Source organism: Copidosoma floridanum, unplaced genomic scaffold (genome assembly GCF_036245765.1).
Source record: "Copidosoma floridanum isolate Cflo_tuat_1 unplaced genomic scaffold, Cflo_Japanese_pri ptg000040l, whole genome shotgun sequence".
Classification (NCBI taxonomy): Eukaryota; Metazoa; Arthropoda; class Insecta; order Hymenoptera; family Encyrtidae; genus Copidosoma; species Copidosoma floridanum.
Genome location: NW_028321917.1, coordinates 4,077,340 through 4,221,518, shown reverse-complemented (window position 1 = coordinate 4,221,518; position 144,179 = coordinate 4,077,340). Strand labels below are relative to the sequence as shown.

Below are 144,179 nucleotides of genomic sequence, written 5' to 3'. Positions count from 1 at the left end.
CGGCTGTTGTCAAATTTCGGTTTTAATTAAATAATTTGTATTTATTATTGTGTCTAGCGCCAGTGAGGGCGGCATCACTCATACTGCGAACTGCGAACTGCGAGTCCTGTGTATTTTTGCCTGTAAGTCCTCTTATCGGTAGTATTAGAAAAATATATCTTGTATTACCCCTTTTCAGAGGACAAAGTTTGCCCACCGACTAAGCACCGCGTCGTCTCTATCTACCTATTGTTCTTGAAAAGAAAGCCAGTAAGGTATCGCTTAAGGCCTCGTAGACGACGGTCCTCCGATTTTCTTGCTCTCAGAGATCCGTACAGCGAGTTCAGCTGGCTACGTTGACGAATAGAAAATGAAGAAGTTTGGCGGCTTCGGGCTGCTTAAGCTCATGCAGGCTGATCCCACCCTGATCGGTCGCATAATGCCCCTGACTTTTGAGCTGCACATCTTCGAGGCTACTGCTAAGGATACCATTGGCATTGTATCTCACGACAGTAATACTGGGGCCAAGTGCTGTATCGCCAGGACTGAGTATCAAGTAATTACGTATCTGAATCTATTTTAAAAATAAATTTAATTCTACTTGGGTTTACAATATCTCTGCGAACATCCATTTAATAATTTTCATAAAAAGTGAAGTATAATTTTTTTTGTGTATAGTGTTGGCAGAGATAAATTCGCAATAAGCGATTTATCTCTTCTTATAAAAAAGTAGTACAAATTGTGCGAGCTATGGTATGTATATTTTTTATTTTGTTTTTTAATTTTTCACAGTACAGACATCGATCAAACCATTTATAAGACTAATGGGTCTTAGATGTGACTAAGGGAGATGTGCGAAGATTGAAGACTGGTTGGCATTTGTATCATCAGTTGGGACCAACTAATTAACAACTTTTGATAGGTAATGACATTTTGACAGAGTATTATTAATTCTACTACGACAAAAATGTATTTTGTAGAATATTAAATATACAGCAGGCTGTGAACTAGGTTTAATTTTTTTTTTCGACGCTATCATCGACTTTCATATTGTTCTTCGTATTTGATAGATGTAGACTGTCATTATTATTGTTATCATCTATCTCTTCGACACTTGCGACAAACGCAATTTCATCAGTTGAAGTCAACAATTGTATATCTACTAGATCATTTTGTGTAGTTTCAGAGTTCACATCCATACACAAACAGTTAATAGGTTTTTTTTCTGGTGAATATTTCCAAATACCTAGATTTTGATCATCCTCACTGTCAGTATTTTTTGACATAATTTTCAAACTTTACAATGCTTGCAATTCCTCCTTAATCAATGGAGCTTTTGCAAGTTTAATACTTCCATTGATTGCCTCCAAATCACTTACCACGAATTTATTTATCATAGTTGGCAAGGAAAAATGTTTAGCATTCTTAATATCCTTGAAGTAGGCTTCAGAAATAGCTGATGATGGACCAGTATTAGATTTATAATATTTCTGCATAACATTGGTAAAAGCTGGGAATTGAGCGTACAAATGAAAAATGTGACTCTTGAGTAGAGGGCAGTAAAAAACGTTAGGCATTGATGTTGCATTCTCAGTTGTACTGCTTAATTTCAGAGCATTATTGTAAATAGAGTTTATATAAGTGATTATTGCATTATCTGTCATAAGATCTTCAATTTCATCTTCTTTCAATTGGTATTCTTTGTCACATTCATACTCATCCATATTGAAGTCTGTAAATTTTTTTATCAGCCATTCAGTTCGTTGCCTACATTCTGAATCAAAATCACAAACAGTACTCTCTGATAATACAAACATAGACATTAAGAATTCTTCCAATAATTTGAAATCATCTATATCGATTGAAAAAGCGATACTTCTGACATAAAAATCTTTTACTCGGGTATCTTGTTTAGGAAAGCATTTCCATTTTGTGGCATTTTTAGTTGCGTGAGCTTTGTCTTATCGCACGTAACAGGGTCTTAGTTTTGTTGTTGTATCGAAAATATAAGCAAAACAAATAATCAAATATTGTTTGTATGTGCATTGATTAAATGCCAGACAAATAGCATGTAAAAGAGCTGGCTCACCATCCGATACCACTCCATCGGGAATCGGTATTCCATTTCTCAGACCATCTGACAGCCACAATTTCAAATGATTAGTATCATGCTTTTCTGTTAATATTTGAAAGAGGGGTATGATTTTTCCCAGTATTTAGATAACACTAACACACAAAAATATGTGCCTACTCGTTCGCCATGGAAATTTTAATTTTCTCACCAACGACCCTGTAGCGTCTATTAATATGCAAACTCGTCCAAGTTTTGAGACATCTTGCCCTAATTTAATCTGTTCTGGAGTCCAATATTTAACAGTGAATGGATTCTGTTGAACAAATCGAATAGATGGATTTTTCGACATTATGTGCTGCAAATTTGTGAAAGCATCAGATGGGCCAGTTATATTTAGAGCTTCCTCGACGGCTCTTTGCCTAGTTTTTCTGTACACTGGTGAGTTTTGAAGAAAAGGGGGTTCGATGTCTCCATACTCCATGTGTTTATTTGCTTGATCTTTTCTGTATCTGCTAGCTTTTACGTACTTGAGTGTATTTTTGGCTTCAATGGCTTTTTTACCAGCTAATTTTATTTTTTTGCTGTGTGGGATGTCTTTCGTATCAAATGTAGAAATCTGTATTTGTACTATTTCACTTGCAGTGGAATATAAATTACTACATTCCCCATGGATCGAGGTTTTGCATTCTTTGCACTGCCCAAAGAATGTAAAAAAAGGATACAAGTCCGAGTCTGACGAGTTCGATGAATAAACATGATTGGTTTTAAACGCGAAAGCGCATGGTAATTTTTTCAATGAGAAAATTTCCATTGCAATGATATCAGTCCATCCTTCTTGCAAAGACATGTATTTTCTACCATCTTTGTATATCTTTTCACAAGGTTTTATACTAGCCCAGGATTTTTCATCCAACTCGATGCCTAACTGCAAACTATTACAGCAATTGGGATTTTCATCATTCTCATCATCACTTTCTTTGCTTTGTCTGCTTGCTTTCTTTGAATAAGTTACACTATTAATATTATGTTTAAGAATGTTCAGTCCCTTCGAAGCCCTCAAATTATCTAAAATCCCATGCTGATTACTGATGATTGATAAATATAATGTGTGTGCCTGTATTTTGTTGCATAGTTGACTACATGCTTGTTTCCAAACACTGTCCTTTTCTTTTTTTAGTTCGCCGTTTGATAAAAATATATCTAAATTTTTCAAGATTTTGTACCGTTCGGAAAAAGGAATTTGTGTTGGTCGACCGGTTGGACCCATTTTAATGTTTTTTAAACTAAAACTGCTGATAACTAAAAATTAACAGTGCTCGACTTGCACATTTTTTCCATAGCGTTTTCTGTCATTAAGCTCTATCAAGAGTTTAATAAAAAAAACTTGTCTTGACAAGTTCAAAAGTATATCGTTAGGTATAGTCCTAATTTATCGACCATGGATGTAAATAATGTTGCATGTACATACCTAAGTTGCATGGAAACTTTATACATTTATTACAAAGAGAAAATTAATTTTCGATTTCTTGAAAAATTATGAAATAATTTATATAGCAGCAAAGTGAGTTTCTATTTTTAACTTTTAGAGATCTGTGGATTACAGTGAAATACGGCTCACGAGCAAAAAAATCAAGCACAGCACTGAAACACCAGTAAGCATTTTTACTTTGTGTACAAAATCAAAACTCCAGGATACTATTAAAGCCTCATAAGAAAAACGCCCTTATGCTGAATTAGCAAAAGCAATAGACAAAAAAAAATAGTGTAAGTAATGAAAAATAATTTGTTTTATACTCAACCTAACTATAAAAAATTATCATTACCTAATAATTAGGTACATTTTTATTTTTACCGGCATATTACAGATTTTGTGAAAAAAGGTCAAATGAATAAGAAAACTGATAAAAACAATATTTGATTACTAAAAAGAAGAGGGAGACCCCCAGCAATAGCAGATGATGTCATTCAAGAAAAGCTAAGTAGTATCAATATTTTTCTCAATACTGAAAAGTTGTTGATAAAACCAGAATCCGATCCAGTGTGGGAAAAAGCTTGTCAAATCCTCAATTACAAAATCGCAAAGCACAATCTTCACCAAAAATTATATCAAAATAGAAATATAATATTGTCGAAACTAATATTAATAATGAAAGACGATTCTATCGATAAAGTGCTAATGGAAATTCCTGTCACTTTTGGCAACAATCAAAAAAGCACCGATGACCTTTCATCATTACTACTTGATGAACACTTTATTCCATTTATCAAAGAATTAAACGCAAAACCGCTACTTGCTATGTACCGATGGCCTGAGCAAATCAATTTATGGAAAGTCATTTATCGAACAGTAGATGTTCCTGTTTATTTTTTTATTTCTAATACTGTTACCAAAAAAATTGAATGCTTTTGTGACATTGATCCAATATTTTTTTGCTCCCTTGTCTGTAAAATCAATAACACAGAAATACCATTATGGCAAGGTCTTCTGAACCGTGCAGATACTGACTTTCTATGCTATTTCATTTGCGAGTGGTTAAAAGAAGGTGTTCCTGCTCCAAAATGTATTATTATACCTTTTGCGAAGCAAATTTTCGAAGCTACTAATTCAGCATACAATCTGTGCTCTCTGGATGAATACTGCAATTCATTTTTCAAGTTTTTGAAAAATGAAAATAACGTGAAATCTTTATGTGTATTGAAAGTAAATATTATTCCACTCTTGTTACACGTGAAAATCATTCTCAATGAGTGTTTCTGCGCGAATTCACTTGTAAATGATTTTTTTTTATAAAAGTGTCATAGTTTTAATCGAATCAAAAGACTGGATGTTTTTTACGAAAATGTGTAAATACCTCATTTTTCTTCTGCTTAGTGAAAATCAAAATCATGAGTTTAACGTTAGTAGATCAGAAGTACTTAAAAGTATTAGTAACACTTCCATTAAACATTTTGAAAACATTTTTACAAAAAATATTGAATATGAACAGTTTAACGATGAACCTGATTTCAGTTGTTGGTTTTGTAAAGATGACTCAGAAATATACAAATATTTTATTGATGAATTCAATACAATACGGAACAAAATTTCTAACAGTGACATTTTTCAATTACCAAACCCATATAAAAGTATGACTTTCTTGAAAACATTGCTGAATTTAATATCTTTTTTTCCTGTTTGGACTAGTATTCTGTTGCCAAATAATACTGATGTAATAGAGGAATCTTTTAGCTCGAAAGATTACTTCTTAAAAATATTCGACAGTTTTGAGAAAGCCGTAAAAACTCAAAATACGTCTCCAAAAGAGTTTATCATAAAACATTCCGAATATGTAAAACAAATATTACAAGACAGTCGGGATTACATTTCTTCAAATAATTTGAGTGAACAAGGGCTAGAAAATTTTTTTATTAAACTACAGTTTTTTGAATCTGGTGGAAAATTGGAGAGGAAGAGCGGACAAAGAAAATCAAGAATTTTCAGAGGGTGTAAATTGCTCAGAGAATAATGGTAACATGAAAACTTTTATAAAGTCACAATTGAATGATCATAATTACAGTAAAAACTATGAAAATTTTTTGAATGGTGATGATTTTTCTGCTCATGATTTTGAATCTCAGTCAACACCAATTAAAGATGTGCCCAAATTATCGAATGTTGCCAGAATTTCGATAAATAAAGATCTAATTAATCAAAAAGGTAAAAAGAAAAAATTAACAAAATATTGTGACCCTCAGCCGACACTCAAAGCGTTTTATGCAAAGAAACAAACTTACTCTTACAAAGAGCAACTAATTGTTAATGGAAGTAAATTACCAATTAAAATTGCCAATAGAGAATATTACTTCAATAACACGAGTATTTTTGATTCTTTGATGGAACTGTTGGCTTATTTCATTTATACTTTCAATTTATTTCAGTCAGACTTAAACGATTTATTAAAATTAAATTCTAATGTTTTCTTGAAATCAGTATGTGAGTATGTAGATAAAAAAGATTTAAAACATTTGTACGAGTCTCGCGTATCAATATTATCAGATGTCGGTATTTTGAACGGGGAAACTACATCTTTAAATAATGATATTATTGATTACTTACAAAATTTGATGACTGGTTGTTCTAGTCTCATAAAAAAAACCACTTGTCAAAAGTGCCATTTTGAAAAGTCAGATCGCATACTTTACTGTCGGATAGATAAATTTCTACATACTCAAACCAAGACTTTAGAATCTCTGAACTTTAAAAAATCTCATGGCAAATGTAATACATGTTCAGGACAAACAGTCATTGAGTATGATATAAAAAATTTTTTCATTATAGTAACACATAATGAAAGCTCAACGAAACTATCTGAAATTTCACTTAGTGTTTGTATAAAACAGAAAACATTTTTTTTATCAGGTTTTATAAGTAACATTCATCCAAAAAGTACATACAGTCACACTCATTATGTAACATACTGCCGGTTTTTATCAGGCCATTGGAAAAAATATGATAGTTTAGGAAAGGAAGTGTTTGGCGTTGGTAAAAATAAAGAAATCACAAACGTTTCATTGTTGTTGTATATGCATAGTGTTCCTGAGAAATAAAATTCATAATAGGATATCATTATACATTCTATGAATTCCTATTATAGCTGTTTATAAAGTATATATGAAAGACGCATTAAACAATTGTCAGTTAAGAAACGAATTTAATGCTACGTCTAACACGTATTATATATTTTTTTTCTGTACAAGGGTGCATAATTTATACAGTGTAAATATCTTACTTTTAAAGTAATAAATTATGAGTATTTTTACATCATTTTGCCTTGAATTTATATATATTATACTTCTGGTTGTTATTCTCAAAGCAAAACTTTCACTGTACTTTGATATTTTAAGTGAATATTTCTTGTAAGATGTGAAAACAAACCATTCTTTACATTTGCTATTTATTTCGACGATAATAACTTAAAAGTTTTTTAATCACGATTATCTTGCGATATCCATGTTAAAAAAATTTTTATTTTGAGTCTACTTATTCTACAAAAAAATGTACTTGTTTATTTTTTTGAAAGTAAATGTACTATATGAATTGAATACGAATAAAAAAATTATATACAATTCATTGGCGCAAAGCTTCCTTTTACATACCCACCTAATTACTTTATTTTGTTTGGCTAAACCTATTTTTGTTTTACTTCAAAATCACCCAACCTTGTTCCCTAGATAAATATTTTAAAAAACATTAAAGAAATTTTTTCACAAAAAATATCAAAATAGAACAATTATAGCGAAGATCTATAATAAACTTCAACATTCTCATTCGTCAACGCCTGAAGAACAAAATCAGACTCACAGGTTTAGCAGAAATTGCTGTCCTATAAGGCAAAAGTTAATATACTTTAAATTTTGATCAGGCTAAGTTCATTTTTATTACGTTTGCATAAAAAAGCATAGAAAAGATTAAAACAATATAAATGACTGATTGCATATCATGTGTAATGAATATTACATCTATATGTTCAGTTTTTACTGTACACTACAAGAAACAAAAAAAATTTAACTTGGATGATTATGCTATGATAATATATAATACAACTTTATGTTTTCTGTTGGTGTATGCTAACTATAAATACGACTACGATTTAAACGTAAAATACTGCAAGTGTAGTTGGCAGTAATTGTTGGTTTTTGTTCCATTTGCTCATTACTATTTTGAAGTATTTTTTATATTTATCATTTTGCGATTATGTTACAATTGTGTAGTTGGTTTCTCAGCAATTGGAAAAATTTATTAATAATTGAAACTACCATATTGATTGAAATATTGATTTTAATTTACAAAAACATAATAAAGTGTTACGTATGGTTATAGATGCTAAAAAAAAAGAACAGAGAAAAATAGAAAATGAAACTTAAAGTAGAGCCACGCACATGCAGACTAGTAGTTCTGCTAATATAAATGCATTGATCAACGCAGTTTGCAATGGAAAAGAAGTATAGGTACATGTAATTAGAATTTTGTATTTTACTTCACTTGCAAAAATATTAGTTTATCACGCATCGATCAATGGTTCTAGTCAGATGTTCAAATGGTCTAGTCTGGTAGACATCCAGTCGCGAATAATATGCTAGTTGGAAAACTAGCTGGACAATCACAAGCATCTGGACCAGAACCTGTGGGTAAATAATTAATATATTTTAAATCAACTTCACATTATTTATTGTGCTTATTCAAATACAAAGAGATTACTTCTTCATTGACAGCAGGACAAATCAGTAATGCTTCGAGTCCTATTAAAACAAATATCAAGGCTGTCTACAAGTTCATTTTTATAGTCGATAAAAATATTTTTGTACTTATTTTGTGAATAAAAATTGAACTTATTACATCATAACTCAAGGCTTTTTTTTCTTGTTAGAAATTACAGTCTTCAATCTTCGCACATCTCCTTTAGTCACATCTAAGACCCATTAGTCTTATAAATGGTTTGATCGATGTCTGTACTGTGAAAAATTAAAAAACAAAATAAAAAATATACATACCATAGCTCGCACAATTTGTACTACTTTTTTATTAGAAGAGATAAATCGCTTATTGCGAATTTATCTCTGCCAACTCTATACACAAAAAAAATTATACTTCACTTTTTGAGAAAATTATTAAATGGATGTGCGCAGAGATATTGTAAACCCAAGTAGAATTAAATTTATTTTTAAAATAGATTCAGATACGTAATTACTTGATTCTCAGTCCTGGCGATACAGCACTTGGCCCCAGTATCACTGTCGTGAGATACAATGCCAATGGTATCCTTAGCAGTAGCCTCGAAGATGTGCAGCTCAAAAGTCAGGGGCATTATGCGACCGATCAGGGTGGGATCAGCCTGCATGAGCTTAAGCAGCCCGAAGCCGCCAAACTTCTTCATTTTCTATTCGTCAACGTAGCCAGCTGAACTCGCTGTACGGATCTCTGAGAGCAAGAAAATCGGAGGACCGTCGTCTACGAGGCCTTAAGCGATACCTTACTGGCTTTCTTTTCAAGAACAATAGGTAGATAGAGACGACGCGGTGCTTAGTCGGTGGGCAAACTTTGTCCTCTGAAAAGGGGTTATATAGGTTATACAAGATATATTTTTCTAATACTACCGATAAGAGGACTTACAGGCAAAAATACACAGAACTCGCAGTTATATATATATATATATATATATATATATATATATATATATATATATATATATATATATATATAGGCTTTCATAACATCCCAGATGAGGACGATTTTGTTGGAGCGAATTTCTCGCGCATGCGTATTTCAACATATAGATATAGTATAGTTGATATGGTAATACGTAATTAAATAAATATTTGCGCACTACATAACTGTTAATAGCTTATAACAACTCAAGAGTCAATTTTATTCTGCGTGTTACGCGAAAATTAATGGCGTTCTTGTAATTAAGCTGCGAGTGATAGATTTGTTGTAATGGATCATTGAAAATTTACCCAGCACCCGCAAGTAATAATTTATTACTACAAAAGTATGTCACGCGCAATTGTTTTACAAGTAGCGGAAATTCGAGGAAATTACGCGCAATTTTTTGGCTATTTTTGCAGATTTTTAGAAACAGTTCAGGTGCCCATATCACACAGCCGCAAGTTTACGTTGACCGGTCAAAAAATTTTGTGACTGTAAAACTCTCGCATCGATATACGTGAGAGTCAAATAGTGTTTTACTTTTGTTGAAATCTAAAGAAACTAACTTTAAAACTAAAATTAGCTTCTCGTGTAACTATGGCTTTAGATCTCATTTATTGGAACCCGAATTCCGTAGCAAGTTTTTAAATCAAAGGCAATACTAACTTGGAGCTGAATTAATGATAAAACGTAGCGAAAAAAATTTAATTTACCCAAACGAAAAATTGAAGAATTTCCAGTTCGTAAAAGAATTTCCTAATTTTTTGCCAAATGTACTATGGTGAAAGAGGACATGTAAAGTAACTTCTATAGGTAAAATTGCGGTAAATATTTAGAATTTGCCAAGTAGTTTTGCGGCTACTAAATGCTTTTTTAGTATACATGCCTGGATCCATAGCATTATAAGAAATCGATTGATAAATGAAAGAGTTTTTAAAATCACCTACGTTGCACATAATTTAAGAATTTTAAAGCCCGACCCGTCATGTTCTTCTGATAAAGATGAGATAGATGAAGTTGAAGGTATCAACCAAGAAGGCTTAGCCAATGTAAATCTTCTTGATAACATTTAACAACAAATGAAAAAGAATTTAAGTATTCTAATTTAAAAAAAACCATAGTTACTTTGTTATTCTATATTATTTTATAAGGATCTTTAAAAAAGTCAGTATTTTAATTAAAACTAGTATTTAATTTGTAATATATAATTATATTACACTGTAATTTAAAAAACACGTTGATTTATTTAGTATTAAGTAAATAAATAAAATCAGTCAATCACAAACTCACTGTATTTTTTCCTGTTGTGACAAAATTTTTCTTTAATTTTTAGGTAAATTTACCAATTACTGGTCAGAAAATTTTTTACGGTTTGTCTTAATTAGAAAACTAAAAATACCTTACTGTCAATTACGGTAAAATTACGGTAAAAAATACGTTGACGTCAGACAATTTTTTTCTGACCAGTAAATCCATATTAGTAAGTATAACCTAAAACTTTTGTTTTTTCCAGGTTACCATGACAGACTACTGGCCTAGTCAATGGGGCCACCCACTTACCACCTATGTGTGGGGGTGTACTGCCACACCCATTTAAACTGAGTTTTTATAAGTTACCCCATAAGCGGTCGTGTTAAAATGACTGAACTTTGAAATTTAATATCTTGGAAACGAAACAGACGAACCTCTTGAAATTTTGACAGCTTCATTGTAATAACAATAATAACATCTGGTTATAATTTTAAAAAGATTTATAACAGGATTTTATCTCTACCGAATATCCTTAATGTACTATATTAACGACCAATGAATTAATATGCTTTTTTACGATATTTGCTAACTTTGCCATGCTAAAAACACAATTTTTATCGTAATGTTATCACAAAATTAGAAGCTCAGAACCTGAAAAAATACAAACCTGTTCCTCTAATATAAGAGACCAATTTTAATTCATCTTAAAACATTTTAAAATAATAAACTTTTGCTATTCTTCCGTGAAATAAAATAATGTACCATTTTTATCTTTGACCACAATATCATCCAAAACTGGAGATCATGATAAAAATTGCACAAACCAGCAGTACTACTACTGTCCATAATAGAAAAATCATAGATAACTATTTACTATCCGCATTTGATCTCTTTATATAACTTTGTACTTTATTTGAATGGGAATGTTTAACGCTAATTTTTTCAAGAATTTTCTCAAGAATTTCCTTTACAGTTTTTTTGAGTATTTTCTTAAGAATTTACTTAAGAAATTTGTCAAAAAATTTCTTAAAAATTTTCTCAAGAATTTTCTTAAGAATCTTCTCGAAAACTATCTCAACAGTAAATGAAGATACTATGTTGTCATAGCAATGGGCAATCTTCTAAATGGCGGGCAAAATGTCGTTTGAGTACAATGTCTATGACTCATTAAACAAAAGTGTCGTCAGTAACTGGGATACCTAGCTACACGACTATCATCTACATCGTTAATGCAGCTCTCATTAATCTGCCGATAGACGACTACAGAAATCTGCTAGACGCTCTGGCGCATCATAACTACACTTATTTAATTCTACTGTAGGTAGCTACGAGTTTATGTCGACGCCATCTAGCGGATTATACTGAGCTAACGTGAAAAGCTGGCATATTTTCGCAAATCTTAGATCTTATTTTTTACTATTGTTATGAAATTTTCCAAGATAAAAATTAAATTAAAACCATTTACGAAGTGTCAAAAATCGGTATGCAAAATTTCAGCAAAATTGGTTCAGAAGTTTTCGCGGTTAGCGATTACAACGGTATTAGTAACTTTGCTTTGTATATTAGTAAGATAAGATAAGAATAAAAAGAAAAACCTTTCCAAACTGGAACCACAGAACTACGCAACAGACAATAGTATATTGTTAACGTGTTGCTTTAACCTTTAATATTTCCATAGAAAAGTAGTTCTGTTTAGTAAAGTATGTAGGTAATAACAAGAAAAAATATTGACAATAGTGTATTATCAACGGGTTGTTTCTACATTTCCATAGAAAAGAAGTCGTACTTGAAAATTACGGAAAAATGTAACTTGTTCGATTTCAAAATAAAATTAAAAAAAAAGCTTCACGAAGTCGTTGCCTCGCATCTGAGACTCACGTTGCGTGTGATACTCGTATTCCATGCCGCTTACAGAATACAAAAACTAATTGCTGAACTTTAGTACGATACTTGTTGTGATTATAACAGTTATAATTACACCTTACTTAGTAATTGGCACGCAACTGATATCCTACACCTAAAATGACTGTCAAGTGCTACAGGTTAAAAAAAGCTCAATAATACTTTTTTTTTTTTTTTTTTTTTTTTTGGCATTTTAATATTTTAGTGAGCGATGAAAATGCCTTAAGACCTCAGTAGAGCGAGATCAACTATTAAAATATGTATTAAGTATTTATACAGCTAGTTTTGATGAAGGTTATACGTGTCCCGTCGATTATTATTAATTTGCTTGTTTATTTGTTGCGAAATCCGATCAAATACATCATAAGTCTCAAACAATATGAGTGGCTCAACTTGTGTAGCACAAGATGATTGAGCATAGCAATGACGATATAATTATTATGAGTAAGTAATTACTATGAAAACAAAATAGCCACCATTAGAAATACTAACACCCTTACCCATGTGTTTTTTAACTCATTAAAAAAAAGTCACAAAGAGTAGAGTAATAAAAATATTGTGTGTGCGAGAGAAAGAGGAAACGGGTCCTCGTAGAGTGGTAAACGTGAGATCGAAGTAAGTGTATATAGAGTGAGTATGCGTGCATGGGCATAAGAATAAGAACCATTAATTGTTTTTCTTTCTCTCTCCCGGCCTATCTGTGTATTTATATATTATAACGTACGAGGCAAATCGAACGCTCGGGTCACGGCGCTGGGGCTGGTTGTCCGTGAATTTTCGTGAAAACCGTCAGAAGGTCACGGTACCTATTACTTCCATTTATTTTACTGTAGGTGCTTGACCATCGAGGGAATCCTAAGCCCTTTTGCTGGAGACAATGCGTAAAATACAACCAGCTACGGTCCGTTGCCCGAGTGCCTGACGCGTGTACAATACACGCTTGTATCCTTTTCCTCGAAACACTTTATGCTCATTATCCTTGATGTAGTACGTGTACTTAAGTGTCATTTTTTTCATTTTTTCCTATGTCGTCCCTTTTTTTTACCCCAAAAACGTTTTTTAGTACGCATCAGCAAGAGATCACCTCGCGCCCTTCTCTGCAGTCCGATTAGTATTATGCCTTTTTTGTTTCTTCGGTGTTGATTGTTCTTCGGCAAGCTTGAAGCTGTACAGCTGCTCAGTGCAGTATTTCCCGGGGGGTTAGCCATTTCTTCATGTTGTAACAAAGATCGTCGAGCCGTAGATGCGGATCAGAAGGGCGTATGTCACTTCCAAGGCGAGAATTGACGTCTTTATAGGACACGGCTTGACGATGGTCTCAGTTGTGTTTGCTCATACAAACAACAAACATCGGTTGTTTTTCTTTCTTATTCGATTTAACTAATAATATATGGCTGTGTTGCACGTATATCGGTAATATTTCAATTTCATGATGATTTTGTCGATGACGACAATTTGTTCTGTTGCTCGATTTTATTTTTCACGCTATCAAGCCATTTCTTGGAATGTTTTTTCGAAATTAAAAACTAAAAAGCAATTAAACCAAAATTAAAATAACGATAACATAAAACTATTAATCTCACGTCTACGTTCAGGCTTGCCCGTCAAGCTATATGCTCGTAATGATAAGTGGAAAAAAGTAATTGCCTTGCTTGTTAGTTGCTAAGTGATGTATAGCTTATTGGTAGATACAATATATTCTTAAGGTCGTAGAAGACAAAGATTTTTTGTTTGTTCATTGCTTCAACATGGTATAACTATTTCTGTCTGAAATACAGAATAACAGTATAACAGAATTTTTCGTTATTCTGCAAAATTGTTAGTATGGTTCCAATTTCGAAAAATTCCTCATGGTCTCAATAAATGCTTTATTTTTTTTAAAAATTACAAATTTAAAGTTATTTTCTAGCCTTTTAATTGCAAATTCGATAAAAGTAGAGTTCTTAAAAAATTCAAGCATAGAACATTCAAAAGTACCTACACCTATCAAAAAAGTTTTAATAAAGAAGAAATATTGTTAAAACTTTTTATTACTGTTAAAAAAAAATTTTAAATACGTATTCAATTTTCTCTATAAACTGTACTGTACGTCTTATACCAACCCCTCATCGACACAACTACAATACAATGTACGCAATAAAAAAGAGAAATTTACACAATACATTCTGTAAAACGTCCACTTCAACACACTCGGAGTTACAATGTACGGTGAAATCATTTAGGGACTGGAGATATTTGCAAAAAATAAATCCATCGTTATGCAAAAAGTAGCTTTTCGGAGATGAGCGAAAATGGTTCTCTTGTCTCGTTTCAGCTCTTCGTCAAAACGTATGGAATAGGTCCCCAGTACGGGATAAATCCACCAGTTCAAAAGGAAACGCTGCTCCTAGAGCGGACGGTTAATATTTACACTAGCAAAACTAAGGTCTCATGTATCATTCAAGTATGTGCAGGCGGTATATCAATAAAAATGTTAAAACGTAAAAAAAACGAGCCAAGTTGGTGTACATAAATGATGAAAATTAAACCGACTCTTGCAGTAGTTCTCGTAGTAGGTACCTACACGCTTGCCTTTCTTCATGACAGGCTGCTCGGCATAAAAGGTAAGTCAAGGGTCCCTTAGGCAGGGCTCCAGCGGATGAGGTGGAACAGGTGACAATTATACGCCTGGCCGATGGGTGGGCCACGATACAGGAACGACAAGCAGAGGAACTTACGCTTGTTTCATCTTGAGAGTACCTGTCGGTCCAGTGAGGCAAGTATCATCGGAAAATCATGAAAAACATGCACTTGGTACTTTGGGAAGACGTACTTACCTGTAAATACAGAAAACAAAAAAGATCACGACCAAACCAAAGCAGCGCTTTTAAGTATGCCGGCTGTCACGTAGGCTAGCTGTAGCTTTGACGCACTAGTTTTTAGATATTATGTAAATTATCGTATTATTTTCTTAAGTGGTTTTGAGAAAGTTTAAAAAAAGAGAAAAGAAATAAATAGATGAATGAGAAATTTAGAAAAACGATAGAAGAAAAAGCTGGTAGTATTCATTTTTTCGGGAGAGGCATGAAAAATTGCCGAAGCACAAAATACAGCGATGCCGTGATAAAGCTGCGTGCTCACATTTTTTTTTTTTATCGCATTCCCCCGCCGCAGTGATAATAGGCCGAGGTAGAGTAGGGGACAAAGAAAGAGGCTTCTTCAAATTTTTTAATTTCAAGAAACTCATGCTTGGTGCAACTAGCTAGTCAGTTAGTAGTCAGATGTACAGCTCGATAGAAGTTCAAGAAAGTGAGTCATTTTCAGCCGTCTGCTCTACAGTCCATAAGATATTCGATAAGGTGAGTCATTATCGTAAACAGTAAAATTTTTTTTTGTTAAATTACAACATTTGTTATTAGAAATACATGCGACCCATATTAAATATAGTTGATTTATAAAAAAATTATATATATTATAATATGCTTTGTTAATTTACTACCTGATTCGTAATACCAAAGAAAAAGGTGTTCAAATGTTATTTCTACAAATAGAATTGTAACCTTACAATATCACTTGTAAATTCACGAGGTAGATTGTAATTTTGCGTACTAAGCAATATAGTGTTAGGTACTATATTTATACAACATTAGTAGTGAAAGTAAGATGCAGATAGTAAGATTAAAAATTATAGAGGATACATTTTACAAGCGCCGTAGTAGCTGTTCTAACATATTTCTGTATTTATACAGTAATACATTTTGATTGATATTCTTTGGACAAGGTTGTACCTAATTTTGTAAGCGATATTTACGTTTTTACTTTTTATTATTACAAAACAGATATTCTTAAAATTACCTGTATATCATTTAGACATTAAATAAATAGTTAGCAATAGTACATAAATTGATTTAATCTACGTCTATTACTTCATCCCCAAAAATTAAGTAACACAAGAAAATTTACGTATATATACATTAAAAATTTTTTTTATTCATATTTTTGACTTAGTTTATGCTAATCGTTGTTGATTTTTTATACTATAATAGTTTTAAAAAATACACAAAAAAGTAGAAACAATTTAGAACTAAAACAAATGCGTTTTTACGATTCGTACTCTGCCTTGCATTCTTAACTTTTGTCTTGCTTCTTACATCACCAGTTTAAGTCTTTTCAAATATTAATAAGGGCATCGACTCTAGTATGAGGTTATTTGTTTTTCCCTTGTAAGCATTTTTTGGAACAATCCTTAAATACCTAAACTGTAAAAACAGTAAAAAGTATGCTGCTGTGTCTGAAAGGATGCAATAAAACACTAAATAAGCAGCAAGAAGTAATCCTGAAACATCAAATATTGATTAATTTATTATTCAGTATATGCTTACCCACAACCAGTAAAACTCTGTAGATTTTGAGTTTTTTAGGCATATTCAGAAATCCACTTCTTCAAAATTATCAACTAAAATAAAACAATAAAATTATTGGTGTTTATCTTCCACAGATCTTATGATGACTTACCTTTGGTCGTTACAAATATTTTTTTTTAAATTATCTGTGATAGCTAAGTGTAGGTAGTTATGTTTAATCATAAAGTTTTGTGGATCAGCTCCTTCCAAAAAATAAAATGTTGCTGTATACTTTAATATGTACAATTGATTAAAATAAATGAGGTATTTATGACAAAAAGGAAGTATTAAAATTTGTTACTTGTGAAATAGTTCGAAAAGTTGAAGTATCAAGTGAATTTGGATAGCTTTTATGGTTCAAATAACAGAGTTTTAAATTTTTGAATGTTTTTGAATTTTAATTGACCACATCAAGATTTTTATACGTTCATAAAAGACAGCTCTTAAGCAAATTTAATTTTTCTTCTTCCGTTAAAGAATTTAACTTATTTTCAAAAAGAATTAGCTCAATTGATTTAAATATATCTGTTGGATTTTCTTTGAAATGAATGATTATTACTCGTATGCACATAATACACTCCATTTGTTCGGATTCCGTATAGTTGCGTGAATGGGTATGAATTGTTTTTTCCCTTCATGTTATAGTAGTTCTGGATATTTTACTAGTAATCTAGTTTAGAAGTCCAGGATTGATTTTCCAGTTAAAATTTAAAAGTGGGTGTATATGAAGTACTTATGTAACAGGCATGGCCACGTCGACACAAATTCGTCCACGAGATAGGTTTTACTAATATTATCAAAGAATCGTTGAAGTGGATAAGATTTGGTGAAGGGTAATAAATATAAATTAAAAGCAACTGTATCTGTATAGTCTAAGTGGAATATTAATCTTAAGTGGTTTTAGACGATGTTCTTTAGCGATTGTTTGCTCTTTGCTGTAAGAGTATAATGTCAGCTGAAATTTTGGACAACTGCCTTTTAAAGAATTCAGCTTCTTTTGCTTGCAAACATGGAATGTACTTGGTGTTAAGACGTTTATCAAAGCATTTTGTTGCTGCAGTTTATTCATGTTTATATTTGGTATTTTTAATTTCTGTAACATGACTTTGGTTCCGTTGCTAATTCGTTTCACGTTTTTCTAACGATTTTCGAATACATGAGGATACAAATTTTCAAGTTGATAGGCGATTTTTCTGAAATCGATCTCTTTGGCGTATTTATTGATCACTCACATTTCCACGGCTGTTGTATTCACAACTTCCTTACTCGATAATTTTGTTAAATCGACATTTTGCAAATTTTTTTTTTTTATATAATATTTAGCGGAGTGGATTTAAGTAAATGTCACGGGACACGGAAATTTTCAATAGAAGACGCTGTAATCAAAACTAGTGGTGGGGATGGGGTTCGCTGTGTTTCATTATTGTGATTAGAAACAGAAGACTCTGCGGTGATGATTATTTAATTCTCTGATGGTAAAAATACTGTAGTGCATTTCTCGTTATCTTTTGAAAATATCAATGCCTCCTTTTTTAACTCAACCAATTTTGCTGTCATTAACCGGCTTTCCATTGCTTTCTAAAATAATAGTTGTTCAGTTGATTTTTAATTTAATATTTGCTTTTGTGATCAGACAATGCAGAGGATCATGTTAATCAACTATTTTTACAAAAAATTTATTATTTTAACAATCCAACATCACTTTGAATATTGTCTGGAAAAAAAATTAATAGTGGATTAAATTAGAGGGAACATATCGACGTCCCAGGCGAAGACTGTACCCTTTTTTCTAGTCCGGACGAAGACTATGCCCATTTTTTTTAAGTCTGGGCGAAGACTATGCCCTTTTCTCAAGCCCAGACGAAAACTATGCCCTTTTTTGGTCCCCGACGAAGACTATGCCCGTTTTTTTCGCGCCCGGACGAAGACTATGCCCTTTTTTCTAGTCCGGACGAAAACTATGCCATTTTTTTTGAGTTTGGGCTAAAAATATGTCTTTTTCTCGCGTCCAGACAAAAACTAAATTAAAAAACACCCCAATATTATCTACTCACTCACCCCTCTACTAGCTACTAGTACGCTGCAAGAAGCTCACGAATACGAACCGTCTGAAAACGATTTAACATTCTCAGTTTTCTCGATACTTGTGTATGTATTTATATCGATATAAGTTTTATCTTTACATCGAGATTCACATGTACGTAAATCTACTGACGCCTTTGTAAAAAAACAACATGTAATCATTATTCTTAGCAGGTCTAACGGCTCAAGTATTTGGAGTTTTGTTAAATGTTAAAACAGGGGTTTTTGAGCATTTTTTAAAAAGATTCCGTAAATTGTACATAACAATAACTGTAATTAATTTAAACTTGCTATTTTATTCATGGGTTAAAAAATACTTTTTCACTCAAATATGGATGTCTTACAAACATTAATTAATAAAAAAAAGTTTACTTTTTTCTCAATTTTCTTACGAATATTATATTTTATTATATCACGAATTGTACAAATTTTATTAATTTTTTAACTTTAAGTTACAATAATTACATTACTTATTACAGTCAACAAAAATGTAGAAAAAAAATTAAATTTGAAAATAAAACCTAAAAGAGTCTTTCATATTCATTTGTTGCAAATTACCATGCTTATAAAAACATTCCTGGGTTTGTATTATTATTTCATAATGGTGTATTATTATTCACAATTATTTATATAAATGTAAACAACAACCACAATATAAGTATATTTGACTATATATATCTAATTACAAACACAAATGTAAGGAGAGCTTAAATGAATTGTACTACATCTGGGCTCCAGAAAACATCAATATCTTCGTCCAGACTCAAAAAACATGGGCATAGTCTTCGTCGGAAACCAAAACAGGGCATAGTTTTCGTACGAACTCCGGAGAAGGGCATAGTCTTCGTCGGGGACCAAAAAACGGGCATAGTTTTCGTCTAGAACAGACAAAAGGGCATAATTTTAGTCCGAACAGTGGAAAAAAGCATAGCAGTCTTCGTCCAGGATCCTAAAAAGGCATATCCTAAAGGCAGTCTCCACCCACGGTGTCAATAATATGTTCATTCAGAATAAAGCGTTTACATAAAAACCATCATACAATAATTTTTTTGGACCCTCAGGTAAAGTGCTTTGTGCTCTAGGGCATATTTTGCAATTATGGGCGGTAAGAAACATTTTTGCCCGTCAGGCACAAAATTTTATCTCACCCTAGGGCACAAAATAGTTTTTCGCGTCAAACATCACTTTGCACCTTTAATAGAACGAACATTAATCTCAACTCAAACACAAAAATCCGACAATCCCACTTTTCTGTCCATCAAGCAGTACTTTCAACCCTAAGGCTAAAATATTCCTTTCTCTCCTCACTTTTTCTTAGGTGGACTTCGGAACTTTCAGATAATGACTGCGATCTCTATAGAGAAAGCAGGATTTACTTCTCAGGTACCATCCAACCAGAGCTACCCTACGGTTCTTTGGGTTAAAAAATATCTCCAGTAGCGATGTCACTCTTGTTACCAAAATAAATATTTAACGTTATCCTTATTCAACAAGCGCTTGTGTAGCCTACACTTCTTGTTACGATACAGAAAATCCCAACTTTCCAACTGTAATCCAAGATAATGTTGAATAACGTACACTGCAAAAAAAAGTATCAACCATATAATATCTTATGTTACCTAAAAACTCATGCTTTTTAATCATGTCATATTTATCTGAATCAAAGCTCTCGGGATTGTACGAATTAATATGTTTGTATTCAATGTTATTTGCGTAAGACCCATTGACACTTCTATGCGATAATTTGTGTTTTTCAGCCACTGTTATAGGAATGTGCTTAAAACTTTTTAAATGTCGAATTACAATTTAAAACAACGTGTGTTTACTTTCGCATTTTGATCTCAACGTGTGTTTTGGTGGTTCAAAAAACTCGAGCTAACATCTTAGTACAGTTTCCGAAAAACAATTGTTTCTCAAATTCTTTCTCGCTCTGTCAAAAAAAAAAAATTTTTTACAAAATTGGTGATAGCTGCCAAAGAAATTGTAAATAATTTTTTTTATATGATTGGCACAACTAGTTAAATTTTTGATTTTTGTTTATTTTTGTTTTTGAAGCATGCAACTTGTTTTTTGTAACGTATTTTACATTATTTAATCTATAATTACTTAGGCGAACCAATATTTAACCGTTTATTTTTTACGAAATAGCTGATAGTGAGATACAATTTGAACTGCATAGCTCCTTTAAATACGTCATGACCTATCAATGACGACTAGATATAAGTACAAAAATAATTGTATCGGGCCAATGCTCATTTCTGATACTGTCACTGTACCGTATACAATATCAATCCGATGCTTCGATGTACAATAACCCAATGTATGTGTATGGCTATTTTATTCACAGCGTTGTATGATTTACGGATACGTATGTACAAACTATGTTCATCAAGGGATTCTTTCTTTCTTTAAAATGAGTTTGTACAGTGATAATGAAAAATCTGTCTTCCGTTTCTGAAGTTTTTACGTTCTCCCAAAGAAACACATCACATTCTACATTATATGCATTTTGATATTGAATACATTAAAATATATTACTAAATATCAATTTGTTACAACAAGATATCAGTTACGATTATCTAGGGCTGCTGTTGCTGGGATCTTCCTCCATCCCGATCTACCGCGAAGTATATAGCTTAGAATTACCTTCTCTGACATTGAAAATTTCTCTCAATTACTAAATCCACAAAAAAATTTATGATTCACATTAAAGGTATGCACGAAATCGGCGGACTATAGTTTTTCCCATACTTTTCATCTGCTTGTAAGACTGAATTATACTGAAGTTCTTTTTTTTGCTGTCCTCTGACCCCACGGCTACAACCAGAAAACTCTGTTTGAACAGTGTTTTTTAGTAAAGACTTTAATACCTTTCCAACTGCAAATTTATAGGTTTCCATACCTATCGATGATTCTTTTATCCACAAAGTCTGCATATTAAAAAAAAAAAAAAATTTATAAAATTAGTCAATCCTGTAATGAGGAATACATGAAATTTTTTTTATTTACTATCCAAACTTCTTTGTTTTGCCTTATCCGCTTTGAGTATCTTATAAAAAGCTTTCAATTCAACAACAAAGTTCATTGAAAATAATGATACAAATTCATTCAAGGCATCATCAGTATCTAATGAAGCTCCTACAGCTTTCAAGTCAGCCATTACGATGTTACGATTCTGACGTATATCATACTGGATGTTACTTCTTAACGATCGCATGTCCATTTTAATCTTTTTATAAAGTTTGTTTGAATCTTTAACAGTTGTTAGTTTTACATGCGAGTCCATTTCGACTTTGGTGTTGGCGATATAACAGGACTCATTATGCCTATTTATTTTTCTGATGACGGCTAGTTATCGATGACTCTGCTGTGCTGAGTTGATCTTTATCCATCAGTGGTATGTCATTTAATTCTTGCTGAAGGTTTTTACTGTTTAATATAGGTATCACTGCACTCGTATTTTTGTTTGACTTGTCTTTTTCGTAACTAGTGCCATTTCCTGAGCTCGATAAGTTAGTTTTTTCAAATGTCATTGTCAGTTTTTCTATTCCTATTGCCAAATTTTCTGTAAATATGTATCATAATTATTTTACTCATTAAATATATACGTCAAAAAATGGATTATTTTGTTGTACCGTTTTTTAGGTTACAATATCTTTCATTAATTACTAAATACGAGTATCTCAATTACATAATACTCTAAGATAAACTCACTGGCTTCGGATAGTATATCCGTACTAGGAACTTTTTAAATGAATCATTGGACTTTTTCTCTTTCTAGACCCACATAGAGATCGAATGGTACTCTTGCTCTGACAGATATTTGCAATAAACCGATCCTTCGAATTCGCTGATCCATGATCTTGGAATCAATTCTACGGCTTTTTTATTATCCTTTGCTTTGTAATTTTCAAAAATAAACACTTAAATCTAGTATTTTTTTATAGACATTTTCGATTGTGCGCTTAAACTGCGATTTTTTTCTGTTGCCTTGTTTTGTTCGTTGCCAATTAGTTGCAATTATACATCGATTGTTTTTTTAATCAACCAAACTTGCATGCAAATAGAATTAAAATTTTTATAAAAATTCTTATAACATTACATTTAGAGCACGATTTATAATTTTTATAATTGTCTACTGCAATTATCAATATAAACTATTCAAAAAAGTTAAATGGGGTATCTTTCTCGCCCACCGTAGGGCTTCTCGTTTGTTAGGCTAAATCTAAGCTAAATGAAAGCGTTATGTTTTTCTACTAAGAACGAGTAGCTCGCTCGCGACGAGTAAGCAGGCTGGCCGAACGATCAAAAAATGTTTATTCTGTAGGTAAGGTGGGCTCCCAATTATTCTTTTCGTAAATGCAATGTGTCAATTCGTAATACGTTGTATTAAAATATTGTTTTTGAAAAAAAAAAAAAAAAAAAAAAAACAAAACTCGTAAAAGACTTATAAAATTTATTTTACAGCGAATTCGAAATTAATAATTAACATGTAACATTTTTATCGCATATATAACACTACAAATTTTTATCTTCAAACATTTGCTGTCTATCATATCACAATCAAATATTTTTAGTTTTTTCGAACATTTTATAGTTTGCACCAATCCTACATCAATTCAATCACAACGATAATCAAAAGTAGCCTTATAATCTCAATAGTACCCTTGCAATTCTTGACTTTTGGAAAACAACCTAATAATTTCTAATAGTTTTTCATTATACTTATAAATGATACTATCCGGTCTCAAAGTTAGTATAACACTGTCTAAATTTTAATTTTAATATTTTCCAATCGTTTTCATAATTCAAGAAAGTTACAGGATAATAAGATCCTTTTTTTATGATTCCACAAAATGTTTAGTTTTTTTTTAATTATTTTAAAGTTCCAGATTTCATGTCATGTGATTGCCTGCTAACTTGCACTAATGGATTTTTTGGAGTTTTACTTAGTTCTTTCATTTGTCCTAGATAGTTTTCAAAGGGAAACTCTGAAGATAAGGACAATGGTGCTACCTTATATTTTACGTCATCAGACGGATGAATTAAGTGATGAAAGTTTATAACTTGTGTACCTCTTCCGTAGATTGTAGGCATCAATTCAAAAAAGTTTCTGAGTAAAGAATCAGTATAATTAGTATGTGTCATAGACATATGCTTACTAAATAGTATTCTACTTCCAACATACAATAGTTTTAATTGTTTATACTGACTAGTTGATACTATCTGTATTAATGTAAGCGGCAAAACGCAAAATAGAATGAATTGAAATTGAGTTGCTCTCTAGTTTCTGAATACCTTTAAATAAACCTTTTGACGTTGAAACTCTATTGTTATATCTTTGCTTATTTCTTCTAAAAAATGACTTAATTTTTTTCTGCTTTTGTTAAATTTGGATGAGCTAGATAAGTCTAAAAATTTGTAAAGCTCTAGAAATACCTTAACTTAATAATTGCATTAAATTGAGAGAAACTTGCCTTACAGGATAAAATTCAGGGATCTCAACCAACGGCCAATTTCCTTTGTGGTGTCAAGGTTGAATTTTAAGCGAAAACGATTTTTTTGTTCTCATAGCACAGTCAACACTGCTTATGCTTGGTTTTTATTTATTTATTGATAGTAACGCCTTTTATCTCACACTTCTCGCAAGCATAAAAACCACCATGACCCTTACAAAATTTTGAAAAAGCTCTCACCGGTGTATCACGTATAAATCCTTTAATGTTAAGTACATAGTTCTTATTTGATACCTAAACTCCGTGTTCTATTCCGATTTTAGCTTCAACTATAAAATTTTGCATGAAATCATGGGCTGATCTCGGAAACCAGAACTAAAATATTGTACTAAGTATATCATAGGTAATAATAGTAATATAAGTGTATTCCCAAAAATAAAAAAATAAAAATAAGCAAAAATAATAAAAAAACAACTGATAAATTTACAGGAGCACGTAGACGTAGGGTTTTCTACTATTAAACAATTTAAGTTCTAGAACGTATCTTTAATTTTTCATTAGTTTTCTAAAGTTCCAAATAGTTTTCTGAAATTTTTGTTAGTTTTTCAAAAGACATCGTATTAAATTTTTTATTTGGTACTTGCTGAGTACGTTGTATGATGAAATAATAATTGTTTTAAATAATTGATTGAATTAATAAGTGATTTTTTCGTTAAAAATAGAAATCGATTATTACATAAATAGGTTTATTAACAAGAGCTTGTAGCATCCCAAAGCGTCAGTATATTGCTACTATGACTAATCCTTAACACAAATAAAATATTAGACTCGGCCAAGAAGAATTTCTATAAGGTTTCTTTATTTCACCGTGAACTATAAATAGAGCCAACTCAGCCTTTCTCTCATTTTCTGCTTGCGGGTATCAGATTTTATCTGAGATCAGATAAAAGTAAAGAAAAATATTTCGTATAAAAAATATAATATCTCGGTTGTGCGTAACCAAATAACAGAAAATAAAATAAAACTAATTCACAATGGATTAACAAAAGTATTCAATGATCCATAAAAATTGAATAATTCTTAATCACAGCTAAGATGTTGGCGAGTTATCCAAAAAAAATTAAAAAGCTCTTTCAATGAATTTAATGTTGTACTCTTACAAGTACATAAAAAAAAAAAAAATTGTCTAAAAAGGAAACAATTTAGTAGTAGCCGAGCCATTTTTTGCAACACCTTAAAAAACAGTAGACACTTGCTATATCCTTTTTTTTTCGTTTACTTATACAATTTTACTTAATCAATAATATGGCAACAGCAGTATATATAAAAGCTCGCGTGATGAAACATAATTCATTTTTTTTGAGAAAACGTTGATTCACCAGACGCCAATTAAAAATGAGAATTTATCTTTCTTGTGAATTCTTGCTAAAAATTTTAACCTGTTCATTAATTAAAATTCTATGATAGCAGTACTCTTAAAACAATAGGCTTTGTTTATTATCTTAACTAATAAGCATCATTAGATTAAAAACAAAAACAAGGAAAAAATTAAGTTTTCACGATGAAATCACAGTTTTCTATGAACTTTTGCTTTACGTCTAAGCCTGTTTATTTACAAAAAAATTAAAAAATAAATGAAAAAAAAAAAAAAGATCTTTTAATAATAATAAAGTAAAATTTACAGTTCCAGCAAGTGGAAATATTTATATTTTTTTTATATTACTTCAAAATTTGGTAAAAGTGAAAATTTTGCAAAAAAATAACACTTTCTGTGACCTTTTATTAGATATAGCCTGTCAGTTATTACAATTTTTTTTCATTTATATTCTGATAATAATGAGCTTTACATCATAGTCCGAGCTTACGAACATGGTTAATCTTTTTAAATAAAAAAAATTGGGAAAAAATCGAGTTTTCGCGATGAAGTCTCACTTTTCTATGACCTTTCGCTCAACATCCGAGCCTGCCCATTAACCTAAAGTTTTTATATGAATTCCTAGATAGTTATTAAGTAAAGTTAATAGTTTTAGCTAGTAAAACTTTTTAAACATGTTTTATGACTTGAAATTTAGTAAAAATTTAATATTTTTGTTAAAGTCACCCTTGTTTTTGAGCCCTTTTTTAACATCTGAAACTGTTCATTGACTAGTGTTAGTTTATAGCAATTTTCTGATTTTAATAAGGTAAAGTGTATAGTTTTAGCAGATATTCCAAATTAATTCCTTTTTTTTATACTTTCAAATTCAGGAAAGTACTGTAATAAAAAAACGCCTTTATATGACCTCTCACTTGACTTCAAAACCTGTTTATTGACCAAATTTTCTTACAACTATTCTTTGATTACAATACGCTTGAGTTAATAGACTTATTAAATAAATATTGTTAGTTTTATTTTTTTTCAAATCCTATATTCAGTAAAAATAGAATTTTTCCACAAAAATTACACTTTTGTATGACGTCTTGTTTGACATTTGAGCCAGTGCCTTTAACTAAATTTTTTTATTCTGATTCCGTAACAATGACAAGCTGAAAAATTAAGTTTATGATTAAAATTGATGATGATACGAACTTTAGATAAAGTTCAATAATAATTATACGAGTACCTTGTACGAGGATATACATATATTGTAGTACCCGCTTCCACTAAAAGATGAGAATGGATGGCTTTTTGTCCTGCATGGTAAAAAAAAAGCCTTTTATAAGGCTTCCGAGTTATTGCATTTCTCACGAGCAGCCAACAAAACTCCAGGTACCACGGTTGGGGTGGCCATAAGGAGACAAATAAGACCCCACAGTACCTCTTATCTCTAATCTTTTTTATAATCTTTGCGATTAGTGTATACGGCAGAAAGGCGTACCAAAAATTACTGACCCCAGAAATGGTTAGGGCGTTAATCACCCACGCATCTGGATCTCTTTTCTAAGAGCAGTATACCACACATTTCTTATTTATTCTGGACTTAAACAATTATATCAAAGGCGTACCGAAGTTCTTACAAATCTCTGCAAACGCCCTTTCATTCAGCTCCCATTTCGTGTCAATATTTTTGATCCTGGACCCCTCGTCTGCCAGATTGTCGTTTGAGGACACATATTCCGCAAAAACCCAAAGTCTCCGCCACATGCACCACAGCTACACTGCCACAGTTCCCTGGTGATCTCGTGAAGGTTCTGGTATTTCGTACCTCCCATTTTGTTGATGTAAGCAAAAGCCGTTATATTGTCAATTCGCAGCAGCATCTGACGCCCTGACCATCTGCTTACGAAACTCTTTAACGCAAAAAAGGCCACTTTATTCCCTTGGAACTTAATATGTTTGCTTTTTTCTGCTGCTGACCAGAACCCATGATCTGTAAGCTCTCCACAAGTCACGCTCCAACCGGAGGTTGACGCATTCGAAAAAATCATGTTGTCAGAAGAAAAGCATCAAGTCTCGTTATCTACTGTTAAAATATTAATCTTTCACCCAGTTAGATCCACGATAGCTCTGAAAGACAGACTAACGACATGCTTTTTATCGTAACCCGAGTTTAGCAGAGTTTCTTGTTTTAAAAGTTCTAATTTCTCATAGAACAGCCAACTATAAGCCACTGCTGGACATGCTGCTACAAGCACACTCATAAACTTAGACAACCGTTTCAATAAAACTCTAGGTGACTTGCTCTTCCGCATATACCTTAATCTTGGTTCTTTTTTCCTCTGGCAAACTTAAACGCATAACTGTTAACTGAGTTAATACTTGACCCAAAAAACACTATCCGTTTCTCTGGCCTTAAGACACTTTTCTTCCAGTTAATATTAAACCCCAAAGCATTTAACGTTGACGAGAGTGTTTTACCGTGCCTTCTACATTCTTCTAACGATATACCGAATACCAAGAAATTGTTTAGATAAGCGATTGCTCTTATATCTCACTCCCTCATGCAGTGCAGAATTGGTTTAATAATCTTGGTAAAAGGCGGAGGGGCTGACGCTAGTCGAAATGTCAGTACCGCGTATTGATAAATTTTTTTCGTAAATTAAAATCTCAGTAGCTTTCTATCTTTGACCTCAATAGGCACCCCATGATACGCTCCTATTGAATCTAGTCTTATCATCCAGTCCCCCTTAGTTAATAAATTAAACGCTGTATACGTATCTTCCATCTTAAAATGCACTAAGTTAAAAAACTTGTTTAAGTTTTTTTAAATTAAGGACAATCGTTGGTAAAAGAATTTAATTGGGCGACGGGCTACACCTTTTGATTGCTTCTGTCTATAACAGATTTTTTATCGCCTTAGCCGTACTGCTTTGCGAGTCTTTATTAACGAAACTGGACGGGGGAATACAGGGCTAGAAAGCTTCCTGTAGAAAATCAAGCCTAAATCCCCTTATGACCGATAAGATAAATGTATGGGATGTTATGCGGGCCCTATCATCTCTGTAGAACTAAAGTTTTTTTATCAATTCTAACCTATTTTATCGCCTTGATCTTTGCGGCTACGTCTGCGTATAATGCTTCTTTGTTGGCTGCGATCTGAAACTGTTTAAACTGCTGAGCTAGTAAGTAGTGGTGACAAAAGGTGTAAGAACATTTCTGTTGCTACCCCTCCCCTCTTTTCTGGTGACAGAGCCCCAAAAGTTTAACTGGTTGTGGTTCTACTGCTGGTTTCTCCTCGCGCTAGTCAAGACTCTATATAGAGGTTGAGCATATGCCCTCGGATAACCATCAAAGTTGCAACATCTTGACTTTTTCTTTGGGATGGATCCAGGGGTCAGCTCTGTCTTTATGTTTATAAAATGTTTTATGCGTTTGCCGCGCGTTAGGATAGTGGTGAGCAGAGACCCTCGTGATCTGCAATCAAAGACATAGGAAAGACTAGCGATCTTATCTTACCTTCATACTTTAGGGCATCCTCATCGTCCCGTCCTTCTTGTAGCTCCAGGAGTCTACCATTGAACACCTTGAAAAATTGTGTAATGGAAAAGGATTTTGCTCTAATTCTTCCCCTCTGCCCCACCGCTTTTGACGTACTTCTGGTCTCTAGTACTACACCTCACAACATCACAGCACCACACCACACAACATTATCCCATTACACCATACGACACATTTTTAATTTTTCTTTCTTATTTTGTCTGTAAACTAATTTCTTAAAAAAAAAAATTGAAAATTCTTTAAATAAAAAATGTAAAAAAGGGTACAGTTAAACAATCTGCCATTTTTTAAAAGGAATTTCCTACTTTCTTATAAAGTTGTTTTGAACCCATTGGAAGATACGATGAAAGAGCATAGTTTTTTACTGGCCAACAACCTTATTGTTTATATTGTAGTGCGCCATAAAATATCGTTTATAATTGTTCTGTTGTTAGATATTTGAATTTTTGTCGGAACCACATCTAAGTAACGGAGGTATACTCATTTCAACGATAACTATACCACCGTCTTATATAATATCGTTTCATACGAGGTATACTTATATATATAATTGTATTATTTGCCACATTATTTTATGGAAGTATAACTTTCTACTTGGGTACCAAAGCACCCACTATCAACTAATTGTTTTCTATATAAAAGTAAGAAAAAAGAAAATATATCTTGCACGATTATGCAGTTTAAACATTACATATTTTCTGAGGTCAGTATTCGAATATGATTTTTATGATTCCCATAATATTATATATATATTATATATATTATAATGTTGCTTAAGCTTTAAACAAGGTTGAAAAATTTTTTTTTTAAAGTTTAAATAATTTGCAATTACCTGCACAGTGCAAAAAAAGTACTAATAATCTAATAAAAACGATGGAATTTTTTTGTTGTGTTGATCATCCCTCTCTATACTTACTGGACAAAGACGATGGCAGTTTGCAAAAACAGTAAAAATCAATATGTTTTTGTAGCATGATAAAAAAGATCAAGGAAATGTCATGAATCCCGTCAATATTGAATTAACCTAATAATCAGATATCGGTTTTTATGCATTATCAATGTTCGTTGTCAATTGTCAAAAGTAGATTAAAGCCTTATAAACAATCCCCAACCTCACTTTGTAACACAACAGCTTATCACAACTTATATCTGATAGTATAAAAAAAAATTCACTTACCCAACAAGATCAATAATTGATTATAAAATGAGACAGAGCTTAGATAGTGAACTATTGAAAGAAACCTTAGACTAAAAAATAAAAGATCAATCCACGTGTCTCTGCCGTCGACGCAGTTTCTATTTTATTTCGCGTGAAATGCGCAGGTATTCTGTAGACCACAAGATCACTATACTAGCACTTTAACGACACGAAACGTAAACTTACCATTGCAACGTGTTAAAATTACTAAGTTGCTTGTAAAATATATAAAAACCTCACATGTAAATCCACGATATTTGATATGGGTCATATTTATTTTCACTATTTAATGTTGCAAAGTTACAAACATTTTTCAAAATTTACTAAACTTTTGTTATATTGTTTGTTCAGTGGTTATTTGTATATTATTTTATATATAGTCAATTTTTACAGTTTCCTTGTAATTTTACAAAAAAAATTTCCTCTGTGCAGTACGCCCAACTGAACATAGAAGTAGTTATTACAGTTACAAGAGACCAGTGGAGTAGGACTGTAATTTGAGTAGTAATAATAAATCGACAACTATGCCTGAAGAAGTCATGGAAGCCTTAAACGTTGACATTTCTATTATTAAAGCGCTTCGGAGCAAACCCTCATCTTGGCGACGACGGCTGCAGAAATATCGCCCTTTAAATTCTTATTACAAAAATGTTATAAGCAGTACGCTTGAAGTAAGCCAGTCGTGCATAGATATCACAATTTTGACCTCGAGCAGTGGGTCTACCAACAGTAGTCAATCCCCGATCGCAATTCCTCCCTCGAAAGTCAATAACGAAAGACGAAAAAGCATTTTCGACGAAATGATTTTCGACGAAAAAGAAAACTTCCTTAACTGCGGGCACAATCGGGCTCGTAATAACAACGAGCCCGTCAGTAGGGATCGTCAGCCAGTTATGCCAGGCATGTCCTCACTGGACAGCGAAGTAAAGAAACATGTCGCAAGTGTCGATCTTGAAATGCAGAGGCCCCGTGCCTCAAATTTCAAGATCAAAGTTTTAGATGTCTCAAAAATAAATGAGAAGTTCATGGAAACAAATGGAGGAAAAATGAGGAGACTTTGCACGAATCGTCGTAAGTTGGGGAAAGTCATGAATGTCAACAATTACCAGCGACCAGTCTTGGCTCAGGAGACCGACGAGCGGGCCCTCGATTTGAGAACGCCGTTCGTGGCCCTGACCGATTTGGGCCAGTATTTACCCTTGGTAGGCAATGAAAAGGATAGCCTCCCAGATTTCCCACCGCCCGCACGCATGAGGTCACGAAAGCGACGGATGACAACCTCGTCTTGGTACCTACCACCTGTCAAGCAAATTCGCTCTGAGGTTGTAAAATCAACCCAGGAAGTGGATGGACCAGAACAAGAGGCCCCACTCTGCCTGGTCAAGCCCAAAAGTGACTCAACGAACACGCAAAATCATTAGTAGCCCGTGATATATGTTGTAGTGTTAATTTTATTGTATTTGTACATGTACATAAACTCTTATAAAAATAAGATCATTATTTTTAAGATGTACGACCGTGCTAACAAAATGTTAATAGTGTAAGTATTTATTAGTAAGTATATAGGTATTGTAAAAAAAAGTAAGATAAAACAGTATCATTGTATCAAGTACGAAAATCTATATTGTAAATAAAAATGTACATAGTGTATTAATTATTTTACTGTATTTGTACGTGAACATAAACTAAAAACAAAAATAAAATGATTATTTTAAAAATGTACAACCGTGCCTACAGAATATGTACAGTGCAAGTATTTATTAGTTAGTAAGTATTATGAAAAAAAGTAGGATATGATTGTATTATTGTATCGGTAATAAAAATCTGTATTGTAAATAGAAATATATATTGTATTTATTATAATATTGTATTTGTACGTGTTCATAAACTAATATAAAAATGAAATCGTTATTTTTGGATGTACGACCATGTTTAAAATAGTTTTAAAGTGTATGTAATTATTCATTAGAAATTAAGTACTATCAATTTTAAAAAAATGTATATAAAAGATAACATTATCATCATTGTATTAAATATAAAAATCCGTATGGTAATGAAAATTTTCTAACAGCACAGTCTGAAAATATAATTTAAAAAATTAAGTAAAAGAATTAATAGTCAGCTGGCTTATACAGATTTATATATGCACCCAATATATTTTATGTGGCGGCCTTGGATATAATTATACATTGTTATTTGTCTTATTTTATTAAGGAAAAGACTGTAAGGATAAAAAAAGTTTGAATAAATATTAACAAAATGTTCTAAAACCTGAATATAATAATAAAAATATTATCTATTTTCTTGACGTATAAGTATTTATATTTTCTTTTATATCATTGAATAATCAATCACCGATGTAAAATATTCATTTGAAAAAATTTGCCGTAATAATTTTTTTTTTTCATTTTTAGAATTACTGATAATTTCTCGAATACTTCATGGCTTTATGAACTAATTCTGATAAAAAAGATAAAAAATTATTCGTGGCTTAACCTTAAAATATTAATAGAACTAAATGATAGAAAAGTGTGTTTATAAAAGATCACATAGCGATCTTAACAACAATATATTAACCCAGTTCCTACATGACTTTACAACTTTTTTTTGTGAGTTTTTTCTTTGAAAGTTTAAGATTTTCCCCTTATTGTTTCAACAAGTATACCATGTAATTTTTTTCACACGTTGGTATGTCTTCCCAGCTTCAATTGCACTTGCTACTTTTTGCTACGCAAACTGTGAATAAATGTTTTTATAAAGCATTGCATTAAATTGTAATAGTTCCATTACTATTATTAAGTTTTAGGAATGAGAAAACCCTTTAAATGCATGTTTTACTGTTTTGTGTTTGTGTAATTTTTTTTTGTATTTAAAACTTTCATTAACAATAGTATTTGTTGGCAGTGTTTGGTGAGCAAATCTTGAAGGCTAATCATCTACTTATAATAATAAGCCATAGAAAAAAAAATCAATAGTTTTGGTGCTGTGGTTTCTCAAGTAATAATAAAGACACATTTTACCCAGTGGCTTATGCAGCCTTAAGTTCCTGTTAGGGTAATAGTTATTTACGTAACAAGTGTGGAAAAGACGATTTCCCGCACGAGTCGTGATTGACTCGCACGAGTGGCCGGAGTTGTCGAGAACGAGTACCAGTTGAGCACACCAGTGCGTAGGTAGCATGAGTGTGATCGCAAGGTACTAGTTACCGTCACCGGCCACGAGTGCGAGTCCATCACACGAGTACGGGTAATCGTCCCGCATGAGTTGCGTATAAGTTTTTTGTCAATGTGTGAGGAAAATAGGTACATGATAGGTATAAATTTTGATTACCACACGGAGAGATCTCTGGTACTACGGTAGTATGTATAGCCGCGTGCAACAGTAGTATAGTGCGTCGTATACGACTGTAGCGCCTGCGCGCCACAACGAAAGTATATGGCTTCGGCTACTGTAGTATATAGGCCTCCGTGCAACTGTAGTGCGTGAACTACACTACCGTTTCTTCTGCCTTATACTACAGTTGCAACGCTGATATACTGAATTGGTATGTTACCCCGGTTACCAACTTTGCTCGGGAGCCATACCAAATCGGTATTGACCCCAAGCAAATGTGCACACACACACATACACACATATAAGTGTATATATATGTATATGTACGTCGTTTGATGCGGCGGCGGCGCTGCACTTTACATATATATCTATAACCTCGTGTTTGCCGCTCGTTGGGATGTATATATATATATATATATATATATATATATATATATACATCCCAACGAGCGGCAAACACGAGGTTATAGATATATATGTAAAGTGCAGCGCCGCCGCCACCGCCGCCGCCGCATCAAACGACGTACATATACATATATATACACATATACATATATATATACATATATATATATATATATACATACAGTAAACAATATAATATTTTCTCGAGCTTCATACAGTATAGCATACTACTATACACCGGATGGGATCTAATAAACGCATATATATGCGCTGCTGAAAATAATGTATACAATAGGTAATTTTATCTGAAATGAAATAGTAATTAAATACACATACATCGTTTTCAACAGCTCTACGCGTTCTAAAATAGCCCTCAATAGTATATTGCAAAAATAAGGTTCATGCTGATAGCCTCTGTTTCGCAAAAAAGGACTCGTATTGTATTAGGCAATTGAATAAAAGATAGTCATAATGAAAAACATGTATTTTAACAATAAATCATTTGAAAATTAATTTTATTTACAAATAGCAACGTATATATTTTAACTATTTAATTTTGTCAATTACAATGAAATTAATCTCGTATAAATAGCAGCACGTATTTTGCAATCATTTGTAAAAAAAATATATATACACACGTATACATTCCAACGAGCGGCAAACACGAGGTTATAGATGTATATGTATAGTGCAGCACCGCCGCCGCCGCATCAAACGACGTACATATACATATATATACACTTATATGTGTGTATGTGTGTGTGTGCACATTTGCTTGGGGTCAATACCGATTTGGTATGGCTCCCGAGCAAAGTTGGTAAGCGAGGTAATATACCAATTCAGTATATTAGCGTTGCAACTGTAGTATAAGGCAGAAGCAACGGTAGTATAGTTCACGCACTACAGGTGCACGGAGGCCAGTATACTACGGTAGCAGAAGCCATATACTTTCGTTGTGGCGCGCGGGCGCTACAGTCGTATACGACGCACTATACTACTGTTGCACGCGGCTATACATACTACCGTAGTACCAGAGATCTCTCCGTGCACGTGGGTACATGAGTACAGTATACTGTAAGTACACAGGAGTTAGTTTAATTCGTTGAGCGGGAAGTATAAAATTTACCAATGAAAGAGGTTATGTGATGGGATCAGCCAATGAGAATCTGGGACACCTATCCTCACCACCGGTGTCCGCCATTTTTAGCCAAACAGTCCTGAGTAAGCGGCACACGATTTAAATTTACTTCATTTTCTATTCCACTCGCTTACACAACTAAAACTCTTTTTTTTTCTTTTTTTTTTAATCTTAAGCTAAATACCCTAATTCGTTATTTGAATATATATTTTAGAATATCAATAAAGACTTTGGTTGTGTGAGCATTTAAAAAAGAAAATGAACTTGATTCAAATCGTGGCTCTGTTCGGAAATGATATGTTGTTTCAGTATTTTTAGTTGGAACTTTATCTTTCAAATGCCGCCATGAAAAATATTGATAAATGGACTAGAAATTGAAAAAATTGCAAAAAAAAGACATAAGTTAGCTATTTTTTCTGCTACGAGAAAGCCAGTGAAGCCGCCATATTGTTTGGTAGGAGCGGACACAATTTAAATTCAAATAATGTTATTCAAGTTAAATGACGGCTAACATTTTCAACTTTATTAATATCATTATATATATTGATATATTGTAAAAACATTTAGGAGATATTCAATGCCTACGAAAGTAAAATATTATGCTTGAGTTAACAAGGTCACCTTTATTACATTCCACAAATTGTCATGTTTTAGAATAAATATAACATATATTTATGTTGGTATCTCTACGGACTACTTCAGTTTTTTATCTATCTTAATTTGGGTTGGAACCCCTACACGAGGGGGAGCCTCCTTAAACCGGGGTAGGGGTAGGGTAGGTACCAACTAAATACTTAACCAACGTATCATTTCCAAACAGAGCCCATGTGCCGCGACTCAGGAGTCTCAGGACTGTTTGGCTGAAAATGGAAAACCGCACTGGTGGGGGTAGGTGTCTGGCCGTGTGTTCCAGTAGCGCTCTCCGACAACTTACCGACAACTTAAACATGAGGCAAGATATCGTAAGACATAATTAAGTTGTCGGTAAGTTGTCGGAGAGCATTACTAGAACACACCCTAGACCATAAAGATATTATAGACTAGCGGCCCCCCGTCCCCCGTCTCGGTTTCGCCCGAGGCTTAAGGCCTACGCGGTCAAATTAACATAAGGTGCACAGGGGCCGTACCATATAACTATTTTTCTGTACATCGGTCTATGTTATAACATAAGCCTGCGAAGCTAAAAAAAGTTATATGGTACGGCTCCTGTGCACAGTGTTAATTTGACTGCGTAGGCCTTTACTAAATGAATCACCGTACTATGTTGACATGTAATGTGAAACGTTATCAGTTAGAAATTTTACATCTATTACAGACACTTCTCAGAAAAAAAATCTTCTTATTAAAAACATATTTGTTCGCAACCCATAGAGTTTATTTGGTCAAATAATAAGCTGTAAAAATAAAAAAAAAATATATAATTATGCTGAAAAGTACCGTGCGTTCTTTATGCCATAAAATAATCGGTGGCTATAAGAAGCCGTTGATTTACAGTTTCTCCCGTTTAATTCACGAAAACGGCTATTTTTTAAAGCTGTTAAGATTTTAAACCCCCAAAAAATTTATGTTGAAAAAAAATTTTTTTTCTCATATCTCACAACTTTATTACCAGAGCAACAAAGTCCTGGACCTTAAACCCTACATTTTTATTGCCACAAAAACACAAATACATTTTCTACTTATTTAAAAATCTGAAGTAGGATCTTTAAAGATTTCAGAGATTGCTGTGAGGGTACAATGAAAAGCTGATCTCTCACGTAATGGATTCTTTAATTGTTGATTTTGATGCTGCTGCTTCAATCTCCATAAATGTTCCGCGTCAGTTTCTTGACGCCTAAAATTGTATTCATTAGATACATTTGAAGTTTTCCTTCCAATTCACCCTCCCTACACTCCCTAAGCATGCTTAGGGAGCCTGTACATGGGTGTCTGAATGTCTTAAGACTGTAAGCCAAACCTATGGCGGGTGATTCAATTCGAAGTGACGTTAACTGAATATTGATATAAATTGTTTTAAACAAGACAATAGGCGTCCCGTTCGTAACAAAACTATGTTACGTGATTGCATTATAATATTGGAAAGATATTTTATTACTACCAAAACTAAAAAAAATTTTGCTAACGCTGAGTCGTTAAATAGAGAGGTTATGTTGACAAAATTATTGTATTAACATGAACTGTAGAAATTTTTCATTGGATGCCTTAAAGACGTTCTAACCTTATAATGTAATCACGTTACATAGTTTTATCATGAATAAAGTGTCTATTTCCTTGTTTAAATCATCTTATATCGGTATTCAGTTAACATTAGTTTGAATTAAATCAACCGCCATAGGTGTGGTTTACAGGCTTAAGACTGTAAGACTCCCATGTACAGGCACCCTTATAGTGTCTTATGTATCGATGAAACGCGGGGCTATAGCTCGAATCTAGGTTCAGAACCAATGTAGAGAAATTGAGACTGCCAAACTAAAGTAATTTTTTTTACTTAAATAGTGGCCGGATTATAATATTTAATTGTATTAAATATTGTAAGTTTATTCAATTATTAATTACTTTCAGCTACATTAAAATGTTCGTTACTATCTCTAGCCGCTTTTCTCCCACCCCACTCCTTGGAACGTAGAAAAACAGTTCCAAGAACAGACAAAACCATTTTTACAAGTTTAACAATTTTTGATAATTAGGTTATGTCGTTTTATAAAATACGCTACTCTAAACTTAAACTGCTCCAATACACGCACACGTATATTTCGTAAGATCATGAATGTACACTTGAGCCTATATTGTCACTATATTTGTCAGAACGATAAAAAATATTACCTGTAAAGTGACAGTAAGTCTTTGTTGTATTATAAATACGAAGCTCACAAAATTAGTGATTAAACACATGCTTCATGGACCTCATACAGAACAAAGTCCTTGTATGATTCATAAAAAATGTACAAAAAATTTCCCCAAATCTTTTACAAACGTAACTTCATTTCGAACGAATGGTTACCCTGAATATAGAAAAAGAAATAATACTTCCGAACAATATGTCTATAAATATTTGGAGAAAAGATGAAATTTTAGTAGATGATTCAATGGTCGTACCATATAATATATTTTTGTTAATGAAATATAAATGTCATATTAACGTTGAATTCTGTGCATCTATTTAAAGCATAAAATATATTTATGACTATATACATAAGGGTAGTGACAGAGCATACATCAAAATTCAAAAATTAAAAGACCAAGATGAAGAAATATTTGATGAAATTAATAGTTACGTCGATGCTAGATATGTAGGTCCCATGGAAGTAACTTGGAGATTACAAGAATTCCCAATTTACGGTAGAAGTCATACAGTTGTAAATTTAGCTGTTCATCTTGAAAACAAACAGAAACTGGTATTTAAAGAAAATAACATTGAAACTGATATGGAAAACTACAAGATACAGATAACAGCTTCGTTCAAATTAAATAAACATGATGACTTTGCAAAATCTACATAGTATGTGAACATTTCAGAATACATTTTTAATAATAAATTAAAAATTTGGCAAAGAAGAAAAAATGTAATAAAAAATATTGCAATAGGTAGATTAAACATTGTATCTCCAAAAGATCATAAAAGATTTTTTTTAACTTGTATTAAATAAAGTAACTGGTTCGACATCGTTCAAAGATATTAGAACATATAAAGGAATAGCTTATGAAACTTTTAAAGATACTGCAATTGCAATGGCTTTAATAGACAATGATAAAAAAAATCGATGATATTTTTAAAGAAGCAATTGCTGTTACGTTTTCATATTAGTTAAGCCAATTTTTTGCTTGGTTTTTAATTTCAGAAAACGTTCAAGGTGATAAAACATGGAATAAATACAAAGAATTTTTTACGGAGGGTTTGCCTACTAATAAAGATAATTTAGCTCTTCTACATATTAACCAAATTTTAGAATCAGAAGATAAACCATGTGAATGCTTTAATTTACTTACACCAAAAAAAATGGAGAGTAAAACAGAAGATATAGATAATGAAATACGTTTCAGTAAAGAAATGTTTAACTCGACGTATAAAAGTTTGAATAATGACCAGAGAAATATATATCATATTATTTGCACAAAAAAAATAATATTTTCTTTATAGATGGTCACGGAGAGTCGAGAAAAACTTATTTACATACAACGTTAATTTATTTTTTTATTTCTCAAAGAACTTTTAGAAATAAAACAAAACTTTTAGACTTCCTTTAGATCTTAATAATATAGAGAGTGCATTTTTAAAATTCGAGTCAGATAAAAAAAATTAAGAGAAGTTGATTTAACTATTTGGAATGAGGCTTAAATGATTCCAAAAAAGCATTGGAAATAGTCGACAGAACGTTAAAAGATTCAGGTAATACTAAAAAATATTTTGGAAATAAATTAATTATCTTAGAAGGTCATGTTTGTCAGATTCTCCCAGTGATAAAAAACGGTAATAGAGAAATTATAATTCAACAAATTATTAAATCTTCATTTTTATGGAACTCATTCTAAATTTTAAGACTAGAAATCAATATTCGTTCTAACGATAATAACGATATAAGGATTTTTAAAATTATTATTAGAAATTGGGAAAGGGGAAATAAAAACTTTTAACATTCCTAAAAATTGGATATCACATGATTCCCAAATATTTTCTTATATCTATAATTGTTCGATGAATAGTGTTATACTTACATCGCATAACGAGTACACCTCTTATTTAAATTATAAAATTCTTAAAAAATTAACTGGAGAAATTAAAATTTTTCTATATTATAGATAACGCAACTTATAAAGGAGTTGATAAATCGGATGATAATATTTATTTAAATTTTCCGCTGGAAATTTTGAACAATATTTGTGAAGGATTACCACCTTATGAACTAAATCTAAAAATTGGTACAATAATAATGTTACTGAGAAATTTAAGTATATCAGATGGACTCTGCCATGGAACACTTTTACGAATCACAAAATTATTACAGTATAATACAGAAGGTGAAATAATAACTGGAGAAAAAATCGGAAATAGAGTCGTCATTCCAAGAATAACTTTAGACACAGGAAACTCCTCAACATAACCTTTTATTTTGTATCGTAAACAATTTCCAATCATTGTGGCATTTGCTAAGACAATAAACAAATCCCAAGGTCAAAGTTTCGATAATCTATGTTTGTATTTTAAAAATCCTTATTTTCTCATGGTCAATTATATGCGGCTTTATCAAGATATAAAAACAAAAATCATTTATCTATTCAAATAAAAAAAGAGAAAAGTACAGAAATAGAAAATATTGTTTGAAAATAAATTTTCCATAATTAATTGACTTTACTTGATAACTTTTATAAATAAATAATAATTTTCAATGAATCGCCAAATTTTATGGCAATAAGTGAATATTTACTATATTTATGAATATTTTATCGTTTAACAATAATACATGACATGATGTATTCTTTTTTTTTCTATGATACTTTTTTGTTAAAAAAGATCAACCTTCAATTTTTCAGAATAAAGAACCTTTAGTTTTTATAATAAAATGTATTGTAATACAATAGCTTAGTATACATGTTATGAAAACATTGTCATTTATTACAATTATTGTTAATACAATAAATGTATAGATTGATAATATTTATCAATATTGTCAGTTATTTTCCTAATTTTAAATTGGGTACTGGGAGTTCTGTCCCTTTGTGGTTGTGATATGGCTGAATTCAATAGGTTATTCACTTAACCTCTTTAAAATAGGCGATACTTCCCCTGTTATTATTATTTAATAATTATGTTTTGTTTTGTATATGTATTTATATCATGTCATACATGTACATGTAAGAAAAAAATGAATGTTACATTGTTCTAAAATAGTAGTAACACAATAAAAGTTGAATGCATCGAGAATTTTTTACTTATTAATGAATTAAAACAATTTTATGATAATAATATTACAATATATTATTTATTAATATTAATACATAATTAAACATGAGTTCTATATATCATCAATATATATAAAGTCCATCTATTTGCCTCCTTGGTGATGTAGAAAAACAGATAGCAATTATTTTTTTTGTTTTACCTTTACTAAGAAAAATGGTGTAAGGGGCTGTGGGGGGACAAGAAAAATGGTGTATGGAGCTGTAGAGAGGTTTCAGGAAAAAGGTAAAAATGTCAAATTAACGGTTAACACGGTCTAATTTTAGCTTATATGTGGAGGGGCTATGGGGGGGCTGTGGGGGGATATGTGGAATGCCTCACACAAATAACTATATTAACTATATATTATAGGGATAAATATATATAATGAAATTATTTATATAACTATTTAATGACATTTTGCCATTATTTTCTGATCAAATTCGAAATGAGCACCCTCAAAAATCATTAAAATCATATGTAACTCGATATGTATATGTTGACCTTTATAATGTATTGATTAATATGATAAATCAATTATATAATTATTTATTTTTTTGACGTAATTTGTTTATCAAATTTGAAATAAGCGGCCTTAAAAACCATTAAAACGATATGTAACTCGAAATATACATCTATAATGATCCTACACAATTTATTTACAAATTAATTAATTATTAGCATAATTATTTAACATTTTATTATAATTTGCTTATCAAATTCGAAACTCAAAAACTATTAATATCATATGTAACTCGATGTAAACATAGAAAATGATCCTACGTAATTTACTGATTAATTTGTTAAATTACTTATGTAATTATTTAACATTTTGACATAATTTATTTATCAAATTTGAAATAAGTGCCCTTCAAAACCATTAAAACGATATGTTACTCGATGCATACATATGTAATGATCTTACATAATTTATTTATTACTAATTTAATAAATTATTATATTTATATAATTATGTGACATTTCAACATAATTTGTTTATCTAATTTGAAGTCATCGCCCTCAAAAACTATGTATATGTTCTGCAAGTCTATTATATGTGTTTATTTTAATAATGTTTTTATTTATCAAATAATTTATTTATAACAGTAATTATTAGCATTATTTCATTGCAAAAAAAGCTTAGGTTTACAAAAAAATCGGTCGGTATTTTACGCATCAAATGCATAAAATACTAATATTTGATGCGTAATAACGCGCCTTATCCGATTTTATCTAAATAACCACATTTATGCTAGTTAATTTTTTTAATGTGCACAATAAGAATTACAGTGGTCGTATAGCCCTGCGGTTAAAACGCTGGGCTATCAATCAAAAGGTCGAGTGTTTAAATCCCGGTCGCTTTTTTTTTTTTTTTTTTTTAATTATTTTTTAGGAGGAAGAGACTTCCAGTAAGCGACTTCCGTTTCATGGAAATCTGTCGTTTTTAAAATTCCAGCCCCCCAAGCAGATGCCATAAAAAAACTTCGTTCTAAAAACCTATCCCTACAAGCATTAAGTGACCTTACTTGGTAAAATATGTGCCACCATATTAAGCGCTGTCGAACTCTTTATCCCCACCACGCCAAGCCTCGGAGCGAATTGGTGGTCTAAAAAAATAAATCCACGGAGTCCTACGCCACCGTAGTCCCTGCAGTGTGCATAAATGCATTTTTCCTTCCGCCACAAAAAAAATTGCATGTATACCGCTCGTAATAACAAACGTGCTACTTGCTTTTTAAAAACACGATGGTTTTAAATTTCATTAAAATAATACAAACATTATTTTGTATGATCTCACTTTTTAAAAGTTTAATGTTACTCTACTTTTATCACATTCATAAGTTTTTAATATTAGTGTATCTTAAGAGTCATGAATCTATAAGACATACAACGCAAAACGAGTAGCATTGACAAACAACGTCTGTATGTAGAGCGCTAATAATTATGAACGGTCTTTTGAGTTTTTAACAGCTGTATACGGTAGTTTTACAAAGAAATAAAACTAATGTAATCATGTTTTATCACCCTTTTTATGCTCAGCATTAAAATTACTACAACCAAGGAGCTAACATTATACTCTCATCTGAGTCTCAAGCGTCAAACATCACTGATTAATTTATTGTGCCGATAATTTTTGCTTAATTTTGAGTTTAGAGAAAAAAATTTATCCAAGTAATTACTTACAATACTAATGGGAAAACTTAGATTCAACATTACTATTTCTGGTAATGGTATAAAAACAATAGTAAAAATGTCAAAAACCGATTTCTAGGGTTAAAAATCGATATATATATATATTAGGTTAAAGAAAAAACAAAAACTTTCAGTATAAGCTGTGCATGAACCCCATTAGTCTAGGGTGTCCCAGAAAATTATAAAAAACCATCGATTTTTCTCGAAATTTCGAAAATCCATTTTTCTTGTTCCTATAAAAATTAAGAGCTAAAGTTTTAATACGTTTTAGCTTTTATGTTCACCAACTACCATATGTCACATTCATGTCATATACTTAATATTTATTTTTTCGAAACACCCAGCTCTGTTATACTTATAACCATGCAACGCAAATGCTCCGCGATTTTTAAATATCGAGCTGTATACTTGTTTCTGCAATCGCGTAACCTAAAACTTATGTCTTTTGAAAAGAGCTACTGTCACTAAACTCGACCTTTGCGTGCAATCTCCAAACAATCATATAAACGCTCAAATACTTTGCACTTACGTTAAAAAAAAAAACAAGTTTTAATGTCTTCTAGTTAGCAAAAGACGTGAGGCGTAAACAACTAATAAAATATAATGAAATACATTTACATAATACTTTGTTTGGATTTTTGCCATAAAGATATTGTAAATTTTGGCAAATAAATAAGAAGCCAAACTTTTCACTTTGAAAATTTTAAAAGTAATGTTTTTTTCTGAGCTTTTAGCTATATATATAGCTAAGCTCGCATCTGGCACTGCTCGCGCTGCATTAAGGTGGTTCTTTTATGACTCCCGAGTCAAAGGTGCGACTGTCAAGTTTATATTATTTATTAATGCTACTTGAATTTTAAACGATTATTTGTTAATTGAGGTAAATTAAGTACTGAATCAAAATTGTAGATCATAACATACGACATAAAAGTTCATAAGAATGATTAATCTAAAATTTGCGCTTAAAGTGCATTGAATACATGCCGAATTGAATATGCGTGCAGTGAATGCTTACCTATATATGCTTTCCACATAGGAAACGGAAATGTATGCCTGTGTTTCTTATAATATTTTTTGATTAAGTCCGTGAACACGTATATTTCGAGATAGCAGTATGTTTGAAATTGCATAAGCTTTATTGTGTCAGTTTATGCTTAGCTGCCATAAGAGCACATGTTTAGAATTTCATTTTCATTTATCATTTTTTTGCGTTTATGTTTTTCAGCCTACTCTTAAATTTAGAGCGGTAGTGTATTGTAACTCAATAAATGATTCCTCAAGATTTTATGCCATTCTGTTCATAATCATTTTATGAAAGAACCATCTTAATAAAAACTTTTTTAACCTCAGCTTTGTAGTGTTTTTCTCGTGTCTGCACTTTCAAAAACCCCTCAATTTTTAATGGTTTATTTGTATCATTTAACACTGTTATTTAAAAACAGATATGTATGTTATTCGTCTGAAAACCAAAATGGCATATTTTTTGTCTGAAGTGCCGATTGATGTGACACGAGTTATGGAATTGTTATTTGCAAAGCATGAGAAACAGCCATAGCTTTTTACACATTCGTTAATAGTATGTACATTACGATACTAGTGCGCGAGGAAGGTGATAGACGCACGCGTGTCAGTTTGCGAAGACACGCGTGAGTCAATCACCTAACTTCTCGCACGTTTGATGTATACAACTTTTTGACACATCGTGCGCGGGGAACGAGATTATGAGCCATCTAATGTGGCTCTGCAAAGATCTCGACATACACACGCACTCGCACGAGTGCGCAGCACGAGTTGTGAGTTACGTGTGTAAATCGAGGTTTGTGGAGCCGCAAAAAGATGGCTCATAATCGAGGTCCCCACGCACGGTGTGTCGAATGGCAGTCCTACTCATGTCACCTTATCAGGGAACTCCTGTACATACTCAAATATTGATCTCACGTTTGTCTCACAAAATTTGGCTCTAGTTTCCTGCTGGAATGTCATTGACGACCTTTGGGGTAGTAATCATTATCCCATCCACATAACTTTTGATTTTGCTCCAAAAGCGATGCCTAAGATTGACTATAGATTCAACTTAAACCGACTGGACTAGCTTAAATTCAAAGAAAAATTAGACAATCATCAGAACTTTTTTACATCTCTCGCCTTTATCAATGAACCTGTTCTTACCAGGTATAAAATATTCATTGAATTTCTAAATAACTGTATCGTAGAATCTTTTGACTACAAGTTCAAATCCACTGACCTCTTGAACGAAGACCAATCTCTCTCGGCTTCGAAGAGATCAAAAATTAAAAAATCTAATCCTCACTGGTGGAACAAAGAATGCGATAAAGCCATTAGGAAAAGGAAAGCCTGCTTAAAATCTTTGAACCATCGTTACAGTTTGTCCAATTTTATTAATTATAAAAAAAATGTTGCCATAGTAAAAAAACATTAAACAAAGAAAAGAAAAAGTCTTTTAAAAATTTCTGTCAAACAATTAATAGGAACACTAAAATTTCTGACGTTTAGAAAAAAATTAAAAATTTTACAAATGGAGCCAGTCAAAGTAATAGCTTGGTAGGTAATAAGAAGTTTTTGAATGAAACCAACGCATGTCTCTCCAAACTTTGCACCCCAAAATATATATCAGGTAATCATTTTAACCCTAGCATTCTGAACCATTCTTTGGATAATCAAAATTACATTCTTACCTCATCTTTCACCTATGAAGAACTTCTATACGTAATTAATAAGTCTAAATTTAATTCTGCACCTGGTATCGATAAAATTAACTATCAAATAATAGCATTTCTGCCAGAATTTTATAAACGCATCTTGTTAGATGTATATAATGATCTATACGTAGAAGGCCTCTTCCCTGAAGAATGGACTTACCATCTGATTTCCTTTTTACCTAAACCCAAAGGTGGAGCCAGACCCATAGCCATGGCTTCTTGCCTCCTCAAGTTAATAGAAAAGATAATAAACAATAGGATAACTTGGTGGTTAGAAAACCAGAATATTCTCCCAAACCAGCAAAACGGATTTCGAAAAGGCAGATCGTGTGCAGACAATCTGACCCAAATCACCGCTGATATCCAGAGATCTTTCTACTTAGACCAATGTACTGTTGCTGTTTTTCTAGATATCAAAGGAGCTTTTAATAATGTAGTTCCTGATATCCTGCTCAATGACTTAGTGGCATTGGGACTACCACACAGATATATATCCTTTATCAAAAAGTTAATTTTTAACAGATTTTTAATACCTATAAATTCGGGTGCTAGAGGCAAGTTCCACGCAAACATGGGTCTTCCCACAAGGTCTCTGTTCCAGTCCCATCCTTTATGCTCTCTACACTTCTGGTCTGAGTAGGATTATGGATAAAAGGGTAACACTTCTAAGATTTGCAGATGACGAAGTCATATATACATCGCTGAAATCTGTACATAACGCGTTTAACCTTATGGACACAGAAGCAGGTAAAATGGAAGGATTCTTCTCAGGAAGAGGATTACAGCTAAAACCAAGCAAATGCTTCTTAATGGTCTTCAGTAAAAGTAGGTTTAAAATAGACCATCTCTATCAAACTCTCCAATACACCTACATTCCCTTCAGACTATGTCAAATTTTTAGGTATATACCTAGATAAACATTTAAAGTGGCACAAACAGGTTGAATACCTAGAGGCTAAAATTAGATTTCCTCTTAGCATCCTTGGTTGTCTACGTCACACTTGGTGGGGAGGAGATCCCAAGATTCTTCTGTTGTATAAATCTATAATTAGGCCCATCTTAGAATATTATGGCTTTTTAATTTCCCCATGCTCTAACACTTATCTCAATAGGCTGCAAGTAATACAGAACAAAGCAATTAGGTTGGCCATGGGCTACAGAAAGAGCACACCGATCAGCGTTCTTACAGACGAATCAAAGGTCCCTCTGCTGCAACACAGATTTAAGTACCTGGGCTTGATTTTTTTACTTAAACTTCTATCCTTTAAATACAGCAGAAGCCTTCAAAAGGTAGAAACCTTATATAATGTCTCGGAACAAAGCACTTGTTCACATAAATTTCAAAAATCCTTAATTCTTGAGTGTTATGAAGAAATATGGCACCTAGAAGGCCTTATTATTCAAAGGAATATATATTTCCCAAATTTTCCATCCCTTTTTTTCTTAATTTCTTTTCTTATAACCCAGATACATCTTCTGGTATCGATAATAAATCAGCAGCTAACCCAAATTCGGTATTTAACGATCTTTTCACTCCGGATAACAACTTGGTTTTTATTTTCACTGATGGCTCAAAGATTATATCTAACGGCCAGAGTAAAGTCGGCTTCGCTACCTGGTCTGAGCTTGATGACTTCAAGTCTTCGCATAACATCCCGGATGACTCTTCGATATTCTCAGCAGAATGTTTAGCGCTAATAAAAGCCCTCGAATTTGTTATTTCTGGAAGTGACCTTTCTTTTGAAATCTTCACGGACTCTCTTAGTGTTTTAAACTCTCTGAAAGCGATTCAAGGTCTTAAATACGAATCTCCTTTAGTCTCTCGATTGAAACAAAAAATTTACGAGGCTCAAGAACGTAATAGGAATTTTCGTTTAGTTTGGATTCCTGCCCATTTGGGTATAGTAGAAAATGAAAAAGTTGATAAATTAGCCAAATTAACAGTGGATAATGAGCCTCCCTTCAATGTTGAAATCCCTGCCACTGATCTTATCACTAGATTTAGAAAAATGTGTCAAAAGTATAATGAGTCGAGCTTGTTAGCTATGTTTGAAACTAAAGGCACTTGGTACTACAAATCATTTCACAAACCTAGATTAAAACCATGGTTCTTTAATTTTAACATTTCACGCAAAGCCATCGTTTCATTGAATCGAGTAAGAAGTGGCCATATACGTTACTCAACTGTGCCTTATATAGACTTAATATTGTAAACAGCAATTTATGTGAATGTGGTGTATATATAGATGGAGCTCGTTGTTGGCTCGGTGGTTAGCATGCTAGCCACCGAAACAACACAGTTCAAGGGGTCGTGGATTCAATTCCCGGTCGGGGTACTCAGATTTTTTCTAATGGTTCTTGCCGGGTATCGAATTCATGAAACCGACTTAGGATAAAGATTTAGTTTTTAAGATGAAAAGAAAAATAAAAAAGCGATTGAAAAATAAAGAATTGTGACGAGCTCTCGATAACCGGTCCTGCGTGACCGGGGAGATAAAAAAGATATGATATGCGAATAAATAAAGAATGAAAATGTAATGACAAGCGAAAATAAGAGAAATGTATAATGACACGATGAAAAACGACATGTTAAAAGACAATGTAAATAATGAATAAAGACAGTGTACATACCCATAGTAGGTCAATACACTATAATATAAAGAAAAAGTATATATAGATGACATAGAGCATATATTTTAGCAATATAGCAGCTTTGACAAAGAACGATCTGTGATGCTCAAAAAGCTTTATAAGATTCGTAATTATGGTCCCTTTTCAGTCATTAGTTTTATCTCAGACTTAAACGATAGAATAATTCCTATAATTGCAAATTTTATTGATGTCATACAAAAACCTATATAGTATTTATGTAGAAAGATGTTATTACAACTACCTTTAGTACAACTTAGCTCTTTATAGAATAAAATTCTATTATATCCATTAAATTGTCAAACAGTTTAATAATAGGATAACTTTAAAAGTTCAATTATACGATAACTACTGTTAAGCGCCCTCTATGTTCAAGCGGAATCAGTGAATATATATTTACAGATATATACATATTTGTTACTAAGATTAATACTTACACAGTTTTTACTTTTTTATGTAAGTTCTTAACCGAACACGTAATTACAAATGTAATCAATATCGATGTAAACCTTCCATTTCAATTGAAATGGCTATGTAACTTAAGTTAAAGCCAATAAAAATCATTCAATTCAAATTCACGGTGTGTCGAAAAATTTTTTTTACTAATTTTGAGTTATTTGAATCAATGAAGAAAGTAATGTGCCGTATAACAAAGGGCATGAAAAGGACTATTAACTAATTTTTGAAGTCATCCTTCTATAGGCGCATTATGCGCTGGGGTAAATCAACGATTTCAGATTTTGACCTTGAGAAAAACTGTGACGAAAGTGGATTTTGCTTGATTCTCCCCTTCGCCCCACCCCTCATGCCACATTATGGCTCTTACCTACTCTGCTCTGAGCAGGCCCAACGTTGGGAAACCAACTACTTCATTTTATCTTACAGTTTGTAACTTATTTTTCATGGTAATTCTTATTTAATGTATATTAATTTATTTGGTTTAGTTATAAATTAAATAAATAAAAAATTAATTTAAAAACATTTTTTTTAATGTTTTTTAAAAAACTTGGCAATTAGTATATTTTAGCAGAGCACCCTTCTAACTCATAAGTAAATATTTATTCCTACGTATTTAATTTGTTACTTTTGCAATAAATAAATAATTTTTTATACAATTCTTTCATATTTTTTCAAAATTTTCAAAAATTACAAAAAATTTTTTTGTACGGAACAAATACAATAATTAATTTTTATTGTATTTTATTCTTGGGGTATTTTTTTTAAATTTTTTTATTCGTGATTGAAGTGATTTTTTGAATTAAGGACGTTCTTCACATAGTTTGTGGGGGAAAGTTCAGAGATATGACTGGAACGCTAATGTGTACAGTAAAGCTAATAGCAATTTTTTTTCTTACGTGGATATACTCATATAAATTTCACGCACACCTCATCCCCTCTTTCTCAATTTATTTAAAATTTAACTTGTGGGTCTATTTGAAAATTCGATAGGTTTTTCTAAAAGGACTCTTTTGTACATCTGTTAAGAGATTCCTACAAATCATATAAATGCCATTTGATGTAATTTTATCATATGGTTACATGTTAAATGACCACTTTTTTAAATGTATCATTTATAAAATAATGGTACAGTCAAACGAGCTGTAATGTTCGTGGGTATTTTTTATGTTATTTCAATATACGTTTGACGTTTGAATAAGTCAATTTGAATAATATCTGTCAAAAAAACCTACTTATGTGTGATGAACGTCCTGAAGAGACATTGACTGGCATGTAATACTCCGATTGAAGAAAACTATACTTCAGGATGGTTTTTCTTAATTTTCTATATACAATTATATTTTGGGTATTAAATATGGAAGAGAAATAAGTGTGGGATCGTACGTAATAGATGTGAGTGTGACGTTACAGAATAAAATCAGCGTAGGCAGTAGAATGTTGTTCTAAAATCACCGGAAGATTCGATGAAAGTGCACAGTCTTGGACTGGCCAGACTATAAATTATTTTTATTGTATTATTGTTTATAATCGTTATCTCATTAAATATTAATTTTTTTTTCTACCGGGTGACCACGACAGCCTATTGGCCTAGTCGCCAGAGCCACCCACTCACCAGCTATATGCGGGGGTGTATTGCCACACCCATTTCCAACCCTTTTACTGATATCATACCTGAATTCATGGGCACAGTGCGAGTATCTCCGGTGGAACACCTTGCCAGTTACGCTGAACATCTCTGCATCAATGGTGCATCGGATCCACTCACCACTGTGTGTAGCCTTTCCCCGGAGATGACGCCATATTCTAGAACGTCCACTCCACGCTGGTTAAGCCAGCGCTCTCTGCTGAAGCATCGGATCCAGGCTGATTAGCATCCCCGGAGAAGCCCCGTGTTTCAGGGGCCACCCCTCGCCGGTAAGGCCGGCGATCCCTGCCCGACGCTCTGGCATCGGATCCGCTAATCTCTACCTATAGCCGTACACTGTTTCGCATTCACCCAGACCCGAAGACCTGTGGGACAAGGAAAAAACCCTGGAATTACTCTGAAGGAAAATTCTACGGAAAAACCCGCCCTGAAACAGCCGGGGTTACATATAGGAACTTTTCTTGACGAAGACAGTTGTTAAAAAAATCTGTATTCACCGGGAATCAAACCCACGACCCCTAGAACTGCGTTGTACTAGTAACAAGCACACTTACCACTCAGCCAACGCCGATCTGTCACATTAAATATTAATTAAAATCACACTTAGGTATACTCATTCCCACGATAATTGCACCACCTTCATAAACAATATTATTTCATGGAAGGTATTTTTATACTCAAAATTATATTGTTTGCCATATAATTTTATAGAAGTATAACTTCATACTTGGGTACCCAAACACCTACTGTATACTGATTTTGAGTAATTAAATTGAATAACAGTCGATTTTGGTATGTTAATATAGAATGGATTTAAAATGATCAAAGCCTGATATAGACTTGCAATTATTTCAAGATATTTTATAAATTCAAATTCTATTATAGATATATGATTTTATTTCTTTGTACAATAGGTATTATTGAGTGACATGTGTTTTACAACGACGTATGATATACAAACAATTGTAACATGCTGTTCTACTATTATCTATTATCTACGAATTGCTCTTATAATGTCACTACAGTGTATGACATCGGCTTCCATGTACCTATAGGTTGTAATCCCTTGTCGACAATCGACGTTTAACGTGTTTTTCTTTTCTTTTTTTTTTTTGCACTCTTTCCCTGCTCTTTTTACCATTGTATGCAATGATATGTGTAGTGCTGAAAAAAAATACCCTGAGAAATTTAACTTTCACAAATTTGTCGACTCACTGGGTATGAAACACGACATTTTTATTTTAAAGCGCTAAGCAATTTATTCTATTAAACTGGACTGACGTCTTGTCAAGATGTCAAAAATCTTTATGTTTCACGAACACACATATGGAAATTGTCCAAACAAAATTTTACTGTGGTGACACTGATTGTACTTCAGCCAAAAAAAGGCATTGAAAATCGTACTCTACTCGATAAAGTGAGAGATCGTTGATACCCCCACTTGCCCAAAGTATTTGCAATGTCACCTTGGCTTAAGTAAAATTAACGCCACCACATTCAAGTTCTGTGCGGACAATCTTCATTAGTACCCCTTATCCTTGCTAAATTGGATGAGACCTACCACTTATTTGTACCCTCGTACGACAAGTGCGCTATTCTCATAAAATGTGTTGGTGCAACTGCGACGATCCAGGCCTGATTAACAGATACATTTTTCTAATCATGAGATGATTATTAACAATGGCCATGTCGTAATTAAAATTAATACTCTACTGGACCTTACATTAATCTGCACAATAATTATAATCATTAGCATGCACGTTATTTTTTCATCTTATACGTGTTTTTCTTTCTTCATATATATTATATTTATAATTTTACATATCGTACTCTTAAAGTAATTTACATTTCTAGGTTATTTTTTTCGCATTAAATTTATTTCTATTGTTTAGTTTCAACAGTACAAAATAGTAAATCAAATTTGTCAACGGCTCGTAACAGTGTATAGTTATAAACTATGCAGAAAAAAAATTTCTATTTCGGAAGATTATCGTTTCTTTATAATACTATCACCTTTTTATTCTCACAAGTCTGTTATTGAGTTGAATTCTAAGGTACTGAGTAATAAAATATATAATATGTGATATTGTACACAGATACGTATTTGTATTTCTTTATTTCTTTGCAAACAATTTACAAGGTATAAATAAATGAAAGCTTATTCTCATACGTTTAGAGTGAATATAGCACCCAATGCTATAATGCACATAACGATGGAAAAATTTTTCAAGTCTTTTAACTGCAGTACCTTAGCGTACCTTATCGTAATTATCTCAATAGTTTTTCGACTTTAAGTATTTAATTATAAAAATAATAATTATTGTAATTATAATAATACCGCAATTTACGTTAAGTGTTTAGGTATGTATATGTATGTGTACCTCGCAATGAAGTAAAAAAATATAAAATAGCTACAACACAAAAGTCGAATCGCTGTTATGATGATAATATTCATAAGAATTATAATGTATGACCATTAGTTTTGGTATATGTGGTGTTGCGTTTTTTCTCCCTCTCGTAACTACTACTCAAAATATTCACCGGTAAAATATCCATAGTGCACTATAAATTTTACGCATTACATTTTTTTTCTCAACAATTGACAAGGAATTACGGGTCGCAGTTAGTCTTTGATAAAGAATGTATAAGCATTATCCGAAAAATCCTTACTTTCTAAAAAACGAATCAGCTGAACGAAAAAGAAGAACAAAATATACTCTATAATAAAGCAGTGACTTTCATTCATTACCTTTAATGCAACTTTTGTAGTTAATAATATACTTGCCTCTGTTTATAAGTGTTGCCGATAATCGCTATCGGTCGCTTCCTTCGATTCGCTTCATGTATTTATTTTTCACACACACCCCCCCACACACACACCATTCTTTACTGTTACAAATATTTATATAAAATCTGTATATATTATATTTACACGAACACACCGTTGTGTTAATGCTCAAAAAGTGGTCTTTATTCGTCAACACATAGTGTATCATTAAAACCTGCCCGAGCTGCCTCTACTCACACTTTATGTTCAAACACTATGCTTCGTTTTTTTAATATGCTGCTTGTTCTTGTTTTTGCTGTGCCTTCTTTGTTGCCTTTTTGACTTTTTCATATTTTTTAACTCAGATATTTTTTAAACTGACCATTTCAGCCTTTTCGTTTCTTTCTTTTCCAATTGAGTATGAGATAGGCGAAAATGTGGTAATCTCACGATGGGTGGATGGAGACGATGAAATAGAGATATGGCTGAGAGGATGGATAATTCATGACGGTGTTGGGCCTCTTTGGCCGACAAACGCCTGTTAGTGTTTATAGATGCGTTTCGCACGAATTTGGTGTTTGAAAAAAAAAAAATTTGAATAATACGTGCTTTTTTGTTTTTGTTACGTCGAATGAAGTAAAACGAAAACAGAAGATCATAAAAGTAGGGGCAAAAATCAAACATTACGGCAGTTTTAAACTGCAAAATACATTTTTGTTAGAACACATACAAATAAAAACTTTAAGCTAAATTTTTTTCCTCGTTGACGTGTAAATGGCACTCGAGACACACTCATACGCACATCGAGAAGTTTGAAAAATTCCCGAAAATGGTGAGATTTTCGGTCATAATGTGCCTCGAGTAAAAACAACTGCAGTACAAAAGGTACTTATAATAAAAATATTAAATAAATTAAAGCCTTTAATAGTAGTGGAATAATACTATGGTTGGAAAAAATAAAATAATAACAATGTACACTTTGTGTAAAAAATCAAAGCAAGTAAGCAAATAAATTAATTAAAATCAATGTTGCGCGCATATGCAAAGCATAAATTTATACTTACAACGATAACAGCAATAAGTTAACAGCAATAGCAACTAACTTACAGTAATAGTTTTATAATGAAAGGAAAAAAAAAATAATAATAAGAAAGAATAATGCATCACATCAGAGTTGGTATGACACCTCGCAAAAAAAAAGAAGAAAATCTTGACTTTCCGTTTTTATCGCAAAACCATCGCAAAACATGTCGCTACATGATAAATGCTATAGATGGTATAGATAATGGCTATAGATTCGCACATCTGTGTAATAGCGAGTTTTTTTGTTTCATTGTTCCTCCACAACTGCTTCAAGCTTATTTATTTTCATTTCCAAAACACGTAACCACAAGTATCATTTACTTTTTTTTTATTTTATATTATTTTTGTTCTGTCTAGCATTGTTTTCATCAATTGTTTCTGCAGGTCACCTGGCCGAGCGTTGAACCATGTAAATATGTGTTTCTCATCGCGTTTTCGTGTACGTTCACTGAACAGCGTAGCACATGTCTATTATTTGGCACACGCGCGCAGCCTTCCCGGCACTGTCATCGGTGGCTCATGCATACTCACGGGCTGCTCGATTCTTATTAACGCAGCTCCGAGCTGTCGATAATGTCGGCCTTTGTGTCTTTTCTCCCCCCCCCCCCCCCAATTGCGGCCCGAGAAGTTTTTCCTTTGTTCGCTTTACCTTCATTTTAACGCGATTCCCCAACTTATGGATGGAAAGAATCCGAAAGATCAGCAATAACGAAGATTGAACGAGCTAGGTGTGCCCCACCGTGTACCGTGTCCTGGCTGGAGGATGATCTCGCAGTACAGAAGTCGGGAAGGTGCGTGTCTATTTCCCTTGGCTCGCTCGGGGTTGAATAACCGATTGCCAGATAAATTTGAAAATAAAGCGTTTCCAAAGGAATTTGCCAACCAACGTAACGTTCAGGAAGTAGAGGCTGAATTGATTCAAGCGGATTTAGACAGAAAGAAAAAAAGAGAGAGAGAGAGTTCCAAAAATATAAGCTCCATTCGGCGCAGGAGGAGAAGTGAGGTTCGAAACATGAAACGGTTGAATCCTCTTAGCGCGTCGGACACTCGGTGTGTAATATTATAGAATGTATTACCTAATTGGATCTGATCGTTTGAGCGAGTATTACACGGCGCAAAGTTAATTGTACGCAAATCGGATTAGCTGTGCCGAATAACGTGTCGGTCTCCTCTTTCTTTCTTCAAACTTTTTTTTCCCCAACGGGAACGCGATTAATCGATTCCTAGTTTGAAAATTCAATTATCGGTAGTCAGTGCTCGCTGCTTGGTGTACGTGTACAAAACGCGGATGGAAAATCAACGCTGGCCAACGATAAGCACGGACTTGGAACGTAAACGAAAATATGGACGGAAAAATAAGCTGATGGCTGACCGCGAGAGAGATATGAGAGGTGATGGGTGCATAGTTTTTGCCTCGATTGTCACGGGAATCGCGTGGAACGGGGAGAAGGGAGTACATACAGGGGAGTCTGGACTCGGATGGCACGCATGATACTCGTATATAATATATATATATATGCTCGATCCCCGTGCACTCTGGTTTCTCTCCCCTCGCACGCGCAACCCTATATGTATACGCTGTACCATCGACTGGGCGACGCGGCTTTTCTCATGTGTATCTCGATGTGTATAGGTATCACGCGAATTAGAGCATGCACCTGACGCTGGTCCCGCTCTTCGGGATTCCTTTCTCTTTGCTCGGTAGCCGGTCAAGATCTAGCTCGCATTTGCTCGTCCCCAGTACTCGACCTTTTCTTTTTGCTCAATGTTTATACCTGTGCAAAAATCCCTAAGTTTTGTATACACACATATATACACGCCGCATTTGTACGTACATAAATGTGTATTCCCATATGAGGCGTGATGATAGGTACACGAGTATACGCGAGGATCGTCAATGAAGAAAATTTTACAAGTCAAGGGAATAGGGAATTTCACATAATTTTAAATACAGGGGAATCCCATTGTCGAGTATTTGTGTTGGGTCGAGCGCGTTGTGCTAAATCATGGCTTAGCACTAAATTTCAAGCAATGGACAAGTTAATCGTGCTCATCTTGTCTAACGTCAATAATGTATGGTAACTCGGTGAGTTAGTACGTTAAAGTTTACAATAGTCGCGTGGCTTCGTCATCGGCTTGGACCGAATTTTCCTTTCGAGGATCATCCGGGACAGAAACGATTGGATTGCGCAGTTTGTGTCCGTCAGTCAAGGAAAACCTTCACCGACTTGTCAGTCTTTTAAAGTTAACTGAACTTCAACAAGCCATAGTTTATCGATTTAACAAAAAAAAAAAAAAAAAAAAAAAAAAGGAAAATTAACATACGTTCTTTTGGAAAGTAAATTTTGAAACGAAAGACCTCGATTGTGGCTCTGTTCGGAAATGATGCGTTGGTTAAGTTTTTGGTTGGTACCTACCCCCACCCTGGCTTAACTAACTGACCGTGCGTTCGCACATGTAAACAATAGTTAATCAGCTGGTCACGTTTTGGCGCACTTTGAGCGCTTTCAAGTCCTCTCTTTAACCTTAAAAGCGCTTAAAGTGCGCCAAAATGTGATCAGCTGATTAACTATTGTTTACATGTGCGAACGCACGGTCAGTTAGTTAAGCCAGGGTGGGGGTAGGTACCAACTTAATACTTAACCAACGTATCATTTCCGAACAGAGCCATCAATTCCATTCGATGTTATTCGCTGAGGAAAACAAAAATTTTGAGAACCAAGAGAGTAGTTACTGGAACAGTACCGGGCAAAATAATAATCTCTTGAATTAAGATTGTACTTTCTCGAGAAAATGAAGAAAACGTTTATTTTACATTAGAAAATATTCTTAGCGTAAAAAATACCATCTTGTTTCAAGAGAATTTACTTGGAACTATTTAAATAAATACTTATTTCATTGATTCTCAGAAATGTTTTTTTTCCAATGCGACTTACCTCAAATGAATAAACAATGTTCATGGTACTTGAGTCCAATATTTTTCAAACCAATGTTAAAGATGACTTCGTGGCACTACATACATCACGAGAGATGCGTCAGATTCTCAATAAGAGCCAGACGTATGAAAAAAAAAAAAAAAAATCTTGGTCAGAGCCGAGCAAATGCAAGATTCTCTATAGTCCCGCAAACGTTCACATGATCATTGATCGTAAAAAAAGAACCCCTTACTCTATATCTCTCGGATGCCCGATTATAAAAGATCCCACGTTTAATGCCATAGTCCAGAGTCCAGACTCGATCCGTATTTGGAAGCGAGGAAATACGTGTTAGGTATACACAGTGTCAGTGAATGATGATGCGCTGCGACAAATAATGACGATCAATGACGAGGATAACAGAGACGACGACGACTAGTGGAACCTCGAATCATCGTCGGTATAGAAGAAGAAAAAGAAGAAGAAGAAGAATATGAAGAAGAAGAGTGAGGATGATGATGGTGGTGATGATAGCTGAATCCTGTCTGATGCGGTCTGTCCGCCTGGTGCTGCTGATTTTTTTCCAAACATTAGCTCGTGTCATTGTTGTCTGTTCGGCTGTTGCTGCTGCTGCTGCTGCTGCTGTTTGCACGTGTGTGGCATAGGCGAGACCTGCATAATACCCGGTCAAAGTGCTCGCAAGGTGTAGTGATAAGCAACCGGGTACTACACAAGCTCAGCCCTAGAGAACAACGTCGGGCAGGGAGCAATGCCACTAGGCGAGCTGAGTGCCACTTCTGACGGGTCCGCCGGCGCTGGCACCCCCGAGATGATGATGGGACTGGTGATTGTGGTGGTGGTGATGTAGCGTCGGGGCGCCACCGGGTCCCGACATTGCTGACGAAGAGTTCATCATCGGGTGGTTAGCCCCTATCGAGTTGTTGCCCGAGCCTATCATACCCGTCGCTACGTCCTCGCGGACGATTTTCCGCTCCTTGTAGTAGATTTCCTCGCTCTCCTTGTCGCAGAGCAGCAACATCGCCCCGCCAAACAGGAAGATCGCCGCGCCCCAGCCGACACCGTACGCCCAGCCGAATTCCCACATTGGCCGGTTACCTGAGACAAATCATTTGTTTATTTTCACATGTACGTTTTACATACAATATCATTATTATTGTAATACTCAAGTGGTAACTTTTGATTTCTGAAAACAAATCTTTCAACAATGTCCTTCTGTTTATGAATATTTTGTTTATTTACCAACGTTTCCAAGTTTTTTTTTTTTTTTTTTTTTTTTTTTTTTTTTTTTTTTTTTTTTTTTTTTTTTTTTAACTTATGAGCTCACAACGTTTTGAAACTTTCAGAATTTTTGAATTTTTTACTTGAAAACAAAGTATTACCAGCAAGAATATTTATCTTGGGTATTTTTATACCACTGTTTCTACTGTGCATGAAAAATCTGCTTTTTAGATGGATAGACGGTGTGCTATTTTTTTTATCTGTCCAAACAGCTCACATGTATTTGCTCTGAGTCAGAAACTTGACTGTACAACATCCACGAGTCACATTTATTCCTTTTGTAGAACGTGAATGCGATTTTTTCTTTAGTCATGGAAGTTATTTTTGTCGATGCAGTTTCTGATCGAGTAGTGTTATTGACGAGCTTCGAACGTCGTATTTAGGTATGTATTTAGAAACGCACTTGATAACTTGAATTCAGTAAAAACTTATTTTAAAATTTAGGCATGTTTTGTTGAATCTTGTATGATTACATCCTAAAAAAAGTAATATCGTTTTACTGCAAATTGATGAGTCTGATTATGGACAAGATAAAAAAAATTTCGTTTGTAGTGCTCCGACAACTTTCACACAACAAAATGATTTTAATGAAGTTTTTTCTTTTTTGTCAAAAGATGTAGAAAATTTTTCTAACATTTGTTGTTAGTACGATACGTACGTTGCTTATGGATTTGTAGTTTTGGTTAATTTAATACTACTGATTAAATAAAGTTACGGCAACTTGTAGAACAAAAAAAATGCATAAAAGTGATCTACTGTCAATATTTATTGAAAATTCATTATTTGTCTTTCAACTATTATTACTATTGATTAACGGCGCTTAACTTTGAATAATTTTTTCAAAAAGACAGAGTCTTACATGAATTTTTATTAACGCTGAATTAAAGCCATTTCATAAAATTTGTTACGTGGCTACACGCATTAACGCAGAGATAAAACACTTAGTATCTCATATTTTTGTCCAAAAACAGTGTAAAAAAAAATGTCTGGTAAAAATCCGTTGTCTAAAAGAAACGAAGAAAGAAAGAAAAAAATAACCTTTAACTGCGAAATGATAACGGAAAAAAAGTTTTAACTTTCAAGTGGTCTTGCAGCCCATAGACATGATGTTAATTTTTTTTTAATATACTGAGAAAAGTAATGTTAAAAGAAGTATTATAGCTGTACTAAAAATTACTACATTTTTTAGGGAAGCTGAGACATACTCACCCAACGCACATTATTACGTTTACAGTAATTTTTATTATATTTTAAATAATTATTGTTATGTAGCAGTCCTACAAAAATTATTACAAAGCATAATAAAAATTACTTTGTCTAACATAGTAAAAACCGTGATGGTATAATTTTTACCACACACCATAGTAAATTTTATTGTAATCATTTTAAAATGCCCCACATTCTAAAGTAAACCTCACTATGTGACATAGTAAAATTTCAAATTCTACTGCATAACTATTCAGTATAGTAAAAATTGTTATTTTCGAAAGTAATTTTATACGACATTGTCGTTGATTGAGTGAGATGGTAGATCACCTATAGGTATACACGTCTATTGAGTTTTAAGTTTAAGATCATACTGTCAGCATTACGAGAAACATATTGTGTGATTTATTAGGGTTAAAAATTGATACGTGCAGACAAATCATTTTAAATCGACTAATTATCCATTGTTAATACCGTGGTCCACAGGAATACCTTTGGATTTTAAACTTTATTGTGCATGTGTATCACAAACAATACACATTCCAACATGTACTTTACCGGTGCTACGTCGGATATACCTAGCATACCGTGGTCTGGTCGTTACGGAGCCTGATTCGGTAACCGAAAGACGAGGGTAGAACACAATGAGTGTGTAATTAACAATGAAACTGTACTTATTCCAGAATTTCATGCGACCATTATCCCAAGTAATACTTTCAAGGCACGGTTCAATTCTGTTTGAAATTTGATAATATATTTTTAAATATTGTATTTTAAATACGAATGTATGAAATCAAAGCGTTTCGCGACCGTTCCAGTATGAGTCGTTCCCGAGTGATTTTTGCACCCATAAGATACCCTCCTGTCGAATGTGTAGTGGTATTCCTCTACATCCTTTCCCATTTCCATTCCTAGTCTTATTCTTCCCCCTAGTTCCAAACTATGATTTTAATCATGTACGTATGGGCAAGCGCTAAGGTTAATAGATAATAAAATAAAATAGATCTTAAAATTTAAGATCTTCAAATAAGGATCGATTAGTCGCTTAGGAATGAGTAAATTGATAAAGTATACCTATCGATTCTAACCGTTCACTGTGAACCGGCCTGCTGAGCCTGCTATTCGCTCCGAGCCGATGCAGAGGTTGCGCCCCCTCTAGCCAAAATCAGGCAAAATTTCTTGCATGTAAACAAACGGCTTAGAGCATATATACATGCGTACAGCTGCTTGTGATTGGCACTTGGCAGGCTAGAGAGAGAGCGACGATCCTCTCCTGCTGTCTTATTCAGCCAATCACAAGCAGCTATACGCATGTATATATGTTCTAAACCGTTTGTTTACATGCAAGAAATTTTGCCTGATTTTGGCTAGAGGGGGCGCAACCTCTGTATCGGCTCGGAGCGAATAAGCTTTTGACTGCGTGTTATCCTACACAATTATGTTTCAAGTTCAATCACGTTGAAAAATTACTTTATACTTGACTAAATTATTTTGAATACCTTATCAAATACAAATGTATTTTGTCAAGATTTGAAACAAAATATTTGAGATGCAGTTTAAGTATTTAAAATAAAAAATTTAAAATACATTTGTACTTGATTAAATAACTTGAAATAGTTTCATCAAATACGTTTGTATTTTAAATACATTATTTGAAATACATTTACCAAAAACAATTGTACTTCAAGTTTTTTGTATTTAAAATATTTAATTTTAAATATTGTATTAAAAATAAAGTATTTAGATTTTTTTAAATTTCGTTTAATGTATATGTAATGTTTAATGTTTAATGTAATTTTTTTTTTTTTTCAAATAATAAATACGACTTTGCCCAAGTCTGTATATATATATATATATATATCAAAGTTGTCGACTCATACACTCAGTGGGAGTGGGTCATTATTATAGCAAGAGTCAAAAATGGAAATTGAATTTGTAAAAGGACGGGGGGAGCTAAAAGGACACTTTTTTAGAAATATTTTCATTAAAACTAATTTAAATACTTGTTTCGACTATTTCGTCAGCTCGAACACCACAAATTAGATTTCATTTTCACATTTTAATTCAAAATTGATCGTCATGTAGAACACCTACAGAAAAATTATAACCGAAAAATAAGCAGAAGGTCAAACTTTAGCTGACTAAAGTCTGTTGTCAACTTTCATTTTATCCTTATTCGATACTATATAACATATTTTGATTTTTAGCAATTAAGTTATCTTTTATACGATTTGTACTAAAAGCCCGAAATATATCCAGTAGCACAGTTAAGTATTATTATACCATCTGAATTTTTTATCGTAGTCTTCTATATGCTTTTATAGAGATATGTTAATACCTTGTTAATAATGAACCAATTAAGTTTCAAAGTGCACTTTTTATTTGCATGGAAGTTTAATGTTTTCCAATAACGTATGTTTCGTGTATGGAATCAGTATGTACATTAAATCAAAACATATGAAAGTAAAAAATGTTCTTTCTTGTTTCTACTTTTGCACACCTACAAATAAATCCGTTACAGTAATTTTTCTGTAAAACTAATGCGATAAACTTTATGCAAAAAAAATTTTTTGAGACTTTTTTACCGTAATTTTATGTTCTTTACTATCGTGATTTTTAGCGAAGTAACGATTATTACTACCCGGATTTCATCTTAAATTTATTTAAAAAATTAGTGACTTTTTCTTTGTCTTATAAAATTAATTGACTGAAAATATCTGAATTATTGCCCATACATACGAATGTAAGAACTAATTACACAGTACATAATATTTGTAATTTGATAAATCGTAGTATTTAACGTAACGTAAATTAATTTTCATTTTATCTAACGAAATTGGTTAAATGTATGTAGTAATAAAAATAAAGAGAAACATTTGAACTTCTATCCTATTATGAAATTTCATATAAAATAATGTCTATACTTACCGAAATTAAGCTCGGCTGTGAAGCAAACTGGATATATGACCAGCGCTATCAGCAGAACAACAACTAAAAAAAAACGTTTGTAAATTTTCTTATGTAATGTTTTAAATAAATATTTAATGAATCTGAGTATCATACGAGCGCCTCCCATGCAAAAGACTCCTAATCTGTAGTAGTTGTTCTTTTTGTAGTGATCTTGGGTTCGGAGGCCGAGACCCGTCAATATTGTCGCTGCTATGTCAGCAATTAAACATACTACGCATAATATAGCAGCTGCCTTGATGTAACCTGTAAGAAGTAGACAATATTTACAATAAATATTATTTGTCTACATTGAGTGTTCACTTATAATAATATGGTACTTCAAGCGGTTGGAATGAAAAAAATTAAAATAATTATCAACCCTGAGGTTGTAAAATATATCAACTTGTAAGAACTTGTAATAAAATATTTTAATCAAAACAGACTTATAAATAAAGAAATAAAAATCCCGCATATATACAGGGTAGTAGGAAGCTGAAAGCTAAACTTAAAAATTTATAATTTATTAAAATATTACTGTCACTAATGAACAACGTTAAATGAGCATCATGGATTACTAGGTTTAAAATAAATCATTAGTCAATCTGTAAAAATCGGCTATTTTCGTAAAATATACATAAAAACGTAAGTTATCTAAATTTTTGGAATTCATAACGATGTTCGAGCACAAAATAAAATATGTGCTATATCTATTAAAAGTACAGAAGGTAGTCTAGAAACTTTTGGAAGGTTATTCTTTTATGTTTTATTAGTAGTTAATTTGAGAAAACCTACAAAATCGAAATGAACTTTAATTTAGCTTTATGCTTGTTACATGCCAACCCTTCAAGAATTAGAATCGTAATAAAGACATTGATGTTATTTACAATGTAGCGAAAATATATCGTCGTTTGTTGCTACTTATTAACTCTACACGTGTGCTCCTCACATTGTATAAGAACTGTCTGTGAAAAGCTAAAAGAATATTTTCCCGATAAAAATCTTTAATAACTAACATGATACACATGCTGAAAATTTTGATGAAATTAAAAATAATTTTCAAATACAGTTCAGCTTTATTGTATGAAAAAAATCGTGGAAATCATGATAAAATAATAAACGGATAAAAAAACTAAACAGCCCCAAAAAATAATGACAATGAAAATCAGAGAAGTGAGTACGTTATAAATAAAAGCGACGAGATCGGTTAATTTAAAATATCGTACCATAAAAGATTTACATAAATGAGTGTTAAACCACTTGATTTTTGTAAATTATAATTTTATAAACTAATCGATCACATTTATTCCCGATCTAGAGGAGCATGTTGGATTTACAGGTATTTTCAGAAACAGCAATCGTTACAGTAGAAAATTATTTCAAAATCTGTAGATGGGATTAACGTTGAAAATTGTCTCTGCTTCCTTGATTTATCACACCATCACGCAATAGTATACAGATTTAAGATCAACAGAAAAAGAAGCTTGTAAAGAAGACGACAAAGGAGGATGTATTGATAAGGAAAAAACAATATTGAGAGTTGGTAGGTATTTTAAGCAAAGTAAATATGTTGGAGGTATAGCCACTGATTCTAGCTGATTTGTAAGATTTTACTACAGAAATATAAAAAGAAATTCTGAGGATACAGATAACATAGTTTAGATTTTGTTAATGGTAAAAATAATAACAAAATAAGTTATAACAACATTGTCAGATTTTAATAGTGTTCGTTAAGCGCGCATGCTTGATAACTGTTTTTAAAAAGCAATCATAAATAATGATGAACTTGGATTACTAAATATTCTACCCTTGATATATTCAATAAGATAATTAAATATGGTAGTACATGATAAATAAAAAATAAGAATTAGTAAAAAATAATGGTAAGCATTCTATTAAAATATCTTCGAAGTAGGAAGATCAGTTTGACGTTATTATCGTTCTGTTTGTACTATGTTCTCGGTTCGCACTATTTATTTTTTCTGTTGCAACAGATGCTTTTTTTAATTTTACAAGAGAATGCAGTTAACGTTTATACTTTAACATAAAAAAATAGAAAAAAATTAAATTTTTTTATTATAATACATAAGTCGTACATCATATAATCACTTTGCATTAGTAATTTCAGTACTTTTACATGAAAATATATAAAGTGCTGTTATAAAATGAATTACAACTCTTTATGTACGTACATTTTTATAATTTTTCTATACAAGCGTATAGAATTGCTTTTTGAATCACTTCTACGTTCAAAAGCACAAGCACCATATTTTTCAAAAAAACCTTTCCAATTATTTTGTTACAAACGTTAACAAAAAAAAAATTAATAACTACAAAAGTTGGCGAGATAGGAAAAGTTATTGTCTAAAAGGTAAGAAATACTATTTGAACGGTATTAATTATATAGTTTGAATAGTAAAAATTGTAGTCAGGTTATTAAAAATTACTATGCTGGAACCATAAAATTTATTTACCACCTTTTTATAGTTCACTGTTGATTTTTGCCGATCTGACAACAATTTTTACGATTCAAACTCTAATTTTGACTGTTAAAATGGTTATTTTTTCTATTTATCGTCAGTTTGTATCAGGTTTACTGTGCCGAATGGTAATTTTTACTAGATTTTTTCTATATTTTTATTGCTTATATCTCTCGAAGTATACCGGAGACTGAGATCTGGGACCTGTTTAAAAAATCGCCTGATGCTTTGAAAACTTTTCTAAAATGTTCAAAATGATCGCTGCTTTTCGTCTTCAATATTTCATTTCTGGTTGGTTTTTACATTTATTTATATGTATCAAATGTCCAATACTTAGTGTATGTATATAAATACTCACTCAAAACGCGGTGGTCATTTCACCAAAAAGGCGATATTCTATGAAGCCTATGTTTAAAAATGACGAATGAATTATTTTGAGTCGGATATTTTTTTAAACGGTGTAAACTAATTTTCTCTCAACGCATTTTTGAGATAGAATCGAAAAATTTTTTCGCACGGCTGTAAGGTTAAAAAAACAGGCAAAAATGTCATTACTGTGTCGCGAAGCGTTAAAAATTTCATTTTTTGCGGTTTCTGATGGTGCCTAGACGTTGATTTTTTAATTTTTTTACGATGTACTATCTAAAAACTGGAGTCTATCTGATAGTTTAGAACAGAAAAAAAATTTTGTTTTCAAGTACGGAACGTTTTATTTGTGAAGCCTACTTTTGACACTTTTGAATTGTGGCCATAAATTTTAATGCGCATGGCTATTTGTAGTATCGTCGTGAATACAGAGCCTTTACCCATACATAATTAAATAAATCCAGTAAACTTATTTATGAAATACCTAACTCATGTTTTGACTATATTCGCGCGTCTACAGTTTAAACTACATACTTAGTAGTAGAATTGGTTCAGCTTCTAACCATCAGGGCAGCGCTATGTTGTCGCTCAACACCGTGAATAACGGCCATCGTTAGTAATACATCATCACTCTGCGATATTGAAACTTTAGGTTGACATTATCTTCAGGACTAATACTTTAATTATAAAGTTAATTTGTAAAATTATTAAAAATTTCGAAACAATTGCAGAGTTTGTGACCGGTATCGCATGTCGTCATCGGGGCACGTACCGAGCTCGCGGAACCTGCGAAGCAAGACCCAAGGGATTTCTTGTGCTTGTCCAGGTGGGATGTGCACCAGGTGGAAACCTATTTTTATCTTCTGAGGGGGCTGTAAACGCACATATATAAGAAAAATTAAAAAAAAATATTGAAAGGAATAAAAATATTTATGAATTGAAAACATATCGATACAACTTTTATTAATCCTCGCAATTTTAAAGGTATGTACATAACTGATAAGTATTTTGTATCACAATCATGAATGAATTTTTTAACATGATAATTGTGAGTTAATTTTTTTCTTATTTTAGCCCTGAAGATAATATCAGGATGATTTAGAATAATCAAGAAATACAGAGTTTAATTTAAATAAAGCGCAGTCATGCTCTATATACTTCTCGTGTGATTTTATTTTCATCCACGAATGTAAGAATCGATAAAAAAGTATAGGCAAAATAAAAATCTTCAGACAGTATCTAATAGTTAAAATAGTATAACACGTATTGGCTTCGCCTCCGGTGGCAATACACATGTGATGTGAGAGTATTCTTTATTATTTTTCTCCCATGGTGCGTATTACCATTTTTCATGTGTTACAGGGAAGAAGAGGTATTTTGGTTATGCGTAGCGAAAAAATTACATTAGGTACTAAACTAACGTGCCTCTGGAGGCAGAGTGTCGGTTTGGTTGGTAAAGTTTGGATCTGAAGAAGATCTTCATCAGGAATGCATACTAATCAAGAGTTCATAAAGTCTAACCATGCACAACAAAATATAATTATAAGATCAATATGTTTTCGGTAATGGGACGAAAAAATAAAAATTACAGTTATCGATGTTTCTACGAATAAGATAAAAGCCGTTGTTACATTACATACGTTCTATGATTAGTTATTATAAATAATCATTAACGGATTATGCATAGTTACATTATTGTCAAAATCTTCTTTCGAACAAATGAATCATTTATTAAAAGTGAATGACTCTAATATTAAAAATAACTTAAATATTAAAAAATTGATCATCAACGTCAAATATTATTTATGCAATGATTTATTTCTCAACACCCAAGATTTACTGTTATTATTAGATGAATTATGAGTCATTCAACCACATAAATCTTTTGAAAATTATTCTTTTGTGGTTTAGTATACTCATATAATTAATAAGATTTTAAAAACTTAGAGGATGTGCGAAACATCACGGGGAAAATTATTTAGTAAAATTTACTCTAAAAACCTAGTTGAGTAAATCCTAGTAAAATTGCTATTGTTAGTAAAATTAATCAAGTTGCGAGTTTTGCTCAGTCTAGTTGAGTAAATTTTACTGACACCAAAGTTGAGTAAAATTTACGTAAAAAAATTCAACTCAAGCGTTTGCAAAAATTCTACTTAGGAAGTTAAGTAAATTTTACTTAAGTCTCTGTACAAATCTTACTTAACGTAATTCACTCAACTACATTGAGTAACTATTATTCAACATTTAGTAGATTTGACTAAATAATTTTTTCAGTCATGTCTTTGAGTAATTTACAAGCAATTTACACGCAATAATACAAAATGTAATGTAAATTTATCAATTTAAAAAAAAATTTAAACTGCTTTTTGTTAAAGAAACAAATACTACAGTGATGCTTAAATTTATTGTGTAAAATGATGATTGTATGAAGTAGAGTATGTTTATAATGTACAACTTTTTTGTGTAAAAAGCCATGTGTAGAGTTTTTGCGTGTAGGACTAGACCCTTCTCAAATTATGAATAATAATACGCATTTACGAGAAAATGTGGTTATAAAAATTGATTGCTCAGGACGATTGCCAAGTTATTTTTGGTTTGACAAATTTTGCATCAGAAAACGTAAAAAAGTAAATAAACTAACTCAAGTTAAAGCAAATCGAAGAGATAACCGAATTTTGCGAGAAGTTTGGGATGAAACTAATAATGAATACAACTTGGTGCGAGTTCGCAGCGCCAATTGTACGTATATGACAGCATATAGTTATGTATACTTAAGTGTAACGCGTTTAAGAAAGCAAAGTTGCAGGGCACTGAAGCTTTTTGTAATGTAGTTTGTCGCTCTAGACACTACTGCTGCTGCTGCTTCTGCTCTGCTGTACTGATGGAAAAGTTGGTGAAAGGAGAGGAAGAAATGAGGTAGAGCATAAATGATCCTAAGTTGCCAGACGATTGTAATTTGTACGTAGATGCGGAAATTCATAAACACAGTGACATGTCAGCAGAGTTAGTATAGGGGATGAAAAAGATACGTTAAGTAAATAATCGTTCGGAATTGCTATACTCACCGACATCTCGGACCGAGTAGCAGCCAGGGGGATCGACAATGTTGAAGGGCAATGGAGTGCGCGCGCCCTCGGCTATGCAGTGAGAAAAGAGACCCTGCCGAAAACCTTCGGCCATCAGCCAGTCAGTCGACATAAGGCCCATTATCATCAGCACCACCACGCACATGCCGCATATAAGCGCTATGAACTGTAACAAATAAAAAAAATCATACTTATAATATAACGTCTTGTACACCAACTTGAAATATATTTTCAAAATTTGACTCTCAAAGATACTTTTGCACATGTTATACGTTATGAATAAGAGCATCCGTATAAATTTGAAAAGAACAATAACTTAGTGGACTTGGCAGCCTGTCCTATATGACCTGAAGTGTTGGTTTTTCATCAAAAAATTTTTGAGGACTTTTTTTCTAGCCATTTCGATGCAAAAAACTTCCACACATTAGAAAGTTTTCACCGCGATATATTAAATATCACTGCAATGAATAAAGGTAAACAATAATTCTGCATAAAATATAGTAATGTTGCTGTTGAAATATAAGCATTGATACCGTCAACATACTCACTGATTAGTAGTGCTATTTTAACTATAAAACTATACAGGCTTGAGCGCGCGGTGGCTCAGTCGGCTAGGTCGTGGATTGGCACGCGGGAGACCGTGGTTCGATTCCCGGCCAGTGCTACTTTTCGGGCAAGTACCTCTGTGATTTTTCACATGTGCTTTCTCACCACGCAATGCTCCTCGAGGAGGGTTTAGGCGACCTTTTCACAGCAAAAGTTTGCCTAATTTCCCCCTACCCCCCTCCTGTAATGGAAGGCCTCCCATCCGTTTCCTTGCCCCTTTCCCAAGTGCTAAGTACCCATAGTAGTGGTCCTTATTAAAGAAGCCGGACGTAGAGCACTATAATATAAAAAAAAAAATAACTATATAGGCTTAATTGTCTTACTAATACATAAATCAAAGTCGCTAAAACCGTTGTAATCGCTAACCGCGAAAACTACTGAACCGATTTTGCTAAAATTTTGCATACTAATTCTTGACACTTCCTAGATAGTCTTAGTATAGTTTTTATCTTGAAAAATTTAATAACAATAGCAATAAATAAGCTCAAAGTTTCGCAAAAATACGCCAGCTTTTCACTTTAGTTCAGTAGTATCCGCTAGGTGGCGTCGACATAAAATCGAGGCTAAATGCAACAGAATTAAATATGTGTAGTTATAATAGGCCCGAAAGTCTCGTGAATATCTGCACTCGTCTACCGGCAGTTCATCGAGCTGCATCAAAAATGTAGTTGATAGTCGTGCAACTGGGTATCCCGGTTACCTTCGACACTCTTCTCTTATGGGCAAGTGACGTAGGTCTACATCCACCCTGAATCTCCAGAATTGCCACCAACAAAATATTATTCTAACCGATGGCGTCTTCGGCTAAATACCAGGAGACTTTTTTAGCCAGAGCACAACCTGCTCCAGCACTTTAGAGTTATGTGGCCATTCCACCATCCGGCCTAGTGCCGTCAGAGAATTTTAAGTTATAAATGTAAGCCAGGGAAGACAGCCCTGAGGAGCATCGGCAACCACAAGGGCGTCCTTATCAGTGGTCATGTCCCCAACGACATACCCACATTTTCCCGACTAATTATGAGCGGTTAGTTATACAAGAAACGACCCGAAGACAAGATATTCTTTGATCAGCGGCGTACCTCTCTCCATCACAGTCTCCGTACATAGAGACTTCGAGGGTAAGAGTCAAGCTACCCGCAGCCAGCTCTTTATCATCAGGAATAATAATAAGCAATAGCTGGAAGTTTCACCACTGGCCTTTTTTAGGGCTATTATAAGTATTTACGTTCCCTTCTTAACCATCAATCTCATCGGTTCTTTTAAGGGCCACTTAAGTTTAAACTACCTTGCCAACAAATACATTTTTACTACCATTTCCGGAAGCGATTCGTCGAGTAAAAGACTGTGTTAACTAAAGACGGCCACTATTGAACCAAGTCAGTCATTCACTGGCAGTCATCACGAGCGGAGTTCAGTCTCGCTCGAGCGCTCGTACCGAACGCACGCGCGTGACGCATCGCTCTTACTCAGACTTGAGTTCTCTCTAAATGGCCCTTTTCAGGGCTACCTCTTTCTCTTTCCGTAAACGCGACTTAGTCGCGCCGCGCGACTGTGTTTCCGCTAAATTCTACACCTGCGTACACGCTGCCCTCAAGGGTGGCCCAATTGGCTAGCCCTTCACTAGGGCACATCCACAAAATAAGCACTGTGGATAATCAACAATTTCAAGTCAGTGTGACTAACTCTTTTGACGCGCTGTTAGAAGAATTGGACTCATCTTCCGAGATGTTAGCGCTTAACAGTGCAAGTGATCGTGCAAGTGCCAGTGCAAGTGACGTAAGTGCACAGCTCCCCTCAATATCAGCCCCAATACATAGCCAGCCAGTGGACCAGCAATCCCTCGAGCTTGGTAGCCGAGATTCCTGCGTCAACCGACGCAACCTCCAGCGGGAGCGCAGCCCGCTCTCTCGGGCCTCAACAATACCGCCCGAAATCGCCAAGGAACTCGCGAGCCAAAAAGAACGGATCGAGTACTTGGAGAAAATAGTGAGTGAGTACTCAGTTCAGCTGGAAAATTTCATCCAGCTGATTAATTCTTTAAAACTCTCTAACGAGGAGAAAGATGCGACTATTGTAGCACTCTCTGCAAAGTCACCCCGCACAGCGAAAACTCCGCTACCAAAAGGCCCGGGTCTTGTAGTACCATCACCTCTAAATCGTGACCGCTTGAATCTCCTAAACTCTTCCTCTCTGGAAGCCCAGGAATTCCCTACGCTACCAAATAAGGTAAATAACAATTCGGCCGATTCCCCAAATGTAAAGCCACCCCCAAAAAAACGGCGCACACTCAACCTCAACGCGGACGATTCCGCAGACACTCTCTCCGACATGGAGATAGAGAAATCCCAAAATCAGGTGCGACCACTCAGCTATCCCTAGACAGGGAAAAACGCCTTCGACGGTCATCTCGAGGACCAAGCTCAACATGACTTGGATGAAACCAACAGCGCCCCCAAAAAGAAGGCACCTCCACTGATCACAATCTTGGACCAAAAATTATGGCCCAGGATTAACAAAGCCCTCATAGCGGAGAACATCCCTGTCCGCCGCGCCATTACGACCTCTGAAGGCACTCACGTGTACCCCGAGAACGTCGACAGTTTTCGACGAATTGTCCACGACCTTGTCGAGAAAAAGGTCGAGTTTACCACCCATCAACTTCACGAGGATCGTGAAATGATAGTTGCCATCCGTGGAGTCAACATTGGCTATACGGAAGCATAAATCCTGGAGATGATCCAGAAAAAAGTACCATCCGCCCGTCGGGTCTATCGCATGACCAAGGTTAAACGGACCTGGTCCCTGGTTACCGTGTACCTGGATGTGTTGGATGCCAAATCCAACGACATCTATAACCTCAGGTCACTCGGGCGTACTTCTGTCAGAGTGAAACAGAAGCGCAAATCGAGTGATGTACCTCAATGCCGTCGCCCCAAAAGTTCAACCACACGGCAGCCTACTGCCACGCCGCCTTCGTCTGTGGTTTCTGCAGTTTAAACCACGCTACCGCAACCTGTTCAAAAAAGGATAAGGACCAAGTCACCCCTCGCTGTGCAAACTGCGATGGTGAGCACCGCGCCTTCTACCAGGGTTGTCCAAAAATCCCCCAAAAAGGAGTTCACGCTCCAAAGAAAAGCACTACCCCACCTCCCCCCCCTTTTTGGGAGAGCCACCACGCGGACAACAGCCCAAGGCTCGGACATCGTTCGCCCGGGGATGTCATACGCGAATGTGGCATCCTCCCAACAACACCAAACAGGAGCTCCTCCCTCGACTCCTCTGCTCAACACACCCCCGACCACCAAGACAATCCTCCACTCAGTAATGACCCTGCTGACTCGCCTCGACCAAAGAGTGTCCGGTCTCGAGGGCAACAGAACAGCAGCGCGCTAGACAGAGACTTTACGCTACTCAACTGGAACGCGAACAGCATCATACACAAAACGACTGAACTCACACACATACTCTAGACCAAAGACATCGACATTGCATGCATCACTGAAACACACCTAGACAACACAAAAACACTCTACATACCAAACTACACAGTACACAGACGTGACAGACGCGAAAAATCCCATGGCGGAGTGGCTATTCTTGTACGCAAGGGCATCCGCCATCGAGTCATAAGTACGGACGCTGCCAACTGCGAAGCAGTCAGCATCGAAGTACACACCACCTCATCTGCCTCCATCAGGATCATCTCCCTCTATTCTCCTCCAATGGATGATCCAAACCTCCAATACATAATCCCGCTGTTTGACTCGAACATTCCTACGATAGTTACTGGTGATTTGAACGCCAAGCACAAATCGTGGAAATGCTAACACGAAAATCCTAAGGGTCGTTCCCTCTTCAAACACTTGCGCAACCTCAACATCAGCATTGAGATTCCGAGTGAACCGACTCACTATCCCAGCTCACCAGACCTAGACCCAGACATCTTAGACATATTCCTGACGAAAAACTTGACCATCCCTACGGAACCACGAACATCCCTAGACCTCCCTTGCAACCATAACCCAGTCTACCTAGAGATCCCAAGATCCCTTCTCACCATACCCGTCACCACCAGCCGCATAGACTGGGTCCACCTTGCGTATAACCTCGAATCCTCCCCATTTAAATGTCGTCCCATCAGGTCCCAAACAGAACTTTACATAGCAGTAGACGAATTCACTGAAGAACTCAACAGATGCATACAAGAAGCCACCACAACAACCACAGCTCCCCAACACACACTTAAACTCCCTCGCGACCTCCTGCGTCTCATCAAGGAGAAGAAAAGAGTCCAAAAACTCTGGCAAAAAAGGAGAACCCCCGAACTTAAAGTTCATCTTAACTCCCTTGAAAGGGAAGTCAAATCCAAAGTCTTCGAATTCTGAAACAAGGAATTTAACAAATTCATAGCCAAGGCAGAGTCCCACCCAAGAAATGCTTGTAAGGTCATTAAAAAACTCCGTAACAAACGGCCTTCCCTCCCCCCCCCCCTTCAACAAGGAAACAAACTCTACTCGCTAGATTCGGACAAAGCAGAGATCTTTGCAGACTCGCTGCAAAATCAATGCTCCCCCAACCTTAGCGCTGAAAAACTAGCGCAGGAACACGCGAGGATCACTCACACGGTGCAGCAACAGGTCCTTGACAATCCAGATTTCGAACACTGCGCACCCTTCGAAATCAGAGGCATCATCCGCTCCCTAAAAACTCGAAAAGCCCCTGGCAGTGACGGTATCTCCAATAGCGTCCTGAAAATCCTCCCTCAAAAATTCATCACCGCGATTTGCAACATCACCAACGCCGTGATGCGCCTTCGTTATTTCCCAATTGCGTGGAAGATGGCTACGGTCATCTGCTTTCCGAAGCCGGGAAAACCCCTCAGCAACCCCGCGAGCCACAGACCCATAAGACTACTCTCATCGCCCAGTAAAATCACTGAAAGCGTAATTCTTACCCGCCTAAACAAGCACGCCACGGAAAATAACATCCTTCCAGACGTGCAGTATGGTTTTAGAGCCAGACATTTGGCCGTACACCAGCTTCTGAAAGTTACCAAAGACCTCTCCGATAGCCTCATCCACAAAAACTTCACCACGATAGCTTTCCTAGATGTACAGCAGGCCTTCGACAGAGTTTGGCACGAAAGCCTCCTGTATAAGCTTATTCAGTTAGGTTTTCCGCACTACCTCATCGGCACCGTCAAATTTTACCTCTTGGACAGATTTATCCGCGTTAAAGTAGGCGACTCCCTCTCCGACCCCCGTCCAATAACCTCCGGAGTCCCCCAAGGCTCCAAACTTTTATCCACCCTTTTCAACATTTTTTGCCACGACCTGCCCCAGCGCGAAAACATCAACACGTACGTCTATGCAGACGACGTCGCGGTTAGCTGCACGTCAAAACAACAGTCTCGGTGCACCACCTTTCTAAATGAGCACATCGTCACTCTCCATAACTGGTATAGTCTTTGGAAACTGGTCGTAAACGAGGCAAAGACTATAGCCATGCTTGTCTCTTGGAAAAAGCAAAGGAAGAAACTGCAGAAGATAAAGGTCAACGGAGTAGAAATCGACTGGAGCCACTCCGCCAAGTACCTCGGCGTAACGCTAGACCATCGACTCACGTACGTTCGGTACATCAACAGCACCCGCGGTAAGGCATACGGAGCCTTCGTGCAACTAAAGCCCTTCTTCAACAACAAAGCAGTCTCCCAGAAGACCAAGCTGCACACCTTCAACGCCATCATCAAGAGCATTAGCACCTACGCGATACCAACGTGGGGCGCTGCAAAGGAAAACCGACTACAGGGCATCCAGGGCCCTTTTATAAAGATACTGAGGTCGGTCCTGGGCATTCCATGGTACATCAGAAATACCCAAATTATCAAGGAATTCAACATCGTCCCTTCAATACAAGCAGCCCCCGTCCTTGCGTCTAAAATCCGCGCCTCCATTACGGACCACCCAAACCCCACTATCGCCCAATATACTCTAGGTCTTCAATCTCCCCTGCTTCCATCAGATGCATTATCTCCATCTCCATGATCTCGACGTAACGAACGCGACTTCAATTCATACGCTCCCTTTAGGAGCACCCTTCTATCCGCCGTATCCTCTACGGCCTCAACCCTATACAACACTTACACTAAGCACAAGTACGCTTCCAAATGCACAATACCCAGTGGACTCACACATATATACACACACACATACAATAACACAAAATCTAAGCTTCTCTAACTCTATTCCAGCGCAAGCCAAGATTCGAGCTTCGCCCAGATGCGTAAGTGCCTCCTCCTCTCATCTCTTCAAGAGCGAGTCGGCCTCCAAAATTCTCCAATATTTTCCTTTTTCTCTCTCCTCTTATGCCTTTTTATCTTCTAGGGGAGTGGTCCTCACAGACCTGTCCCATGCAGGGAGGTAAGTTTTTAGTCGGTAGGCACACCGGGTAAATCCGACACTACCACCAGATTAGCTGAGGTGTCTTTGAAGACTTTTCCCTCCCCGCTCCATCAAAAAAAAAAAAAAAAAAAAAAAAAAAAACGAGCGGAGTTCTTTGCAAGGCTGCGAACCCCGTCTGCCGACGACCCTATATTATCCTCTCCTCTATAAGCATGTAGCCAGGAATCACCGATCCTCGCTAAGGTCTGCGCTGGGTGAACTTAACAGCTATGAAGGAAAAAAAAAACTTGAGCCAACGGGACAGTCTCCAACGGGCAAGCATCACGAACCAACCTCTCCACCTTAGATCATCAAAACAACTGAGTCAGCAAATAAAGAAGGTGCCAACATCTTCAACGGTATACCAGGAGACGTTGGAAAAGAGCTCTACAACTAGCTCCAAAGTTTCACCTTGAGGTATAGAGGCAGTCACAATTGCTCTTAACTTCAGTCAAGAAAGAGTATACTTAAGAAGCTCACCTATCTTTTTTAGGGCCATCAGACGTTGAACTACCTTGCCAACAAATTTATTAGAACTTAACAAAGTTGACAGAAAACAGCCTTTAGGGGTCACAAAAGTCGTAAGCATGCCAATAGTCGCAAAAGGATATATTGAAAAGAAAACTTCAAATGTATCTAATGAATACAAATTTGGGCCTCAAGAAACTGATGCAGACAATTTATCGAGATTGGAACAGCAGCGTCAAAATCGACCAATAAAGAATCCATTACGTGAGAGATCAGCTTTTAATTGTACCCTCATAGTAATCTCTTGAATCTTTCAGTTTTTTAAATAAGTAGAAAATGTCTTTTATTTTTGTGGCGATAAAAAATGTAGAGATTAAGCTCCAGGACTTTGTTGCTCTGGTAAAAAAGTTGTGAGATATGTGAAAAAAAATTTTTCTTAGTATATATTTTTTAGGAGTTTTAAATCTTCACAGCTTTAAAAAATAGCCCTCATCGTAGCTTATACGGAGAAAACTGCCAATCAACGGCCCTTTAAGACCAACGATTATTTTATAGCATAAGGAACGCACAGTACTTTTCAGCATAATTGTATTTTTTTTCCTTTTTTCAGCTTATTATTTGACCAAATAAACTGTATGCAATCCCGAACAAATATGTTTTTATTAAGAAAATTTTTGTTCTGAGAAGTATCAGAAATATATGTAAAATTTCTAACTGAAAACGTTTCACGTTACATGTCAACACACTACGGTACGTGTTCCATTTAGTAAGTCTCAGGCAAAGCCGAGACGGGTGGCCGCTAGTTATTACATACATAGGTAACAGTAAATTCGATTTATAACTAGTCGGGTTGAAATATTAGCTATAAGTGTCAATCAATTTACAGACATAATGCAGAACAAATCACTATCTGAATTTTAAAAAGTTTTATGCAATTTTTTTGGACGATCACAAAAGTCTGGATTATTAATTTTAAATAACAGAACAGAAGATTAGAGGGTTTGTGATAGAGATCCTCCTGAAAACTTGAAAATACTCACGCGCTAGGAAAACGAAGTGGAAAAAGGGTACAAACAGATATTGAATTAGGATCATCACAACCAAAAGGGTGGTATCCGAAAAGCCACTTGGTGGATGTGAAGGAATTTAATATATAGTTGATGAAAATTTTCCGTAACTCCAAACGGGTAATAATATTCTCAGAAAGTCTCTATCAATAGCGCTCAAACTATTGAAATTAAATGTTGTCTTCGTCATCCAAAAAGTAGTAATTAACTATTGTACCAAAATTTGTAAAAATCTTTTTTTTTCATATTGGTTAAATACTTAAGAAATGCAGTAGCTAGTTTTTTGTTTATTTGTTTGATTTATCATTTGTGTACATGCTCGTAGTCATTTCAAATAGTTATAAACATATAGAAAGATAGAAATTAAAGTTATAAAAATTAAAAGTATTAAAAAAATAATCAACTGCACTAAATTAACTTCTAGTGAAGTTCAATTAAATTAATGCGAATAACTTGTTCCTGGATATACATTTTAGTTTTAAAAAATTGTATGCAATATACAAGTCGTAAACAATAGTATATTACGTACCTAGGCCAGAAAGTGGGGCTATTACTGACCGCGCTATATTATCGGCCGAGCCGAAGGCGAGGCCGGTAATGCGCGGTCAGATGTAGCCCCACTTTTTGGCCGTGGTACGTATACTTTTTTTCCTTACACCTCCACCGAAAGTTCGTCACCACGGTTTTAGTTTTGTTAAAAATGATGGTTTAAAGATCCAGTCAAAGATTTAGTGCATTATGCATTATTATTGATCGATCGGTCGCTCGAACAATACCACTTAAATGCACGTAGATGAGTGTACATGTGTGTAGGTATATCTATATATATATACGCTCGCCGAGACTGTAGTATATTATATAGAATCAGATTGGGCCGAGGATTTGTGCAGGTTGGTCGTGCTGGCAAAACGAGAGGAAGAGAAATCCGTTTAAATTCGAATCATGGATCCTATAAAGATCATTTTAAAAATCCTAATGTTTATATCCGTAAGTGCAAAGTAAATTAGGTTATTATCAATAACTATTATAATTGTGATAAGCATATTTCGATTAAATAAAAGATTTCATAGTTTATTTTTGTAATATGACATGTATATACTACATTTATATACTAAATAAATCATTAAAGTGAAAGTAACTGATCAAAAAACATTAATTTGGTAGTTTTAATTTTGTGTTGTGTACTCTGTTCATGTGAAATTAATAAATTTATATATACATGTAAATTGTGCAAAAAAAAAAATATATATATACATCCAATAATTTATGTAAATAAATATCCAATGATTTTCTGTGTTGTATAAACTATAAAGGTTATAACTCCGTTAGCCGTATATGTATATATATATATATATATATATATATATATATATATATATATATATATATATATATATCTTACTAATATATAAAGCAAAGTCGCTAAAACCGTTGTAATCGCTAACCGCGAAAACTACTGAACCGATTTTGCTGAAATTTTGCACACTGATTCATGATACTTCCTAGATGGTTTTAGTATAGTTTTTATCTTAAAAAATTTAATAACAATAGCAATAAATGAGCTCAAAGTTTTGCAAAAATACGCCAGCTTTTCACTTTAGTTCAGTAAAATCCGCTAGGTGGCGTCGACATAAAATCGAAGCTACCTGCAACATAATTAAATAAGTGTGGTTATAATAGGCCGGAGCGTATCGAGAGTTGTACAGTCGAGCTTCGGCAGCTCATCAAGCTGTTCAGAGAATGCTGGTGATAGTCCTGCAGCTGGGTATCCCGGTTACGGACGACACTCTTCTCTAAGGGGGAAGGGACCCAAGTGTCCCTTCACCCTGAATCTCGACGAGTGCGATCAAAGAAAAATAATCTAATTCCAACCGATGCCGTCTCTGCCATCCCACCTGGTGTAGTTAAAGAATTTTGTGGCTACAAATGTAAGCAAGGAAAAACAGCTCTAATGGGCACGGGAAGCCACAACGGCTACCTTCTTGGTAGTCGCGTCCCCAACGCGCTTACCTACATGTTCCCATCTATAGATGAGCAATTGAGCAGATGGTTATCCGGGGAACGACCCGAGATGAGATATTCTTTGGTCAGCGGCGTACCTCCCTCCATCACAGTCTCCGTACATCGAGACTCCCAGGGTAAGAATCAAGCAACCCGTAGCCAGCTCTTCATCATCAGGAATAATAATAAAGAATAGCCTGGAAGTTTCACCACTGGCGCTTTTTAGGGCCATTATAAGTATTTACGTTCCCTACTTAACCAACAATTTCATCGGTTCTTTTTAGGGGCCACCTTAGTGTAAACTACCTTGCCAACAAATACATTTTTATTACCATTTCCGGAAGCGATTCGTCAACTAAAAGACTACATTAACTAAAGACGGGCACTATTAAACCAAGTCAGCTATTCACTGGCAGACGTCACCTGCGGAGTTGTTCTTCGCAGGGCTGGGAAACCCGGTGACCGACGACTCTATATTACCCTCTCGACTCTAAGCATTCAACCAGGAATCACTGATCCTCTCCAAGGTCTGCGCTGGGCAAACCTATAACAGCTATAAAGAAAAAAAAAACTTGAGCCAACGGGATAGCCTCCACTGGACAAGTATCACTAACCAATCTCCCCATCTAAGATCACCAAAACAACTAAATCTGCAAAATAAAAAAGGTGCTTTAGTCACCAACGTCTTTGACGTTATACCGGGAGACGTTGGGAAAGAGTACTACAACTAGCCCCAAAGCTTCGGACTTTGTATTTTTTCTCCCAATCAGTCTGGGTCTTCAACAGTAAGCCAGAGAAGATCACCCTGAGGTATCCAGGCAGTCACAATTGCTGTTAACTGCAGTCAAGAAAGAGTTAACTTAAAAAGCTCACCGGTCTTTTTTAGGGCTATCGGACGTCAAACTACCTTGCCAACAAATGTATTAAAATTAACAAAGTTGACTGAAAATAGCCTTTAGGGGTCATAAAAGTCGTAAGCATACCAATAGTCGCAAAAGGGTATATTGGAAAGAAAACCTCAAATGTATCTAATGAATACAATTTGAGGCGTCAAGAAACTGACGCAGAAAATTTATCGAGATTGAAACAGCAGCGTCAAAATCGTCAACTTAAGAGTCCATTACGTGAGAGATCAGCTTTTCATTGTACCCTCACAGCAATCTCTGGAATCTTTAAAGATCCTACTTCAGATTTTTTAATGAGTAGAAAATGTATTTGTGTTTTTGTGGCAATAAAAATGTTGGGTTTAAGGTCCAGGACTTTGTTGCTCTGGTAATAAAATTTTGAGATATGAGAAAAAACAATTTTTTTTTATATAAATTTTTTGGGGGTTTTAAATCTTAACAGCTTTAAAAAAAAGCCCTTTTCGTGAATTACACAGAAGAAACCAAATCAACAACTTCTTATAGCCATCGATTATTTTATGGCATAAAGAACGCACAGTACTTTTCAGAATAATTATTTTTTTGAATTTGTACACCTTATTATTTGACCAAATAAACTATATGGATTCCGAAAAAATATGTTTTTAATAAGAAGATTTTTGTTCTGAGATGTATCGGGAATATGTGTAAAATTTTTTAACTAAAAATGTTTCACATTACGTGTCAACACACTACGGTGTTTTATTTAGTAAGTCTCGGGCGAAGCCGAGACGGGGGGCTGCTAGTATATATATATGTATTGTATAACTACTGCTGCTTCTCGGTGCTGAATAAATAACTATATATATCTGCGCACTTCGTTCTGCGCATATATGGCAGGACTGATATGAGGCTTTTTCTAGCTCAAAATCGGGTCAGATGGAACGAACTTTCGGCGGAGGTGTAAGGAAAAAATTTTATCAAGTGTCAGAAAGAAAGACATATTTTTAAATCCAAGTATTAGTTAAATATAGGAATGAAGAAAAAAAGGTAAGGACAATTCTTTGTTTTCAAAATGTTAATTCGTTAAAAAATAGTGACCCAGAAAGTTTGATTCCTCTTTTACACCTTCGTCCCCATTTTTTATTACTCCTTTAATGTTTTCAAGCGCTCAAGCAGGAAACGATTGAGTTCAGACATTTGGTAAAAATTCCGTGTTCTTTGTGGACGCTTGTGCTATTTTCAGATTCAAAAATGATGTCGCAACAAAGTTGATAGACTGGTATGTCGGGATTCTGTAGAAAATGAATTTTTATTTGCATATTCTAAGACTTAACAATCTTTTGTATGAAATTAAATGATTTTATTTAGTAATATGAAGTTCTTTCAAAACAGATACTCTTAAAACTTATAACGAGTTTTCTGATTTAACTCTGATTATTCAATATTCATCAAAAACAACTATTTAAAAACTTGCAATTTCAATTATTTCATCATAATATTACATCATTACTATTACTCTTAAAATTGGCATGGCACTCTGTGCTAATCAAATTAGGTATATTTCAAGGGAAAAATTGTATGTTTGACTTTATGCCTAAACAATGTTTTTAACTCCTACTAAAGGTCGTTAAAATATCAATGTTGCCGTAAAAAAATCTTACCAAATGTTTGAACGTTATTTAGTCATAGTTATTAAACAATACTTTTAAAAACCGTTTTTTCTATTCTTGATACAATTCATCTTTAAATATATTACTTTTTAAATCTTGAGTTTCATACAAGTTGTATTTTATATTCTCATAATGCTCGACCACAGTAACATTTTTAATGGTCTCTGTATTTTAACAGTAGATTTTTGAAACATTTTCGATTAATTTTTTAGTCGACGTTTTAACTTCATTTTAAGTTAAGGTAAAAACAAACAATAAATCCTTAATTTTCAGTTAAATTATGTTTTACTAGCCTGGTATATAGCGTTCAATACGGTTCGTCGAAAATCTTGACGTAAATGTGATTATATTTTGACAAACATGAAAAAACCTGTAACAATTACTGACTGCAATGAAAAAATATGTTTGACAACCCTTGTATTGATTAGATTTAACTGTACTGTGTTGAAGTTGAAGTTGGTAAAACTTTAAGGTGAGTTATTAAGAATTTATCATGGAACAATAGAAAGATGAAAAACTAGACAATTTTTTTATGTAAATTAGCATTCAATGAATTTGTGGACTCGTGTTCCTATCTTAACTTAATTCCATTGGGGTGCTATTGAGCTGTCTCACACAAGAAAAAGGAAGGGATAAACTAATAAGGCATCTTGATAATAGCTGCTCCATTTTAGTCTATAATATGTACATGTTGTTCAAGAGGCTTTATGTAACTTTAGCTTCTTCCTTTCCCCTTGTAGTCGTTGCTATTGTTGTCATTGTACTGGTAATAATTAACGAGAGGATGAGCATGACAGTTCGACAATAGCAGCTCGACTCTTTTGAATCTAGATTTTCAAGAAGTGCAAGATTTTTTTTAAAGTATCATTGCAGTCAATTTTATTTCATCCTCATATCGATTTCCTGTTGAAAATGTCAACAATCAGAGAAAGACACAGATATCGAAATTGGAAACGGATGTCAAATATCAATGAAGATCAAAGGTTCAAGAAAGTTATGCTCACATGCTTATCTATACCTGAACAGTAAACTATTTTTAGTAAGACGTAGTTATTTTAAGGTAGTACTGTCAGTACGTAGTTAGTTAAATGAAAAGTCTGTAGATGTGACATCATCGCACTAAGCTGTAGGTTTAGCACACCATTTTTATTGCGTGTGATGATGATTAAGTAATTTCGTGTATTATTTGCTACTAATCATTAATAAATAGTAATTTTTATCTGAAAAAATTTTTATGCCGCTATTTTTTGTCATAGGTATCCTAGGCACATACAAATTTAACTGGATCATTATGCTAATTAATAGAACAATATACAACAGTACTACATTATTCAAAAATTGGTGTGGCTTGAATTGAGTGAAAAAAATAATGTAGACTATTCTTCCTTATTTTTGGTTTTTGAAAAGTTTCCCTTGACTAAACCATTTATCAGATATTCAAAGAAAACATTGTCTCGGAATAAACTAGTTGGAAAATGTAGAAAATTTTGTTAACAGTCAAAATACAATTTTTTCAGCTTCTTCCCCTTGGATTGCCTTGTAATCTAAAACTTACCCGTGCCCCTAACTCAAATATCATGCAGTTTTTTTTTAATTACAAAAATTTTTATACCACCTAAAATCTTTTTTTGAGACTAAAAAAATTGTACCCTACGTGACTAGTAAAAGAATACTTTCTGTTCAGTTTTGAAAATCTTTATTGAATATTGATCTAGTGCCTAGTACAGAGTTGCAGACAATTATATCACTTCTGTAGATGTGATCTCTCTCAGCTCTTTTTTCCTTGGGTCCTCGATCGTCAGTCAGTCAGCCCGCGCGCGGCTCGGCAGCTCAGCAGGATCAGTACGCGCGCAGAACGAAGGAGGAAACGAGCCGAACACTTTCAGTGAAGTTTTTAAGTCATTATGTTTCTTGAAAGTCAAATTTTTGTAAATAAATACATTATCTGAATAAAAAATACATATATTTTCAAATAACATTTATTTTTCAAGTATTTTATAATTTATGTTTTACTCTTCATTTAAAATAAGTATATATTCATTATCGTAATATGTGGTGAAAACTCAGTCAGTTAAATCACATTGGTAAATAGGATTTCGTATGTCTACGGGTTCTTGTAAGTATCGACCCGATATTAAATTAGGTTAATGGTCACATTATTGTATTAAATAGATGGAAGAGTTGCTTCGCAAGTATTTATAGGCCTATAGCTCAGTCTCTAATTTACTTCTGATCCCATCAGAACCTTTCTAATTCTTTTCGCGCTTCTTTCCTCTCCTCCGTAAGATAGCAATCGAGAGAGATATAAAAGCACGGGTGACTGGCCACGTAGCCACGTTATCGTACGTTTTTATGTCCTTTTTATAACATTTTACATTTTAGTTGTATCTATCATAAATGTACAAGGTTTCACGTACATCAATCGGTAAGATCATTACCTCCCATTGAAAACGAATAGTTGGTACTTGAGTAATTCTTGGACATCTTTTTGATTACGGGGAAAATTTAGAATCCATAAAATATTTTTTTAACTTATTACAATATAAAAATGGATACCGCAAAATAAAACCCAGTGTAGTTGTAGAACTTTTCATTAATATTGATGTAGAACCGAATACTGGTGGATGGACATTTTAGTTTGCGATTAGGTAAGTATTCCTGTGTGTGAACTGCGAAACGTTTAATGAGTGTACGAGAAAAATTGATTTCGCATCCTCTGAGTAAAAATATAATACAGTAACAATGTACTGGTGGTTGCTACTGGGAAGCAAGTTAGAAGGCCCTAGAGAGACTCCAACGTGCGGGGAAAGACCCAGAGAAGGAATTAAGAAATGGGATGGGAATTAAGCTAGGCTTGTTGCAGAGTTCCTTTATTAATTTTCATGTGCAGAGCAGAGTACCGATAGGTTCGTTGTGTAAAAGACGGAAGGATGGAAAAATTAAGGAAGAGAAGCTCGCCAACAGCGTGTACATTTGGTTCCTAACATTCTCTCCAAAGTTAGATGAGTCGAATTAGTCAATATTGACTTATTATAAGTTAAAAGTCGTTTACTTATTATGATTAGTAAACGACATTTTACTGATTCGCAGTAAAATTTGACTGATTCAACTTTAGAGAGTTTAGTACTAAGTCTGCGTAAAAAAATAATCAATATTTATCAGCATGACTGTCACTGATCAACAGGTAGTCACATTGTCAGGTACCAAAATAGTATTTAATTTTTTTTCATGCAAGAGCTTTAAAACATTTATTAGTTTATTTAATCATTTATTTACTTATTTACATGTTCAGACAAGTCCAAGGCTGAGTTAAGTTTGTCCTTAAATTTGTCACGTGTGATGAGACATTTAGAATTTACTTTTTTTCTTATAAAGATACACGAAGTTAGCTAACAAGTTAGGTAACAACGTTAGTCTCAAACTCACAATAAACTGTATATTAGAATTTTTAATTTAGAAATATCCTATGTTTATTGCCTCACACACTTACCAACGTAGTTCACTTATATTATATGTTGATAATACCATTCAAGGTATTAATATTTACATGAACTTAACTTTGTCAGTTTTCAACAAATATACTGTCAATAAATTTAATAAATTTCTTTAATAAATTAAAGTTAACGTATTAATTAATTTTGCTTATGTCAGCTTAACGATCTATTATTAGCAAATCAGTTTTTTCTCTAATCATACACCCAAGCAAGAAGAAATATTATTTTTAATCTTGTTTATAGCACGATTTTAATGCCTGACATTTTCATGGACATACTGTTATACTAGCAGCCCCCCGTCTCGGCTTCGCCCGAGACTTACTAAATGGAACACTGTAGTGTGTTGACATGTAATGAGAAACGTTTTCAGTTATAAATTTTACATATATTTCTGATACTTCTCAGAACAAAAATTTTCTTAATAAAAACATATTTGTTCGGGATTGCATACAGTTTATTTGGTCAAATAATAAGCTGAAAAAAGGAAAAAAAATATAATTATGCTGAAAAGTACTGTGCGTTCCTTATGCCACAAAAATCGTTGGCCATAAAAAGCGGTTGATTTGCAGTTTCTCCCGTATAATTTACGAAAAGGGTTATTTTTTAAAGCTGTTAAGATTTTAAACTCCCAAAAAATATATATTAGAAAAAATTTTTTTTCTCTTATCTCACAACTTTATTACCAGAGCAACAAAGTCCTGGAGCTTAATCTCTATATTTTTTATTACCACAAAAATACAAACATATTTTCTACTTATTTAAAAATTTGAATTTAGATCTTTAAACATTTAAGAGATTACTGTGAGGGTAAAATGAAAAGCTGATCTCTCACGTAATGGATTCTTTATTTGGCGATTTTGGCTGTTCCAATCTTGATAAATTTTCTGCGTCAGTTTCTTGACGCCCTAAATAATTGTATTCATTAGATACATTTGAAGTTTTCTTTCCAATATATCCTTTTGCGACTATTGGCATGCTTACGACTTTTGTGACCCCTAAAGGCTGTTTTCTGTCAACTTTGTTAAGTTCTAATATATTTGTTGGCAAGGTAGTTCAACGTCCGATGGCCCTAAAAAATATAGGTGAGCTTCTTAAGTATACTCTTTCTTGACTGAAGTTAACAAAAATTGTGACTGCCTGGATACCTCAGGGTGATCTTCTCTGGCCTGCTGTTGACGCCCCAGACTGATTGGGAGAAAAATTACAAAGTCCGAAGCTTTGGGGCTAGTTGTAGTGCTCTTTCCTAACGTCGAAGACGTTTGTGTCTAGAGCACCTTTTTTTGCAGACTCTGTTTTGATGATCTAAGGTGGTGAGATTAGTAAAGATTGGTTCGTGATGCTTGCTTGTTGGAGACTCCCGTTGGCTCAAGTTTTTTTTTCCTTCATAGCTGTTAGGTTCGTCCAGCGCAGACCTTGGAGAGGATCGGTGATTCCTGGTTGAATGTTTAAAGTCAAGAGGGTAATATAGGGTCGTCGGTCACCGTGGTTCACCCGATTAAGATTAATATTCGATGATAAATTAGTCATTTGAAAAAATTCCATTTTTCAAAATAAAGGATTCCTTTGTGACTTCAAATAATTTGTAACCGTTAATCTTAAAATCAACACTGTTTGTAATTCTTTTTGTGCATACGTTTTGTCATGCTCAGGTAATACTTCATTCACTGCAATATTATTTATACTCATCTGTGATGGAATCACCTATTTTATTGTAGCCATTATACTTTCAGCAATAGAAAGTAGTTATTGGCTGGTTGTAATTAAAGAGAGATAATGCAGTTATTTACAAGTCTCTCTATATATCGTTACAAAATATTTGTGTTACTTTAGAAAAGTTTCTACTTCCATTGATGTGCATCATTAAAACTGTGCATGACTTACACTAAAAATTTGTGTTCGTGTTCATGGATGCTGTACGCAGTAGCGAGTGTAGCTCTGTTCCTTTCAGAATATATCGGAAAATCAGTGGTAAGATTTTGGAATTTAGTCAGGTTCTGATATAAAGACAAGTTTATATTTGAAATCCAAAGCCCAATAAGATGACAGTGTTTTGAAATAATCTGGATATACGTTAGTTTACATAATTATGCTATACATTCAGCCATGGAAACAAATTTAGTGCATTTTATCTTTTAACTAAGCCACGGTAAGTATCACGATATTAGTTCTAAATTAAATCAGCTCCCTAACGAAAAAAGTTGTAAAAAAACGTAGCAAACCGAAACTTTCTGTGATGTAATGTAAAGTTTGGTTAGATTTCGGTCCACAGTTACAGTTTGTTACGTTTTGTTATATTTGATTATAGTCTACTACAACCCAACACATTATCTTACGACTCGTTACATTTTAATATAATTCTAAGAACCCACTTGAATCTCGTGAAAAAGCAACTGTAGTAAACTCTAATTAACTGTAAGGAAGTGTTTTCATCTGTAATATTTTATAACAGCTTACAGTTTTTTGCAGTGTATTACATTTTTTTATATTTTGTTATAATTAATAACTTTTAGACACATTTCCTTACATTTTTGAATAAAATTTGCCTTAAATGAAAAAAAATTGAGTATTTATTATGAAAAGATATTAGCGTAATAGTATGTGGTAAATCATATCAAAACGTAAAGAAAATGTAAGAAAACATAACACAACATGATAAAATGTAAAAAACGTCCGAAATCGAAAAATTACGGCATGTTATTATTACTCATGTTTAAGTACTTTTTCTTACATTTTGTTACGTTTTCAAATTTTCGCTGGGGCTGACATGAAAAAAAAAAACCCTTAAAAACAATAAAACTTTAAAGAATTCACATCATCCAGGCAAAGCTAGGATTTGGCAAACTTTCTGGTGCGTGGTTTCGCTAAATAGCCATGGAAACATGCATCATGTAAAATGTCTACCACTTGAGTACGCTCGAAGCCTACAACGAGAAAGTTTCTTTGAGTTCTCTGTTTTAGCCTCTCTTGGCTTAAATAGGGCAGAAAAATTAAGGTTTGAAATAAAAGTGAAAAAGATAATATGACGGCTTCCAGTCTGGCAGACTGAGGTCACATTTGAAAAAAAAATTACTTACTTTAAACAATAAAAATGAAATGCGATAATCTAGCGAGCCTCTACGCGACTGTGTTATACACTGAAATTTTCCAGTACAGTCTCCTCCTCAAGGGTTAATTCAATTCACGAAAACTGAGCAGCTCATCATTACACCAATGACTTTCACCGCTGTGAAAATCGTGAGAATAAATACAAGGAGAAATATTAACTTTGCAGACTGTCTCTCTTGATCAAAATTGCGAACATACGCGTTTGATCATAATGGAAATCGTTTGATCATAATGGATGACTGCAGCCCCAAAAGAAAGAGTAGAAAGAAAAAAAAGTAAAGAAAGACTAAAGGGTACGTCGCGGGGGAGGGAAAAAAGGAGGGAGAAAAGAAGGCTAGAGTAATGGAAGTGCCCGAGCAGATAAGATTCGGGTGAGCGAGAAAAATAAATTCTTCCTATGCCTCTCGAAGGAACAAAGATGGAAGAGCGGAGGTGGAGGATGAGGAGGAAGGGCGCGCACCAATTCTGATCGATCGGCTGGACGCGCGGCTATGTCAGCCTTTTATAAATCAAGGGGTCCTCCTCCCTCTTTATTTTTTTTTTCTTGGCACGCAGACAAATCTTTCAATCGTCGCTATACAGCTTCTCGAGCCTCCTGTCCATTTTCCCTCGTCTCTCCATCAACCGACGACGACGCATTACCGTTCCTACTACATACAAGTACATGTATATACTGAGAGAAAAAAGTAAAATAAAAATTATAGAGAAATTATAGCAAAAATTACCATTCCGCACAGTAAAGTAAATGTCCCTATTCATGGAATATGAAAATTCATGTATTTTTTGTACAACTTACTTGATAAAAAAATTGTGGTAGTTGTATGTTTTATGTATTTTTATGAATTCACAAGAAAAATTTCATTTTATATACAATAAATGACCAATTTTCAAGATAATTCCATAAATAGGGACAAAGTCGTACATAACCAATCTTTTGAACTGTACGTATTATGGCACCAAACTTCAACGAGAAATTTATATACTTCTAGTAAACAAATAAATTTACGTTTTTTAAAAAGTTTCATAAATAGGGACATAATATGAAATAATAGGTACAATATTTTATAATTATGTACATTTTGGTCTTACAATTTTTTTATAAAATAAAGTTTTTTAATAGTTAAGAACCATACTTAAAAACTAGAATAATAATGGTAAATTTATAGCGCACCAGCTAATACTAAAATTTCTACTGTTAAAGCTCATAGTTAAGAAAAAAAAAATCAAAGAAGCAAGTATGATGGAATTTATGTTCATAATAGGGACATTTACCTTAAATCGAATGCAAAAAGTGAAAAAGTTATTGTTTTTAACCGTAAAAATTGTTGTTGTAACAGTTAAAATTATGGTTCGAAAAGTAAAAAATTATGGTTAGAACAGTAAAAATTTTTATGCGGGAAAGTAAAATTTATTAACCGACCGTTTTAAGGTTTACTGTTTCAACATGGTAATTTATACTGTTCTGTCCATTATTGTAACTATTCAAACTACAATTTTTACTGTTAAAATAATAATATTTACAATTAAAAATAACGATTTTTTCTTTTTCTACCAACTTGCATCCGATTAACTGTGCAGAATGGTCATTTTTGCTGGAATTTCTCTATAATTTTTATTTTATTTTTCTCTCTCAGTGTAATATTATACATGTAGCCAGCTTCTATATCAAGTTTCTGCTCTCTATCCATTCGTCCTCCACGTAAGTATTTTCATCTCGTTCCTATTTTGCCAGCTGCTGTACTTACACTTTATCTTTCTCCAGCGACAGTGATAACAGCAACATCTCAAGCCAAATTTCTCACTACACGAACATAAGAATCCCCGAGTTTTGAGCTAACACACATGCACGCACATAATGTATAAGCTGAGATTGATATGCGAGTAGTTTGCTTTTTTAGACACATGGAAGGTGTCGAACATGGAAGAAGTCGAGATGGCAATACCCTATTGGGCATATAGTCACAGGGGCTTTGCTGCCTTATATGCGAATTGATAATCGATAAAAGAGGGTGGGACACACGTTAAAGTGCGAGCAAGAGATTTTCACTTTTTGCTCTCTTTCGAGCATTTCTTTTTATTTGATTTTGTGCACTGTTGCGATGTCACGAGGATTTTCGCTCTCTATCGCTGTACTAATACTTTTTTCCGGCGTTTCACCAGGTACGTGATGAATATTACAGTTTTTGATGCTGCGAATATCTCGGGTATAACAATATTCCCCGCTTCCTGCTCGGGGAGAGTATACATAAAAACATTTTTTAATAACTGCTGAAATCCGTTATGTTTTTATTTTTTTACCGTAGTCTCTATTTTACTCACACAAAAGTTTGAGTTTCATTTCTGAGAATCGGAAGATAATAGAATGATGAAAAAACGTCATTTAGACTTTCTTTCAATAACTCGAAGTTTTGGATAAAATTGGCTTAAAAAAAAGAACAGAAACGCACACCGTTGTAAATGAAAAGCTTGAAGAGTAACGTTAATTCAGAATAAAGTTTTTATGGGTTTCAAGTCAGAGCCGGGGTAAAAACATTGAAAGAAATATCCGTTTGAATTCCAAAGTAATTAGCATGCCGTGTCAAAGTTACACTGAAACTGTTATGACGAATATATTGGATGTTTTAAATGAGAAAAGTTTCGAACTGAAGGAGAGACGTTTGTCAACACTAATCGACAATAATATCCTTGTTAGGCCATGTCTCTTTCAATCAAGGTATCCACGTTTCGTCCTACAAAAAATCTTTTATCATTCCAATGAAAATAATGTATGGTAGTAAATTAATTACCTAATATAGTCATTGAAACTGTGACTATTATAAAATCTTTTATTAAACGCCGTTTTCCGTTTTTAAGTACGTCGAGGGTGAATTTACATTGTGACATCCGATTGAGTTGTAATAGCAGTATATCTAATATTAAGATGGGTCCAACATGATAGATACTAAAAAGTGAATTACAAATCGGACTCCATGATAGATTACTATTTTCTTTACAGTGCCTTCGACATCGGTATTAATCAAAGGTAGTACAGTAAGATTGGTGAAGTAGATTTACATTAAATGTAGAGTACACCAGAGGTGTCAAATAAGCTGTATCTTCAAAGCTTTTTCTATGTTAATACCAAATGAAAGGGCTTGTGAATATGACTGAATAACCTAGAGAGATAATTTACGAAGGCTCGAAAGAAATATCCATAAAAAATAATTTTTGTAATTTTGTTATGTAAAAAAAATTAATTTGTAGTTAATAAAAAATTTCTACATCCTGGCAAGAATAACAACTGGTCTTGTTTTTCGATCACCTGTATGTATCTGCTCTTGGTCTAATAGTAATGATAGATCATGGTAATGCCATATGATCGGGTGGCACTACTATCAACTTGTACTAACTATCACACGTACCGTAAGGCCAGAGAGTACATCCACAATTTTTTCATTTTTATTTCTTGTTTTAATATTGTACGAAATAAAAAATATTTTCTTTTTATCTTTACACAAATTTTCTGAGATTAGAAACCAGACAAAAAATTGTCTTACAAAGTTATAATGCAGTATTCACTAAATTTACACTACTTTTATTTTGACTCTTAAACTACTTTACAACGATTTTTGTATTTTCTTAACTTTAAAAGGTAAACTGAAAAAATAAAATATTTAATTGATATTCGAAAATTGGTGATTAGCGCGGAGGGGGGAGGAGCCCCGATATTTTTTATATACATATAAGACCCACGACCTAGCCGACTGAGCCACCACGCGCTCACTTACGAAACATTTCAAGTTTTCGGTGTGTGTATGCGTGTGTGTGTACATAATATATATATAAATGTGTATTGGCCAGGTGCAAGTGATGGGAGGGGATAGATGAGTCGACGCCAGCGTGCGTAGTGGCGAAAACAGGAAACCTGGGGAACGAAATTACTATCATTTTTGCTTAATTAAGGAAAGAATAACAGTATTTCATCAAATTTACAAATGTTATCATCACGTATGCAAAATAGTATCAATATTATGAAATTGCAGTTACACAAATGTAAAAAAATGAACTATGTGGTACCAAGAACGGTTGTAAAATGTTTGAATGTAACAATATATTAATGAAACCTCGTTAGTTTTCGATCCAGAGCACACTCTCAGAAGCAGACGGCAAAAAGAAAGATAAATGCGCAAAATAAGACATGATCATTGTGATTTCTATTATTTAAACGTTTATGAAATATGGGTGTAAGAAAATACTGTGTTGTTCAGTGTAACAGTAGCGCAAAGACGGATGGAGTAAAATTACATAAATTTCGACGATTATCCAACTGTAAAGAAAGGAAATTTGCATGTGCATTGCAACTTAGAAATTTTTTTAAATAATCTGAATAAAACGTGCATGGAGGTTAAATTTGTAGGGAGCTGAAGTTACCGAGGTCTGCTTTATTAAGACGGCACTTGTCAAATTGCTAACTCTATCACTTTGAAATTCTGTAAAATCGCACACATGACTACTTTCAACCAACTGCTTACCTTTTTTTAAAGCTTCAGAGTTAAAACAAATCTAGTGTGTGATATTCCTAAAGCCTGTTTTTATGATAACATCCGTTATCAGATGATTAAATATACTAATTTTTTGCTAATTAATTGATTATAATACTAAATTATTACTAAATTAATTTGATAAATGATAATTATTACTAAAAGTGTGCATCGGTGTATGCTATTGACGTATTATGTGGGTACCCGCGGTTGCATGATTTTGACACCAAGAGTGGCGCTGCATGACATGCACCTGGCCAATAAGCATAAAAATATATAGCTCTCTCGGTGACTCGTAGTGTCGTTCGCAGACCGAAAACTTGTGTTGTATCCTTAATCGCTGATGCATGTGTAATTATAAAATGTGGCATGCTTTAACCAAATTACCTGTGTATATACTTGAATGAATTGAGTCATTAAATATCTTTTAATCTTTTCCTCTGAGGTATAATTTTTAACGCACCGTTACAAAAAGGACGACTTCTAGTTTATTACTCTAGTTTTGGGGAATTCTGGCCCAGTTCTACAAAGAATAATCGCATGATTTCCATTAACAACGATTTTCAAACAGCTCGTTCTCATTATCTTATTCTATTAGCCTATTTGAAATTTTGCATAGAAGTGTATAAAAGCTTGATAAACAACCTCTCCAAGTTTCACTTTGATAACCCAGTTTTTTTATTTTCACACGAACCACCTTAAACTTCAGATGTGATGGTGGAAGCTAACTTTTAGCATACCATTAGAAAAAAGTTTTACACTTGTATTGATTGTTAACAAGCCAGAAGAAAAAGAAAATAGTAAATAGGTATAAGCTCGTTTAATTATACGCAGAAAAAAATTTTCTCATTTGTGCGAGGCGCTACGGTGGAGGGGTGGCTCAAGAGTGGCTTACAAAAATCAGAGCAGTACTTGCATGGCAGGGCAACGGTAGAGGGATTGGAACTAGGGAGGCAGGGCTAAATAAAAATGGAACACAAAGAGGAAACTGCTTCATAGAGGCAGAGAAAATAAAGCGTTTACCCCAGCCTTACAAGTGTGGCTATAGGCAACAACTATAAAAGAGAGCAAAGGAGGGACAAGGCATATGTGCGAAACATCGATTTTGGCCTTCCATGGTCATCACACTAAGTACAGTGCATAGCATAGTTTACCAAAATCCTGCTTGTTTTCCTATATATATTCGGGACCGGGAGAACTTTGTACAGGTTAAATGTGCGTTTTCGCACTTTCAAAGGAGAGTTTTAAGCTGCAAAAGACTAACTGAATTGGAAAAAATAGTTAAGGTATTGTCATCTCCTCAAAAATATGTTATTGAAAGGCTTTTATCGTATTAAAATCGTTGAACGTGTAAAAAAAATAAAAATAGAATTGCACCTGTGTTATTTTTCCTCCAAATGACTACACATACTGCGAGAGTCACGTGACCTTTTAGAATCCCAATAAACTGCTTTTAGCAATCTTGTAAAGACTTGAGCCTAGGCTAATACGGACTGTAGGTCCTTAGCTTAAATAAATACACACACTCCACACACACTCTCTCTAGTTCACTATACTTCTTCAACCTTTTTTTAATGCTTGTAAATACAATTTTTTCAACTGCTATAGTTTGCTACATTCAGTATAGTTTAGTAAGAACGACAGAGAAAGAGAGCGAGAGCGCAAGTAAAAGCAAGTAAAAAAAAAGAAATGGAAGATATTCATTTGTCCCGTTATTTGCGAATACGTGCCAGAATGCAACATGCACCAAAAGAGGCTTTAGAATACGTACCGTGGATTTTAGATAAACGTTTTTCCTTACTATATAAGGGGAATACGTTAGAATGTATAAACTGATGAAAATTTTAAAATGATAAAAAATCTCTTACTCATTTTGCGGTAAAACTTATTGTCATCTCGTTCTATGATCCATTGAAAAAGACTAGAGAACTTTTGTTAAGATTTTCGTTGTGACAGATTTTACTTCAGTCAAGAAGATTCTGCTTAAGGAATATTACTATTTTCTAAATTTTCTAATAGTAATTTGCAGTTAGTTTAACTAAACGTAAAAATACTTTGTGCTTCTTGTATTTATAAAAAAACTGCAGAACTGTTACTATAAAAAAATTGAAGGAAAAACTGAAACTTAAATGAGCTATAATTGTCTTGTCCAGAGGTCGCTATTTTAATGTGATCCAATAGTTTATTTTATGTATAACTTTGCAGAATTTCAATTTTCAGTCTGATGTCACGTAAAAAACTTTTTTGTTGCATATTATGTACGTCTTTCCGAGTATAGCAAGCTTTTATTTATCCCTATCTTTAATTTCTTAGGTATGCAAATCTTTCATGCAAGCCTTAGAGTAAAGTAGATTACCTCTAGCACACTCTACCTGGTGTAAAGTCTTATGTAAGAATCTCTTCAACAAATCATCTTCAAAATTATTAATGACTATATCAACTGAACTGGCCAGGTGTTAACTCCACTTGTAAGGGAGCCCTCTAAGGCTCAGTTATCATCCAAAAACATACGACTTAACTCGTTTAAAAAATCGGATAACCGAGTTTTCGATCCACCGTGCGCGGGAACTCAATTTCGTGCCATCTACTGGCTCTAAAGCTCGTTCCCCACGTACGTTGCGTCGAAAAATTTTATACACTACACGTGCGAGAGGTTATGCGACTGACACGTGTATATCAATCACGTTTCCCATGCACTAGTATCGTAATGTACACGCAGAAAAGAATCACAGGAATTTTTACTGTAAAAGCAACGGTCATCCTGTGATAATTTGTCATTACGTAAACTTGTACCGCAGTAGTACATGAATTTTTACTTACATGACTGTACATGATTTTTATGCCAATTACTTATCAATCACACTTGAAAATTGAGTTTTTATGGTCAAAACTCTTTTATTTATTCATTTGCCACGTCGTTGACGTTGATGATATTGTAGAATACTGTAATTAACATTATAAAGCTTAGTTATGTACAAATTAAGCGTGGGAGAATTGGTATTTCGAAAGTTACAGGCACAGGAACTAGAAAAAAACGGATATCAATGAGTTGAATACCACAATATACAACCTACATGATTCCAAACATTTTCCACAATTCTTAATTTAATAAAATTGTAGGGTATTATTATTATTATTATTATTATTACAGAGGAAAAATTATGTGTGAAAAATGAGCTTGGGAAATCAATTTTAGGAATTTTCCTGCGCGAGTGCTCAAAACTTCAGACACATTAAGAATAATCGCTCGTGCCCATTTCGTTCTGTTCTACGATGGCAAAAGTTGTCATTTTCACAAAAATAAGTAATTTTAAAACGCTCTAAAGCTCAAGTCATTTTTTTTTTTTTGACACACATGTAAATATGTTCACAGGTCATGAATATATAAAAAACAGTCCTACAAATAATTGCTGCTGACGGTGGCATGTGTAGAAGGTTTTTACATTTATACAACCATATGTGGCTGTAAACATCAAAGCTAGTAAAGCAAAGCAGATTTCAGGGCACTTTTCTTTCAACACGTACACGTACGCAGAGAAAAATCTGAAAAAGTCAAGAATCTTCTCTCTGCCTTTATTCCGGGCCGAAACTAATAGTTGGCGGCGGCAGAGATAAGTGCACCCCAGCATAGCGTATCCCAGCCTTGCCTATACCCTCTAACCATGTAGCACGCCATCGCGGCTCTTCTTTTAGCCAAGGTGCTGTTCCACTAACTGTAATCGACTACTCGAGCGGGAGCGGCCATAAAAGTAGTTTTAGCGAAAAAAGCTCTCTATCTTTCTTGCGCATCGGGCTCTTTGTCCTGTAGATTTTTGTCTTTTCTTTTTTCTCTCTAAAAATTTTAACCCAACAAAATTGAATTTTCCAAACGACAAGAGCTACAGACACAAAATAAGTTTGCCCCACATACAACTACATCTAATGGAGTTTTTAGTATAAATAACTGATGCGCAGACAGTCGCGCTTTTTTCATCGGTTCGTATACAACGTGCGTCGCAAAATGATATTTATTTTTTGCTTGTCATTTTTTCGAGCTTTTTTCCCTTACTTGAATACCATCGTGCATAATTGTTGAAAGCGTCGCGTTCGCCAAAAATATAGGTCGACCTCCCATCCCCTCGATACACCAGTACGACTTTTTATCCATCCAATGTGTAAAAGCAGACAGCTGAACATGTACAGATATTTGAACAGTTAAATATGTTAAATATACATCAATCTTGTCCGTTTCACTAGTTGAAAAAAACAATTTCATTCTCTATGCGAATTTTATCACTGAGCCAACAACCGTAATAGTGCGAGTATCCTTTTTCTATTCTTCTGAACTTCATGTATACATGCAAGTGTAAAAATCGACGCTGTTGTTGCTCTTACAGAATTTTAAACTGATTTACAACGAAAAATTTCGTCAGTGTAATAGGGTGGTTAAAAAATAAGCAGTTAATGAGAAACGATTGCATAAAGGGGAAAAATACCTGGCACGTGCAATAAAGGTCGTAAAAATTAATATTAAGACTTACAAGCTATTATGTAATACTAGTATTAACTGGTAGTTTATGTGCAAGTTTGAAAATAGCCCACGGAAAATAAAAGTCTATTGAATTTCACTATGACAAAATGGAGGTAAACTCATGCAACAACATTTTTTTGATACTTTTAGTAATGTTTATTATACAAATGTATGTACAGGAATTTTTTCCCTACATTGATTATTGAATATTATAATAAAAGGCAACAAAAAATTCAATTTATTTTCAGTGATAAGTAAATACTTTGTGCTCTACTATTTTCGAAACAATTTGACCAAAACTAAGTTCCGTATTTGGAGCGCAAGTGAAAACCGCTGCCAGTTTATTAGCTAAAGTCCGCAAAATCCATTTTTCTACTTTGTATATATAAAACCAGTGAACAGTAAGTCCTTGCTCACCCATATAAATGGAGTTATACTTCTATAATATTTTATGGCAGACAATATGTAAGTATAAAATATACCTTGTATAAAACAATATTGTGTGCGAAGGTAGTGCAATTATGGTTGGTATGAGTATGTGTCTATTAATTGGGTGTGGTTTCAATAAATGTTTTTATGTTTAATAAATAAACAATTGTAAAGAATATATTACGTATATAAGAAAACTACAGAGTACATCCATGTCATGACGGGCTGTCAGGATGGTCAGTACGAGAATACTCGCCTTCATCGAATCTTCCGATTATTTCAAAACAACTGCCTATATAGTTGCCTACTATGATATATAGCATTTCTAACATCGCACTAGCATCTGCTACATACGCTGACACACTTATTCTTACAACTAGTCATGTATATGACACCTACAACATTCATTTTAGAGAAGGCTTAGAATATATAGAAAAATCAGTTTTATTAATAAATATTTATTTAATTTTTAATTTTGTAAAAAGAATGAGTAAGATATTGTCAATAAAATATGTTACGTATGTAATGATAACGTATACATAATAAATTATTGAAAATTAAATTAAATAACAAACAGTAAATAAATATTTAAGTTCAAAATGAATGAAAATTAAATAAATATTCATCAATATATAAAAAAATTTCTACAAAGAAATATTGTTTTTCAGTTTTGAAAAAAATTATTTATTTGCATAAAAAAATTAATTAATAATTTGTAAATTGATATAATTTTTAATTAAATCAAATTAATTAACAATCAATAAATAAATATTTAAAATAAAAATAAATTATAAACTACACTATAAGAAGAAATCGATTTGCATATAGAGACCGCTCGAAGCAGAGTGAATAAGGTACTCAGCTCGTTTGCAGAAAGTCGGGGATTCAAATTTAGAGAAAAGTGTTATTCAGTATTAATGATTCTCTAGTTACTGCTTGTTTAAAATTGTTCTAGTTCAAAAAAAAAAAAAAAAAATTTCGGTGTATCATAAATCCCTTGTTACACACGTAAAAATAATATTTTCCTACCTCAGGCGTTTTTGAGAGTCTGGTGTGCCTTCGGTAGAAAAAAATAGGATTCGTTATATAAGCGCCTTCGCTCCGCGGCTACTTTACGTCTCTCGGGCCGCAAAATAGCCCCGAAGACGAGGGCACTTATCTGACGAAAACTATTATTTCTGCACACTTTTTATCAAATCCATATGGAAAATTCGATTTTACCCACAAAAACAATATGGAAAACACCTAGTAGCTACACAGTGTTAGGAAAAAAGCTATTGACGCTCATTTTATTAATTTTACTGTTATTACACCACAAAAAAATAAATTTTTGCTTAAAAAATTGTGATGACTTTGTGCTCTAGGGCAGAAAAGTTTTACTTTGGACCCATAACGCTAGCACGAAAAGTAATTTGCACCCGATAGGGAGAAAATTATATTGTCATTATCATATTAAAGACAGACTTCCTTACTCAACCTAATTTTCTTGTAATTAAATGGAATGCTTACTTGGTTATTATTGAAAAATTAATAGTTTGTGTTACAATTTAAATACATTTAACAATGTTTGTTTGTTAACCTAACATATTTTATTTCTCGTGTAAATTTATTACGTGTATTATCCTCGACAACTACACATTCTTCAAAGAAATTATTTATTTTTCCTGCTTAGGCAAATAATAATTATCTATGTATCAAGTACGAAAAAACAGCTGTTTGTTTGCACAGCCATTTTAATATTATGCTCAATTTGAGAGCTTCGATGGCTTAGTGGTTAGCGTGCTAGCATCCTGGCCAGAGATACTCGAGGGGTCGTGGGTTCGAATTCCGTCGAAAATTATCGAGATTTTTTCTCGGTCTTTTTCAATGGGATGAGTATCCAGGATGCCGAAACACCACTTATCCAAATTTTAGAACGAATAGTGGATTTTTTATGGTGATGTCTGGACCTCCAGGGGCTTACTTTGTGAAGGAAAGCCAACACCTGGCCATTGTAAAGTCACTGTTGGTTATAAAAAGGTCGGTACAGCGAGTAAGATGGTTTGTTGGAAAATATATTTCCATTAAACTTGATAATAGCTGGGGTGTACTTGAGACAATCGCTTCGCCCTGTAAATAGTACCCAGTAGGGTAGATGACCGAGTCGTCTCAAGGGAACTTTGCAAGGGGCCCGCACGAAAGACTCGCATACCTGGGGAAATAGGATGGTAGTAATAACGGAAAAAAACTAGGAAGGTATTGAGACATAAGATACGTAAAAACCCTGGAATGGGTATACGTTGGAATCATACTACTACTTCTATTATGCTCAAGTTGTCAGAACAGTTGTAAGATTAAAAAAAATAACTTGTTAAAAAGCGCGTATACAGAACTATCAAGAGTATAGCGATGTCTGGATGCTGTCGCTCTGTTCAGGAATGATGTATCAGTTAGGTATTAGGTTGGTACCTACTCCCACTTTTACTTAACTAACTCAGCATGTGTTTGCATATGTAAACATATAGTTAACCAACTGATCGATTGTACATGGGGCTCAAAATGCTACAAAACAACAATCAGCTGATTAACTATGTTTACATGTACAAAACATAAACGCATTGTTAGTTAAGTAATGGTGTCTGTACATGGGCGTCTGAAAGTCTTAGCATCTTCGCTGTATGTAAGTGTATAGGCGCCATTTTATGCTAAAATAGCATGGACTTGCAGCATTATTTGGGGCTTAATGTATTGTCAGCCATAAATAACTCAAGATTACTGACTTATAATAATAACAGGCGTAAAAACTAGGAAAAATCTCAATTACTAAGATAACTATGGTAAAACATATTGTACAGTGCAGAAACAAAGAATAATACCAACATCTATGTTAACGAAGTAAAGACGACATCAAATCTGGTAACATAATCTTTGTTTTGTAGTATCGAAGCAGAAAAAACTGAGCGGGCCCGTAAGGTGACGCGAGTATGGCGTAAGTGACCGTAAATATAGTCTTCACCGGCTTTGTTTCATTAACTCTTACTTACCATGGTGTAAAAAATACATAAGGTGGACTCTTCAGCCACCGAACCGATCAGCCAATCAGGAGGCTTTTCCACCAATGAGTGTAGAGAGCGCGTTGTTTAACTACTGCTACACGTAAACAAGAGTATAGGGTAAAAAATTTTATCGATAATTGATATAATTAAAATTTGTTAGGTGCACTTTTTTATATATAAATATAATTATATATAATCATCTGATTATTTGTGAGATATACGATGAATACAGTATATTAAATGTTTCAATAAACAAATTTTACAATTTTTTTTTCTTTTTATGTGAATTTTTAACATCAGAAATCAGTTTTTTCGTTTATCTCTGGCAATCTTATTTACGTTATCGTACGAGCGAAGTTTTTAATTTAATACTGCTTTTCGAGGTAAGTTGTATTTATTTTTAGCAATAAAGTGTAAGTTGTTGAACAACGCGCTCTCAACGCTCATTGGTGGAAAATCCAATATGGAAGGTCGCTTGTTCCAAGCCTCCTGATTGGCTGATCGGTTTGGTGGCTGAAGAGCCCACCTTATGTATTTTTTACACTATGACTCTTACTCAAATGTCGAAGTATCAATTTCAATATCTTTTCGATAAAAAAAATGTGAAGCTTACGTTCATAGTAGTTATCGTAATCATTGTGTCAGACAACTCATAGTGGTTGAAAAACTCAATAATGTATGATCAATAGTGCGTTGAGTCCTAAAAAATACTGCAAGTCTGCAATTTTATCTCGCCATGAGCTCTACTGTCACTCTTTTTTACCCTCTTCAACGACTTGTACACAACGAGTAAGCCATACTAATCGCGGGTGATTTAAATCAAACTGACGTTAACTTAATACCGATTTAATTTGTTTTAAACAAAAAAATGGGCACTTTATTCATAATCAAACAAAGTTCGACTGTAATTGATTATGTTTTTTTTAAATGCCTGGCAAGGCTTGATTTTTTTATGGAGTATCTTCCTTTTATACTTAGGTATCTGTAAAAACTTTTTTAAGTTATACTCTATAGGCGCATTATGCGTTACTGTAAGTCATCGATTTCAGACTGCAGGTGACCTTGAGAAAATGTGTAACAGAAGTGGATTTTGCTTGTTACTCTTCCTTCGTCCCGGTTCCTTCACTATATCACCCAACGCAATATCCATACCCCACCATACGACGCCGACGCCACGCCACCACAGTACCCATTTTTAATTTATAGAATTTTATTTTATTTCATTTTCTTCACGTAGTGTCTATTCGCACCGTAAATCCACGTAACTACGTGGATATAGTAGATACGCATGCGCGGTGGGCAACTCTACTGTCCGGTACTTACAGGGCCCAAGTTTATTTTCTTTTCCGAGCGAGCGAAGCGAGCGAGGCGCATGCATATACGTGGATATAAGGTGCAAACAGACACAGCGTTTTCTTTAACCAATAAATAAAAAAATAAAAAAAGTACTTTTCATGAGTCTTAAATTCACGATCTCCTGCACAATATAGCTGAGACTTGTACCCACTCTGCTATGAGCTATGAGCGATCTGAATTTAGGAAATTCGATTACTTTTGTTACGCTGTGGTTCGTAACTTATTTTTAATGTACATTTTCATTTACTGTTTATTAAATAATTTGGTTAAACTATTAAGTACATTAATAAATACATAATTTATTAATAAACTAATTTTTTCAGTCAAATTTTTTTTTCGAAAACTTAAAAATTAGTATGTGTGGTAGAGCAGTTTTTCTATGTACTAATGAAGATTCATCACTAATTTGTATTTTTTATGATAAATAAATAACTGTTCATACAATTTGTTTACATTTTTTGAAAATTTCAAAAATGAAAAAAAAAATTTTTTGTTCTGAATTAATACAATAATTGATTTTGATTGTGTTATATTCATTCACAATTTTTCCATTCGTTATTGAGCTGATTTTTTGACTCCAGGACATTCATCACATAGTTAGCGGGGGAAAAATTCGGAGAGATGAGACAAGCACTACGTGCACAAGCTGTAAAAGCGATCGCAGCAATACCTGTGCTAATATGTGAAACTAAACGATATGCTTGTCTTCTGCTAGCAGACTACTAAGCATTACTATCATCAGAAAGTTATGTGTTTATACATCGACAACCATTCTAAGGGTTAAATTTTTAATAAAATTATGAGTATGTACATATTTTACTCATGCATGTTCATTTTAAAAACGCAATGAAATACATCGTATACTGTGTATTTCTTAGAGTTTTTAGCTGGGGCCTGATCCTCTCAGCGCATCGTATGAACGTGTGTACATACTGTGTGAACACACCGGTATAGGGCTAACGAAGCTCTCTGATTGGTCAGAGAAGGTCTGCGTTGACTACATTGCAAACTAATAAAACGTATCACGTATCACACAGTATACACGGACTAGTGTTGAAGTAATACTCAACCGCTTATAGTGCTTGTAGTACAAATTTTGTCTTTAGTTATTCACATAGGATTGTACCACTTGAGACATTGTATTAATTCGTGGTATAATAAACACAGAACCTTTCGTGTATCCATCGAGGTGCTGTGATCCTAGAGGTATCAAGCACATATCTACGGAAGCGCCTATACGCCATCTGTATGCGATGTCGAAAGCACGCATCTTTTCACATAAAAGTTGCGTGGTTGCGAGCAAGCAAACTAGCATGCATGCACTGCAAGGTACTGCACTACGGAAGCGCCTATACGCCATCTGTTTGCGATGTCGAAAGCACGCATCTTTTCACATAAAAGTTGCGTGGTTGCGAGCAAGCAAACTAGCATGCATGCACTGCAAGGTACTTCACTGCATAAGCTGTAAAATCCAAAAACTGTAATTGTTAGTCATGGCAAGTTAAAAAATAATAAACTTGGACGTACTATAAGCGTTAAATAATACTTAGTCTATTTTAATAATTTAATACGAATATAAACATTAATTAAGTAACTTTAAGGTTTGTAAAAGTCATCATAATTGACTAAGAGGTTACATTTACAATCAAAATATCAGGTTTTTCTGCCTTTGCTGTCGTGTAATGAATAATTTAAAATTATTAAAAACAAAACAAAACAAAAATATTTTTAAATTTTACGGTTGGTGCAGTGCAGTACCTTGCCATGCATGCATGTTGTACTATAAAACTTGAAAACAATGTACTTGGTATTACTACAAACATTAAGCATACTGGGTTAAGTATTGAATTAAGTACCAATATGAACTTTATCAAAGTAAATGTAAGGTAAGTACACGTAGTGATACTGACTTTATACGTTACTTTTAATGAAAAGTAAGTAAAGACTATTGAAAAAAGCAAATGCAACATTTTATGTATAAACTTATTTTAGTACTTGACATTAATATGTATTTCTAATTTTATGTTCTCAAATGTTTTCTATTTTTTTAACGCCAAGTTTATTATTTGTACATATTTTACCAGAGTAAAAAGTTTGTCTTTTTTTATAGTTTAATAATTTTAAATTATTCATTACACGACAGCAAAGGCAGAAAAACCTGATATTTTGATTGTAAACATAACCTCTTAGTCAATTATGATGACTTTTACAAACCTTAAAGTTACTTCATTAATGTTTATATTCATATTAAATTATTAGAATAGACTAAGTATTATTTAACGTTTATAGTACGTCTAAGTTTATTATTTTTTAACTTGCCATGACTAACAATTACAGTTTTTGGATTTTACAGCTTATGCAGTGCAGTACCTTGCAGTGCATGCATGCTAGCTTGCTTGCTCGCAACCACGCAACTTTTATGTAAAAAGATGCGTGCTTTCGACATCGCATACAGATAGCGTATAGGCGCTTCCGTACATATCGCGAATATTGCCTTCTACTGTGCCCGACCAATAGTTCTCGTTTTTCCCTCGGTGGCGCTGCTTCAAAATTGTGCACGTAGCGAATAACAACGCTGGCAATGATTTTTCTCATATAAATGTACTTGCTTAGAAGATTTTACGCATATTTGACCCCCTCTTTCTTGTGTTATTAAATAAAAATATATTGTAGATCTATAATCTTTCATACAAACAGATATTGGGAGATTTCTACAAATCATATAATGCAATTTTACGTAATTTTTCCCTAAGGTTACATATTAAATTGTGATTTTTTAAAATTAAACATATAAAAAAGGGTACACTTAAACGACCTACAACTTTTTGTGGGTATTTTCAATGTTATTTCGAATATACGTTCGATGTTTAAATAATATCTGTCAAAATACCTATGTGTGATGAATGTCCCGAAGGGACATTTACTGGCATGTAATACTACCCTATTGAAGAAAGCGGTAAGTGGTACTACAGGATGGTTTTTCTTAACCTTTCAGATACATTATATTTTGGGTATGAAATATAGACTAGGAAAACGTTAAGTAGGAATTGAGCGTATGCGTGACAGATGTGAGCGTGACGTTAGAGATGTAGGTTAGCCTCCATGTTGTTTATGTTATATTGTACCGTAATATATTATTTATAACCATTCATTTATTAAATATTAAAAATTTAATTGGAACTACACCCAATTAACGTAGGTATACTCATTTCAACGATAATTGCACTACCTTCGTACACAATATCGTTTTATTTTTTATTGATAATGATAATTATATTGTCTGCCATATAATTTTATAGAAGTATAACTTCATATAGTGAGAGTATAACAAAAATATAAAACAATAAGTTAGATAAGAAAAAGCTAAATCATAGCGATTTTTGAGCACTTTTTGTCTCACAGAACGTTTGGGTTGCATCCTGGATGAAAATATTAAATACGAAAAAGTTGTATTTTTATATCATATCTACAACTTTGTCTTTCACAGAAAACCTCGAAAGTATCTCGAAACAACTTATACATCCGAAAAACCGTTTTTTGTTTCACTATGGATATACTTCTTGTGTACATGACGTCATAAAGACATATGTGTAAAACAGTCATTTTGATTTTTTACTATAACTCGAGTAAAAATAAATATTTTTTCTTGAAACTTTAAGGAATACTTAGTTTTGATATAATGCAGACAAGGTAAAATATTAAGGGAATTTTGTGAAACTTTTTTTACTTTATTTCAGGTACTATACCTTTTTAAATTTTTATTTGTAAGAAAAAAGAAAAAATACGTGTCAATTATTTTTCAAAACTATACAAGACGGACCAAATAGAATTTTTCATGCAAAATCCTAATTATTTAAGTAGTTAGCTGAATAAAATTGTCCTTTAACTAGTTTTTCGTTTGATCCCTCTTTGGGTATGAATAATAGAGAGCGAGAAATAGAACGAATAATACGTGGTCGATTAATTTACAATTAGTGTTCGATGATGGTTAAGAGATGGACGTATATAAATAATATACAATGGCTAGATAGCTTATTATTTTACATTTTTCAAATTGGAAGGAAATTTTTAAAAAAGGACGACATATTACATACCTGCCTCTACTTTCAGCTCAAATTACATAAACATAACTATCTTTGCATTTATTTCAATTTCATTGTTTGATAAATGAAATGATGTTTAAATTATACTAAATTGAAAAACTATTATAATCGTGATAATAATGTCATACGTTTAACATTGAAATTTTTCTATTTTTTAATGGTTACGTAAAAATAGGTCAGTTTAGATTATACACTCGTATATTCCAGAAACTCTGAAATGTGAGATATGAAATTTTTGCTAATTGTTTTTAGTTTTTATTTTTATGTAATATACCTATATTAAAAACGTTGCATGATATTGTTTTGAAAAGTTTTTTTTGCAAAATTAAATTTCTTGCCTTGTGATTCTAAATTTAATGGGAATCTAAAAAAGTCATGAGAAAAAAGAAATTTGTTTTTAAATAAAATATTTAAAAGAAAACTTGACCTCGTTGATAAAAAATTACGCAATTCGAATCCTATCCTAAAAAAAAGAATCATTACGAATAAAGCCCTTTATTCGTTGAATGACTAGTTCAAGCTGAAGTCATGTGGTTATGATTTCAAAGACGTTCACGGTTAATACTAAATGTATTTAAAATTTTAATTTCATCGATCCATCCTCTGGACAAAAAATAAAATTTAAAGTATCAATGATAAACATACTATAATGCAAGGGTTAAGTATGTTACGCAGTATTTTTTTAGCAAAATAAAAATAGACGTACTACAATATGGAAAAAATTTAATAATTGGTCAATACTATTCATAAATTATAAAACTACTTCTCGAAATGTACATCGTTAAAAAATATTTTTAATGAGTTTTCGAAGCGCACCCAATATGACTAGTGGTAGCAGAAAAAAAAATAAAAAATTTATTGAGAGGCACTTGAAGAAAATCGAACGTAAATCCTGTGATACAATAAAGCCTTAAAGTTCTGAATAACATGGGATTAATTTTTTCTCGTATGTATTCATATTGTTTTAAAGTACACGACGAACTTTTTCCTAAAGCGATTCATTACGAACTGCTCCTGCAATCTCATGGTCCGTGAACGTTGATGCTAAAATTTTCATTTTAATGGTTCAAGCGATTATGTACCAGATAAAAGAGATAAATGGTACTGCAAAGCATTTTTACCCCAGAAAAATTCTAGTTCAGCCTTAAAATATTCATGTATATTTTTAATTCAACCTTGCCTCTTTGCGCTCCCACGTGACTTGATATTCAAGTCTGGTTCATCTGTTAAAATTTAAACTCAAATTTCTAACCTTTCTTTAAAGCATTTTTATGTATTATCGTTTGATAGAATTGGATTTTTATAAATCCAGTAATGACAAGTTATTTGTATGAAAAAAAAAGTTATTTAAATTTATTTGTTTAAAAAAATCTCGCGATACTAATAATTCCTATAGGTTAATATATTATGTAAACATGTCGAACGGAATAAAGAAATATCTGATACCACGATTTCATTCATATTCCACCGAGATAAAAGTAAAGGTACGTATATCGTTTATTTATTTATTTATTTCCGTAGCCTTTTTAATACTCTTTGCAACGTGCAACGACATCCCACTACAGGCTCAGTGTTTACAGTCATTAAATTTGGAGAAACCTCCCTTTTGGATTTGCGCGTCGCTCAACCCATGGTCTTTCTTTTTCCCGTTTTTCCGCAAAGCTCGCTAAGTCAACAACAGGGAGCCCCCATCACTTGCTCAAGGCCTATTTATATTAGCAGCTCGCAATGACACACTTACAGCTTCTCGAAATAGTTCACATCACCCTTTTGCCGTCCCTCGAGAGAGTCGAGAGCTACAGCGATGCTAAGTAAGCACAGCTTCTTCAGAGATGGCAATTAAGAAAAAAAAAAAAAAAAAAAAAAAGAAATCTTCATGACATTGATTTGACACATTTTGCGTGTATAACGCACTTTTAACATGCGGTTGACGTGTATGATTGAATTACTGTGATTGAATTGTGCGTACTCAATGTACGTAAAACAAGACAAATTGCCGTCAGGGAGAATCATCATCATCGTTATCAGTGATGGGACGAATGACGTACAAGTGTACAGACATGGACCCATACCTGAGCGATCTCGGACTCCCCCATGTGGTCATCGGCGACTGTGTACATGATCATCTCGTCAGCCGGTCCGTCAGATCTCTCTCCTCCCTCCTGGTCAATAAAAGTCTAAGCTCGTTTTTCGTTCTGTCAGATACAGCGAGGACGAAGGCAACACTTGGACCACCAGGTGTGACTGTAACAACAACGGCAACAGCGAAGCTGGTAACAGTGTCAAACTAACGAGGCGTAGGAGGAGCTTTATACTGTTGCTGAGGCGCCGCTCGCTCCTACTGGTATTCAGCAACAATGCTGGTCCAGAAGAAGCTCGGAGCTGGCACTGTTGCTGGAGTTGTCGCGCCCGACTCATGTAGCGACTGATACTATCTTCGGGACTCTGCTGTCGCTGGACAGGAGCGACTTGACACACATACACTCACGGACTACACAGCAATGATAGGAGAATCCACGATGTGTCCCTTGATTTGTCTTTAATAGTATTGTTATGAATATATTTACGGGGGGATGAGGAAGGAAATCCAGCAAACACCTCGCGTGCTACAATAACAGGGTAAATCCGTAGGCTGTAGGGCCGCCGGCCAACGAGACGGTAAAACTGCCCAGACACAGCAGGCCACCGTAGAGGCGCCTATTAGCAGAAGCAGCCATGTTCACGACGCGGTCACGACTAGCCTGGGCTGATGGGTAGGGTAGGTGCCGCGCTGTAGGTGCGTGTGCTCGCGTATTTGCCAAGCAGACACTCCGCACAGCTTCGCAGTGTGTATCTGGGGGTGGTATAGGTGCAGCCCCTATCCTTACAGGCCTGAACGACGGGGGATGAAAAGAAGAAGAGAGATAGAGTAATGGAAAAAAAGCTGAGTCGCGATCGGCACTTGCGCACTCGCGCTCTCCTATTTTGCTGATGCAGCTCGCTTGAGTGTCATGGTGCGTGCAGCCTGTATACACGTAAATGTGGCTCTGTGCTAGAGAACCAGTTGAGAAATTCTACGAAAACATAATTTCTACCCCACGTGTTTGATGTACGATAAATTTGGATAGCTTGATGACTAGTACATCGTGCTACTTAGGCTGTAATCTGAAGCGATTTACTATTTGCATCTCTTACTAGTTCCTTACTGCATCCAGTAAAAGATTCTCTGATCAATGAACTAAATGACATGGAGTTCTTAAAAAAAATGGTGGAAAATTTTTTAAACATGCTTTGTAATCCTTTGTGAATAGAGTAGTACTGTCGATGCGTCGATACGGAGAGAGTCAAAAATGAGTGTAGACTCACTTTATCTCTTTTACAAGGGTGGTCGAGTATACGTATATACGTGCATTATAGTATATGCTAGCTGAAAAGCATCGATTTCAAAGCAATATCAGCTATCAGCCCTGACAAGCACCAAATCAATATTTTTGGAAGTGCAAAATATTCCTGAGATATGCAATTTTTACTCCATCGATTTTTTATCTAAATCTTGTACATGATTTTTTTTACACTACTAGACTGAGCTAAATCACCAATTGATCGAGCAAATGAAGTAGCCCAGAATTTTTTAGTTGTTTAAAATGTGCTACTGTATAGGAAAGTACAGTTTACCAATTTTTGAAGTTATACTTTTATAGGCACGTTATGCGCGAGGGTAAATCAACGATTTCAGAATTTGACATTGAGAAAAAGTGTGACGGAAGTGAATTATGCTTGATTCTCCCCCCTTCCCCTCGTTCCCCGTGACGTACTCCTAGATTCCTTTACACCACATGATGTCACATCACATCACCACGCCACACATTTTAAAGTGTATGAATTTTATTTTTTTTAACCAATTAAAAAAAAAAAAAAAACAATTTCTAAAGCGATTTTAACCCTCGACCCTCTGCACCCTAGTCGAGGCCCTTACCCACTGTGCTACGAACAGTCCCAATATAGAGAATTAAATTCCTGCATCTTATAGTGTAGTTCGTAACTTATTTTTTATGTAAATTTTTATTTAATATAAGTTAATTCGTTTGGTTTAATTATAAATTAAATTAATAAATAATTTACTTAATAAAATAATTTTTTTTTAAAACATTTTTTTAGAAAACTTGGAAATTAGTATATTTAAGCAGAGTACCTTTCCAATGTATTAGTAAATATTTATTTCTACACAATTAATTTGTTACTTTTACATTAAATAAATAATTGTTGATACAATTTTTCGTATTTTTTCAAAATTTTCAAAAATTAAAAAAAATTTTTTTGTTCTGTATGAATACAATCATTCATTGTCACTGTGTTTTATTCTTTTACAATTTTTTCATTCGTGATTAAAGTGATTTTTTGACTTAAGGACGTTCTTCACATAGTTAGTGGGGAAAAAGTTCAGAGAAGTCAGAGGAACGCTAATGTATGCAGTAAAGCTAGAAATTGTTTTTCTCATGTGGATGTACTCACATACATGCACTTACGCACACTTCATCCCCTCTTTCTAAATTGGGTTTCTCTGAAAGTAATCTTTTGTACCCAAAAAATTGGGAGATTCCTACAAATCATCTAAATGCCATTTAACGTGATTTTTCTATGAGGTTACATGTTAAATGACCACTTTTTTAAATGTATCATTTATAAAATAATGGTACAGTCAAACGAGCTGCAATTTTTGTGGATATTTTTTATGCTATTTCAATATACGTTTGACGTTTGAATAATATCTATCAAAAAAACCTATGTGTGATGAACATCCTGAAGGGACATTCACTGACATGTAATACTACCTTATTGAAGAAAGCGATACTACAGGATGGTTTTTCTTAATTTTCTATATACAATAATACTTTAGGTATTAAATATGGACTAGGAATACGTGTGGGATCGTATGTGATAGATATAAGCGTGACGTTACAGATGTAATCAGTGTAGGCAGTAGGAAGTTGTTCTGAAATCACCGGAAGATTCGATGAAAGCGCACAGTCTTGTACTGTTCAGCCTATATATTATTTTTATTGTATTGTGCCGTAATATATTATTTATAATCGTTCACTCATTAAATATTAATTAAAATCACACCTAATTGTATGTATACTCATTCCCACGATAATTGCACCACCTTTGTACACAGTATTGTTTTATAGAAGGTATTTTTATACTCAAAATTATATTTTGCCATATAATTTTATAGAAGTATAACTTGTGACCGACTAGCCTCTCGTATTTGAATTAATTAATTAATTTATTCTTAATAATGGGTGAAGCGATGTGTGATTGGTGGTCTTTATTATATCTTGTGTTTATAGGTAGAAATATTTTTTGTTCTCATTTTATGTTGATAGCTAACGCTGTGCTTGCTACTAATTGTGTTTTAAATAGGTGCACGCAGGGCGGAGAGCAGGTAGATCGCCGCGCGCAGTGCAATGCTTGCGGGGCTTCAATTCATGGCCCATCACCGCAAGTTACCAATCGGCGCATACTAGGAAATGGGTTTTGGCAGCGATTACCGCAAGCGATCCGACAGCACCATCCAGGTGATCCAGGCACGGCGAGCGCACGACGACAGGCATTCTTCCTATGGTACTGGCTTGGTCGAGACACTTGATCTTTCTGGTGCCAACGGGGAATCCACCATACATTCGTGTCGCGCTTCAATGCACCAAGGCACTTAGCTTCAATGCTTGATGTAGAGTAGCTTAAATGCACCGCTATAATTTGCTTCAATGCATCGCGTTGGTTATTATTTCAAACATATTATAATTTTGGCTTAAGCTCATATTGGTTATCGCTTAAGCGCTTACTTTTCCTTTCTTTGCTATTCGCTCACTTTTGTACGCCTTTATTTAAATATTACGTTTTGCTTGATGTAGTGATTTGTATGCATTATAGAAAGATATGTATTGTTAAGTTTGCTACATTAAAGCCTTGGTACTTAAACGAAATCCCGCCTCGCTTGTTTCTTTGAAATTGGCGTCTTTGCATGCAAGTATCATTTCAGCTTTCGTCGAACGTCTAGGGAAGCATCGGATGGCGGTGGAGCCCTCTCTCTCGCTTGTTCCAGTTCTGCAAAAAAGCCAAGGTCGTAAGTACGAGGACGAGAATCTCATATCATTCCGGGCCTCTTCGATCTATGGCTTAGCCACAGTGACGAGTGCCCGTTCCTCATCCTTTATCCTCCTTAATCATTCAGTGTTCCGGCCGAGGAGAAGGATATCCGCACAGTGTGTGCTAGTATTTTTTAAGTACGTAGACAATTCAAAATTACGACACCCATCACTTCATCACGCGCATGTAGAGACATTTTTCTCCCTCGTCATCTCGACTCTCCCTTCCAGGCAAAGTCCCACATTATTTTTTTTTTTTCGTTCTTAAAGAACATCGTGACGCGAAAGGGAACGTCACAAACTTCATACTTGGGTACCCAAGCACCCACTATCCACTGGTTTCATACACAATTTATCAAAGAGTTGTTTTTTTATTTGAAAAAATATTTTTCCTACCTCGGGCATTTTTTACAGGCTGGTGTGCCCTCGGTAGGAAAAATAGCATTCGCCACATAAGCGCCATAGCTCCGTGGCTACCTTACGTCCCTCGGGCCCTGCTTCGCAGGTCCCTTGGGCCGCAAAATAGCCTCGGAGACGATGGCACTTATCCGACGAAAACTACTATTTATATTCTTCGGCACATTTGAAATGTAATTGGGATGTGTATACCTCAACTCCACAGTTTTTGAGTAAAACAATTCCTGAAGATTTAAAAAAATGTGATTTTCCTACCCCGAGCGTTTTTAAGGAGCTGGTAGGAAAAGTTGGATTGACCACATAAGTGCGATCGCTCAGTCACCCCTCGGGCCGAAAAATAGCCCCAGAGACGATGGCACTTATCCGAAGAAAACTACCATTACTTACCATGGGTTCAAATGGCAACTGCCGCTTTGCGCCCTCTGGTCACACTTTGCGTTCTTGTCATCACTTTGAGTCCACGGGCAGAAAATTTTTTTGCACCCTCTGGGCACCACGTAATTTTCTGCCCTAGGGCTTAAAGTGATTTACTGGGCACAAAGCGTGCCCACGGGTGCAAAATTGCACATTTTTGCCCTTGGTAAGAAAGACATACGTGACTCGGGCACCAACATACAACAACCGCACCCTACGGGTGCTTATGTTTGTGCTTTATGCCCTAGTAACGTATTGTACCATTTTTCGATTTTTAGAGCTCTACAAGAGTACTAAATAAACAAAATTTCATATGTTACAACACACGATCATAAACTGTAAGCCTTCCTGTACAACTTGAATAAAAAAAGATATTGAAAAATTGAGTGCCCACTCGCATTAGTATGTACTTATAAATTTTCACAACACGTTGAACCACGAATCGTAAGTACGTACGTATAGATGTCAGTATAGTAATATGGGCGCACACGCTCAAATGCCTTATTAAACATAATAAACAATACAATAACCGAACATGCAATAAATAGAACGTTTATTACAAAAAAAAAAAAAAAAAAAAAAAAAAACAATTTTGCTACTTGATTTTCCGACATTTTCTTTTTTGGAGATTGTACAGAAAGGTTCATAGTTAATAATAGTATGTTGTTACAAATAGAAATGGGTTTATTTAGTATTCTCATGGAGCTCTAAAAATAAAAAATAGTAGTTTTCGTCGAATAAGTGCCATCGTCTCCGGGGCTATTTTGCGGCCCAAGGGACCTGCGAAGCAGGGCCCGAGGGACGTAAGGTAGCTACAGAGCGATGGCGCTTATGTGGCGAATGCTATTTTTCCTACTGAGGGCGCACCAGCCTCTCAAAAACGCCCGAACTAGGAAAAAATCGTTTTTTTTAAACTTTGGGAATTTTTACTCGAAAACTGTAGGGTTATGTATATTCATCTTAAAAGTTTTTTCTTTTAAATGTGCCAAGGAATATAAAAATATTTTTTTTTAAATTAAAAAAAGAACTTTGAGGAAATTGGTTCAAAACATTATTTAAACGATTTCTGACTACATTTCTGCCTGGCAAACTGGACTTTCCCGTACAGTAGTACATTTTGAACAAAATAGTACAATAAATTCTAGGCTCATTCATTTACCCGGTCGATTGCTGATTTTTCCCGGTTTATACGAGTTTTAATCTAAATAATAAGCCGTTTAAAGAAAAATAGGAGTGAGGAAGCCATAAAAAAACCTTGAATTCTCAAAATAAAAAAAGTTCAAGTAAAATAAAAAACAAAAAACTTTTGCGTCGTACATTTTGCAGTTCAAAATCCCACGTTCATTTTCGGTAGTCATTGTCATCAGCTTGGTCTGGTAAATTCAGCACTACGACGCATTTTTATATTCGTAAGGGGTGGGCTTACCAAACGGTGTGCCTAGGACTTCCACATAATAGGCTTTTTAGATAGAAGTAAGAACAAAATGTAAAAATAAAAATGCACATTGGATAAAAAGCAACAAACAATCCAAGAAAAAAAGGACTTGGCTATTCGATAATTGTAAGATTTAGATTAAACATAATATCAACTTAATTTATTAATACTGAAAAATAAAAATGATTTACTATTCGAATAATTGATTAAAAAATTTATTTTTTATTTTTTCGATTATTTGACTGGTTATGGTAAAGCTTGTTTAGCTTTTATATTTAAGATTGCTTCCTAATATAAGTTTAAACATTTACACAGTATAAAGAAAATTCGCAAAATATTTTGGTTCCGTGTCAACTCTCCATCTTTCAACGAGCCCTTGTGTAAAGAAAGCGTAAGTGCCCCATGAAACTTTCTGATTTTCATCCTGCAAAAAGAAATAGTCAGAAGAACTGTAGCAATAAACATCAATAATTCGAGAAGGTTTTGTAAAAGCTTTTGACGAACAAATTTGAGCCCATTAGAGGTAAAAATATCAAATAGGTTGATAGTTATGAGTGGCTGGAATTATAGTTTGAAACACGATGATTTTATCGACAAATGTACCGAAATTTTCTAGTAATTTCAACTTACAAGTGAACAACTCCTATTTTTGATCTTATAAATGTTTTTCATGAATAGACTAAGATTAGATATGATTTTTGAAATATAGGAGTCGTACTGAGCGAAAATATTTCAAAAGAATTTTAGTTTCCTGTAACTCGTGATTTTTCAGGGATTTTTCGATATACACACTGTATTGAGGGAGTTGCCGAGAAAAAGTATAGTGGTCGCAACGGTGTTGCGCCCATCGGCGAGGGTGCTGATAGATGGTGATGGTGTAGGGCGCAGCTTCTCCTCGTATAATACTATGTGTGACGTATAGATGAACACACATCCACCATTTCCTCTTTACTTTTTCTCTTTTTTCCCCTTTTCTCATCCACCTCCTTTCCCATCCGCCGTGGGTGTGCGAGCACACAAGTAATATGTGTCGTGGCTATGTGAGGTGACGATTATAGATGTGGGCGCACAGGGGAACGACGATGATTCTCTCTGCAATAGCAACAGTGATTACGCCGAGCAGGGACTGTAGGGCCTATAGGCTGACTGGGAAAACCACGTATACGTATACCTATACACTTATACGTGCGCAGAACAGATTTTAATATGCGGGTAGTTTCGTTTGTAAGTACTCTGCGTGTAAGTATGACGCTTTTTTTCTACCTGACTGCCTTCCTTTCATTGTGGGATCCTTTTTTTCCTTACAGCCCGACACGACGAAACGAGAGGGGCCATGATGTCCTCGTCTGAAGAGATCTATTCATCATTGAGCGGAGTGAAATCTTTCGTCCTTCTTCTCATTCACACTGTATGTGCATGTGCGCTCCATATAGGCACACCCTATGAAAACTTGTCTTTTAATAGCTACACGCTACAGACAACAGCTTTAACGGGCTCGTTTAGGGGTTTTTGTTTATCTTTTGTAAAACCCACCCTATTCAGCACTGAGTATTGTATCGGATGGTACGTGCACGACGTTTAATTAAATCATCAATATTCTTCCTTCGTTTTAACTGGCATTCTATTTGATAACAACATAATTTACTGTTGACGTATTATCGTTAACCCGATATCCGTTAAAGGCATGCACATTCACAATTGTAAGGATACGTGATTTTTTTGTACACGCAGAAAAGAATTACAGAAATTTTTACCGTAAAAGCAATGTAATCCTGTGATAATTTGTCATTACGTAAATTTTTACCGTAGAGGTTCATGAATTTTTACCGTAGTTTACAGTAATTTTTATGGTAACTGTAAAATTCAAATTTTTACTGTACGGCAACGGTAAAATTTCCCCTGAAAGTGCATATAACTATAGGCTGCAGGATCACGTGGGCTGTAGGGAAGGGCTGACCAGATGTCTACTGCAGTGGGCTATATACCTAACCCGTATGAGAGAACGAGATAGACGTAACATCTGTATTACCGAAATCAACGTATAAATTAAAGTAGGCGTATCTTTTATGAATGGATATAAGCGAAGGAGTACTGCATAATGTGTCCAACAATTCGTTAAGTACCAATTCTATTAATGCAAATATCCGCACAGGTCTACAATTTGTAGGTTAGTCCGCGCTTTAGCAGATAATTGATCAGGTGCTCGGCCTTCCCCTCCAGCCCATGTGACCCTGCAGCCTATAGCTATATATACTCTTTCAGGGAAAATTTTATCGTTGCCGTACAGTAAAAATTATAGTGAATTTGGAATAAATTTTACAGTTACCATAAAAACTACTGTCAACTACGGTAAAAATTCATAAACAGCTACGGTAAAAATTTACGTAATGACAAATTATCACAGGATTACCGTTGCTTTTACGGTAAAAATTCCTGTAGTTCTTTTCTGCGTGCATGTGTTAGTATTTTTATCGCATAATTGTATAGTTCAGACAGTAATCTGTTATGGGTCATCTTGTTATTAAACGTGCTTCTACTGCACTACGTATAAGACAGCAATTTTCGTTAAAATTATTTCATCTTATACAATAAACTGATAAATATGGTTACAAGTCATCACTTATACAAGTTTACATTTTTGCAGTTGTTGAAACCACAAAAATTTCAAAAAAATTTTGATCTACTGATTCCTTAAAGTAGCTTGGGCGATTTTTATCGGCTTGATCAAAACCTCTAAAATTCTGGAGTTATGTAAATAAAGTATGCCAAATCCGTTTGTGATAAAAAAACAGTGGGGTCAACGACTTAATATTTTTTACAAATTTCTACTGAAAATTCACCAATTCAACACCTACTCTTATGGACAGTGGTCACAAAATCGACTATATCTTCGGAAAACTTTGATTAACCTATAAAATTTAAAATATTTTTTGTGTATTTTTTTACAAAGAATCTATTAAATTCTTAAAAATATAAAGTCAACGACTTCACTTAAGAGAAAATCAGAAGAAAAGTATGAAATATTAATCTGGCTTGCCTCGCAACATCTCCCAATTATCACGATTATAATTTTTCGGTACTTTTCCGGCAATTTCTTGATCTTGTACTTCGGTTTTATCGAAATAACTATATTTATTGAAAAATTTACCGTCGAAAAGCGTTGATTTTTTAGGGACCATTACGGCATCCTACCTTAGGTACGGTACCAACCACCCAAGCCACCTTAAACTATCGTCGGGGTTAAATAAAAATATTATGCTCGTCGTGTGACCTTAAAAACTTGTTTGGACCCCTGACAAACAAATATTACATATCAAAAAGAAGTGTTTCTATTTTAAACAGAAGGTAACCATCACTTTACTATCAAAAAAGACTTTGAGATCCTAAGGAAGATTACCACTAGGTTTCATAATCAAATACCTACAATAACACAAAGCAACAATCTTTTTACACCACATTATTTGTAACTTGGAGGTGAACAAGATAGTGAGATCGTTGCGTGGTCCTTAAGGTTTTCCTTGACCGTACTTTGTGTTGCAACGTACAATTCTTCAAACTTTTTAATATTGGCATAAAAATCTAGGGTTTCTAATTTCGAAAAAAAATAAATGACTGTCATGGGTCCGTTAAAAAAAGACTAGGATCATACATAAAAATCGTCACTGGATTTCCTGGCCAAAACACTACAATTTTTGTAAATGTTTTTTGATTAATGACCTGTACTGTAAAAGTAAGTTGTTGGTCAGTTCAGAGAAAAAATTCGAATTTTTTGTATACTCTCTATAAATATACAAAAAAAAAAATTTTAATAAGAGTAAAAAGTAAGCATTGTTTCCTGTGCTTACAGTAACTAATACTCATATTTATTGTGAACAAAACTAATGGTTAATTATTTTTTAAAAAAGTTGCACTAAAAATGCATCTATGGACTTGTCTGCTAACAAAATCATGAAATCAATAAGAAACCAACATGTTTCATTCGTTAAAATTTTGTCATAAAAAACTTAATAATAATCAATTATTTTATTTGATCCCAAATACTGAAATGAGTTTTTTTACTGAAGTCGCAAATATAATAATTTATACAGTTTATGTAATAAGAAATAAAAAAAATGGTAAGTATGGAATTTTTGGCTAGCAGAGTAATCAAATCAATAAATAACCTGACGTATTTCATTCGTTACACTTTAATTGAACACAAATAATGATACAATTAAGCGTTTCATTAGAAACTCTCAGCTATGCCTTTTTTATTGAGGTAAAAAATGTGTAGATTTATGAAGTTCAAGTAAAAGGTGCAAATATTGCAAATGTTATTTTTATCAACACAAATCAAAAAATTCACACATTTCAGAGAGTCAAATAAATATTAAATCAACGCCAAAAGGTGCAACATTTTTTTCCCAAGTAATAATCAGTGATTTTTTCAGTTACATCTATATAGGTAAATATTAAGGAAGATATCAGTGTTGGTGGGGAATGTGAGAGAGAGATCCAACTTATCGTCACTTTTAGGGTATGTTATATTTACTATTTTGAATATTATTAATTTCTATAGCATCATACGTTCAAAGTCTACATGACTTTTCGAATAAGTGTAAACAAAATGTATCTACAGAACTTGTGAATTTAAATTCAGTTTTTTTTAAAAACATCAATCTTCATTATTTTTAAATAAACATATACACACTTGCGCGCGCGCGCACACGCACACACACCCACACACACATGTATATATATACTGGAAGAGTAACTGATTGTTACTTTGGAAAAAAATATTGTACCTTTTGGCGTTAATTTAATGTGTATTTGTCTCTCTAAAATGTGAGAATTTTTTAATTTCTGTTAATAAAAAGAACATTTACATTATTCATACCTTTTACTTGAACCTTAAAAATCTACATATTAGTTACTTTAATACAAAATGACATAGTTGAGAGCTTCTAATGAAATGGTTAATTGCATTGTTAGTTGTGTACTATAAAATTATAACGAATAAAATATGTCAGGTTTTTTTATTATTTTCATTACTTGGTCAGCCAAAAATTTTATGGACCGCTTTTTTTTACTACTTAAACTTTATAAATAATTATACTTGTTACTACAACAAAAAACCAAGTTCGTTATTTGGAATCAAATATAATAGTTGATTACTATTAAGGTGGTTCTTCACGATGGTGCCGTATCAAAGCGACACGGGACCCTGTGGTTTTCTAATTTTCGATTAGCGTATTATTTGCAACATAACATATGTTGTACTGGCACTTGACTATAATATCATTGCATTTACATACAAATAAACATGCTAATAAAGTCAGAGTAAGAGTTATGAAAAAAATTTTTTTTGACGCAAGGTTCTGAAAATGGCATGTACGCTCCTACTCAAGCAGACGTTGCCGCCGATTTCTGCATGATCGATAACTGATTACGTTTACGATTAAATATCGTATACTATTTCCCTGATTAGCCCATACTTTTGTTATATTATTAGAAAGCTGAAAAGTTATTCTTTCACTAAAAACTTTTTCTATTACGATCTTAAATCTACTTTACGAGATATTACATGATTTCGTAGTATGGAAAAGTAACCTACATAAGAATATATGTTAAAAGTGCATTTTTTGACTGACTTGTTTTCAAATATTTTCCTGATAAAGGGACTTGAAATTTTAAGAGAAGATGCCTTCTAACTTTAATAACAATCCCTCCAAGTTTCCCTGTAAGTTTAAGTAAATGGGTTAGGTGAAGAACCACCTTAAGTTTTCTACGAACAAACTGCACCTAACAAATAAAATATATCGGTATCCTAATGATTTTATGACTTTGTTAGCCAACAGTTTCATTGATGCATTTTTAGTGCAATTTTTTTTTTTTAATAAAAAAACAATTAACTTTGTTCATAACAAATATGAGTATTAGTTATTGTAAGTCCAGAAAACATGCTTACTTTTTGTTCTTGTTAAAAGTTTTTTTTATGCGATTTTACTACTTTTTCGTAAAATTAAGGAAGTTATAAAAGTTATTTTTGATTTTTATTGATTTCATGACTTTGTTCGTTGACGATTCTAGATAAATTTTTGTTGTTATGTGTGTAGTTTTCTATATTTAATAATTATTGATAAGTGCTTGTGTCATTATTTTCGTTTTAATGATTTATGAAGTGATGAGTAAGCGCTATGGGTCACCTACTCATGGGCGCTTATGTTATTATTTAACGTTATTTATTAATTAATAAAGTTACTAAGAGCACCCCCAGTCACCTTGTGTTATTATTTAATTATTTTTTAACTAATGAAACAGCCAATAAGCACCTCCGTGGTAATAGGATCTTGTATTATTTATCAATGTTGTATTTGTTAATAAAGTGTCCAGTAATCCTCTAGATCACCTAATGATTAGCACTTATGTTATTAATTTTTGTTTTATTAATTCATAAAGTGGCCCGTAAGTGCCCCATGTACTCTGGTGATCAGCGGTTGTGTTGTTAATTTTAGTATTATTAGTTTATAAAGTAGGCAATAAGCGTCCCAAATCACGTGACGATAGGTGCTTGTATTGTTAATTAATGTTCTATTATTTAAAAAAGTGGCCAGTAAGCACCCTGCGAGTTACTTGGAGATAGGTGCTTGTAACATTTATTCAAAAATTTGAATTTCGCGCCAGGTTACGTACCGATTTTGGGAGCACTGCAATCGATTGATATCGAGATTTGACATACATACATGTAGATCATACGTATGGCTTATTTCATTTAGGTCTGAAAGATCTATGTCTGAAGTGTTAAGGACGTTCGGTAGAGATAGCGGCGGGAAACCACTTGCGGGGCACGGGGGAAGTAGCAATGAGTGAAGACTTGGCATAGTTGGCATCGCCACACGGGTCTCCAATGTGTGAGTGTTCATGTACACACATACATACACACATCAGGTGGTGTGCACTCTGCAGAGTCTGTACGTCTGTAGTAGTGACTGTCTGCTGCGTCGATTACGGCAGCGTATGTATTGTGTATATTTGTAATGTATTTGTGCTAAAAATGTAAGTATTTAATTTTTATTCGTTATAACAATGTAATAAAAATGAGAAAATAATTAAAAAGACTTGTGACAGATATATGTACGTACAATTATATTCGTAGCTAATTTAAATAAAATTCTTGAATTTTTATGTGATTTAAAAAGTCTCATTAAAAGTGATATGTTAAATAATTAGGACAGACTCTAGTCTCTGCGATTACCACAAGCATATGATTTTGTTATCATGTGTAAAAAAACTGTATTGTATAAAAATTACCAATCAAAAATTTTATTAAGAAAAATAAATATGTGTTATTATAATACATTGTTTTGTTATGGGTACGGGTGGAACCTATGTACATACACTCACACACATATATAAACTTATGTTTTATACAGAAATACCTTAATATCTACCATAATATTTAAATATTTACTGATTTACGTCCTAGAACATTTTGAATTTCCCTCTTCTTGCGACGTTGCCGTTGCGTTTTTGTCGAACTATTATTTAATTTCCTTATTCATAAACTAATCAGACGATCATCGCGAAACTTTGTGTACATATAGTTAATAACATTATCTGTGACATATAAAAAAATTGGAGACATTCATCACGCCAATTTTTTTTAAACTAAGTTTTTATAGGTTTCTCCATAAGCGACTGTGTTAAAATGATTGAACTTTGAAATTCAATATCTCGGAAACGAAACAGACGAACCTCTTGAAATTTTAACAGCTTTATTGTAACAACAATAAGAACGTCTGGTTAAAATTTCAAAAAGATTCATCACAGGGTTCTATCTCTACCGAACGTCCTTAAGAGAAAACTTAAAATCATCATATTTGATCTGTTGAGTCTGAAAATGATGATTAGAAAGGCTTAAGAGACTGGATTTTTGTTTTAAATCATAGTTTAGCATTAGGTACGTAAAATAACGTTGAAAACCTGGGGGTACATTAAGCATATATTTGTTATTCGTGAAGTGAATATCCAAATTTCAGAATGAAAACTATATAATAGCACGGTCGCTGCAATGTGGAGGAGGCATTATGCCGTAGTGCTCCCAGCTCCCACGGCCTGACTGAGAAACAAAGACAGAAATGCAGAGACTTAAAAATACAAGCATAGACACTAGGTTTGTTCATTTATCCACCTTTAGTTTAGGCGCCAGGTAGGGTCCCGTGGCCTTTTCAATTAGAACGGACCCACCAAAGTTTTTTTAATGTATTTTTGCCTGCTGAACACGATTATCGATGGTGGGTCGCGATCCGGATGGACAATTTTTTTTTATCAACAAATTTTATAAACAAATAAAAATTATTCATTTTTTTGGAAAAAAATTTTTTTTTCCTATTCTTTAGCTCATTTTAAACGAAAAAGTTAATGTACACCATATGCCTAAACCCAATACTTTCCCCGTAAAAAATTCGACAACTTTCAAAAAATGCGATTTTTGCTATTTTCAATAGCTTGCTACTTAAAGCCCGATTAATATTTTTCAACTCAACACCTCTCAAATTGTGAGCTAAACATAGTATTTGATGAATACGTAAAGACCAATTGATTTTATTTGGTTGTTCTTATCCAGCGAGCTTGACGGTCTGTGCCTTTTTAATGTGACCGTACGGCCTCGGCGCAATACAATATATTCTGGCATTAAATGTTTGTTATCTGGACAGCCATACATAGATTGTTTTTTATGTATTTTTGCCTGCTGAACATGATTATTGATGGTGGGTCGTAATATCGAAGGTGATCAATGTTTTTTTATTAACAAATTTTATAAACAAATTGCAAAAATGTAATTTTTTCTAAAAATAAAGTTTTTTCTGCTTCTCGAGCTTATTTTAAACGAAAAGTTTTGTATAATGTTCATCTGTTATGCCCATACTATTTCCGCAAAAAAACGTGAACTGTAAAAAATTCACTTTTTCCGTTTTTCACACAGCTGCAACGTGGGGCTTTTATTATAATTTTTTACTAAAAAGTTTTTAATTCTTCAGCTCATGCAGGGGTTTAAGAATGTCTTATAGTTGATTAATTTTATTCGTTTGTTATTTTTGTTCAGTGAACTTAGCAGCTTCATGCTTTTTAACTCTAAGTAGAAAAATGCAAGACAACCCAACGTCTTTAATACTATCCCCTTCTTTTGTCAAACTTTTTGTCTTACAAAAATAGTTCGAAAATAATTTATTTGTGTTACGTATACAGTCAATTAGTAAAGTAAATTGATCAATGTGTCCCTTGACTCGATAGCAAAGTAAAATTTTAATTGCAATGCAATTTTTGAGACATTAAAATTTTGAATTTTCGTTGTTTTCCCGCAAAACGATGGGAAGTCCCTGTAGCGTTTCAGACTTGTTTAAACTTGTGTTTAAACAAGTGAGCGCGAGTATTTCTGCATGCAGTTCAGAGTGCAGTTCGATGCGTTCTTGTGAGTTCTCTGATAGTGTATTTTCTAGTAATGGCAAATACCAGTAACACCCCCCCCCAAAAAAAAACATGTTAATATGTCTAAAAACATCAGAAAATAGAGCTTATCGATTTTCATGAAAATTTTAACTATATTCTAACGATAACAGTATTCGGTGTTATTTTTATATTACTATATTTTTCAGATTACTCTGAGTCAAATTTGAATGAAAGTATCACCAAGGCTGAAGAGTATTTGGTATGTGTTGTTAATAAAAATTCAAAATGCAATAGCTTTGATGAATTGCGTGTATGGTCTTATCATCATCAAAAACAGTGCTTAATTGAAGATCTACCTCCGACCTTTAATTCTATCAATTTGCACATTTTAAGAGCATATTTCTTAGTATATTATCAAATTAAATGTTTGAATGTTGATGTTAAACAATTAGATCCGAAAGAGTTTGGTTACATAGAGTGTGACGATCTCCTTATGCCACGAAAAATTGAAACTTTAATTCCACCTTACGAAGAATTATTACAACCTTGTTCTTGTAAAGTATGCAGTAGAAAAACCTGCTTATGTGTTGCAGAACAAATACCGTGCTGCACTTTTGTAATTGTAAAAAAGAAAACACATGTAAAAATAAGTACAGTGGAAAATAAAATAACAAAAATTGTGGTAACTTCGTAAGATATGTATATATGTACAAGATGCAGTATACTATAAAATAGATTCTAAACAAAGAAATGTATCGTACCTTAATAAACTACGTATTATCACATTATTATACTTTGGGGTAGTCCTGTTATATTTTCTTAAATTTTATTTTGCGCACATTGATAAGATCAAAAACTTTTGATTACTGGTTTATGCTAATTTGTTGACAACAAGAAACTGACTACACAGCTATATATATACTACCATAAGCCCCTATATAAACTGGAGAATTAAAAACTTTTATGTAAAAAAATATATTAAAAGCAAAAAAAAACATTATTTTTAAAAAAAATTACATTTTTGCAATTTGTTTATAAAATTTGTTAATAAAAAAACATTGATCACCTTCGATATTACGACCCACCATCAATAATCATGTTCAGCAGGCAAAAATACATAAAAAACAATCTATGTATGGCTGTCCAGATAACAAACATTTAATGCCAGAATATATTGTATTGCGCCGAGGCCGTACGGTCACATTAAAAAGGCACAGACCGTCAAGCTCGCTGGATAAGAACAACCAAATAAAATCAATTGGTCTTTACGTATTCATCAAATACTATGTTTAGCTCACAATTTGAGAGGTGTTGAGTTGAAAAATATTAATCGGGCTTTAAGTAGCAAGCTATTGAAAATAGCAAAAATCGCATTTTTTCATACTGCAATGCTTTCATACTGCGAAATACTGCGAAAAATACTGTTACATTGTTGTATCTAATTTTGACGTTTTACCAGTGTACACCATATTTTATAAGTATTCAATTAAATTAAATAAAATCAAATACCACGAATAGTGATAGTCAACACACTATAATAATAATAATAATAATAATAAAAATAATAATACTGATAATAATAATAATTATTATCATAATTATTATTATTACTACAGAGTGGAGTGCAACGAGCAAATATAAAAACGCAAGGTAGACATCAAGGACCATGAGATAATGCTTACTTGCCTACTAGTGAACACAAAAAGTATAAATTTAAGCTGTGATTCTAACGACAGTGAAGATTCATTAAAAAAAAGTAACTGAATGATGTGGCATAATGTCGAAAAGCCAGAAGGCTATACTTTAGTTAGTTTGAATGTGGTGGCTTTGTTTAAAAATGTACACTGGAATGCTGTAAAATCGGCCATCGAACAAAAATAATATTTCTTATGCCACAAAACAGAGTTACCAGTTCAAGAATTTTTGGAAGTGTAAAAGTTCATCATAAATAATAACTATTTTATTTTTAACAAAGTGTTTTGCTGACAAGTGCTTGGCAGTACCTAGGGTAGCCCCAGTGGTCCGATTTTAGCAGACTGTGTTAGGTGATATGGAAAAAGATAGTATTATGACTAGTCCAGTAAATGTTCTTTAGTGACTCAGATATATTGATAACGTTTCAATGTATATCCCACAAAATAAAATAGATGTTTTTTTAAACCATTCCAATGATTATGATCAAAATATCAAATTCACAGTTGAAATACCAATCGATGGTACGATTATTTTTTTAGACTTTGAAATAAATGGCGAATAGATGGTGCATTGATAAAAAATTGATTTAAGAAGCCCACACATGCAGGTTTAAACTTAAATTTGTATTCTCATTCCTCATTGCCACAAAAAATTGATGTTGTTTATGGTTTGATCGATAAAGCTAAGTATTAAATTGTCTGATAAAAGGTTTCAGAATAACAATCTGTGCTACGTATGCTCTGTGTTAATGGCTAATAATTTTCTTTCACATTTTTATAAATACATCAGTTTAAAATTAAATTAAATAAATAATCAGAACAGTCATAAAAATGATGTTGTAAGAATTAAAAATTTATTCTATTAGAAGATATTGGAGTGCTATTCGCTACGTGCACAAGCTGAAAAAGCGATCGCAGCAATACCTGTGCTAATATGTGAAACTAAACGATATGTTTGTCTTCTGCTAGCAGACTACTAAGCATTACTATCATCAGAAAGTTATGTGTTTATACATGCATTGACAACCATTCTATGGGTTAAATTTTTAATAAAATTATGAGTAGTATGTACATATTTTACTCATGCATGTTCACTTTAAAAACGCAATGAAATACATCGTATACTGTGTATTTCTTAGAGTTTTTAGCTGGGGCCTGATCCTCTAAGCGTATCGTATGAATGTGTGTACATACTGTGTGAACACGCCAGTATAGGGCTAACGGAGCTCTCTGATTGGTCAGAGGAGGTCTGTGTTGACTACATTGCAAACTAATAAAACATATCACGTATCACACAGTACACGGACTTGTGTTGAAGTAATGGAGCTGTTCACATAGACATTTTTTGCTTAATTCAATGTGAACGTTCATATTGAAAAGGGGGTTCCACTATTCCGCCAAACTCAAATTGAGTGAACAGACTGAACAGACCTATACCTCTTTTTTCATCAGGCAACAAAGCCTATGGTCGCAACTACGTTGACTGACAGAGAACACAGCATAGGTCTGTTCAGTCTGTTCACTCAATTTGAGTTTAGCGGAGCAGTGGAACCCCCTTTTCAATATGAACGTTCACATTGAATTAAGCAAAAAATGTCTATGTGAACAGCTCCAATACTCAAGCGCTTATAGTGCTTGTAGTACGAATTTTGTCTTTAGTTATTCACGTAGAATTGTACCACTTGAGACATTGTATTAATTCGTGGTATAATAAACACAGAAGCTTTCGTGTATCTATCGAGGTGCTGTGTTCCTATTAGTCCGGGTCGTAATCTGGAATTCGTGGGAGAAATTATTTGGATAGGATTTTTTTGCATGATCTTTCGCAAAATGATCACCTAAAAACGAATTTGCATGTTGCCAGGCTTTAAAGTTGTAGGAAAAATGTTTAAACAAAATTTTTTAAACAAATTAAAAATATTGTTTACTTTGCCCTGGAAAAATTTTTTTTAGCTTTTTTGGACAATTCTAAACAAAAAAGATGTCTTGCAAATTTTCTCTAAAATCAATACTTTTCGAGATATTAATTGTACAAAGTTTAAAAAACCGTGAAAATCGCCACTTTCAAGTATGAAAAACAACAATAAAAATTAAAAATTTTGATGTTGCTAAAGTTCTCAAATATTCTTCAAACATCCTTTCACAAAATCCTAAGGCGTTTCCGGATGTTATTTTGTTGCAAACCCTTCATTTTTAATTTACAATCAAGCGTGTGCATCGTTACGGTCGGCCGCTGCTGGCCGCGGCTCTCATGCTCCGAGAGTCGGCTCTCAGCGGCCGACCGTAACGATGCACACGCTTAATTGTAAATTAAAAATGAAGGGTTTACAATAAAATAACATCCGGAAACGCCTTAGGATTTTGTGAAAGGATGTTTGAAGAATATTTGAGAACTTTAGCAACATCAAAATTTTTAATTTTTATTGTTGTTTTTCATACTTGAAAGTGGCGATTTTCACGGTTTTTTAAACTTTGTACAATTAATATCTCGAAAAGTATTGATTTTAGAGAAAATTTGCAAGACATCTTTTTTGTTTAGAATTGTCCAAAAAAGCTAAAAAAAATTTTTCCAGGGCAAAGTAAACAATATTTTTAATTTGTTTAAAAAATTTTGTTTTAACATTTTTCCTACAACTTTGAAGCCTGGCAACATGCAAATTCGTTTTTAGGTGATCATTTTGCGTAAGTTCATGCAAAAAAATCCTATCCAAATAATTTCTCCCACGAATTCCAGATTACGACCCGGACTATATAGGTATCAAGCACATATCGCGAATATTGCCTTCTCCTGTGCCCGACCAATAGTTCCCGTTTTTCCCTCGGTGGCGCTGCTTCAAAATTGTGCAGGTAGCGAATTGCGGGAAGCAGACAGGGAGGGGAAACTATCCGTCAGACTCCATTGTTTATAGTAGTTGTACTAACCTACCCAAAAATGTCCACACTTTCGATTACGGAAAATGCATTTGTGTTCAGCTTGCGAGTACTTAACAAAACATCAACTACATGTTGTGAAAAAAAAAAATAGGTATAATAGTCTTGACGCACACATTAGTTAACATTCATTTACACGATGTATTTTTTTCGAAACATTTTTATCGTTGAGTGAATAAGGTGAAGAAGAAAATACCTGGGCAGTTTTTAAAGAAAAAAACTAATTTATTTTGTCTACCACAGAATATCAGATTATTACAAGAAAAGAAATCATTATTACTATTATACGATTGATTAAAAAAAAAAAAATTGTTTTCACTCAAAAATAACTGATTGATTTTATAAGTTGACGTCGTTTGCAGCTGATATCAGACACCCTATGATAAGGACCCATACCCTTCAATTTTTAAGTTTTCGGGTATACCCTCCTTTATTTTAATGCTCTTACCCCCTTAAGTGAGTTGTCAGTGGTTCAAAGATAAATTAAAGATACACTCGTATCCTTCTTTTTCCAGCTGCTGAAAAGTTGAAATTTGACATACAAGTTTTGTATAATTAAAAAAATGATTTTAATCATAACTTTGCTAAGAAAGTAGTTTTTCTTCCAAAATTATGTTTAGCTGTAATTTAATAACCGAAAAAGATGAATCCTCTATAAATTGTTTACTTAGTACGCAAAAACAAGTAGAATATGATATGGATAAATGTGGAAGATTGATTTATAAATCAAGCGATAAATCCGTGCTTGCATGTTTTTTTTCTAAGTAGAAATTTGCTCTTTGTGTTAACAATACATTTGATTGTATACATTGTAATGAAAAAATTTTAATTTGATTGTGTTATAACTGAGATGAAAGAAAAAAAAAATTTTTTTTAAACAAGCTATTGTAAAGTGAGATAAGGGTCTTAGAAAAATTTATATCAACGAATCAGGTTTTACATTTTATGACAAGTGTAACTATAGTTATTAAAATTTAATTTAATGATGAGAGCATTTTGTAGAAATTTTCCAGACTATTTTTTTTGTTTAAACCAATTTTTGGTTATATGTATGTACTGTAATATATGAGCTAATAAATTAACAAATGTACAATAGCATTAGACATTATACAAACTTACAGGAGTCTATAAGTAAAAATGTAATTCTTACCTTCAGTGGCCTCTTAAGTGTTACTGTTTCAATGGTCGTTGTCTGAGGCATTTTGAAAGGACTTAAATCAGTAACTGAAATAAATGAAATTAAATAGTAAAATTAAATGGTCAAATCAAAAATTTACAACAGAAAACTAGAACTAAAAATTAGTTTGAAATGAGAAACTAAGATCTAAAAAATAATACAATAACTATTTACTTAGTTAGTTTGCTTTTTAAGGAGTAATAAACAAAAGATCGTAGAAAAAGGTCAATTAATCTATTATACAGACAGGTCAAATGTACAGTGTATAAATGTATTTTCACACACATATATTTTATTGAAAAACTTCATGTATTTACAAATTTTCGTTTTAAAAAGTTGACCATAAATTTTGTTATGATCACAAAACTATGGAATACTTTATTAGACACTGATGCAATTTTAATACTACTGATGTTAATTCAAAACTTTTTTTTTCCTTTAATGTGCAAATACACACCTATAGAGTTTAACACAGGGAAAACATGAAATGTCACCTGTCAAAGCCTATAACAAACCCGAAAAGCGGCTCGTTCTTTTATAGGTATCCACAAAGGAAATTCCAAAAGGTGGGATTTTTATAGGTCATTCACAGAGTAACAAAAGTACAAATTAACAAGATTCAAAGGCAGAAAAAAGAAAATAAGAGAAAGGAAACGCGAGAAACGTAGACTTACACTCTGAGATGTATCACAAATCACACAATGTCGACAAGAGACGAGTAGAAAATTAGTCTTTCCTTCCCAGCAAAAACAACAGCAGACGTTAGTTACAAGGAAAGAGAGGACGTGCGGGTGGGAATTTCTTTTTACACAGTGTGAAAATTGTATGCAAACCCGCACTGCACGAGCACATCAGACCATACAAACCAAACTGTCACCGAATTTTCACGACAACTTTACGCAATGGTAAGACATTAATCATGGCACGCATGAGACGTGGAATGATGATTAATACTGTATTACTTGGTTGTGTATCTTCACTTGTATAAGGTGTAGATGCACCAGTATTGGTATATTGAAATCGACAACTGTTTTTATGCTTTGAGTGCTCTTTTGTTGAAGCGATGAAGAATAACGATCTGACTCGACTTCCTAATCCTAACCGAACTAAGACTAAACGTAGGTATAACAAAATATACGTGTGCACTTATATGTTTTGTTCTTATTTACAGTGTTTGTTTATTTGTATCTATACATGACACACATAACACACTTCACAGCTATACTACATAGACACAGTAGAGTTTGGACTTGGGAGTGTTGGGACTCTTAGGAGTATAGAGTAACCACACGCATACAAAACTTTTTAAGTATACATATACGCAGTTTTTTGTGTCGTTATATATATATATATATATATATATATATATATATATATATATATATATATAAAACTGCGTATATGTATACTTTAAAAGTTTTGTATAAATATATATATAAATGTACCTAAGAGTAGTGGTATGGAACTCGCAAAATCTCAAGAGATCGTTTATAGCAACATCCGCACTTGCAGCATCCATCGTTGCCTGCTCCGCTACATTAACAGCAAAAAGTAAGGGCAGAAAGAAAGGACAAAGAAGGAATCTAGAAAAACTCCATTACACTCTGAACTCTATACTTCTACAGTCTATATATGTACTGCGAAAGACATCTTTTACGATGTCTTTTACAAGATTTCTTTCAGAAACTTCGTAAAGTCATCTGAAAGATTTCTTGTGGCAACTTTCTCAAGTCATCTTTTGAAAAGACATCTTCCAAGATATCTTTAACAAGATTTTTTTAAGAAACTCTGTAAAGTCATCTAAAAGATTTCTTGTAGCAAATTCCTGAAGTCATCGTTTAAAAAGACATCTTCGAAGACGTCTTTAATAAGATTTCTTTAAGAAATTTTGTAAAGTCATCTGAAAGATTGCTTATGGCAACTTCCTGAAGTTATCGTTTAAAAAGACATCTTCGAAGACGTCTTTAACAAAATTTCTTTAAAAAATTTTGTAAAGTCATCTGAAAGATTGCTTACGGCAACCCACTAAAGTCATCGTTTATAAAGAAATCTTGCAAATTTCTTAAACAAGAAAATATGTAATATATGTATGCATAAAAGAGATGTCATGAAATAGTATCTTTAGCATTTATTGTCAACCTATATTATAACATCAATCCGTACCTGTACCCGGTGGAGAAATATCTTCTATCATCAACCAAAGTAAGAGTATTGAACCATATATTTATTTATAACACTTTGTTTTCATTAAGCTATCATGTGTCCAAAGTACATTAATCTAAGTTTGATAGGTAATGTTTAACATGGTTATATCAATGAACGGATTTTTTTTGAGTTTTTTTTTTAAGTGAACAAGCTACAACATTTTGTTATTTCGATGTTAATTACTCATTATTGAAAGAAAACCGTTTTATTTTCTATTAAACAAGCAAAAAAATGACGTTGAGTTGTCAGATTTTATGAAACTTTGAATAAAATTATTACAAATTCTCATACAAAAAAAAAAAAAAAATGAAAAAATCGATACTGAGCCAATAATTTTAGATTCGTACAATGTTGAACACTATGCGAACATTAATGTATGCTTATACATACATTTCTCTAATATGACAATTCAAAAGCCTATTCTTTTACAGATTGAAAAAGTTAGTAACATCGGTGGTCATGACATGCCAAAAAAAGTGACAATAATAATGGAAAAAACTATACAGATCCAGTAGGAGCAAACCAATGTCACATAGTCTTGCAACTTCCCATCAATAATTGAAGATAAACAATTTAAATTTCAGACATCCTGTAAGAAAATTACAAGTTCCATCAATTGTTTATTAAAATATTATAATTATTGATTATTATATATATTGTTTGAAAAACAAAATTTAGTGTTTCATCCGCAAATTAATGAAACAAGTAGTAAAAAGACAGAGGTCAAATTAAATTCAAGCTTATTAAATCTTATAACTTTATTATGTTGTCAGTATTCAAGTACAGTTTGTGAAATATAAAGTATTAAAGTTATAAAAGATAATAAGCTTGAGTTTAATTTGGCCTTGGTCTTTTATTGCTTCAGATACTATTTGTATACATATCTCAAAAGATATCTAAAAGCCTTCTTAGGGGATTTTTTGAAAGATATCGTAAAGACGTCTTTTAAGATTTCCTAAATAAGACTTTAAGATGGACATTAGAAATCTGCAAGATGTCTTTAGGTTTTCTTTTGGAAATTCTTGAAGAAATCTTTCATTTTAGCAAGACGTCTTGTAGACATCTTTAAGATTTCTTTGTGTTTGCTGGGTATAAATTCCCAGTACCTCAGACCTCTACCTATTGAAAAATATAATGGGAAGTGTAAACTTTTATATGCCATAAGTATCGGCGTCTCAGTCCTCAGACTGAGAGAACCAAGGCCATCCATAAAGAACAGAACAGAATAGAACAGGGAAGTGTAAACAATTTATACTCGATTATACGCGTACCATTTATACAGAAAACTGCGACAACATATAACTTTCATCAGATAAAATCAATAAATCATATGATCATAGAAAATTTGTTACTATTAGAGAGACATTTTTTTTCTTGATAAATAAATACGATGTTTAAAAATTTGTTACATTCTACAGCAATTCTTACATAGGTCATTCTACGAAAACCAGCATATTTCAAAGGCCAGAATGGATCAACACTTGAATTGGATTTGTAAACTTTTACACAATATTATTTTCATATTGTCCGTGACAAAAATAAGCTAAAATTTTTTTGACCCTGCTAGATCTGCACGAAAAAATTTGAACAACTTTATTTTACTTTTAATAAACAGGAGCGTTAAAAGCTTTCGAAAGTTGAAATAATTCCGTTTATCGTTTTAAAACAGAAATTTTAGAGTATCGAGTTTGTTATAAAATGACCCACGTCATAGACCGGGAAAAGGGGGTTTGTTGAAAAAAGGCCAATCGCGATATTTTGACAAATTTAGGTTCGTTTTCATACTTATTAATAATAAATCTAAAATGCAACAACTGAATTATGGCAGGTTTTTTTTTATTCGCCGGTAAAGTTGCAAAAACGTATAGTTTTTTTGCAATTATAAATTTTTTAACCATTTAGAAAAAAATATTTTCAAAAGAACTACAAAATGAGACGAATTGAGCTCAATTTGTTTTTTTTTTTTTTTACAAAATGCAAAAAACCGCTAAAAATCGATGTTTTTTAAATAATGTTTTCAACAAACAATTTTATACCTAGACGTCCTAGATTTTAACAAACTGTAAGCTGCAACGAGTAGTGTCAGTGGTATTTTTTTTGGAATTTTTTGTGCATATTTTTTGCAAAACTCCGTTTGTCTATTAAAAAAGCACTTTTTTGCAACTGAATTATTACCTATATGGTAAGTCGTAGAGTATTGTATTTAGGCTCATTTTCTTCCTTAAAAGTTGTACTTCCGGTCTTTTTTTTATAGCTTGTCTATTTTTGCAACTAGGGTCTTGCAAATCGAAGTGCAAAAAAGTGCTTAGTTGCAAAATCAATTCACTCAATAAATATAAACATAATCGTTTCAAAACTTTTGCCATTTGATTGGCAGAATAAAAAATACTTACTCTACGACCCTATTGGATAATTTGTTAGTATTACATTAATTATATTGCTATAACACGAAAACAATCTATTTGTTTATTCATTTTTTAACTTATGTAGAAAAACTTCCCTCCCAAAGTTCAAAGTTGTACCTTGTACAGAGTTCTCCCGTTCTTGACTATATATAGGGAAACAAGCAGGATGCTGTACAGGTTAAATGTTCGCACTTTCAAAGGAAAGTTTTAAGCTGCAAAAGACTAACTGAGTTTGAAAAAAATAGTTAAGGTATTGTCATTTCCTCAAAAATATGTTATCGAAAGGCTTTTATCGTATTAAAATCGTTGAACGTATAAAAAAAAATAAAAATAGAATTGCACCCATAAGGCCTGTGTTATTTTTCCTCCAAGTGACTATGTATATATATCGCGAGAGTCACGTGACCTTTTGGAATCCCAATGTAGGCTGCTTAATGAGTACCTCACGCACTCTCCCTGACGCGCCTACTTGTGCCCTCAGTAGACTGCCTAAGTAGGGCCTCACGAACAAGAGAGGCAACCGACTTTCGTTTCTGTTCGGGAAGCACGCCCGATTCGAAACGCCCGTGCTCGCAGTTCTCGTATCACTTACATCAGGTGGCATCCAGCTATTCCTACTTTGCCGACCAAATCAATATCGGTTTTAATATCAGTTAGCAACAATACATGTGGCGCTAAGATGACATATCATGATGTAAGTATATAAGGTGTGGCGTTGCGCATCCATTTTGATTGACCAATCAGGAACGCTTCCATCGCGCCGCCATGTCTGTCTGCGAATTTCAAAAGCTTTTAAAATATATAGCTTATTAACATCAAGAAACTCGTGAAACAATATATATTTTTTATTCCAATATTTTCATTTCAGTTGTTTCAGTGACCAAACGTACAATTCGTGAATATTCACACAGAAAAACTGACTAAATAGGTAATCATTTATCAATTGGCGTACATGTATATTCATACGTATGTCTATATCTATATATATATATATCTCACTTCGAGGTTAATGCATGGGATAGATTTTAGTTTCAACTTTGGCCACTTAGTTTCATTGTACAGGCTCTTCGGCGCTGTAGCAGTCACATCTCCCTCAAGTATGGCGTCGTGATGAAAGGCGCAGATCGCCACGAAAATGAGACCTCGGAACTCGGAACGCCACACCTTAGGCTGCGTATACATAGAGTCCTGAACTTCCAGGACCAGCCATAAGCCCGTGTGAGGGCGAGTGAGAAGCAAGAACACATACTCTCTTTGTCGCACTTACAGGGGCATAGGGGCTGGTCCTAGAAGTTCAAGACCTCATGTATACGCACCCTTATTTTCTTACATCATGATGACATAATAATTATTTTTGTACACTTTACAGTATCTTAATTCGAAAACCGCGAAATTTAAATGTTCTGAGTGTTTCATAATAAATAAGAAGCATGAACACAAAAAAATGGCGATAACTGTGTTCAGTAATTATTTGTATAATAGTTATTACTGTTATATTTTGTTACCTTACAGTTGATCTGTTACTTGTGTTTTAATCTTATAAATAGTTATTAGTATTTGAATTTCGCGGTTTTCGAATTAAGATACAGCGAGTGTACAAAAAATATAACTATTAAACGGTAATCCCTCAAAATTTCAGCCTTTTTGGTTGTAAAATAAAGTGTCGGGGATTGAAAAAAAAAAAAATTATCTGTTCTCGTCGGTCGTAGGGCATTTATTATTTTTTTTTTTTGTAAATTTAGAGAAAAGTTTTGCGAATCAAATGGCAAAAGTTTCGAAACGATTACGTTTATATTTATTGAGTAAATTGATTTTGCAACAAAGCACTTTTTTGCACTTTGATTTGCAAGACCCTAGTTGCAAAAATCGATTAGCTATAAAAAAAACTGGAAGTACAACTCTTAGAGAAGAGAATGAGCCTAAATACAACATTTTACGACTTACCAAACAGGTAATAATTAAGTTGCAAAAAATGCTTTTTTAATGGATAAACGTCTAGGTATAAAATTGTTTGTTTAAAACGTTATTTAAAAAACATCGGTTTTTTGCATTTTGTAAAAAAAAATCTTGTATCTTGGTTGGAATTTTTTTTAAAACACCCCTCTAATCGACTCCTTTTTCGGTCCATCACAACAATACATTTGCCAAGAAATACTAAACTACCTAACAGTACAAAATTTTTCTTTAAATGTCTTTAAAAATGTTTTTCAACTTGTTTCATTTAAAATTTAGATCCATTTCGCGTGCCAGGATAGTTTACAACCAATCAAGGTAGTTATACTACAATACTAATAAATTAAATTTAGAATTCAAAAATAAAATTATGTAAAATTTATAATTATTTTCATTTATGTACATTTCAAACATTATTTAATAAAGTAACTCTATTTCAATCGAAGAAATAGTCATTTCAAATCCTATTATTGTCATGTGTTATCTAACATCAATACAACGTATATTAATATTTTATTTAAGATTTTTTTGTATTTATGAATTATGGTTTTATTTTTTAATAATTTTTGTTCTTTGAAGGAACTAATTCTATTACGATTTTTTAATATAAATACTAACTTTTTTGAAATCTGGCATATCTTTTTCTTGAAATATGTACTGTGATTCTATCTATTTTCGTGGGAGTGACATAATTCAATTAAGTGGGACATCTTTTGGAATGCAGAACGTCTGTTGTGACGTCCATTTGTATTAATGTTCAAGTAGCTTTCTATAATATAAGGTATTCTAGTAAATACCAATTACATTTCTCGCGATCAAAAACATTTCATTTTATTAAAAATTTGTTGGTGTCTAGAAAGTCTTAGTGCATAATATGGTAAACAAAATGAGCCCCGTTTTGTTGGTGTACCTTAAAAACAAAATTTTTATTTAAAAAACGGGGGAAAAATTTTGGACATATTTTGTTAATTTACTAATATCTCCTGTATGTTGGTTTTGAATTGTGATTGTATTTTAAAGATTGAAACAATTTTAGTATTTACTTTTTTTAGTAGTTTACTTACAAAAATTTTGAACGTGTACAACGTATACTATTAACTGTTTTAATGGTCATTAGCTGTTAATTTTTTTTTCTCTTAGGAAACAACGATACCATTTAAAGCTTAACACATAGAGGGATATTCACAAGAAAATTCTTATTATTTTATACATGTATTCACCCACTAAGCTAACAAGAATAATTTAGGTGAAACTTTGGCTAAAACTGCTTAGGCACGATAAAACTTTTATTTTCTGTCGACAATAAATTTATTTTTCCAAGATTTATTCATGTGCGTTTGACTTACCGTTTTTTTAGATTGGAAATTTTTATCAAAACTGTCTGATTAATTGGGAATAGTATACGTTTAGTCATAATAATGAATATTATCGTAGTTATTTCTATAATTATAATAATAATTATTATTACTATTACAACGATTGTTAATGCGTATAGCACTACTACTCAAGTTATAAATCATATTGTTGCTGTTGGTGTAGCGTAACAAATATTGTATCTTATTGGTACACTGTAGCAAACTAGTAAATTACAATTCTTTTTCTGGAATCGTAGCAAGTGCTTCTTTTATTCGGAGGGACGGTTGCTTTTTTTCGGAAAGTAGTGAGTATGTGTATATATACACATAAATTTTCTCCATGCATACCTTAGGAAATAGGTACATGTGTAGATATTCTCTAAGATATGTGTCTTTTAACAAATTTTTAACAGTTGCAGACACTGCAATTGCCATGGGTTTTATTAAAATCGGTTCTCAAATCGATGATATTCTTCAAGACGCTAGTACTGTTATGGTTTCTTATAAATTAATGCAATGAGTTAAGGCATGGTTTTTAATTTCAGAAAACATACAAGGCAATAAAATTTAGAATCAGTGTAAGGATTATTTAACTTAAGATGTGTTTATTATAAGGAAAACCGTTCTCTTTACACATTGATAAAATTTTTGAGCTGGAAAATAAATCATGTAAATCATTTAATTTAACTGCACCAAACGAAGTTGACTCACAACACAATGATAACAATAAGGTCATTGCATTATGGAAACATGTTTGATTCGACGTAATTTCAGCTAAACAATGAACAAAAAAACGTTTTTCAAACTATACATAAAAACGGTAATAAAAATTATTTAATATTAGAAAAAACCTTTTTGTATAAAACATTAATTCATGACTTTATATCAAAAAAGAAAAAATGTTGCCAATGGCCTGGACTGGCGATATGTCAGTACTACTCCTGAAAAGAATGACCAGTTATAGAACATTTCGCGTATGTTTCGATTTAAATAATATCGAGATTGCATTTTTGAGCTCGAATCTGAAAAAAATTACGTGAAGTCGGTTTGATTATTAGAGATAAGACAAATTAATAATCTTAAGAGAAAATATTCATCAAACGCTTGCCGTTATTATAAACATAGTAACAAAAAGTATAGTTATAAAAAAAGTCGTCATTTCTTTAGAGATTTTTGTCTATTTTAAATTTAAATACAAACTTGCTTTCAGTTGATAATAAATTTTCTTAATAATTTTCAGATATTAAAGAGAGAAACATAAAATTACTGAACATCCCTGAAAAATAGACAGTAAATTATGTACATTAGAAGATTAACTAAGAATAATTAATTTTTTTTAAATAGTATAACTCTAACTTCTCATAATGCATTCACTTTTTTAAATAACAAAATTTTGAGTCAAAAAGAAATACAACAACTTATTATAGCATGGATGATGCCACATGCAAAGGTATCAATTAATGAAATAATAAAATTTATGTAAATTTTCTGATCAAAATACTAAACAATATTTGTAAAGGTTTGCCAGTCCATAAGTTGAATTTAAAAGTTGGATCAATAGTTACGTTAATAATAAATAGCTGATGGTTTGTCCAACGGCACACGATTAAGGATTACAGAATTTTCTAAGTATAATATTAGAACTAAAATTGTAACTGGACAAAAACTTTCAAATAAAATAGTGCTACCGAAATCCACTTGAAATATAGGTAATCTTAAAATACATTGTCATTAACCTTCCATACTTTACAAAAAGCAATTTTTTTTGGTTATAGCATTTGCTAGTACAATTAAAGAGATTCAAGGGCAAAGTTTTGATAAAATATGTTTATATTTAAGTAAGTTTTAATTTTATCATTAAATATCTAATTGTATTAATTATACGTATAACAATTACAAGTATCTTTACACTCCTTACCATCAAGATGAAAAACTAAAAAAAGGGATATTTATGTAAATTGATTATAAAAATAATTCAGAAGTCGAAAATGTTGTTGGAGAAGAAATTTTTAATTGAGAAAGATACACTTAAGTAAAAAATTACTATTTTCAGCAGTTCAAAATTTTTATTTAAATTAAAATAGTGAACAGTTTAACCCAATAAATCTTTCATTTTAATTATTATGAAAATGAAATTTGTCAGTCATCATATATTATAAACTATGATAACATCATTTAATATTAGTATATGACATGATAGATTAATGTTTTATGATGTTACAGTTTTGTTAAAAATAATAAAGGTTGAAAGTTCAATGCAGCATGTTTTTATGGTGCATTATGTCACTAAGGCATAAAGTACCAACATGAGCGCCCGAAGAGCTATTTTTCTACCGAGAGGACGCCAACCTCTCAAAAATATACGTGTGTGTGTGTGTGTGTGTGTGTGTGTGTGTGTGTGATAACGGATCCAATAAAGCAACAATTCGAAAAACTCTGAAAAAGAAACACTTGCTACTCTCCAAGGATAAATAGTAACACTCGCTACGCTCAAAAACAACAAGCAATACTTGGTCTTTCCAAAGATATTAAAAATATTTGTCTTACATATCTTAGAAAAGAAAGTATGCAAAATATATTTAAAATGTTTTCAAAGACGATCGTATTGCTGTTTATTAATCAATACCCACATAAAATTAAAAATCGTCATCAAGATCTTATCAAGTGTTGATTTCACTGTTTATTTCTTGTAATGGTTAGAAATTAGATGTATCATTCGAATTCTCAGCTTAGAAAACCTTATGTCGAACACTTTGTGTAAAAAAAATCCATAAAAAACCCCAAATTTCTCCTTCATTGAAAAAAAAACAATTGTTTTTGAAGTACACCCTTTAGATAGAACTAATTTGTCTCATATTATCAAGTACTATGTGGAAAAATTCGTAAACGTGGATTTCAGTCAAGGTGCCACCATTGTATGTATTATAATTGATATGTAAAAATTATACATACGCACCTACATGTATATTATGTATACAAATATAATAATATTAAGTAGTTGTTATATCTAATGTACAGTTGTAATAATTGCATTAAATGTCAAAAAAAGTGTGTTACTTTAAATGAAACCTATGTTCATGATTTTTCTACATAGCGAAGGTACTTAAGAAATAATAAGCACCGTTTTAAAAGTGTAACTCAAAGAATGTTTACTTAAAAACAGAGAACAACTTTAGGCTATTTTTTTGTGAATTTACTCCTAGCTTTCACATGATTCTTTTAAATTGTGATTGTATTGTAAACATTGAAATACTTTCATATCTACGTTTTTTCTATTGAAAAAAATCATATCTTCTATATAATTCTTTATTGCAATAGTGTGTCGAAAAGATGTGCGGAAAATATTTTCCGCACAGTGTGCGGAAAAGGTGTGTGGCAAAGGTTTTTCCGCACAGTATTCGGAAAAGATGTAATATTTTCCGCACACCTTATCCACACACTATGTGGGAAAATCGATTTTCCACACTAATATCAGTGCAAAAAACACCTATTTTCTGCACACTTATTGCGAAAAAACTTGTACGCAACTCGTGTGGGACGATTTCCTGCACTCGTGTCGTCTCTCAAATCGTCTTTTCCGCACTTGTTACGTGAATACCTATTGAATTCTAATTGTATTGTAAAGATCAAAATATATAAATGTATACATTTTCTTCTAGTGGATAATTTAACGAAGCTTTGAATATGCACGACGTATACTGCAACCTGTTGTATTGATCATGAGCTGTAAATTTTATTTCCTTTTGATTATTTCGTGTCTTATAGGAAACAACGATACCATTTGAAGCTCAATACGTAAAGGGACGTTAAAAGGAAAAAATGCTTGTTAAATACATCTGTTCACCCACTAACAAAACGAGAAGAATCGCAGTAAAACTACTGCCATAACTGTATGGGCACGACAAAACTTTTATTTTTCGCTTAACAAATTTCTTTTTTCAAGGTTTTTCGTGAGCGTTTGACTCATCGTATTGTTTATTAAATTCGAAACTTTGATCAAAACTTTCCTTGCGGTTTTTCTTTAAGGTGTTTATTTCACGCACTTCCTCTTTGATGTGCTTTTTCAATTACCAAATTCTTTTTTTTTTTTTTTTTTTTTTTTTTTTTTTTTTTTTTTTTTATTATTACCATTTTGAACACTATTATTTTCGTTTCGTCTATACTTCAGATAAGATCCTTGTGCTTCAGATACTTATTGAAGTGCAACAGTATTATCTAAATGTCATCCTCAACCAGAAACTACTTAGTCATCGGTATGAATCAGTTTTTATATTTTTTTTCTTTGCATAACAAAGCCTCCCTTCCCTTTTTTTAATGATACTATTTCAGATGTGTCTGAAAGACATTGAATAGTGTCACAGGTTTGGCAGCAACCCTGTCTTACTCCTATCTAGGGATTGTAATCCCGCAGCTCTCTCAATCCCGCGGGATTAATAGATCCCGCACGGGATCCTGCGGAATCCCGCATATTTGAAATTATTTACAGTAGTTCAACTTTTTGCCCCATTTGTATGTAAGATAAAGTATTAATTTTTTGATCTTATAGGGCTATAAGATCGAAAAATTAATACTTTATCTTATTTAAAATTATGTTATGAAATCGAACTGAAACTACAGGTTTTTGTTTAAAAAATCAAGTATTATTAATTAAACATGTCTTAAATTATGCAACAAAAATTAATTGTTTTCTAACAAAATAACAATAAAATTGCGAAGCGCACGGTGAGTCTATGTGAAACTCACTGACACGAAGCCACCCACCAGCCCCCACCACTGTGCGAAACGGCAACGTCGTGCTCGAGCCACTCGCTTTCTTCACTTCTTTACGCAAAACTTCACAAATGTTTTAGCGGTAAATTTAAATTTGCGGGATCCGCGGATCCGCGTTTTGAAGGTACGGAATCCAGCAGATTAATAAGTGAAGCGGGATCCCGCGGGATTGCCAGATCCCGTTCTGCGGGATTGCAATCCCTACTCCTATCTCGATCCCAGAATACGACATACATTGTAGTAGGTTTCATTCTCTTTTTTAATAGAAGTGCTCATCTCTTTGTATAGTTCTAAATATTGTTTTTCAATATTTTCTTGTTACTCCATCTTCTTAAGCTTTCTTTTAAGTTTTTGAAAATATACTTCTACTGGCGGGTAAATCAACGATTTCAGATTTTAACCTTAAGAAAAAGTGTGATGGAAGAGGATTTTGCATGTTACTTCCCCTTCGCCCCGCCCCTTCACCGTACCGTGTGGGGACCCTCTCACACACATGTACACTTCGGCTCTCCATCCTTCTCCAACCATCCGCTAGGTGTCTAACCATTCAACTTGACTTTCTCGCAAGTGCCCGGATTTCATGTTGGTTACTTAATTTATCGGAAAAAGTTGTTAAATTAAATTTTGTTATATGTTTAGACACACCGGCTAAGCAACTATGTAAGTATTCAGGAACAAATCCATCAACTATATCAAAATTCTTTATACCAATTGAAGGTGAAACTTGAGTTATTCCATACAAGCTGACGTTAGCATCGACAAGCTGTTCCATACAGCTTATTGTATTTTTAGCTGTCCTTTCTAGTGGAATCGGATCAACGATGGGATAGCTCATGGTTCCCTCTACGTATTCTCCAGGATGTAAGCACCAATTACAACCATACTTTCTATTAAATTGCTTTATTCCTTGCATGGGAGCGCGAGCGACTGAATCAACACTGCATGTCAAGCAATACACTTTAATTAAATAAAAACTATAGGTCATACTGCTGTCGTGGTTTTGCAGGGACAGTTCAATGCTTATTTGATCTTGATCGATAAAATGTTTTGAACGAGTTAGCTATTACATTTGCACAAACATATTTCAAAAGAGATTTTAACACCACCAGCCTTAACCGATAGACTAACTAGATTAAAAATTTT

At 33.5% G+C, this 144,179-nt stretch overlaps 1 protein-coding gene and 2 long non-coding RNA genes across 4 annotated transcripts in view; 1 reads left to right on the top strand and 2 right to left on the bottom strand.

The window, feature by feature from the left end:
- The window catches only part of LOC149373127 (uncharacterized), a 925-nt gene extending 75 nt beyond the window's left edge, over window positions 1-850 (top strand). The window contains exons 2-4 of the long non-coding RNA XR_016293456.1: window positions 58-122; window positions 179-535; window positions 772-850. This is a non-coding gene — a long non-coding RNA (uncharacterized LOC149373127). The remainder of the gene's footprint in view (window positions 1-57; window positions 123-178; window positions 536-771) is intronic.
- Window positions 851-8,335: 7,485 nt separating this feature from the next.
- On the bottom strand, window positions 8,336-9,125 carry LOC149373126 (uncharacterized). The gene is made up of 2 exons (XR_016293455.1): window positions 8,782-9,125; window positions 8,336-8,545 (listed from the first exon to the last, which is right to left on the bottom strand). It is a non-coding gene; the product is annotated as an uncharacterized LOC149373126 (long non-coding RNA).
- Window positions 9,126-57,396: 48,271 nt separating this feature from the next.
- Window positions 57,397-131,580, bottom strand: LOC106640182 (transmembrane protein 47). 2 transcript variants are annotated; one of them, XM_014354126.2, is made up of 6 exons: window positions 131,023-131,580; window positions 130,322-130,395; window positions 69,033-69,219; window positions 63,239-63,388; window positions 63,104-63,166; window positions 57,401-58,786 (listed from the first exon to the last, which is right to left on the bottom strand). In XM_014354126.2, the coding sequence occupies exons 2-6, from the start codon at window positions 130,370-130,372 to the stop codon at window positions 58,446-58,448; spliced, it is 792 nt and encodes a 263-aa protein (XP_014209612.2). In that variant the 5' UTR covers window positions 130,373-130,395; window positions 131,023-131,580; the 3' UTR covers window positions 57,401-58,445. The 2 variants fall into 2 exon arrangements, with proteins under 2 accessions (XP_014209611.2, XP_014209612.2); XM_014354125.2 differs by lacking the exons at window positions 130,322-130,395; window positions 131,023-131,580 and adding an exon at window positions 108,796-109,441 and having other exon boundaries at window positions 57,397-58,786.
- Between the last annotated feature and the right edge of the window lie 12,599 nt (window positions 131,581-144,179).

Excerpts from the sequence above, each read along its gene's own strand:
- LOC106640182 (XM_014354125.2), bottom strand. The coding sequence starts at position 108,849 with ATGATCATGTACACAGTCGCCGATGACCACATGGGGGAGTCCGAGATC. Across the intron at positions 63,167-63,238 it reads CTTTTGCATGGGAGGCGCTC|TTGTTGTTCTGCTGATAGCG; the intron begins GTATGATACTCA and ends GTTTTTTTTTAG. Across the intron at positions 58,787-63,103 it reads CACAGCCGAGCTTAATTTCG|GTAACCGGCCAATGTGGGAA; the intron begins GTAAGTATAGAC and ends GATTTGTCTCAG.